This window comes from Tasmannia lanceolata, unplaced genomic scaffold (genome assembly GCF_043159265.1).
Source record: "Tasmannia lanceolata isolate RefF3 unplaced genomic scaffold, GAP_Taslan_0.1 ptg000044l, whole genome shotgun sequence".
Taxonomy (NCBI): domain Eukaryota; kingdom Viridiplantae; phylum Streptophyta; class Magnoliopsida; order Canellales; family Winteraceae; genus Tasmannia; species Tasmannia lanceolata.
Window position 1 is genome coordinate 8,907,097 of NW_027518721.1, and position 144,179 is coordinate 9,051,275.

Consider the following 144,179-nt stretch of genomic DNA (forward strand, 5'->3'; position numbering starts at 1 on the left):
TGATTGACCATAAATCACTCAATTTAACTCGTAATTCATTGAAATTAGTTTCATTTCGAAGGAATCGAAGTGTAGTTTAAAACGAAAGAAACGGAGATGAAAAACTCCAAGTATTTTGAGAGTTAATGGAAATAGTTAGACTCGCGCTTTGGTTTAGCAATTTACTGACCTACCTCCGATTGATTGACCATAACTCTCTCAATTTAACTCTTAAGTCATTTAAAAATTAGTTTCATTTCGAAGGAATCGAAGTGTAGTTTAAAACGAAAGAAACGGAGATGAAAAACTCCAAGTATTTTGAGAGTTATGATGGAAATAGTTAGACTCGCGCTTTGGTTTAGCAATTTACTTACCTACCTCCGATTGATTGACCATAACTCTCTCAATTTAACTCGTAATTCATTTAAATTAGTTTAATTTCGAAGGAATCAAAGTGTAGTTTAAAACGAAAGAAACGGAGATGAAAAACTCCAAGTATTTTGAGAGTTGTGATGGAAATAGTTAGACTCACGCTTTGGTTTAGCAATTTACTGACCTCCCTCCGATTGATTGACCATAACTCACTCAATTTAACTCGTAATTCATTGAAATTAGTTTCATTTCGAAGGAATCGAAGTGTGGTTTAAAACGAAAGAAACGGAGATGAAAAACTCCAAGTATTTTGAGAGTTATGATGGAAAATTTAGACTCGCGCTTTGGTTTAGCAATTTACTGACCTACCTCCGCTTGATTGACCATAACTCTCTCAATTTAACTCTTAACTCTTTGAAATTAGTTTCATTTCGAAGGAATCGAAGTGTAGTTTAAAACGAAAGAAACGGAGATGAAAAACTCCAAGTATTTTGAGAGTTATGATGGAAATAGTTAGACTCACGCTTTGGTTTAGCAATTTACTGACCTACCTCCTATTGATTGACCATAACTCTCTCAATTTAACTCGTAATTCATTTAAATTAGTTTCATTTCGAAGGAATCGAAGTCTGGTTTAAAACGAAAGAAACCGAGATGAAAAACTCTAAGTATTTTGAGAGTTATGATGAAAATAGTTAGACTCGCGCTTTGGTTTAGCAATTTACTGACCTACCTCCGATTGATTGACCATAACTCTCTCAATTTAACTCTTAATTCATTGAAATTAGTTTTATTTCGAAGGAATCGAAGTGTAGTTTAAAACGAAAGAAACGGAGATGAAAAACTCCAAGTATTTTGAGAGTTATTATGGAAATAGTTAGACTCGCGCTTTGGTTTAGGAATTTTCTGCCTTACCTCCGATTGATTGACCATAACTCTCTCAATTTAACTCTTAACTCATTGAAATTAGTTTCATTTCGAAGGAATCGAAGTGTAGTTTAAAACGAAAGAAACGGAGATGAAAAACTCCAAGTATTTTGAGAGTTATGATGGAAATAGTTAGACTCGCGCTTTGGTTTAGCAATTTACTGACCTCCCTCCGATTGATTGACCATAAATCACTCAATTTAACTCGTAATTCATTGAAATTAGTTTCATTTCGAAGGAATCGAAGTGTGGTTTAAAACGAAAGAAACCGAGATGAAAAACTCCAAGTATTTTGAGAGTTATGATGGAAATAGTTAGACTCGCGCTTTGGTTTAGCAATTTACTGACCTACCTCCGCTTGATTGACCATAACTCTCTCAATTTAACTCTTAACTCTTTGAAATTAGTTTCATTTCGAAGGAATCGAAGTGTAGTTTAAAACGAAAGAAACGGAGATGAAAAACTCCAAGTATTTTGAGAGTTATGATGGAAATAGTTAGACTCGCGCTTTGGTTTAGCAATTTACTGACCTACCTCCGATTGATTGACCATAACTCTCGCAATTTAACTCGTAATTCATTTAAATTAGTTTCATTTCGAAGGAATCGAAGTGTAGTTTAAAACGAAAGAAACGGAGATGAAAAACTCCAAGTATTTTGAGAGTTATGATGGAAAAGTTAGACACGCGCTTTAGTTTAGCAATTTACTGACCTCCCTCCGATTGATTGACCATAACTCACTCAATTTAACTCGTAATTCATTGAAATTAGTTTCATTTCGAAGGAATCGAAGTGTAGTTTAAAACGAAAGAAACGGAGATGAAAAACTCCAAGTATTTTGAGAGTTCTGATGGAAATAGTTAGACTCGCGCTTTGGTTTAGCAATTTACTGACCTACCTCCGATTGATTGACCATAACTCTCTCAATTTAACTCTTAATTCATTGAAATTAGTTTCATTTCGAAGGAATCGAAGTATAGTTTAAAACGAAAGAAACAGAGATGAAAAACTCCAAGTATTTTGAGAGTTATGATGGAAATAGTTAGACTCGCGCTTTGGTTTAGCAATTTACTGACCTACCTCCGATTGATTGACCATAACTCTGTCAATTTAACTCTTAACTCATTGAAATTAGTTTCATTTCGAAGGAATCGAAGTGTAGTTTAAAACGAAAGAAACGGAGATGAAAAACTCCAAGTATTTTGAGAGTTGTGATGGAAATAGTTAGACTCACGCTTTGGTTTAGCAATTTACTGACCTCTCTCCGATTGATTGACCATAACTCACTCAATTTAACTCGTAATTCATTGAAATTAGTTTCATTTCGAAGGAATCGAAGTGTGGTTTAAAACGAAAGAAACGGAGATGAAAAACTCCAAGTATTTTGAGAGTTATGATGGAAAAATTAGACTCGCGCTTTGGTTTAGCAATTTACTGACCTACCTCCGCTTCATTGACCATAACTCTCTCAATTTAACTCGTAATTCATTGAAATTAGTTTCATTTCGAAGGAATCGAAGTGTGGTTTAAAACGAAAGAAACGGAGATGAAAAACTCCAAGTATTTTGAGAGTTATGATGGAAAAATTAGACTCGCGCTTTGGTTTAGCAATTTACTGACCTACCTCCGCTTGATTGACCATAACTCTCTAAATTTAACTCTTAACTCTTTGAAATTAGTTTCATTTCGAAGGAATCGAAGTGTAATTTAAAACGAAAGAAACGGAGATGAAAAACTCAAAGTATTTTGAGAGTTATGATGGAAATAGTTAGACTCACGCTTTGGTTTAGCAATTTACTGACCTCTCTCCGATTGATTGACCATAACTCACTCAATTTAACTCGTAATTCATTGAAATTAGTTTCATTTCGAAGGAATCGAAGTGTGGTTTAAAACGAAAGAAACGGAGATGAAAAACTCCAAGTATTTTGAGAGTTATGATGGAAAAATTAGACTCGCGCTTTGGTTTAGCAATTTACTGACCTACCTCCGCTTGATTGACCATAACTCTCTAAATTTAACTCTTAACTCTTTGAAATTAGTTTCATTTCGAAGGAATCGAAGTGTAGTTTAAAACGAAAGAAACGGAGATGAAAAACTCAAAGTATTTTGAGAGTTATGATGGAAATAGTTAGACTCGCGCTTTGGTTTAGCAATTTACTGACCTACCTCCGATTGATTGACCATAACTCTCTCAATTTAACTCGTAATTCATTTAAATTAGTTTCATTTCGAAGGAATCGAAGTGTAGTTTAAAACGAAAGAAACGGAGATGAAAAACTCCAAGTATTTTGAGAGTTATGATGGAAATAGTTAGACTCGCGCTTTAGTTTAGCAATTTACTGACCTACCTCCGCTTGATTGACCATAACTCTCTCAATTTAACTCTTAACTCTTTGAAATTAGTTTCATTTCGAAGGAATCGAAGTGTAGTTTAAAACGAAAGAAACGGAGATGAAAAACTCAAAGTATTTTGAGAGTTATGATGGAAATAGTTAGACTCGCGCTTTGGTTTAGCAATTTACTGACCTACCTCCGATTGATTGACCATAACTCTCTCAATTTAACTCGTAATTCATTTAAATTAGTTTCATTTCGAAGGAATCAAAGTGTAGTTTAAAACGAAAGAAACGGAGATGAAAAACTCCAAGTATTTTGAGAGTTATGATGGAAATAGTTAGACTCGCGCTTTAGTTTAGCAATTTACTGACCTCCCTCCGATTGATTGACCATAACTCACTCAATTTAACTCGTAATTCATTGAAATTAGTTTCATTTCGAAGGAATCGAAGTGTAGTTTAAAACGAAAGAAACGGAGATGAAAAACTCCAAGTATTTTGAGAGTTAATGGAAATAGTTAGACTCGCGCTTTGGTTTAGCAATTTACTGACCTACCTCCGATTGATTGACCATAACTCTCTCAATTTAACTCTTAAGTCATTGAAATTAGTTTCATTTCGAAGGAATCGAAGTGTAGTTTAAAACGAAAGAAACGGAGATGAAAAACTCTAAGTATTTTGAGAGTTATGATGGAAATAGTTAGACTCGCGCTTTGGTTTAGCAATTTACTTACCTACCTCCGATTGATTGACCATAACTCTCTCAATTTAACTCGTAATTCATTTAAATTAGTTTCATTTCGAAGGAATCGAAGTGTAGTTTAAAACGAAAGAAACGGAGATGAAAAACTCCAAGTATTTTGAGAGTTATGATGGAAATAGTTAGACTCGCGCTTTGGTTTAGCAATTTACTGACCTCCCTCCGATTGATTGACCATAACTCACTTAATTTAACTCGTAATTCATTGAAATTAGTTTCATTTCGAAGGAATCGAAGTGTGGTTTTAAACGAAAGAAACGAAGATGAAAAACTCCAAGTATTTTGAGAGTTATGATGGAAAAATTAGACTCGCGCTTTGGTTTAGCAATTTACTGACCTACCTCCGCTTGATTGACCATAACTCTCTCAATTTAACTCTTAACTCTTTGAAATTAGTTTCATTTCGAAGGAATCGAAGTGTAGTTTAAAACGAAAGAAACGGAGATGAAAAACTCAAAGTATTTTGAGAGTTATGATGGAAATAGTTAGACTCGCGCTTTGGTTTAGCAATTTACTGACCTACCTCCGATTGATTGACCATAACTCTCTCAATTTAACTCGTAATTCATTTAAATTAGTTTCATTTCGAAGGAATCAAAGTGTAGTTTAAAACGAAAGAAACGGAGATGAAAAACTCCAAGTATTTTGAGAGTTATGATGGAAATAGTTAGACTCGCGCTTTACTTTAGCAATTTTCTGACCTCCCTCCGATTGATTGACCATAACTCACTCAATTTAACTCGTAATTCATTGAAATTAGTTTCATTTCGAAGGAATCGAAGTGTAGTTTAAAACGAAAGAAACGGAGATGAAAAACTCCAAGTATTTTGAGAGTTAATGGAAATAGTTAGACTCGCGCTTTGGTTTAGCAATTTACTGACCTACCTCCGATTGATTGACCATAACTCTCTCAATTTAACTCTTAAGTCATTGAAATTAGTTTCATTTCGAAGGAATCGAAGTGTAGTTTAAAACGAAAGAAACGGAGATGAAAAACTCCAAGTATTTTGAGAGTTATGATGGAAATAGTTAGACTCGCGCTTTGGTTTAGCAATTTACTTACCTACCTCCGATTGATTGACCATAACTCTCTCAATTTAACTCGTAATTCATTTAAATTAGTTTCATTTCGAAGGAATCGAAGTGTAGTTTAAAACTAAAGAAACGGAGATGAAAAACTCCAAGTATTTTGAGAGTTATGATGGAAATAGTTAGACTCGCGCTTTGGTTTAGCAATTTACTGACCTCCCTCCGATTGATTGACCATAACTCACTTAATTTAACTCGTAATTCATTGAAATTAGTTTCATTTCGAAGGAATCGAAGTGTGGTTTTAAACGAAAGAAACGGAGATGAAAAACTCCAAGTATTTTGAGAGTTATCATGTAAATAGTTAGACTCGCGCTTTGGTTTAGCAATTTACTGACCTACCTCCGATTGATTGACCATAACTCTCTCAATTTAAGTCGTAATTCATTTAAATTAGTTTCATTTCGAAGGAATCGAAGTGTAGTTTAAAACGAAAGAAACGGAGATGAAAAACTCCAAGTATTTTGAGAGTTATGATGGAAATAGTTAGACTCGCGCTTTGGTTTAGCAATTTACTGACCTCCCTCCGATTGATTGACCATAACTCAATAAATTTAACTCGTAATTCATTGAAATTAGTTTCATTTCGAAGGAATCGAAGTGTAGTTTAAAACGAAAGAAACGGAGATGAAAAACTCCAAGTATTTTGAGAGTTATGATGGAAATAGTTAGACTCGCGCTTTGGTTTAGTAATTTACTGACCTACATCCGATTAATTGACCATAACTCTCTCAATTTAACTCTTAAGTCATTGAAATTAGTTTCATTTCGAAGGAATCGAAGTGTAGTTTAAAACGAAAGAAACGGAGATGAAAAACTCCAAGTATTTTGAGAGTTATGATGGAAATAGTTAGACTCGCGCTTTGGTTTAGTAATTTACTGACCTACCTCCGATTGATTGACCATAACTCTCTCAATTTAACTCTTAATTCATTGAAATTAGTTTTATTTCGAAGGAATCGAAGTGTAGTTTAAAACGAAAGAAACGGAGATGAAAAACTCCAAGTATTTTGAGAGTTATGATGGAAATAGTTAGACTCGCGCTTTGGTTTAGGAATTTACTGACCTACCTCCGATTGATTGACCATAACTCTCTCAATTTAACTCTTAACTCATTGAAATTAGTTTCATTTCGAAGGAATCGAAGTGTAGTTTAAAACGAAAGAAACGGAGATGAAAAACTCCAAGTATTTTGAGAGTTATGATGGAAATAGTTAGACTCGCGCTTTGGTTTAGCAATTTACTGACCTCCCTCCGATTGATTGACCATAAATCACTCAATTTAACTCGTAATTCATTGAAATTAGTTTCATTTCGAAGGAATCGAAGTGTGGTTTAAAACGAAAGAAACGGAGATGAAAAACTCTAAGTATTTTGAGAGTTATGATGGAAATAGTTAGACTCGCGCTTTGGTTTAGCAATTTACTGACCTACCTCCGCTTGATTGACCATAACTCTCTCAATTTAACTCTTAACTCTTTGAAATTAGTTTCATTTCGAAGGAATCGAAGTGTAGTTTAAAACGAAAGAAACGGAGATGAAAAACTCCAAGTATTTTGAGAGTTATGATGAAAATAGTTAGACTCGCGCTTTGGTTTAGCAATTTACTGACCTACCTCCGATTGATTGACCATAACTCTCTCAATTTAACTCTTAACTCATTGAAATTAGTTTCATTTCGAAGGAATCGAAGTGTAGTTTAAAACGAAAGAAACGGAGATGAAAAACTCCAAGTATTTTGAGAGTTATGATGGAAATAGTTAGACTCGCGCTTTGGTTTAGCAATTTACTGACCTCCCTCCGATTGATTGACCATAAATCACTCAATTTAACTCGTAATTCATTGAAATTAGTTTCATTTCGAAGGAATCGAAGTGTAGTTTAAAACGAAAGAAACGGAGATGAAAAACTCCAAGTATTTTGAGAGTTAATGGAAATAGTTAGACTCGCGCTTTGGTTTAGCAATTTACTGACCTACCTCCGATTGATTGACCATAACTCTCTAAATTTAACTCTTAAGTCATTTAAAAAATAGTTTCATTTCGAAGGAATCGAAGTGTAGTTTAAAACGAAAGAAACGGAGATGAAAAACTCCAAGTATTTTGAGAGTTATGATGGAAATAGTTAGACTCGCGCTTTGGTTTAGCAATTTACTGACCTCCCTCCGATTGATTGACCATAACTCAATAAATTTAACTCGTAATTCATTGAAATTAGTTTCATTTCGAAGGAATCGAAGTGTAGTTTAAAACGAAAGAAACGGAGATGAAAAACTCCAAGTATTTTGAGAGTTATGATGGAAATAGTTAGACTCGCGCTTTGGTTTAGTAATTTACTGACATACATCCGATTAATTGACCATAACTCTCTCAATTTAACTCTTAAGTCATTGAAATTAGTTTCATTTCGAAGGAATCGAAGTGTAGTTTAAAACGAAAGAAACGGAGATGAAAAACTCCAAGTATTTTGAGAGTTATGATGGAAATAGTTAGACTCGCGCTTTGGTTTAGTAATTTACTGACCTACCTCCGATTGATTGACCATAACTCTCTCAATTTAACTCTTAATTCATTGAAATTAGTTTTATTTCGAAGGAATCGAAGTGTAGTTTAAAACGAAAGAAACGGAGATGAAAAACTCCAAGTATTTTGAGAGTTAGGATGGAAATTGTTAGACTCGCGCTTTGGTTTAGCAATTTACTGACCTACCTCCGATTGATTGATCATAACTCTCTCAATTTAACTCTTAATTCATTGAAATTAGTTTCATTTCGAAGGAATCGAAGTGTAGTTTAAAACGAAAGAAACGGAGATGAAAAACTACAAGTATTTTGAGAGTTATTATGGAAATAGTTAGACTCGCGCTTTGGTTTAGCAATTTACTGATCTACCTCCGATTGATTGACCATAAATCACTCAATTTAACTCGTAATTCATTGAAATTAGTTTCATTTCGAAGGAATCGAAGTGTAGTTTAAAACGAAAGAAACGGAGATGAAAAACTACAAGTATTTTGAGAGTTATGATGAAAATAGTTAGACTCGCGCTTTGGTTTAGCAATTTACTGACCTACCTCCGATTGATTGACCATAACTCTCTCAATTTAACTCTTAACTCATTGAAATTAGTTTCATTTCGAAGGAATCGAAGTGTAGTTTAAAACGAAAGAAACGGAGATGAAAAACTCCAAGTATTTTGAGAGTTATGATGGAAATAGTTAGACTCGCGCTTTGGTTTAGCAATTTACTGACCTCCCTCCGATTGATTGACCATAAATCACTCAATTTAACTCGTAATTCATTGAAATTAGTTTCATTTCGAAGGAATCGAAGTGTAGTTTAAAACGAAAGAAACGGAGATGAAAAACTACAAGTATTTTGAGAGTTATGATGAAAATAGTTAGACTCGCGCTTTGGTTTAGCAATTTACTGACCTACCTCCGATTGATTGACCATAACTCTCTCAATTTAACTCTTAACTCATTGAAATTAGTTTCATTTCGAAGGAATCGAAGTGTAGTTTAAAACGAAAGAAACGGAGATGAAAAACTCCAAGTATTTTGAGAGTTATGATGGAAATAGTTAGACTCGCGCTTTGGTTTAGCAATTTACTGACCTCCCTCCGATTGATTGACCATAAATCACTCAATTTAACTCGTAATTCATTGAAATTAGTTTCATTTCGAAGGAATCGAAGTGTAGTTTAAAACGAAAGAAACGGAGATAAAAAACTCCAAGTATTTTGAGAGTTAATGGAAATAGTTAGACTCGCGCTTTGGTTTAGCAATTTACTGACCTACCTCCGATTGATTGACCATAACTCTCTCAATTTAACTCTTAAGTCATTTAAAAATTAGTTTCATTTCGAAGGAATCGAAGTGTAGTTTAAAACGAAAGAAACGGAGATGAAAAACTCCAAGTATTTTGAGAGTTATGATGGAAATAGTTAGACTCGCGCTTTGGTTTAGCAATTTACTTACCTACCTCCGATTGATTGACCATAACTCTCTCAATTTAACTCGTAATTCATTTAAATTAGTTTAATTTCGAAGGAATCAAAGTGTAGTTTAAAACGAAAGAAACGGAGATGAAAAACTCCAAGTATTTTGAGAGTTGTGATGGAAATAGTTAGACTCACGCTTTGGTTTAGCAATTTACTGACCTCCCTCCGATTGATTGACCATAACTCACTCAATTTAACTCGTAATTCATTGAAATTAGTTTCATTTCGAAGGAATCGAAGTGTGGTTTAAAACGAAAGAAACGGAGATGAAAAACTCCAAGTATTTTGAGAGTTATGATGGAAAATTTAGACTCGCGCTTTGGTTTAGCAATTTACTGACCTACCTCCGCTTGATTGACCATAACTCTCTCAATTTAACTCTTAACTCTTTGAAATTAGTTTCATTTCGAAGGAATCGAAGTGTAGTTTAAAACGAAAGAAACGGAGATGAAAAACTCCAAGTATTTTGAGAGTTATGATGGAAATAGTTAGACTCACGCTTTGGTTTAGCAATTTACTGACCTACCTCCTATTGATTGACCATAACTCTCTCAATTTAACTCGTAATTCATTTAAATTAGTTTCATTTCGAAGGAATCGAAGTGTAGTTTAAAACGAAAGAAACGGAGATGAAAAACTCCAAGTATTTTGAGAGTTATGATGGAAATAGTTAGACTCGCGCTTTAGTTTAGCAATTTACTGACCTCCCTCCGATTGATTGACCATAACTCACTCAATTTAACTCGTAATTCATTGAAATTAGTTTCATTTCGAAGGAATCGAAGTGTAGTTTAAAACGAAAGAAACGGAGATGAAAAACTCCAAGTATTTTGAGAGTTATGATGGAAATAGTTAGACTCGCGCTTTGGTTTAGCATTTTACTGACCTACCTCCGATTGATTGACCATAACTCTGTCAATTTAACTCTTAACTCATTGAAATTAGTTTCATTTCGAAGGAATCGAAGTGTAGTTTAAAACGAAAGAAACGGAGATGAAAAACTCTAAGTATTTTGAGAGTTATGATGGAAATAGTTAGACTCGCGCTTTGGTTTAGCAATTTACTGACTTCCCTCCGATTAATTGACCATAAATCACTCAATTTAACTCGTAATTCATTGAAATTAGTTTCATTTCGAAGGAATCGAAGTGTAGTTTAAAACGAAAGAAACGGAGATGAAAAACTCCAAGTATTTTGAGAGTTAGGATGGAAATTGTTAGATTCGCGCTTTGGTTTAGCAATTTACTGACCTACCTCCGATTGATTGATCATAACTCTCTCAATTTAACTCTTAATTCATTGAAATTAATTTCATTTCGAAGGAATCGAAGTGTAGTTTAAAACGAAAGAAACGGAGATGAAAAACTACAAGTATTTTGAGAGTTATTATGGAAATAGTTAGACTCGCGCTTTGGTTTAGCAATTTACTGATCTACCTCCGATTGATTGACCATAAATCACTCAATTTAACTCGTAATTCATTGAAATTAGTTTCATTTCGAAGGAATCGAAGTGTAGTTTAAAACGAAAGAAACGGAGATGAAAAACTACAAGTATTTTGAGAGTTATGATGAAAATAGTTAGACTCGCGCTTTGGTTTAGCAATTTACTGACCTACCTCCGATTGATTGACCATAACTCTCTCAATTTAACTCTTAATTCATTGAAATTAGTTTTATTTCGAAGGAATCGAAGTGTAGTTTATAACGAAAGAAACGGAGATGAAAAACTCCAAGTATTTTGAGAGTTATGATGGAAATAGTTAGACTCGCGCTTTGGTTTAGCAATTTACTGACCTACCTCCGATTGATTGACCATAACTCTCTCAATTTAACTCTTAAGTCATTGAAATTAGTTTCATTTCGAAGGAATCGAAGTGTAGTTTAAAACGAAAGAAACGGAGATGAAAAACTCCAAGTATTTTGAGAGTTATGATGGAAATAGTTAGACTCGCGCTTTGGTTTAGCAATTTACTGACCTCCCTCCGATTGATTGACCATAAATCACTCAATTTAACTCGTAATTCATTAAAATTAGTTTCATTTCGAAGGAATCGAAGTGTGGTTTAAAACGAAAGAAACGGAGATGAAAAACTCCAAGTATTTTGAGAGTTATGATGGAAATAGTTAGACTCGCGCTTTGGTTTAGCAATTTACTGACCTACCTCCGCTTGATTGACCATAACTCTCTCAATTTAACTCTTAACTCTTTGAAATTAGTTTCATTTCGAAGGAATCGAAGTGTAGTTTAAAACGAAAGAAACGGAGATGAAAAACTCCAAGTATTTTGAGAGTTATGATGGAAATAGTTAGACTCGCGCTTTGGTTTAGCAATTTACTGACCTACCTCCGATTGATTGACCATAACTCTCGCAATTTAACTCGTAATTCATTTAAATTAGTTTCATTTCGAAGGAATCGAAGTGTAGTTTAAAACGAAAGAAACGGAGATGAAAAACTCCAAGTATTTTGAGAGTTATGATGGAAAAGTTAGACTCGCGCTTTAGTTTAGCAATTTACTGACCTCCCTCCGATTGATTGACCATAACTCACTCAATTTAACTCGTAATTCATTGAAATTAGTTTCATTTCGAAGGAATCGAAGTGTAGTTTAAAACGAAAGAAACGGAGATGAAAAACTCCAAGTATTTTGAGAGTTATGATGGAAATAGTTAGACTCGCGCTTTGGTTTAGCAATTTACTGACCAACCTCCGATTGATTGACCATAACTCTCGCAATTTAACTCGTAATTCATTTAAATTAGTTTCATTTCGAAGGAATCGAAGTGTAGTTTAAAACGAAAGAAACGGAGATGAAAAACTCCAAGTATTTTGAGAGTTATGATGGAAAAGTTAGACTCGCGCTTTAGTTTAGCAATTTACTGACCTCCCTCCGATTGATTGACCATAACTCACTCAATTTAACTCGTAATTCATTGAAATTAGTTTCATTTCGAAGGAATCGAAGTGTAGTTTAAAACGAAAGAAACGGAGATGAAAAACTCCAAGTATTTTGAGAGTTATGATGGAAATAGTTAGACTCGCGCTTTGGTTTAGCAATTTACTGACCTACCTCCGATTGATTGACCATAACTCTCTCAATTTAACTCTTAATTCATTGAAATTAGTTTCATTTCGAAGGAATCGAAGTGTAGTTTAAAACGAAAGAAACAGAGATGAAAAACTCCAAGTATTTTGAGAGTTATGATGGAAATAGTTAGACTCGCGCTTTGGTTTAGCAATTTACTGACCTACCTCCGATTGATTGACCATAACTCTGTCAATTTAACTCTTAACTCATTGAAATTAGTTTCATTTCGAAGGAATCGAAGTGTAGTTTAAAACGAAAGAAACGGAGATGAAAAACTCCAAGTATTTTGAGAGTTGTGATGGAAATAGTTAGACTCACGCTTTGGTTTAGCAATTTACTGACCTCCCTCCGATTGATTGACCATAACTCACTCAATTTAACTCGTAATTCATTGAAATTAGTTTCATTTCGAAGGAATCGAAGTGTGGTTTAAAACAAAAGAAACGGAGATGAAAAACTCCAAGTATTTTGAGAGTTATGATGGAAAAGTTAGACTCGCGCTTTGGTTTAGCAATTTACTGACCTACCTCCGCTTGATTGACCATAACTCTCTCAATTTAACTCTTAACTCTTTGAAATTAGTTTCATTTCGAAGGAATCGAAGTGTAGTTTAAAACGAAAGAAACGGAGATGAAAAACTCCAAGTATTTTGAGAGTTATGATGGAAATAGTTAGACTCGCGCTTTGGTTTAGCAATTTACTGACCTACCTCCGATTGATTGACCATAACTCTCTCAATTTAACTCGTAATTCATTTAAATTAGTTTCATTTCGAAGGAATCGAAGTGTAGTTTAAAACGAAAGAAACGGAGATGAAAAACTCCAAGTATTTTGAGAGTTATGATGGAAATAGTTAGACTCGCGCTTTGGTTTAGCAATTTACTGACCTCCCTCCGATTGATTGACCATAAATCACTCAATTTAACTCGTAATTCATTGAAATTAGTTTCATTTCGAAGGAATCGAAGTGTAGTTTAAAACGAAAGAAACGGAGATGAAAAACTCCAAGTATTTTGAGAGTTAATGGAAATAGTTAGACTCGCGCTTTGGTTTAGCAATTTACTGACCTACCTCCGATTGATTGACCATAACTCTCTCAATTTAACTCTTAAGTCATTGAAATTAGTTTCATTTCGAAGGAATCGAAGTGTAGTTTAAAACGAAAGAAACGGAGATGAAAAACTCCAAGTATTTTGAGAGTTATGATGGAAATAGTTAGACTCGCGCTTTGGTTTAGCAATTTACTTACCTACCTCCGATTGATTGACCATAACTCTCTCAATTTAATTCGTAATTCATTTAAATTAGTTTCATTTCGAAGGAATCGAAGTGTAGTTTAAAACGAAAGAAACGGACATGAAAAACTCCAAGTATTTTGAGAGTTATGATGGAAATAGTTAGACTCGCGCTTTGGTTTAGCAATTTACTGACCTCCCTCCAATTGATTGACCATAACTCACTCAATTTAACTCGTAATTCATTGAAATTAGTTTCATTTCGAAGGAATCGAAGTGTGGTTTTAAACGAAAGAAACGGAGATGAAAAACTCCAAGTATTTTGAGAGTTATGATGGAAATAGTTAGACTCGCGCTTTGGTTTAGCAATTTACTGACCTACCTCCGATTGATTGACCATAACTCTCTCAATTTAAGTCGTAATTCATTTAAATTAGTTTCATTTCGAAAGAATCGAAGTGTAGTTTAAAACGAAAGAAACGGAGATGAAAAACTCCAAGTATTTTGAGAGTTATGATGGAAATAGTTAGACTCGCGCTTTGGTTTAGCAATTTACTGACCTTCCTCCGATTGATTGACCATAACTCTCTCAATTTAACTCTTAATTCATTGAAATTAGTTTTATTTCGAAGGAATCGAAGTGTAGTTTATAACGAAAGAAACGGAGATGAAAAACTCCAAGTATTTTGAGAGTTATGATGGAAATAGTTAGACTCGGGCTTTGGTTTAGCAATTTACTGACCTACCTCCGATTGATTGACCATAACTCACTCAATTTAACTCTTAATTCATTGAAATTAGTTTCATTTCGAAGGAATCGAAGTGTAGTTTAAAACGAAAGAAACGGAGATGAAAAACTCCAAGTATTTTGAGAGTTATGATGGAAATAGTTAGACTCGCGCTTTGGTTTAGCAATTTACTGACCTACCTCCGATTGATTGACCATTACTCTCTCAATTTAACTCGTAATTCATTTAAATTAGTTTCATTTCGAAGGAATCGAAGTGTAGTTTAAAACGAAAGAAACGGAGATGAAAAACTCCAAGTATTTTGAGAGTTATGATGGAAATAGTTAGACTCGCGCTTCGGTTTAGCTATTTACTGACCTACCTTTGATTGATTGACCATAACTCTCTCAATTTAACTTTTAATTCATTTAAATTAGTTTCATTTCGAAGGAATCGAAGTGTAGTTTAAAACGAAAGAAACGGAGATGAAAAACTCCAAGTATTTTGAGAGTTATGATGGAAATAGTTAGACTCGCGCTTTAGTTTAGCAATTTACTGACCTCCCTCCGATTGATTGACCATAACTCACTCAATTTAACTCGTAATTCATTGAAATTAGTTTCATTTCGAAGGAATCGAAGTGTAGTTTAAAACGAAAGAAACGGAGATGAAAAACTACAAGTATTTTGAGAGTTATTATGGAAATAGTTAGACTCGCGCTTTGGTTTAGCAATTTACTGACCTACCTCCGATTGATTGACCATAACTCTCTCAATTTAACTCTTAATTCATTGAAATTAGTTTCATTTCGAAGGAATCGAAGTGTAGTTTAAAACGAAAGAAACGGAGATGAAAAATTCCAAGTATTTTGAGAGTTATGATAGAAATAGTTAGACTCGCGCTTTGGTTTAGCAATTTACTGACCTACCTCCGATTGATTGACCATAACTCTCTCAATTTAACTTTTAATTCATTGAAATTAGTTTCATTTCGAAGGAATCGAAGTGTAGTTTAAAACGAAAGAAACGGAGATGAAAAACTCCAAGTATTTTGAGAGTTATGATGGAAATAGTTAGACTCGCGCTTTGGTTTAGCAATTTACTGACCTACCTCCGATTGATTGACCATAACTCTCTCAATTTAACTCTTAATTCATTGAAATTAGTTTCATTTCGAAGGAATCGAAGTGTAGTTTAAAACGAAAGAAACGGAGATGAAAAATTCCAAGTATTTTGAGAGTTATGATAGAAATAGTTAGACTCGCGCTTTGGTTTAGCAATTTACTGACCTACCTCCGATTGATTGACCATAACTCTCTCAATTTAACTCGTAATTCATTGAAATTAGTTTCATTTCGAAGGAATCGAAGTGTAGTTTAAAACGAAAGAAACGGAGATGAAAAACTCCAAGTATTTTGAGAGTTATGATGGAAATAGTTAGACTCACGCTTTGGTTTAGCAATTTACTGACCTACCTCTGCTTGATTGACCATAACTCTCTCAATTTAACTCTTAACTCTTTGAAATTAGTTTCATTTCGAAGGAATCGAAGTGTAGTTTAAAACGAAAGAAACGGAGATGAAAAACTCCAAGTATTTTGAGAGTTATGATGGAAATAGTTAGACTCGCGCTTTGGTTTAGCAATTTACTGACCTACCTCCGATTGATTGACAATAACTCTCTCAATTTAACTCGTAATTCATTTAAATTAGTTTCATTTCGAAGGAATCGAAGTGTAATTTAAAACGAAAGAAACGGAGATGAAAAACTCCAAGTATTTTGAGAGTTATGATGGAAATAGTTAGTCTCACGCTTTAGTTTAGCAATTTACTGACCTACCTCCGATTGATTGAACATAACTCACTTAATTTAACTCGTAATTCATTGAAATTAGTTTCATTTCGAAGGAATCGAAGTGTAGTTTAAAACGAAAGAAACGGAGATGAAAAACTCCAAGTATTTTGAGAGTTATGATGGAAATAGTTAGACTCGCGCTTTGGTTTATCAATTTACTGACCTAGCTCCGATTGATTGACCATAACTCTCTCAATTTAACTCTTAAGTCATTGAAATTAGTTTCATTTCGAAGGAATCGAAGTGTAGTTTAAAACGAAAGAAACGGAGATGAAAAACTCCAAGTATTTTGATAGTTATGATGGAAATAGTTAGACTCGCGCTTTGGTTTAGCAATTTACTGACCTACCTCCGATTGATTGACCATAACTCTCTCAATTTAACTCGTAATTCATTTAAATTAGTTTCATTTCGAAGGAATCGAAGTGTAGTTTAAAACGAAAGAAACGGAGATGAAAAACTCCAAGTATTTTGAGAGTTATGATGGAAATAGTTAGACTCGCGCTTTGGTTTAGCAATTTACTGACCTACCTCCGATTGATTGACCATAACTCTCTCAATTTAACTCGTAATTCATTTAAATTAGTTTCATTTCGAAGGAATCGAAGTGTAGTTTAAAACGAAAGAAACGGAGATGAAAAACTCCAAGTATTTTGAGAGTTATGATGGAAATAGTTAGACTCGCGCTTCGGTTTAGCTATTTACTGACCTACCTTTGATTGATTGACCATAACTCTCTCAATTTAACTTGTAATTCATTTAAATTAGTTTCATTTCGAAGGAATCGAAGTGTAGTTTAAAACGAAAGAAACGGAGATGAAAAACTCCAAGTATTTTGAGATTTATGATGGAAATAATTAGACTCGCGCTTTAGTTTAGCAATTTACTGACCTCCCTCCGATTGATTGACCATAACTCACTCAATTTAACTCGTAATTCATTGAAATTAGTTTCATTTCGAAGGAATCGAAGTGTAGTTTAAAGCGAAAGAAACGGAGATGAAAAACTCCAAGTATTTTGAGAGTTATGATGGAAATAGTTAGACTCGCGCTTTGGTTTATCAATTTACTGACCTACCTCCGATTGATTGACCATAACTCTCTCAATTTAACTCTTAATTCATTGAAATTAGTTTCATTTCGAAGGAATCGAAGTGTAGTTTAAAACGAAAGAAACGGAGATGAAAAACTCCAAGTATTTTGAGAGTTATGATGGAAATAGTTAGACTCGCGCTTTGGTTTAGCAATTTACTGACCTACCTCCGATTGATTGACCATAACTCTCTCAATTTAACTCTTAATTCATTGAAATTAGTTTCATTTCGAAGGAATCGAAGTGTAGTTTAAAACGAAAGAAACGGAGATGAAAAATTCCAAGTATTTTGAGAGTTATGATAGAAATAGTTAGACTCGCGCTTTGGTTTAGCAATTTACTGACCTACCTCCGATTGATTGACCATAACTCTCTCAATTTAACTCGTAATTCATTGAAATTAGTTTCATTTCGAAGGAATCGAAGTGTGGTTTAAAACGAAAGAAACGGAGATGAAAAACTCCAAGTATTTTGAGAGTTATGATGGAAATAGTTAGACTCACGCTTTGGTTTAGCAATTTACTGACCTACCTCCGCTTGATTGACCATAACTCTCTCAATTTAACTCTTAACTCTTTGAAATTAGTTTCATTTCGAAGGAATCGAAGTGTAGTTTAAAACGAAAGAAACGGAGATGAAAAACTCCAAGTATTTTGAGAGTTATGATGGAAATAGTTAGACTCGCGCTTTGGTTTAGCAATTTACTGACCTACCTCCGATTGATTGACAATAACTCTCTCAATTTAACTCGTAATTCATTTAAATTAGTTTCATTTCGAAGGAATCGAAGTGTAATTTAAAACGAAAGAAACGGAGATGAAAAACTCCAAGTATTTTGAGAGTTATGATGGAAATAGTTAGTCTCGCGCTTTAGTTTAGCAATTTACTGACCTACCTCCGATTGATTGAACATAACTCACTCAATTTAACTCGTAATTCATTGAAATTAGTTTCATTTCGAAGGAATCGAAGTGTAGTTTAAAACGAAAGAAACGGAGATGAAAAACTCCAAGTATTTTGAGAGTTATGATGGAAATAGTTAGACTCGCGCTTTGGTTTATCAATTTACTGACCTAGCTCCGATTGATTGACCATAACTCTCTCAATTTAACTCTTAAGTCATTGAAATTAGTTTCATTTCGAAGGAATCGAAGTGTAGTTTAAAACGAAAGAAACGGAGATGAAAAACTCCAAGTATTTTGAGAGTTATGATGGAAATAGTTAGACTCGCGCTTTGGTTTAGCAATTTACTGACCTACCTCCGATTGATTGACCATAACTCTCTCAATTTAACTCGTAATTCATTTAAATTAGTTTCATTTCGAAGGAATCGAAGTGTAATTTAAAACGAAAGAAACGGATATGAAAAACTCCAAGTATTTTGAGAGTTATGATGGAAATAGTTAGACTCGCGCTTTGGTTTAGCAATTTACTGACCTACCTCCGATTGATTGACCATAACTCTCTCAATTTAACTCTTAATTCATTGAAATTAGTTTCATTTCGAAGGAATCGAAGTGTAGTTTAAAACGAAAGAAACGGAGATGAAAAATTCCAAGTATTTTGAGAGTTATGATAGAAATAGTTAGACTCGCGCTTTGGTTTAGCAATTTACTGACCTACCTCCGATTGATTGACCATAACTCTCTCAATTTAACTCGTAATTCATTGAAATTAGTTTCATTTCGAAGGAATCGAAGTGTAGTTTAAAACGAAAGAAATGGAGATGAAAAACTCCAAGTATTTTGAGAGTTATGATGGAAATAGTTAGACTCACGCTTTGGTTTAGCAATTTACTGACCTACCTCCGCTTGATTGACCATAACTCTCTCAATTTAACTCTTAACTCTTTGAAATTAGTTTCATTTCGAAGGAATCGAAGTGTAGTTTAAAACGAAAGAAACGGAGATGAAAAACTCCAAGTATTTTGAGAGTTATGATGGAAATAGTTAGACTCGCGCTTTGGTTTAGCAATTTACTGACCTACCTCCGATTGATTGACAATAACTCTCTCAATTTAACTCGTAATTCATTTAAATTAGTTTCATTTCGAAGGAATCGAAGTGTAATTTAAAACGAAAGAAACGGAGATGAAAAACTCCAAGTATTTTGAGAGTTATGATGGAAATAGTTAGACTCGCGCTTTAGTTTAGCAATTTACTGACCTACCTCCGATTGATTGAACATAACTCACTCAATTTAACTCGTAATTCATTGAAATTAGTTTCATTTCGAATGAATCGAAGTATAGTTTAAAACGAAAGAAACGGAGATGAAAAACTCCAAGTATTTTGAGAGTTATGATGGAAATAGTTAGACTCGCGCTTTGGTTTAGCAATTTACTGACCTAGCTCCGATTGATTGACCATAACTCTCTCAATTTAACTCTTAAGTCATTGAAATTAGTTTCATATCGAAGGAATCGAAGTGTAGTTTAAAACGAAAGAAACGGAGATGAAAAACTCCAAGTATTTTGAGAGTTATGATGGAAATAGTTAGACTCGCGCTTTGGTTTAGCAATTTACTGACCTACCTCCGATTGATTGACCATAACTCTCTCAATTTAACTCGTAATTCATTTAAATTAGTTTCATTTCGAAGGAATCGAAGTGTAATTTAAAACGAAAGAAACGGAGATGAAAAACTCCAAGTATTTTGAGAGTTATGATGGAAATAGTTAGACTCGCGCTTTGGTTTAGCAATTTACTGACCTACCTCCGATTGATTGACCATAACTCTCTCAATTTAACTCGTAATTCATTTAAATTAGTTTCATTTCGAAGGAATCGAAGTGTAATTTAAAACGAAAGAAACGGAGATGAAAAACTCCAAGTATTTTGAGAGTTATGATGGAAATAGTTAGACTCGCGCTTTGGTTTAGCAATTTACTGACCTACCTCCGATTGATTGACCATAACTCTCTCAATTTAACTCGAAATTCATTTAAATTAGTTTCATTTCGAAGGAATCGAAGTGTAGTTTAAAACGAAAGAAACGGAGATGAAAAACTCCAAGTATTTTGAGAGTTATGATGGAAATAGTTAGACTCGCGCTTTGGTTTAGCAATTTACTGACCTACCTCCGATTGATTGACCATAACTCTCTCAATTTAACTCTTAATTCATTGAAATTAGTTTCATTTCGAAGGAATCGAAGTGTAGTTTAAAACGAAAGAAACGGAGATGAAAAATTCCAAGTATTTTGAGAGTTATGATAGAAATAGTTAGACTCGCTCTTTGGTTTAGCAATTTACTGACCTACCTCCGATTGATTGACCATAACTCTCTCAATTTAACTCGTAATTCATTGAAATTAGTTTCATTTCGAAGGAATCGAAGTGTAGTTTAAAACGAAAGAAACGGAGATGAAAAACTCAAAGTATTTTGAGAGTTATGATGGAAATAGTTAGACTCACGCTTTGGTTTAGCAATTTACTGACCTACCTCCGCTTGATTGACCATAACTCTCTCAATTTAACTCTTAACTCTTTGAAATTAGTTTCATTTCGAAGGAATCGAAGTGTAGTTTAAAACGAAAGAAACGGAGATTAAAAACTCCAAGTATTTTGAGAGTTATGATGGAAATAGTTAGACTCGCGCTTTGGTTTAGAAATTTACTGACCTACCTCCGATTGATTGACAATAACTCTCTCAATTTAACTCGTAATTCATTTAAATTAGTTTCATTTCGAAGGAATCGAAGTGTACTTTAAAACGAAAGAAACGGAGATGAAAAACTCCAAGTATTTTGAGACTTATGATGGAAATAGTTAGACTCGCGCTTTAGTTTAGCAATTTACTGACCTACCTCCGATTGATTGAACATAACTCACTCAATTTAACTCGTAATTTATTGAAATTAGTTTCATTTCGAAGGAATCGAAGTATAGTTTAAAACGAAAGAAACGGAGATGAAAAACTCCAAGTATTTTGAGAGTTATGATGGAAATAGTTAGACTCGCGCTTTGGTTTAGCAATTTACTGACCTAGCTCCGATTGATTGACCATAACTCTCTCAATTTAACTCTTAAGTCATTGAAATTAGTTTCATTTCGAAGGAATCGAAGTGTAGTTTAAAACGAAAGAAACGGAGATGAAAAACTCCAAGTATTTTGAGAGTTATGATGGAAATAGTTAGACTCGCGCTTTGGTTTAGCAATTTACTGACCTACCTCCGATTGATTGACCATAACTCTCTCAATTTAACTCGTAATTCATTTAAATTAGTTTCATTTCGAAGGAATCGAAGTGTAATTTAAAACGAAAGAAACGGAGATGAAAAACTCCAAGTATTTTGAGAGTTATGATGGAAATATTAGACTCGCGCTTTGGTTTAGCAATTTACTGACCTACCTCCGATTGATTGACCATAACTCTCTCAATTTAACTCTTAATTCATTGAAATTAGTTTCATTTCGAAGGAATCGAAGTGTAGTTTAAAACGAAAGAAACGGAGATGAAAAATTCCAAGTATTTTGAGAGTTATGATAGAAATAGTTAGACTCGCGCTTTGGTTTAGCAATTTACTGACCTACCTCCGATTGATTGACCATAACTCTCTCAATTTAACTCGTAATTCATTGAAATTAGTTTCATTTCGAAGGAATCGAAGTGTAGTTTAAAACGAAAGAAACGGAGATGAAAAACTCCAAGTATTTTGAGAGTTATGATGGAAATAGTTAGACTCACGCTTTGGTTTAGCAATTTACTGACCTACCTCCGCTTGATTGACCATAACTCTCTCAATTTAACTCTTAACTCTTTGAAATTAGTTTCATTTCGAAGGAATCGAAGTGTAGTTTAAAACGAAAGAAACGGAGATGAAAAACTCCAAGTATTTTGAGAGTTATGATGGAAATAGTTAGACTCGCGCTTTGGTTTAGCAATTTACTGACCTACCTCCGATTGATTGACAATAACTCTCTCAATTTAACTCGTAATTCATTTAAATTAGTTTCATTTCGAAGGAATCGAAGTGTAATTTAAAACGAAAGAAACGGAGATGAAAAACTCCAAGTATTTTGAGAGTTATGATGGAAATAGTTAGACTCGCGCTTTAGTTTAGCAATTTACTGACCTACCTCCGATTGATTGAACATAACTCACTCAATTTAACTCGTAATTCATTGAAATTAGTTTCATTTCGAAGGAATCGAAGTCTAGTTTAAAACGAAAGAAACGGAGATGAAAAACTCCAAGTATTTTGATAGTTATGATGGAAATAGTTAGACTCGCGCTTTGGTTTAGCAATTTACTGACCTAGCTCCGATTGATTGACCATAACTCTCTCAATTTAACTCTTAAGTCATTGAAATTAGTTTCATTTCGAAGGAATCGAAGTGTAGTTTAAAACGAAAGAAACGGAGATGAAAAACTCCAAGTATTTTGAGAGTTATGATGAAAATAGTTAGACTCGCGCTTTGGTTTAGCAATTTACTGACCTACCTCCGATTGATTGACCATAACTCTCTCAATTTAACTCGTAATTCATTTAAATTAGTTTCATTTCGAAGGAATCGAAGTGTAATTTAAAACGAAAGAAACGGAGATGAAAAACTCCAAGTATTTTGAGAGTTATGATGGAAATAGTTAGACTCGCGCTTTGGTTTAGCAATTTACTGACCTACCTCCGATTGATTGACCATAACTCTCTCAATTTAACTCGTAATTCATTTAAATTAGTTTCATTTCGAAGGAATCGAAGTGTAATTTAAAACGAAAGAAACGGAGATGAAAAACTCCAAGTATTTTGAGAGTTATGATGGAAATAGTTAGACTCGCGCTTTGGTTTAGCAATTTACTGACCTACCTCCGATTGATTGACCATAACTCTCTCAATTTAACTCGTAATTCATTTAAATTAGTTTCATTTCGAAGGAATCGAAGTGTAATTTAAAATGAAAGAAACGGAGATGAAAAACTCCAAGTATTTTGAGAGTTATGATGGAAATAGTTAGACTCGCGCTTTGGTTTAGCAATTTACTGACCTACCTCCGATTGTTTGACCATAACTCTCTCAATTTAACTCTTAATTCATTGAAATTAGTTTCATTTCGAAGGAATCGAAGTGTAGTTTAAAACGAAAGAAACGGAGATGAAAAATTCCAAGTATTTTGAGAGTTATGATAGAAATAGTTATACTCGCGCTTTGGTTTAGCAATTTACTGACCTACCTCCGATTGATTGACCATAACTATCTCAATTTAACTCGTAATTCATTGAAATTAGTTTCATTTCGAAGGAATCGAAGTGTAGTTTAAAACGAAAGAAACAGAGATGAAAAACTCCAAGTATTTTGAGAGTTATGATGGAAATAGTTAGACTCACGCTTTGGTTTAGCAATTTACTGACCTACCTCCGCTTGATTGACCATAACTCTCTCAATTTAACTCTTAACTCTTTGAAATTAGTTTCATTTCGAAGGAATCGAAGTGTAGTTTAAAACGAAAGAAACGGAGATGAAAAACTCCAAGTATTTTGAGAGTTATGATGGAAATAGTTAGACTCGCGCTTTGGTTTAGCAATTTACTGACCTACCTCCGATTGATTGACAATAACTCTCTCAATTTAACTCGTAATTCATTTAAATTAGTTTCATTTCGAAGGAATCGAAGTGTACTTTAAAACGAAAGAAACGGAGATGAAAAACTCCAAGTATTTTGAGAGTTATGATGGAAATAGTTAGACTCGCGCTTTAGTTTAGCAATTTACTGACCTACCTCCGATTGATTGAACATAACTCACTCAATTTAACTCGTAATTCATTGAAATTAGTTTCATTTCGAAGGAATCAAAGTATAGTTTAAAACGAAAGAAACGGAGATGAAAAACTCCAAGTATTTTGAGAGTTATGATGGAAATAGTTAGACTCGCGCTTTGGTTTAGCAATTTACTGACCTAGCTCCGATTGATTGACCATAACTCTCTCAATTTAACTCTTAAGTCATTGAAATTAGTTTCATTTCGAAGGAATCGAAGTGTAGTTTAAAACAAAAGAAACGGAGATGAAAAACTCCAAGTATTTTGAGAGTTATGATGGAAATAGTTAGACTCGCGCTTTGGTTTAGCAATTTACTGACCTACCTCCGATTGATTGACCATAACTCTCTCAATTTAACTCGTAATTCATTTAAATTAGTTTCATTTCGAAGGAATCGAAGTGTAATTTAAAACGAAAGAAACGGAGATGAAAAACTCCAAGTATTTTGAGAGTTATGATGGAAATAGTTAGACTCGCGCTTTGGTTTAGCAATTTACTGACCTACCTCCGATTGATTGACCATAACTCTCTCAATTTAACTCGTAATTCATTTAAATTAGTTTCATTTCGAAGGAATCGAAGTGTAATTTAAAACGAAAGAAACGGAGATGAAAAACTCCAAGTATTTTAAGAGTTATGATGGAAATAGTTAGACTCGCGCTTTAGTTTAGCAATTTACTGACCTACCTCCGATTGATTGACCATAACTCTATCAATTTAACTCTTAAGTCATTGAAATTTGTTTCATTTCGAAGGAATCGAAGTGTAGTTTAAAACGAAAGAAACGGAGATGAAAAACTCCAAGTATTTTGAGAGTTATGATGGAAATAGTAGACTCGGGCTTTGGTTTAGCAATTTACTGACCTACCTCCGATTGATTGACCATAACTCACTCAATTTAACTCTTAATTCATTGAAATTAGTTTCATTTCGAAGGAATCGAAGTGTAGTTTAAAACGAATGAAACGGAGATGAAAAACTCCAAGTATTTTGAGAGTTATGATGGAAATAGTTAGACTCGCGCTTTGGTTTATCAATTTACTGACCTAGCTCCGATTGATTGACCATAACTCTCTCAATTTAACTCTTAAGTCATTGAAATTAGTTTCATTTCGAAGGAATCGAAGTGTAGTTTAAAACAAAAGAAACGGAGATGAAAAACTCCAAGTATTTTGAGAGTTATGATGGAAATAGTTAGACTCGCGCTTTGGTTTAGCAATTTACTGACCTACCTCCGATTGATTGACCATAACTCTCTCAATTTAACTCGTAATTCATTTAAATTAGTTTCATTTCGAAGGAATCGAAGTGTAGTTTAAAACGAAAGAAACGGAGATGAAAAACTCCAAGTATTTTGAGAGTTATGATGGAAATAGTTAGACTCGCGCTTCGGTTTAGCTATTTACTGACCTACCTTTGATTGATTGACCATAACTCTCTCAATTTAACTTGTAATTCATTTAAATTAGTTTCATTTCGAAGGAATCGAAGTGTAGTTTAAAACGAAAGAAACGGAGATGAAAAACTCCAAGTATTTTGAGATTTATGATGGAAATAGTTAGACTCGCGCTTTAGTTTAGCAATTTACTGACCTCCCTCCGATTGATTGATCATAACTCACTCAATTTAACTCGTAATTCATTGAAATTAGTTTCATTTCGAAGGAATCGAACTGTAGTTTAAAACGAAAGAAACGGAGATGAAAAACTCCAAGTATTTTGAGAGTTATGATGGAAATAGTTAGACTCGCGCTTTGGTTTATCAATTTACTGACCTACCTCCGATTGATTGACCATAACTCTCTCAATTTAACTCTTAATTCATTGAAATTAGTTTCATTTCGAAGGAATCGAAGTGTAGTTTAAAACGAAAGAAACGGAGATGAAAAACTCCAAGTATTTTGAGAGTTATGATGGAAATAGTTAGACTCGCGCTTTGGTTTAGCAATTTACTGACCTACCTCCGATTGATTGACCATAACTCTCTCAATTTAACTCTTAATTCATTGAAATTAGTTTCATTTCGAAGGAATCGAAGTGTAGTTTAAAACGAAAGAAACGGAGATGAAAAATTCCAAGTATTTTGAGAGTTATGATAGAAATAGTTAGACTCGCGCTTTGGTTTAGCAATTTACTGACCTACCTCCGATTGATTGACCATAACTCTCTCAATTTAACTCGTAATTCATTGAAATTAGTTTCATTTCGAAGGAATCGAAGTGTGGTTTAAAACGAAAGAAACGGAGATGAAAAACTCCAAGTATTTTGAGAGTTAGGATGGAAATAGTTAGACTCACGCTTTGGTTTAGCAATTTACTGACCTACCTCCGCTTGATTGACCATAACTCTCTCAATTTAACTCTTAACTCTTTGAAATTAGTTTCATTTCGAAGGAATCGAAGTGTAGTTTAAAACGAAAGAAACGGAGATGTAAAACTCCAAGTATTTTGAGAGTTATGATGGAAATAGTTAGACTCGCGCTTTGGTTTAGCAATTTACTGACCTACCTCCGATTGATTGACAATAACTCTCTCAATTTAACTCGTAATTCATTTAAATTAGTTTCATTTCGAAGGAATCGAAGTGTAATTTAAAACGAAAGAAACGGAGATGAAAAACTCCAAGTATTTTGAGAGTTATGATGGAAATAGTTAGACTCGCGCTTTGGTTTAGCAATTTACTGACCTACCTCCGATTGATTGACCATAACTCTCTCAATTTAACTCGTAATTCATTTAAATTAGTTTCATTTCGAAGGAATCGAAGTGTAATTTAAAACGAAAGAAACGGAGATGAAAAACTCCAAGTATTTTGAGAGTTATGATGGAAATAGTTAGACTCGCGCTTTAGTTTAGCAATTTACTGACCTACCTCCGATTGATTGACCATAACTCTATCAATTTAACTCTTAAGTCATTGAAATTTGTTTCATTTCGAAGGAATCGAAGTGTAGTTTAAAACGAAAGAAACGGAGATGAAAAACTCCAAGTATTTTGAGAGTTATGATGGAAATAGTTAGACTCGGGCTTTGGTTTAGCAATTTACTGACCTACCTCCGATTGATTGACCATAACTCACTCAATTTAACTCTTAATTCATTGAAATTAGTTTCATTTCGAAGGAATCGAAGTGTAGTTTAAAACGAAAGAAACGGAGATGAGAAACTCCAAGTATTTTGAGAGTTATGATGGAAATAGTTAGACTCGCGCTTTAGTTTAGCAATTTACTGACCTACCTCCGATTGATTGAACATAACTCACTCAATTTAACTCGTAATTCATTGAAATTAGTTTCATTTCGAAGGAATCAAAGTATAGTTTAAAACGAAAGAAACGGAGATGAAAAACTCCAAGTATTTTGAGAGTTATGATGGAAATAGTTAGACTCGCGCTTTGGTTTAGCAATTTACTGACCTACCTCCGATTGATTGACCATAACTCTCTCAATTTAACTCGTAATTCATTTAAATTAGTTTCATTTCGAAGGAATCGAAGTGTAGTTTAAAACGAAAGAAACGGAGATGAAAAACTCCAAGTATTTTGAGAGTTATGATGGAAATAGTTAGACTCGCGCTTTGGTTTAGCAATTTACTGACCTACCTCCGATTGATTGACCATAACTCTCTCAATTTAACTCGTAATTCATTTAAATTAGTTTCATTTCGAAGGAATCGAAGTGTAGTTTAAAACGAAAGAAACGGAGATGAAAAACTCCAAGTATTTTGAGAGTTATGATGGAAATAGTTAGACTCGCGCTTCGGTTTAGCTATTTACTGACCTACCTTTGATTGATTGACCATAACTCTCTCAATTTAACTTGTAATTCATTTAAATTAGTTTCATTTCGAAGGAATCGAAGTGTAGTTTAAAACGAAAGAAACGGAGATGAAAAACTCCAAGTATTTTGAGATTTATGATGGAAATAGTTAGACTCGCGCTTTAGTTTAGCAATTTACTGACCTCCCTCCGATTGATTGATCATAACTCACTCAATTTAACTCGTAATTCATTGAAATTAGTTTCATTTCGAAGGAATCGAAGTGTAGTTTAAAACGAAAGAAACGGAGATGAAAAACTCCAAGTATTTTGAGAGTTATGATGGAAATAGTTAGACTCGCGCTTTGGTTTATCAATTTACTGACCTACATCCGATTGATTGACCATAACTCTCTCAATTTAACTCTTAATTCATTGAAATTAGTTTCATTTCGAAGGAATCGAAGTGTAGTTTAAAACGAAAGAAACGGAGATGAAAAACTCCAAGTATTTTGAGAGTTATGATGGAAATAGTTAGACTCGCGCTTTGGTTTAGCAATTTACTGACCTACCTCCGATTGATTGACCATAACTCTCTCAATTTAACTCTTAATTCATTGAAATTAGTTTCATTTCGAAGGAATCGAAGTGTAGTTTAAAACGAAAGAAACGGAGATGAAAAATTCTAAGTATTTTGAGAGTTATGATAGAAATAGTTAGACTCGCGCTTTGGTTTAGCAATTTACTGACCTACCTCCGATTGATTGACCATAACTCTCTCAATTTAACTCGTAATTCATTGAAATTAGTTTCATTTCGAAGGAATCGAAGTGTGGTTTAAAACGAAAGAAACGGAGATGAAAAACTCCAAGTATTTTGAGAGTTATGATGGAAATAGTTAGACTCACGCTTTGGTTTAGCAATTTACTGACCTACCTCCGCTTGATTGACCATAACTCTCTCAATTTAACTCTTAACTCTTTGAAATTAGTTTCATTTCGAAGGAATCGAAGTGTAGTTTAAAACGAAAGAAACGGAGATGTAAAACTCCAAGTATTTTGAGAGTTATGATGGAAATAGTTAGACTCGCGCTTTGGTTTAGCAATTTACTGACCTACCTCCGATTGATTGACAATAACTCTCTCAATTTAACTCGTAATTCATTTAAATTAGTTTCATTTCGAAGGAATCGAAGTGTAATTTAAAACGAAAGAAACGGAGATGAAAAACTCCAAGTATTTTGAGAGTTATGATGGAAATAGTTAGTCTCGCGCTTTAGTTTAGCAATTTACTGACCTCCCTCCGATTGATTGAACATAACTCACTCAATTTAACTCGTAATTCATTGAAATTAGTTTCATTTCGAAGGAATCGAAGTGTAGTTTAAAACGAAAGAAACGGAGATGAAAAACTCCAAGTATTTTGAGAGTTATGATGGAAATAGTTAGACTCGCGCTTTGGTTTATCAATTTACTGACCTAGCTCCGATTGATTGACCATAACTCTCTCAATTTAACTCTTAAGTCATTGAAATTAGTTTCATTTCGAAGGAATCGAAGTGTAGTTTAAAACGAAAGAAACGGAGATGAAAAACTCCAAGTATTTTGAGAGTTATGATGGAAATAGTTAGACTCGCGCTTTGGTTTAGCAATTTACTGACCTACCTCCGATTGATTGACCATAACTCTCTCAATTTAACTCTTAATTCATTGAAATTAGTTTCATTTCGAAGGAATCGAAGTGTAGTTTAAAACGAAAGAAACGGAGATGAAAAATTCTAAGTATTTTGAGAGTTATGATAGAAATAGTTAGACTCGCGCTTTGGTTTAGCAATTTACTGACCTACCTCCGATTGATTGACCATAACTCTCTCAATTTAACTCGTAATTCATTGAAATTAGTTTCATTTCGAAGGAATCGAAGTGTGGTTTAAAACGAAAGAAACGGAGATGAAAAACTCCAAGTATTTTGAGAGTTATGATGGAAATAGTTAGACTCACGCTTTGGTTTAGCAATTTACTGACCTACCTCCGCTTGATTGACCATAACTCTCTCAATTTAACTCTTAACTCTTTGAAATTAGTTTCATTTCGAAGGAATCGAAGTGTAGTTTAAAACGAAAGAAACGGAGATGTAAAACTCCAAGTATTTTGAGAGTTATGATGGAAATAGTTAGACTCGCGCTTTGGTTTAGCAATTTACTGACCTACCTCCGATTGATTGACAATAACTCTCTCAATTTAACTCGTAATTCATTTAAATTAGTTTCATTTCGAAGGAATCGAAGTGTAATTTAAAACGAAAGAAACGGAGATGAAAAACTCCAAGTATTTTGAGAGTTATGATGGAAATAGTTAGTCTCGCGCTTTAGTTTAGCAATTTACTGACCTACCTACGATTGATTGAACATAACTCACTCAATTTAACTCGTAATTCATTGAAATTAGTTTCATTTCGAAGGAATCGAAGTGTAGTTTAAAACGAAAGAAACGGAGATGAAAAACTCCAAGTATTTTGAGAGTTATGATGGAAATAGTTAGACTCGCGCTTTGGTTTATCAATTTACTGACCTAGCTCCGATTGATTGACCATAACTCTCTCAATTTAACTCTTAAGTCATTGAAATTAGTTTCATTTCGAAGGAATCGAAGTGTAGTTTAAAACGAAAGAAACGGAGATGAAAAACTCCAAGTATTTTGAGAGTTATGATGGAAATAGTTAGACTCGCGCTTTGGTTTAGCAATTTACTGACCTACCTCCGATTGATTGACCATAACTCTCTCAATTTAACTCGTAATTCATTTAAATTAGTTTCATTTCGAAGGAATCGAAGTGTAGTTTAAAACGAAAGAAACGGAGATGAAAAACTCCAAGTATTTTGAGAGTTATGATGGAAATAGTTAGACTCGCGCTTTAGTTTAGCAATTTACTGACCTACCTCCGATTGATTGAACATAACTCACTCAATTTAACTTGTAATTCATTGAAATTAGTTTCATTTCGAATGAATCGAAGTATAGTTTAAAACGAAAGAAACGGAGATGAAAAACTCCAAGTATTTTGAGAGTTATGATGGAAATAGTTAGACTCGCGCTTTGGTTTAGCAATTTACTGACCTAGCTCCGATTGATTGACCATAACTCTCTCAATTTAACTCTTAAGTCATTGAAATTAGTTTCATATCGAAGGAATCGAAGTGTAGTTTAAAACGAAAGAAACGGAGATGAAAAACTCCAAGTATTTTGAGAGTTATGATGGAAATAGTTAGACTCGCGCTTTGGTTAAGCAATTTACTGACCTACCTCCGATTGATTGACCATAACTCTCTCAATTTAACTCGTAATTCATTTAAATTAGTTTCATTTCGAAGGAATCGAAGTGTAATTTAAAACGAAAGAAACGGAGATGAAAAACTCCAAGTATTTTGAGAGTTATGATGGAAATAGTTAGACTCGCGCTTTGGTTTAGCAATTTACTGACCTACCTCCGATTGATTGACCATAACTCTCTCAATTTAACTCGTAATTCATTTAAATTAGTTTCATTTCGAAGGAATCGAAGTGTAATTTAAAACGAAAGAAACGGAGATGAAAAACTCCAAGTATTTTGAGAGTTATGATGGAAATAGTTAGACTCGCGCTTTGGTTTATCAATTTACTGACCTACATCCGATTGATTGACCATAACTCTCTCAATTTAACTCTTAATTCATTGAAATTAGTTTCATTTCGAAGGAATCGAAGTGTAGTTTAAAACGAAAGAAACGGAGATGAAAAACTCCAAGTATTTTGAGAGTTATGATGGAAATAGTTAGACTCGCGCTTTGGTTTAGCAATTTACTGACCTACCTTCGATTGATTGACCATAACTCTCTCAATTTAACTCTTAATTCATTGAAATTAGTTTCATTTCGAAGGAATCGAAGTGTAGTTTAAAACGAAAGAAACGGAGATGAAAAATTCTAAGTATTTTGAGAGTTATGATAGAAATAGTTAGACTCGCGCTTTGGTTTAGCAATTTACTGACCTACCTCCGATTGATTGACCATAACTCTCTCAATTTAACTCGTAATTCATTGAAATTAGTTTCATTTCGAAGGAATCGAAGTGTGGTTTAAAACGAAAGAAACGGAGATGAAAAACTCCAAGTATTTTGAGAGTTATGATGGAAATAGTTAGACTCACGCTTTGGTTTAGCAATTTACTGACCTACCTCCGCTTGATTGACCATAACTCTCTCAATTTAACTCTTAACTCTTTGAAATTAGTTTCATTTCGAAGGAATCGAAGTGTAGTTTAAAACGAAAGAAACGGAGATGTAAAACTCCAAGTATTTTGAGAGTTATGATGGAAATAGTTAGACTCGCGCATTGGTTTAGCAATTTACTGACCTACCTCCGATTGATTGACAATAACTCTCTCAATTTAACTCGTAATTCATTTAAATTAGTTTCATTTCGAAGGAATCGAAGTGTACTTTAAAACGAAAGAAACGGAGATGAAAAACTCCAAGTATTTTGAGAGTTATGATGGAAATAGTTAGTCTCGCGCTTTAGTTTAGCAATTTACTGACCTACCTCCGATTGATTGAACATAACTCACTCAATTTAACTCGTAATTCATTGAAATTAGTTTCATTTCGAAGGAATCGAAGTGTAGTTTAAAACGAAAGAAACGGAGATGAAAAACTCCAAGTATTTTGAGAGTTATGATGGAAATAGTTAGACTCGCGCTTTGGTTTATCAATTTACTGACCTAGCTCCGATTGATTGACCATAACTCTCTCAATTTAACTCTTAAGTCATTGAAATTAGTTTCATTTCGAAGGAATCGAAGTGTAGTTTAAAACGAAAGAAACGGAGATGAAAAACTCCAAGTATTTTGAGAGTTATGATGGAAATAGTTAGACTCGCGCTTTGGTTTAGCAATTTACTGACCTACCTCCGATTGATTGACCATAACTCTCTCAATTTAACTCGTAATTCATTTAAATTAGTTTCATTTCGAAGGAATCGAAGTGTAATTTAAAACGAAAGAAACGGAGATGAAAAACTCCAAGTATTTTGAGAGTTATGATGGAAATAGTTAGACTCGCGCTTTGGTTTAGCAATTTACTGACCTACCTCCGATTGATTGACCATAACTCTCTCAATTTAACTCTTAATTCATTGAAATTAGTTTCATTTCGAAGGAATCGAAGTGTAGTTTAAAACGAAAGAAACGGAGATGAAAAATTCCAAGTATTTTGAGAGTTATGATAGAAATAGTTAGACTCGCGCTTTGGTTTAGCAATTTACTGACCTACCTCCGATTGATTGACCATAACTCTCTCAATTTAACTCGTAATTCATTGAAATTAGTTTCATTTCGAAGGAATCGAAGTGTAGTTTAAAACGAAAGAAACGGAGATGAAAAACTCCAAGTATTTTGAGAGTTATGATGGAAATAGTTAGACTCACGCTTTGGTTTAGCAATTTACTGACCTACCTCCGCTTGATTGACCATAACTCTCTCAATTTAACTCTTAACTCTTTGAAATTAGTTTCATTTCGAAGGAATCGAAGTGTAGTTTAAAACGAAAGAAACGGAGATGAAAAACTCCAAGTATTTTGAGAGTTATGATGGAAATAGTTAGACTCGCGCTTTGGTTTAGCAATTTACTGACCTACCTCCGATTGATTGACAATAACTCTCTCAATTTAACTCGTAATTCATTTAAATTAGTTTCATTTCGAAGGAATCGAAGTGTAATTTAAAACGAAAGAAACGGAGATGAAAAACTCCAAGTATTTTGAGAGTTATGATGGAAATAGTTAGACTCGCGCTTTAGTTTAGCAATTTACTGACCTACCTCCGATTGATTGAACATAACTCACTCAATTTAACTCGTAATTCATTGAAATTAGTTTCATTTCGAATGAATCGAAGTATAGTTTAAAACGAAAGAAACGGAGATGTAAAACTCCAAGTATTTTGAGAGTTATGATGGAAATAGTTAGACTCGCGCTTTGGTTTAGCAATTTACTGACCTAGCTCCGATTGATTGACCATAACTCTCTCAATTTAACTCTTAAGTCATTGAAATTAGTTTCATATCGAAGGAATCGAAGTGTAGTTTAAAACGAAAGAAACGGAGATGAAAAACTCCAAGTATTTTGAGAGTTATGATGGAAATAGTTAGACTCGCGCTTTGGTTTAGCAATTTACTGACCTACCTCCGATTGATTGAACATAACTCACTCAATTTAACTCGTAATTCATTTAAATTAGTTTCATTTCGAAGGAATCGAAGTGTAATTTAAAACGAAAGAAACGGAGATGAAAAACTCCAAGTATTTTGAGAGTTATGATGGAAATAGTTAGACTCGCGCTTTGGTTTATCAATTTACTGACCTAGCTCCGATTGATTGACCATAACTCTCTCAATTTAACTCTTAAGTCATTGAAATTAGTTTCATTTCGAAGGAATCGAAGTGTAGTTTAAAACGAAAGAAACGGAGATGAAAAACTCCAAGTATTTTGAGAGTTATGATGGAAATAGTTAGACTCGCGCTTTGGTTTAGCAATTTACTGACCTACCTCCGATTGATTGACCATAACTCTCTCAATTTAACTCGTAATTCATTTAAATTAGTTTCATTTCGAAGGAATCGAAGTGTAATTTAAAACGAAAGAAACGGAGATGAAAAACTCCAAGTATTTTGAGAGTTATGATGGAAATAGTTAGACTCGCGCTTTGGTTTAGCAATTTACTGACCTACCTCCGATTGATTGACCATAACTCTCTCAATTTAACTCTTAATTCATTGAAATTAGTTTCATTTCGAAGGAATCGAAGTGTAGTTTAAAACGAAAGAAACGGAGATGAAAAATTCCAAGTATTTTGAGAGTTATGATAGAAATAGTTAGACTCGCGCTTTGGTTTAGCAATTTACTGACCTACCTCCGATTGATTGACCATAACTCTCTCAATTTAACTCGTAATTCATTGAAATTAGTTTCATTTCGAAGGAATCGAAGTGTAGTTTAAAACGAAAGAAACGGAGATGAAAAACTCCAAGTATTTTGAGAGTTATGATGGAAATAGTTAGACTCACGCTTTGGTTTAGCAATTTACTGACCTACCTCCGCTTGATTGACCATAACTCTCTCAATTTAACTCTTAACTCTTTGAAATTAGTTTCATTTCGAAGGAATCGAAGTGTAGTTTAAAACGAAAGAAACGGAGATGAAAAACTCCAAGTATTTTGAGAGTTATGATGGAAATAGTTAGACTCGCGCTTTGGTTTAGCAATTTACTGACCTACCTCCGATTGATTGACAATAACTCTCTCAATTTAACTCGTAATTCATTTAAATTAGTTTCATTTCGAAGGAATCGAAGTGTAATTTAAAACGAAAGAAACGGAGATGAAAAACTCCAAGTATTTTGAGAGTTATGATGGAAATAGTTAGACTCGCGCTTTAGTTTAGCAATTTACTGACCTACCTCCGATTGATTGAACATAACTCACTCAATTTAACTCGTAATTCATTGAAATTAGTTTCATTTCGAAGGAATCGAAGTATAGTTTAAAACGAAAGAAACGGAGATGAAAAACTCCAAGTATTTTGAGAGTTATGATGGAAATAGTTAGACTCGCGCTTTGGTTTAGCAATTTACTGACCTAGCTCCGATTGATTGACCATAACTCTCTCAATTTAACTCTTAAGTCATTGAAATTAGTTTCATATCGAAGGAATCGAAGTGTAGTTTAAAACGAAAGAAACGGAGATGAAAAACTCCAAGTATTTTGAGAGTTATGATGGAAATAGTTAGACTCGCGCTTTGGTTTAGCAATTTACTGACCTACCTCCGATTGATTGACCATAACTCTCTCAATTTAACTCGTAATTCATTTAAATTAGTTTCATTTCGAAGGAATCGAAGTGTAATTTAAAACGAAAGAAACGGAGATGAAAAACTCCAAGTATTTTGAGAGTTATGATGGAAATAGTTAGACTCGCGCTTTGGTTTAGCAATTTACTGACCTACCTCCGATTGATTGACCATAACTCTCTCAATTTAACTCGTAATTCATTTAAATTAGTTTCATTTCGAAGGAATCGAAGTGTAATTTAAAACGAAAGAAACGGAGATGAAAAACTCCAAGTATTTTGAGAGTTATGATGGAAATAGTTAGACTCGCGCTTTGGTTTAGCAATTTACTGACCTACCTCCGATTGATTGACCATAACTCTCTCAATTTAACTCGTAATTCATTGAAATTAGTTTCATTTCGAAGGAATCGAAGTGTAGTTTAAAACGAAAGAAACGGAGATGAAAAACTCCAAGTATTTTGAGAGTTATGATGGAAATAGTTAGACTCGCGCTTTGGTTTAGCAATTTACTGACTTACCTCCGATTGATTGACCATAACTCTCTCAATTTAACTCTTAATTCATTGAAATTAGTTTCATTTCGAAGGAATCGAAGTGTAGTTTAAAACGAAAGAAACGGAGATGAAAAATTCCAAGTATTTTGAGAGTTATGATAGAAATAGTTAGACTCGCGCTTTGGTTTAGCAATTTACTGACCTACCTCCGATTGATTGACCATAACTCTCTCAATTTAACTCGTAATTCATTGAAATTAGTTTCATTTCGAAGGAATCGAAGTGTAGTTTAAAACGAAAGAAACGGAGATGAAAAACTCCAAGTATTTTGAGAGTTATGATGGAAATAGTTAGACTCACGCTTTGGTTTAGCAATTTACTGACCTACCTCCGCTTGATTGACCATAACTCTCTCAATTTAACTCTTAACTCTTTGAAATTAGTTTCATTTCGAAGGAATCGAAGTGTAGTTTAAAACGAAAGAAACGGAGATGAAAAACTCCAAGTATTTTGAGAGTTATGATGGAAATAGTTAGACTCGCGCTTTGGTTTAGCAATTTACTGACCTACCTCCGATTGATTGACAATAACTCTCTCAATTTAACTCGTAATTCATTTAAATTAGTTTCATTTCGAAGGAATCGAAGTGTACTTTAAAACGAAAGAAACGGAGATGAAAAACTCCAAGTATTTTGAGAGTTATGATGGAAATAGTTAGACTCGCGCTTTAGTTTAGCAATTTACTGACCTACCTCTGATTTTTTGAACATAACTCACTCAATTTAACTCGTAATTCATTGAAATTAGTTTCATTTCGAAGGAATCGAAGTGTAGTTTAAAACGAAAGAAACGGAGATGAAAAACTCCAAGTATTTTGAGAGTTATGATGGAAATAGTTAGACTCGCGCTTTGGTTTAGCAATTTACTGACCTAGCTCCGATTGATTGACCATAACTCTCTCAATTTAACTCTTAAGTCATTGAAATTAGTTTCATTTCGAAGGAATCGAAGTGTAGTTTAAAACGAAAGAAACGGAGATGAAAAACTCCAAGTATTTTGAGAGTTATGATGGAAATAGTTAGACTCGCGCTTTGGTTTAGCAATTTACTGACCTACCTCCGATTGATTGACCATAACTCTCTCAATTTAACTTGTAATTCATTTAAATTAGTTTCATTTCGAAGGAATCGAAGTGTAATTTAAAACGAAAGAAACGGAGATGAAAAACTCCAAGTATTTTGAGAGTTATGATGGAAATAGTTAGACTCGCGCTTTGGTTTAGCAATTTACTGACCTACCTCCGATTGATTAACCATAACTCTCTCAATTTAACTCTTAATTCATTGAAATTAGTTTCATTTCGAAGGAATCGAAGTGTAATTTAAAACGAAAGAAACGGAGATGAAAAATTCCAAGTATTTTGAGAGTTATGATAGAAATAGTTAGACTCGCGCTTTGGTTTAGCAATTTACTGACCTACCTCCGATTGATTGACCATAACTCTCTCAATTTAACTCGTAATTCATTGAAATTAGTTTCATTTCGAAGGAATCGAAGTGTAGTTTAAAACGAAAGAAACGGAGATGAAAAACTCCAAGTATTTTGAGAGTTATGATGGAAATAGTTAGACTCACGCTTTGGTTTAGCAATTTACTGACCTACCTCCGCTTGATTGACCATAACTCTCTCAATTTAACTCTTAACTCTTTGAAATTAGTTTCATTTCGAAGGAATCGAAGTGTAGTTTAAAACGAAAGAAACGGAGATGAAAAACTCCAAGTATTTTGAGAGTTATGATGGAAATAGTTAGACTCGCGCTTTGGTTTAGCAATTTACTGACCTACCTCCGATTGATTAACAATAACTCTCTCAATTTAACTCGTAATTCATTTAAATTAGTTTCATTTCGAAGGAATCGAAGTGTAATTTAAAACGAAAGAAACGGAGATGAAAAACTCCAAGTATTTTGAGAGTTATGATGGAAATAGTTAGACTCACGCTTTGGTTTAGCAATTTACTGACCTACCTCCGCTTGATTGACCATAACTCTCTCAATTTAACTCTTAACTCTTTGAAATTAGTTTCATTTCGAAGGAATCGAAGTGTAGTTTAAAACGAAAGAAACGGAGATGTAAAACTTCAAGTATTTTGAGAGTTATGATGGAAATAGTTAGACTCGCGCTTTGGTTTAGCAATTTACTGACCTACCTCCGATTGATTGACAATAACTCTCTCAATTTAACTCGTAATTCATTTAAATTAGTTTCATTTCGAAGGAATCGAAGTGTACTTTAAAACGAAAGAAACGGAGATGAAAAACTCCAAGTATTTTGAGAGTTATGATGGAAATAGTTAGTCTCGCGCTTTAGTTTAGCAATTTACTGACCTACCTCCGATTGATTGAACATAACTCACTCAATTTAACTCGTAATTCATTGAAATTAGTTTCATTTCGAAGGAATCGAAGTGTAGTTTAAAACGAAAGAAACGGAGATGAAAAACTCCAAGTATTTTGAGAGTTATGATGGAAATAGTTAGACTCGCGCTTTGGTTTATCAATTTACTGACCTAGCTCCGATTGATTGACCATAACTCTCTCAATTTAACTCTTAAGTCATTGAAATTAGTTTCATTTCGAAGGAATCGAAGTGTAGTTTAAAACGAAAGAAACGGAGATGAAAAACTCCAAGTATTTTGAGAGTTATGATGGAAATAGTTAGACTCGCGCTTTGGTTTAGCAATTTACTGACCTACCTCCGATTGATTGACCATAACTCTCTCAATTTAACTCGTAATTCATTTAAATTAGTTTCATTTCGAAGGAATCGAAGTGTAATTTAAAACGAAAGAAACGGAGATGAAAAACTCCAAGTATTTTGAGAGTTATGAAGGAAATAGTTAGACTCGCGCTTTGGTTTAGCAATTTACTGACCTACCTCCGATTGATTGACCATAACTCTCTCAATTTAACTCTTAATTCATTGAAATTAGTTTCATTTCGAAGGAATCGAAGTGTAGTTTAAAACGAAAGAAACGGAGATGAAAAATTCCAAGTATTTTGAGAGTTATGATAGAAATAGTTAGACTCGCGCTTTGGTTTAGCAATTTACTGACCTACCTCCGATTGATTGACCATAACTCTCTCAATTTAACTCGTAATTCATTGAAATTAGTTTCATTTCGAAGGAATCGAAGTGTAGTTTAAAACGAAAGAAACGGAGATGAAAAACTCCAAGTATTTTGAGAGTTATGATGGAAATAGTTAGACTCACGCTTTGGTTTAGCAATTTACTGACCTACCTCCGCTTGATTGACCATAACTCTCTCAATTTAACTCTTAACTCTTTGAAATTAGTTTCATTTCGAAGGAATCGAAGTGTAGTTTAAAACGAAAGAAACGGAGATGAAAAACTCCAAGTATTTTGAGAGTTATGATGGAAATAGTTAGACTCGCGCTTTGGTTTAGCAATTTACTGACCTACCTCCGATTGATTGACAATAACTCTCTCAATTTAACTCGTAATTCATTTAAATTAGTTTCATTTCGAAGGAATCGAAGTGTAATTTAAAACGAAAGAAACGGAGATGAAAAACTCCAAGTATTTTGAGAGTTATGATGGAAATAGTTAGACTCGCGCTTTAGTTTAGCAATTTACTGACCTACCTCCGATTGATTGAACATAACTCACTCAATTTAACTCGTAATTCATTGAAATTAGTTTCATTTCGAATGAATCGAAGTATAGTTTAAAACGAAAGAAACGGAGATGAAAAACTCCAAGTATTTTGAGAGTTATGATGGAAATAGTTAGACTCGCGCTTTGGTTTAGCAATTTACTGACCTAGCTCCGATTGATTGACCATAACTCTCTCAATTTAACTCTTAAGTCATTGAAATTAGTTTCATATCGAAGGAATCGAAGTGTAGTTTAAAACGAAAGAAACGGAGATGAAAAACTCCAAGTATTTTGAGAGTTATGATGGAAATAGTTAGACTCGCGCTTTGGTTTAGCAATTTACTGACCTACCTCCGATTGATTGACCATAACTCTCTCAATTTAACTCGTAATTCATTTAAATTAGTTTCATTTCGAAGGAATCGAAGTGTAATTTAAAACGAAAGAAACGGAGATGAAAAACTCCAAGTATTTTGAGAGTTATGATGGAAATAGTTAGACTCGCGCTTTGGTTTAGCAATTTACTGACCTACCTCCGATTGATTGACCATAACTCTCTCAATTTAACTCGTAATTCATTTAAATTAGTTTCATTTCGAAGGAATCGAAGTGTAATTTAAAACGAAAGAAACGGAGATGAAAAACTCCAAGTATTTTGAGAGTTATGATGGAAATAGTTAGACTCGCGCTTTGGTTTAGCAATTTACTGACCTACCTCCGATTGATTGACCATAACTCTCTCAATTTAACTCGTAATTCATTTAAATTAGTTTCATTTCGAAGGAATCGAAGTGTAGTTTAAAACGAAAGAAACGGAGATGAAAAACTCCAAGTATTTTGAGAGTTATGATGGAAATAGTTAGACTCGCGCTTTGGTTTAGCAATTTACTGACCTACCTCCGATTGTTTGACCATAACTCTCTCAATTTAACTCTTAATTCATTGAAATTAGTTTCATTTCGAAGGAATCGAAGTGTAGTTTAAAACGAAAGAAACGGAGATGAAAAATCCCAAGTATTTTGAGAGTTATGATAGAAATAGTTAGACTCGCGCTTTGGTTTAGCAATTTACTGACCTACCTCCGATTGATTGACCATAACTCTCTCAATTTAACTCGTAATTCATTGAAATTAGTTTCATTTCGAAGGAATCGAAGTGTAGTTTAAAACGAAAGAAACGGAGATGAAAAACTCCAAGTATTTTGAGAGTTATGATGGAAATAGTTAGACTCACGCTTTGGTTTAGCAATTTACTGACCTACCTCCGCTTGATTGACCATAACTCTCTCAATTTAACTCTTAACTCTTTGAAATTAGTTTCATTTCGAAGGAATCGAAGTGTAGTTTAAAACGAAAGAAACGGAGATGAAAAACTCCAAGTATTTTGAGAGTTATGATGGAAATAGTTAGACTCGCGCTTTGGTTTAGCAATTTACTGACCTACCTCCGATTGATTGACAATAACTCTCTCAATTTAACTCGTAATTCATTTAAATTAGTTTCATTTCGAAGGAATCGAAGTGTACTTTAAAACGAAAGAAACGGAGATGAAAAACTCCAAGTATTTTGAGAGTTATGATGGAAATAGTTAGACTCGCGCTTTAGTTTAGCAATTTACTGACCTACCTCCGATTGATTGAACATAACTCACTCAATTTAACTCGTAATTCATTGAAATTAGTTTCATTTCGAAGGAATCGAAGTATAGTTTAAAACGAAAGAAACGGAGATGAAAAACTCCAAGTATTTTGAGAGTTATGATGGAAATAGTTAGACTCGCGCTTTGGTTTAGCAATTTACTGACCTAGCTCCGATTGATTGACCATAACTCTCTCAATTTAACTCTTAAGTCATTGAAATTAGTTTCATTTCGAAGGAATCGAAGTGTAGTTTAAAACGAAAGAAACGGAGATGAAAAACTCCAAGTATTTTGAGAGTTATGATGGAAATAGTTAGACTCGCGCTTTGGTTTAGCAATTTACTGACCTACCTCCGATTGATTGACCATAACTCTCTCAATTTAACTCGTAATTCATTTAAATTAGTTTCATTTCGAAGGAATCGAAGTGTAATTTAAAACGAAAGAAACGGAGATGAAAAACTCCAAGTATTTTGAGAGTTATGATGGAAATAGTTAGACTCGCGCTTTGGTTTAGCAATTTACTGACCTACCTCCGATTGATTGACCATAACTCTCTCAATTTAACTCGTAATTCATTTAAATTAGTTTCATTTCGAAGGAATCGAAGTGTAATTTAAAACGAAAGAAACGGAGATGAAAAACTCCAAGTATTTTGAGAGTTATGATGGAAATAGTTAGACTCGCGCTTTGGTTTAGCAATTTACTGACCTACCTCCGATTGATTGACCATAACTCTCTCAATTTAACTCGTAATTCATTGAAATTAGTTTCATTTCGAAGGAATCGAAGTGTAGTTTAAAACGAAAGAAACGGAGATGAAAAACTCCAAGTATTTTGAGAGTTATGATGGAAATAGTTAGACTCGCGCTTTGGTTTAGCAATTTACTGACCTACCTCCGATTGTTTGACCATAACTCTCTCAATTTAACTCTTAATTCATTGAAATTAGTTTCATTTCGAAGGAATCGAAGTGTAGTTTAAAACGAAAGAAACGGAGATGAAAAATCCCAAGTATTTTGAGAGTTATGATAGAAATAGTTAGACTCGCGCTTTGGTTTAGCAATTTACTGACCTACCTCCGATTGATTGACCATAACTCTCTCAATTTAACTCGTAATTCATTGAAATTAGTTTCATTTCGAAGGAATCGAAGTGTAGTTTAAAACGAAAGAAACGGAGATGAAAAACTCCAAGTATTTTGAGAGTTATGATGGAAATAGTTAGACTCGCGCTTTGGTTTAGCAATTTACTGACCTACCTCCGCTTGATTGACCATAACTCTCTCAATTTAACTTGTAATTCATTTAAATTAGTTTCATTTCGAAGGAATCGAAGTGTAGTTTAAAACGAAAGAAACGGAGATGAAAAACTCCAAGTATTTTGAGAGTTATGATGGAAATAGTTAGACTCGCGCTTTAGTTTAGCAATTTACTGACCTCCCTCCGATTGATTGACCATAACTCACTCAATTTAACTCGTAATTCATTGAAATTAGTTTCATTTCGAAGGAATCGAAGTGTAGTTTAAAACGAAAGAAACGGAGATGAAAAATTCCAAGTATTTTGAGAGTTATGATGGAAATAGTTAGACTCGCGCTTTCGTTTATCAATTTACTGACCTACCTCCGATTGATTGACCATAACTCTCTCAATTTAACTCTTAATTCATTGAAATTAGTTTCATTTCGAAGGAATCGAAGTGTAGTTTAAAACGAAAGAAACGGAGATGAAAAACTCCAAGTATTTTGAGAGTTATGATGGAAATAGTTAGACTCGCGCTTTGGTTTAGCAATTTACTGACCTACCTCCGATTGATTGACCATAACTCTCTCAATTTAACTCTTAATTCATTTAAATTAGTTTCATTTCGAAGGAATCGAAGTGTAGTTTAAAACGAAAGAAACGGAGATGAAAAATTCCAAGTATTTTGAGAGTTATGATAGAAATAGTTAGACTCGCGCTTTGGTTTAGCAATTTACTGACCTACCTCCGATTGATTGACCATAACTCTCTCAATTTAACTCGTAATTCATTGAAATTAGTTTCATTTCGAAGGAATCGAAGTGTAGTTTAAAACGAAAGAAACGGAGATGAAAAACTCCAAGTATTTTGAGAGTTATTATGGAAATAGTTAGACTCGCGCTTTGGTTTAGCAATTTACTGACCTACCTCCGCTTGATTGACCATAACTCTCTCAATTTAACTCTTAACTCTTTGAAATTAGTTTCATTTCGAAGGAATCGAAGTGTAGTTTAAAACGAAAGAAAAACGGAGATGAAAAACTCCAAGTATTTTGAGAGTTATGATGGAAATAGTTAGACTCGTGCTTCGGTTTAGCAATTTACTGACCTACCTTTGATTGATTGACTATAACTCTCTCAATTTAACTTGTAATTCATTTAAAGTAGTTTCATTTCGAAAGAATCGAAGTGTAGTTTAAAACGAAAGAAACGGAGATGAAAAACTCCAAGTATTTTGAGAGTTATGATGGAAATAGTTAGACTCGCGCTTTAGTTTAGCAATTTACTGACCTCCCTCCGATTGATTGACCATAACTCACTCAATTTAACTCGTAATTCATTGAAATTAGTTTCATTTCGAAGGAATCGAAGTATAGTTTAAAACGAAAGAAACGGAGATGAAAAACTCCAAGTATTTTGAGAGTTATGATGGAAATAGTTAGACTCGGGCTTTGGTTTAGCAATTTACTGACCTACCTCCGATTGATTGACCATAACTCACTCAATTTAACTCTTAATTCATTGAAATTAGTTTCATTTCGAAGGAATCGAAGTGTAGTTTAAAACGAAAGAAACGGAGATGAAAAACTCCAAGTATTTTGAGAGTTATGATGGAAATAGTTAGACTCGCGCTTCGGTTTAGCAATTTACTGACCTACCTCCGATTGATTGACCATAACTCTCTCAATTTAACTTGTAATTCATTTAAATTAGTTTCATTTCGAAGGAATCGAAGTGTAGTTTAAAACGAAAGAAACGGAGATGAAAAACTCCAAGTATTTTGAGAGTTATGATGGAAATAGTTAGACTCGCGCTTTAGTTTAGCAATTTACTGACCTCCCTCCGATTGATTGACCATAACTCACTCAATTTAACTCGTAATTCATTGAAATTAGTTTCATTTCGAAGGAATCGAAGTGTAGTTTAAAACGAAAGAAACGGAGATGAAAAATTCCAAGTATTTTGAGAGTTATGATGGAAATAGTTAGACTCGCGCTTTCGTTTATCAATTTACTGACCTACCTCCGATTGATTGACCATAACTCTCTCAATTTAACTCTTAATTCATTGAAATTAGTTTCATTTCGAAGGAATCGAAGTGTAGTTTAAAACGAAAGAAACGGAGATGAAAAACTCCAAGTATTTTGAGAGTTATGATGGAAATAGTTAGACTCGCGCTTTGGTTTAGCAATTTACTGACCTACCTCCGATTGATTGACCATAACTCTCTCAATTTAACTCTTAATTCATTGAAATTAGTTTCATTTCGAAGGAATCGAAGTGTAGTTTAAAACGAAAGAAACGGAGATGAAAAATTCCAAGTATTTTGAGAGTTATGATAGAAATAGTTAGACTCGCGCTTTGGTTTAGCAATTTACTGACCTACCTCCGATTGATTGACCATAACTCTCTCAATTTAACTCGTAATTCATTGAAATTAGTTTCATTTCGAAGGAATCGAAGTGTAGTTTAAAACGAAAGAAACGGAGATGAAAAACTCCAAGTATTTTGAGAGTTATTATGGAAATAGTTAGACTCGCGCTTTGGTTTAGCAATTTACTGACCTACCTCCGCTTGATTGACCATAACTCTCTCAATTTAACTCTTAACTCTTTGAAATTAGTTTCATTTCGAAGGAATCGAAGTGTAGTTTAAAACGAAAGAAAAACGGAGATGAAAAACTCCAAGTATTTTGAGAGTTATGATGGAAATAGTTAGACTCGTGCTTCGGTTTAGCAATTTACTGACCTACCTTTGATTGATTGACTATAACTCTCTCAATTTAACTTGTAATTCATTTAAAGTAGTTTCATTTCGAAAGAATCGAAGTGTAGTTTAAAACGAAAGAAACGGAGATGAAAAACTCCAAGTATTTTGAGAGTTATGATGGAAATAGTTAGACTCGCGCTTTAGTTTAGCAATTTACTGACCTCCCTCCGATTGATTGACCATAACTCACTCAATTTAACTCGTAATTCATTGAAATTAGTTTCATTTCGAAGGAATCGAAGTATAGTTTAAAACGAAAGAAACGGAGATGAAAAACTCCAAGTATTTTGAGAGTTATGATGGAAATAGTTAGACTCGGGCTTTGGTTTAGCAATTTACTGACCTACCTCCGATTGATTGACCATAACTCACTCAATTTAACTCTTAATTCATTGAAATTAGTTTCATTTCGAAGGAATCGAAGTGTAGTTTAAAACGAAAGAAACGGAGATGAAAAACTCCAAGTATTTTGAGAGTTATGATGGAAATAGTTAGACTCGCGCTTCGGTTTAGCAATTTACTGACCTACCTTTGATTGATTGACCATAACTCTCTCAATTTAACTTGTAATTCATTTAAATTAGTTTCATTTCGAAGGAATCGAAGTGTAGTTTAAAACGAAAGAAACGGAGATGAAAAACTCCAAGTATTTTGAGAGTTATGATGGAAATAGTTAGACTCGCGCTTTAGTTTAGCAATTTACTGACCTCCCTCCGATTGATTGACCATAACTCACTCAATTTAACTCGTAATTCATTGAAATTAGTTTCATTTCGAAGGAATCGAAGTGTAGTTTAAAACGAAAGAAACGGAGATGAAAAATTCCAAGTATTTTGAGAGTTATGATGGAAATAGTTAGACTCGCGCTTTCGTTTATCAATTTACTGACCTACCTCCGATTGATTGACCATAACTCTCTCAATTTAACTCTTAATTCATTGAAATTAGTTTCATTTCGAAGGAATCGAAGTGTAGTTTAAAACGAAAGAAACGGAGATGAAAAACTCCAAGTATTTTGAGAGTTATGATGGAAATAGTTAGACTCGCGCTTTGGTTTAGCAATTTACTGACCTACCTCCGATTGATTGACCATAACTCTCTCAATTTAACTCTTAATTCATTTAAATTAGTTTCATTTCGAAGGAATCGAAGTGTAGTTTAAAACGAAAGAAACGGAGATGAAAAATTCCAAGTATTTTGAGAGTTATGATAGAAATAGTTAGACTCGCGCTTTGGTTTAGCAATTTACTGACCTACCTCCGATTGATTGACCATAACTCTCTCAATTTAACTCGTAATTCATTGAAATTAGTTTCATTTCGAAGGAATCGAAGTGTAGTTTAAAACGAAAGAAACGGAGATGAAAAACTCCAAGTATTTTGAGAGTTATTATGGAAATAGTTAGACTCGCGCTTTGGTTTAGCAATTTACTGACCTACCTCCGCTTGATTGACCATAACTCTCTCAATTTAACTCTTAACTCTTTGAAATTAGTTTCATTTCGAAGGAATCGAAGTGTAGTTTAAAACGAAAGAAAAACGGAGATGAAAAACTCCAAGTATTTTGAGAGTTATGATGGAAATAGTTAGACTCGTGCTTCGGTTTAGCAATTTACTGACCTACCTTTGATTGATTGACTATAACTCTCTCAATTTAACTTGTAATTCATTTAAAGTAGTTTCATTTCGAAAGAATCGAAGTGTAGTTTAAAACGAAAGAAACGGAGATGAAAAACTCCAAGTATTTTGAGAGTTATGATGGAAATAGTTAGACTCGCGCTTTAGTTTAGCAATTTACTGACCTCCCTCCGATTGATTGACCATAACTCACTCAATTTAACTCGTAATTCATTGAAATTAGTTTCATTTCGAAGGAATCGAAGTATAGTTTAAAACGAAAGAAACGGAGATGAAAAACTCCAAGTATTTTGAGAGTTATGATGGAAATAGTTAGACTCGGGCTTTGGTTTAGCAATTTACTGACCTACCTCCGATTGATTGACCATAACTCACTCAATTTAACTCTTAATTCATTGAAATTAGTTTCATTTCGAAGGAATCGAAGTGTAGTTTAAAACGAAAGAAACGGAGATGAAAAACTCCAAGTATTTTGAGAGTTATGATGGAAATAGTTAGACTCGCGCTTTGGTTTAGCAATTTACTGACCTACCTCCGATTGATTGACCATAACTCTCTCAATTTAACTCGTAATTCATTTAAATTAGTTTCATTTCGAAGGAATCGAAGTGTAATTTAAAACGAAAGAAACGGAGATGAAAAACTCCAAGTATTTTGAGAGTTATGATGGAAATAGTTAGACTCGCGCTTTGGTTTAGCAATTTACTGACCTACCTCCGATTGATTGACCATAACTCTCTCAATTTAACTCGTAATTCATTTAAATTAGTTTCATTTCGAAGGAATCGAAGTGTAGTTTAAAACGAAAGAAACGGAGATGAAAAACTCCAAGTATTTTGAGAGTTATGATGGAAATAGTTAGACTCGCGCTTTGGTTTAGCAATTTACTGACCTACCTCCGCTTGATTGACCATAACTCTCTCAATTTAACTCTTAACTCTTTGAAATTAGTTTCATTTCGAAGGAATCGAAGTGTAGTTTAAAACGAAAGAAACGGAGATGAAAAACTCCAAGTATTTTGAGAGTTATGATGGAAATAGTTAGACTCGCGCTTTGGTTTAGCAATTTACTGACCTACCTCCGATTGATTGACAATAACTCTCTCAATTTAACTCGTAATTCATTTAAATTAGTTTCATTTCGAAGGAATCGAAGTGTACTTTAAAACGAAAGAAACGGAGATGAAAAACTCCAAGTATTTTGAGAGTTATGATGGAAATAGTTAGACTCGCGCTTTAGTTTAGCAATTTACTGACCTACCTCCGATTGATTGAACATAACTCACTCAATTTAACTCGTAATTCATTGAAATTAGTTTCATTTCGAAGGAATCGAAGTATAGTTTAAAACGAAAGAAACGGAGATGAAAAACTCCAAGTATTTTGAGAGTTATGATGGAAATAGTTAGACTCGCGCTTTGGTTTAGCAATTTACTGACCTAGCTCCGATTGATTGACCATAACTCTCTCAATTTAACTCTTAAGTCATTGAAATTAGTTTCATTTCGAAGGAATCGAAGTGTAGTTTAAAACGAAAGAAACGGAGATGAAAAACTCCAAGTATTTTGAGAGTTATGATGGAAATAGTTAGACTCGCGCTTTGGTTTAGCAATTTACTGACCTACCTCCGATTGATTGACCATAACTCTCTCAATTTAACTCGTAATTCATTTAAATTAGTTTCATTTCGAAGGAATCGAAGTGTAATTTAAAACGAAAGAAACGGAGATGAAAAACTCCAAGTATTTTGAGAGTTATGATGGAAATAGTTAGACTCGCGCTTTGGTTTAGCAATTTACTGACCTACCTCCGATTGATTGACCATAACTCTCTCAATTTAACTCGTAATTCATTGAAAGTAGTTTCATTTCGAAAGAATCGAAGTGTAGTTTAAAACGAAAGAAACGGAGATGAAAAACTCCAAGTATTTTGAGAGTTATGATGGAAATAGTTAGACTCGCGCTTTAGTTTAGCAATTTACTGACCTCCCTCCGATTGATTGACCATAACTCACTCAATTTAACTCGTAATTCATTGAAATTAGTTTCATTTCGAAGGAATCGAAGTATAGTTTAAAACGAAAGAAACGGAGATGAAAAACTCCAAGTATTTTGAGAGTTATGATGGAAATAGTTAGACTCGGGCTTTGGTTTAGCAATTTACTGACCTACCTCCGATTGATTGACCATAACTCACTCAATTTAACTCTTAATTCATTGAAATTAGTTTCATTTCGAAGGAATCGAAGTGTAGTTTAAAACGAAAGAAACGGAGATGAAAAACTCCAAGTATTTTGAGAGTTATGATGGAAATAGTTAGACTCGCGCTTTGGTTTAGCAATTTACTGACCTACCTCCGATTGATTAACCATAACTCTCTCAATTTAACTCGTAATTCATTTAAATTAGTTTCATTTCGAAGGAATCGAAGTGTAGTTTAAAACGAAAGAAACGGAGATGAAAAACTCCAAGTATTTTGAGAGTTATGATGGAAATAGTTAGACTCGCGCTTCGGTTTAGCAATTTTCTGACCTACCTTTGATTGATTGACCATAACTCTCTCAATTTAACTTGTAATTCATTTAAATTAGTTTCATTTCGAAGGAATCGAAGTGTAGTTTAAAACGAAAGAAACGGAGATGAAAAACTCCAAGTATTTTGAGAGTTATGATGGAAATAGTTAGACTCGCGCTTTAGTTTAGCAATTTACTGACCTCCCTCCGATTGATTGACCATAACTCACTCAATTTAACTCGTAATTCATTGAAATTAGTTTCATTTCGAAGGAATCGAAGTGTAGTTTAAAACGAAAGAAACGGAGATGAAAAATTCCAAGTATTTTGAGAGTTATGATGGAAATAGTTAGACTCGCGCTTTCGTTTATCAATTTACTGACCTACCTCCGATTGATTGACCATAACTCTCTCAATTTAACTCTTAATTCATTGAAATTAGTTTCATTTCGAAGGAATCGAAGTGTAGTTTAAAACGAAAGAAACGGAGATGAAAAACTCCAAGTATTTTGAGAGTTATGATGGAAATAGTTAGACTCGCGCTTTGGTTTAGCAATTTACTGACCTACCTCCGATTGATTGACCATAACTCTCTCAATTTAACTCTTAATTCATTTAAATTAGTTTCATTTCGAAGGAATCGAAGTGTAGTTTAAAACGAAAGAAACGGAGATGAAAAATTCCAAGTATTTTGAGAGTTATGATAGAAATAGTTAGACTCGCGCTTTGGTTTAGCAATTTACTGACCTACCTCCGATTGATTGACCATAACTCTCTCAATTTAACTCGTAATTCATTGAAATTAGTTTCATTTCGAAGGAATCGAAGTGTAGTTTAAAACGAAAGAAACGGAGATGAAAAACTCCAAGTATTTTGAGAGTTATTATGGAAATAGTTAGACTCGCGCTTTGGTTTAGCAATTTACTGACCTACCTCCGCTTGATTGACCATAACTCTCTCAATTTAACTCTTAACTCTTTGAAATTAGTTTCATTTCGAAGGAATCGAAGTGTAGTTTAAAACGAAAGAAAAACGGAGATGAAAAACTCCAAGTATTTTGAGAGTTATGATGGAAATAGTTAGACTCGTGCTTCGGTTTAGCAATTTACTGACCTACCTTTGATTGATTGACTATAACTCTCTCAATTTAACTTGTAATTCATTTAAAGTAGTTTCATTTCGAAAGAATCGAAGTGTAGTTTAAAACGAAAGAAACGGAGATGAAAAACTCCAAGTATTTTGAGAGTTATGATGGAAATAGTTAGACTCGCGCTTTAGTTTAGCAATTTACTGACCTCCCTCCGATTGATTGACCATAACTCACTCAATTTAACTCGTAATTCATTGAAATTAGTTTCATTTCGAAGGAATCGAAGTATAGTTTAAAACGAAAGAAACGGAGATGAAAAACTCCAAGTATTTTGAGAGTTATGATGGAAATAGTTAGACTCGGGCTTTGGTTTAGCAATTTACTGACCTACCTCCGATTGATTGACCATAACTCACTCAATTTAACTCTTAATTCATTGAAATTAGTTTCATTTCGAAGGAATCGAAGTGTAGTTTAAAACGAAAGAAACGGAGATGAAAAACTCCAAGTATTTTGAGAGTTATGATGGAAATAGTTAGACTCGCGCTTTGGTTTAGCAATTTACTGACCTACCTCCGATTGATTAACCATAACTCTCTCAATTTAACTCGTAATTCATTTAAATTAGTTTCATTTCGAAGGAATCGAAGTGTAGTTTAAAACGAAAGAAACGGAGATGAAAAACTCCAAGTATTTTGAGAGTTATGATGGAAATAGTTAGACTCGCGCTTCGGTTTAGCAATTTACTGACCTACCTTTGATTGATTGACCATAACTCTCTCAATTTAACTTGTAATTCATTTAAATTAGTTTCATTTCGAAGGAATCGAAGTGTAGTTTAAAACGAAAGAAACGGAGATGAAAAACTCCAAGTATTTTGAGAGTTATGATGGAAATAGTTAGACTCGCGCTTTAGTTTAGCAATTTACTGACCTCCCTCCGATTGATTGACCATAACTCACTCAATTTAACTCGTAATTCATTGAAATTAGTTTCATTTCGAAGGAATCGAAGTGTAGTTTAAAACGAAAGAAACGGAGATGAAAAACTCCAAGTATTTTGAGAGTTATGATGGAAATAGTTAGACTCGCGCTTTCGTTTATCAATTTACTGACCTACCTCCGATTGATTGACCATAACTCTCTCAATTTAACTCTTAATTCATTGAAATTAGTTTCATTTCGAAGGAATCGAAGTGTAGTTTAAAACGAAAGAAACGGAGATGAAAAACTCCAAGTATTTTGAGAGTTATGATGGAAATAGTTAGACTCGCGCTTTGGTTTAGCAATTTACTGACCTACCTCCGATTGATTGACCATAACTCTCTCAATTTAACTCTTAATTCATTTAAATTAGTTTCATTTCGAAGGAATCGAAGTGTAGTTTAAAACGAAAGAAACGGAGATGAAAAATTCCAAGTATTTTGAGAGTTATGATAGAAATAGTTAGACTCGCGCTTTGGTTTAGCAATTTACTGACCTACCTCCGATTGATTGACCATAACTCTCTCAATTTAACTCGTAATTCATTGAAATTAGTTTCATTTCGAAGGAATCGAAGTGTAGTTTAAAACAAAAGAAACGGAGATGAAAAACTCCAAGTATTTTGAGAGTTATGATGGAAATAGTTAGACTCGCGCTTTGGTTTAGCAATTTACTGACCTACCTCCGCTTGATTGACCATAACTCTCTCAATTTAACTCTTAACTCTTTGAAATTAGTTTCATTTCGAAGGAATCGAAGTGTAGTTTAAAACGAAAGAAAAACGGAGATGAAAAACTCCAAGTATTTTGAGAGTTATGATGGAAATAGTTAGACTCGCGCTTTGGTTTAGCAATTTACTGACCTACCTCCGATTGATTGACAATAACTCTCTCAATTTAACTCGTAATTCATTTAAATTAGTTTCATTTCGAAGGAATCGAAGTGTAATTTAAAACGAAAGAAACGGAGATGAAAAACTCCAAGTATTTTGAGAGTTATGATGGAAATAGTTAGACTCGCGCTTTAGTTTAGCAATTTACTGACCTACCTCCGATTGATTGAACATAACTCACTCAATTTAACTCGTAATTCATTGAAATTAGTTTCATTTCGAAGGAATCGAAGTGTAGTTTAAAACGAAAGAAACGGAGATGAAAAACTCCAAGTATTTTGAGAGTTATGATGGAAATAGTTAGACTCGCGCTTTGGTTTAGCAATTTACTGACCTACCTCCGATTGATTGACCATAACTCTCTCAATTTAACTCTTAAGTCATTGAAATTAGTTTCATTTCGAAGGAATCGAAGTGTAGTTTAAAACGAAAGAAACGGAGATGAAAAACTCCAAGTATTTTGAGAGTTATGATGGAAATAGTTAGACTCGCGCTTTGGTTTAGCAATTTACTGACCTACCTCCGATTGATTGACCATAACTCTCTCAATTTAACTCGTAATTCATTTAAATTAGTTTCATTTCGAAGGAATCGAAGTGTAATTTAAAACGAAAGAAACGGAGATGAAAAACTCCAAGTATTTTGAGAGTTATGATGGAAATAGTTAGACTCGCGCTTTGGTTTAGCAATTTACTGACCTACCTCCGATTGATTGACCATAACTCTCTCAATTTAACTCGTAATTCATTTAAATTAGTTTCATTTCGAAGGAATCGAAGTGTAATTTAAAACGAAAGAAACGGAGATGAAAAACTCCAAGTATTTTGAGAGTTATGATGGAAATAGTTAGACTCGCGCTTTGGTTTAGCAATTTACTGACCTACCTCCGATTGATTGACCATAACTCTCTCAATTTAACTCGTAATTCATTTAAATTAGTTTCATTTCGAAGGAATCGAAGTGTAATTTAAAACGAAAGAAACGGAGATGAAAAACTCCAAGTATTTTGAGAGTTATGATGGAAATAGTTAGACTCGCGCTTTGGTTTAGCAATTTACTGACCTAGCTCCGATTGATTGACCATAACTCTCTCAATTTAACTCTTAAGTCATTGAAATTAGTTTCATTTCGAAGGAATCGAAGTGTAGTTTAAAACGAAAGAAACGGAGATGAAAAACTCCAAGTATTTTGAGAGTTATGATGGAAATAGTTAGACTCGCGCTTTGGTTTAGCAATTTACTGACCTACCTCCGATTGATTGACCATAACTCTCTCAATTTAACTCGTAATTCATTGAAATTAGTTTCATTTCGAAGGAATCGAAGTGTAGTTTAAAACGAAAGAAACGGAGATGAAAAACTCCAAGTATTTTGAGAGTTATGATGGAAATAGTTAGACTCGTGCTTCGGTTTAGCAATTTACTGACCTACCTTTGATTGATTGACTATAACTCTCTCAATTTAACTTGTAATTCATTTAAAGTAGTTTCATTTCGAAAGAATCGAAGTGTAGTTTAAAACGAAAGAAACGGAGATGAAAAACTCCAAGTATTTTGAGAGTTATGATGGAAATAGTTAGACTCGCGCTTTAGTTTAGCAATTTACTGACCTCCCTCCGATTGATTAACCATAACTCACTCAATTTAACTCGTAATTCATTGAAATTAGTTTCATTTCGAAGGAATCGAAGTATAGTTTAAAACGAAAGAAACGGAGATGAAAAACTCCAAGTATTTTGAGAGTTATGATGGAAATAGTTAGACTCAGGCTTTGGTTTAGCAATTTACTGACCTACCTCCGATTGATTGACCATATCTCTCTCAATTTAACTCTTAATTCATTGAAATTAGTTTCATTTCGAAGGAATCGAAGTGTAGTTTAAAACGAAAGAAACGGAGATGAAAAACTCCAAGTATTTTGAGAGTTATGATGGAAATAGTTAGACTCGCGCTTTGGTTTAGCAATTTACTGACCTACCTCCGATTGATTAACCATAACTCTCTCAATTTAACTCGTAATTCATTTAAATTAGTTTCATTTCGAAGGAATCGAAGTGTAGTTTAAAACGAAAGAAACGGAGATGAAAAACTCCAAGTATTTTGAGAGCTATGATGGAAATAGTTAGACTCGCGCTTCGGTTTAGCAATTTACTGACCTACCTTTGATTGATTGACCATAACTCTCTCAATTTAACTTGTAATTCATTTAAATTAGTTTCATTTCGAAGGAATCGAAGTGTAGTTTAAAACGAAAGAAACGGAGATGAAAAACTCCAAGTATTTTGAGAGTTATGATGGAAATAGTTAGACTCGCGCTTTAGTTTAGCAATTTACTGACCTCCCTCCGATTGATTGACCATAACTCACTCAATTTAACTCGTAATTCATTGAAATTAGTTTCATTTCGAAGGAATCGAAGTGTAGTTTAAAACGAAAGAAACGGAGATGAAAAACTCCAAGTATTTTGAGAGTTATGATGGAAATAGTTAGACTCGCGCTTTCGTTTATCAATTTACTGACCTACCTCCGATTGATTGACCATAACTCTCTCACTTTAACTCTTAATTCATTGAAATTAGTTTCATTTCGAAGGAATCGAAGTGTAGTTTAAAACGAAAGAAACGGAGATGAAAAACTCTAAGTATTTTGAGAGTTATGATGGAAATAGTTAGACTCGCGCTTTGGTTTAGCAATTTACTGACCTACCTCCGATTGATTGACCATAACTCTCTCAATTTAACTCTTAATTCATTGAAATTAGTTTCATTTCGAAGGAATCGAAGTGTAGTTTAAAACGAAAGAAACGGAGATGAAAAATTCCAAGTATTTTGAGAGTTATGATTGAAATAGTTAGACTCGCGCTTTGGTTTAGCAATTTACTGACCTACCTCCGATTGATTGACCATAACTCTCTCAATTTAACTCGTAATTCATTGAAATTAGTTTCATTTCGAAGGAATCGAAGTGTAGTTTAAAACGAAAGAAACGGAGATGAAAAACTCCAAGTATTTTGAGATTTATGATGGAAATAGTTAGACTCGCGCTTTGGTTTAGCAATTTACTGACCTACCTCCGCTTGATTGACCATAACTCTCTCAATTTAACTCTTAACTCTTTGAAATTAGTTTCATTTCGAAGGAATCGAAGTGTAGTTTAAAACGAAAGAAACGGAGATGAAAAACTCCAAGTATTTTGAGAGTTATGATGGAAATAGTTAGACTCGCGCTTTGGTTTAGCAATTTACTGACCTACCTCCGATTGATTGACAATAACTCTCTCAATTTAACTCGTAATTCATTTAAATTAGTTTCATTTCGAAGGAATCGAAGTGTAATTTAAAACGAAAGAAACGGAGATGAAAAACTCCAAGTATTTTGAGAGTTATGATGGAAATAGTTAGACTCGCGCTTTAGTTTAGCAATTTACTGACCTACCTCCGATTGATTGAACATAACTCACTCAATTTAACTCGTAATTCATTGAAATTAGTTTCATTTCGAAGGAATCGAAGTGTAGTTTAAAACGAAAGAAACGGAGATGAAAAACTCCAAGTATTTTGAGAGTTATGATGGAAATAGTTAGACTCGCGCTTTCGTTTAGCAATTTACTGACCTACCTCCGATTGATTGACCATAACTCTCTCAATTTAACTCTTAAGTCATTGAAATTAGTTTCATTTCGAAGGAATCGAAGTGTAGTTTAAAACGAAAGAAACGGAGATGAAAAACTCCAAGTATTTTGAGAGTTATGATGGAAATAGTTAGACTCGCGCTTTGGTTTAGCAATTTACTAACCTACCTCCGATTGATTGACCATAACTCTCTCAATTTAACTCGTAATTCATTTAAATTAGTTTCATTTCGAAGGAATCGAAGTGTAATTTAAAACGAAAGAAACGGAGATGAAAAACTCCAAGTATTTTGAGAGTTATGATGGAAATAGTTAGACTCGCGCTTTGGTTTAGCAATTTACTGACCTACCTCCGATTGATTGACCATAACTCTCTCAATTTAACTCGTAATTCATTTAAATTAGTTTCATTTCGAAGGAATCGAAGTGTAATTTAAAACGAAAGAAACGGAGATGAAAAACTCCAAGTATTTTGAGAGTTATGATGGAAATAGTTAGACTCGCGCTTTGGTTTAGCAATTTACTGACCTACCTCCGATTGATTGACCATAACTCTCTCAATTTAACTCGTAATTCATTTAAATTAGTTTCATTTCGAAGGAATCGAAGTGTAATTTAAAACGAAAGAAACGGAGATGAAAAACTCCAAGTATTTTGAGAGTTATGATGGAAATAGTTAGACTCGCGCTTTGGTTTAGCAATTTACTGACCTACCTCCGATTGATTGACCATAACTCTCTCAATTTAACTCTTAAGTCATTGAAATTAGTTTCATTTCGAAGGAATCGAAGTGTAGTTTAAAACGAAAGAAACGGAGATGAAAAACTCCAAGTATTTTGAGAGTTATGATGGAAATAGTTAGACTCGCGCTTTGGTTTAGCAATTTACTGACCTACCTCCGATTGATTGACCATAACTCTCTCAATTTAACTCGTAATTCATTTAAATTAGTTTCATTTCGAAGGAATCGAAGTGTAGTTTAAAACGAAAGAAACGGAGATGAAAAACTTCAAGTATTTTGAGAGTTATGATGGAAATAGTTAGACTCGCGCTTTGGTTTAGCAATTTACTGACCTCCCTCCGATTGATTGACCATAACTCACTCAATTTAACTCGTAATTCATTGAAATTAGTTTCATTTCGAAGGAATCGAAGTGTGGTTTAAAACGAAAGAAATGGAGATGAAAAACTCCAAGTATTTTGAGAGTTATGATGGAAATAGTTAGACTCGCGCTTTGGTTTAGCAATTTACTGACCTACCTCCGATTGATTGAACATAACTCACTCAATTTAACTCGTAATTCATTGAAATTAGTTTCATTTCGAAGGAATCGAAGTGTAGTTTAAAACGAATTAAACGGAGATGAAAAACTCCAAGTATTTTGAGAGTTATGATGGAAATAGTTAGACTCGCGCTTTGGTTTAGCAATTTACTGACCTCCCTCCGATTGATTGACCATAACTCACTCAATTTAACTCGTAATTCATTGAAATTAGTTTCATTTCGAAGGAATCGAAGTGTGGTTTAAAACGAAAGAAATGGAGATGAAAAACTCCAAGTATTTTGAGAGTTATGATGGAAATAGTTAGACTCGCGCTTTGGTTTAGCAATTTACTGACCTACCTCCGATTGATTGAACATAACTCACTCAATTTAACTCGTAATTCATTGAAATTAGTTTCATTTCGAAGGAATCGAAGTGTAGTTTAAAACGAATTAAACGGAGATGAAAAACTCCAAGTATTTTGAGAGTTATGATGGAAATAGTTAGACTCGCGCTTTGGTTTAGCAATTTACTGACCTACCTCCGATTGATTGACCATAACTCTCTCAATTTAACTCGTAATTCATTGAAATTAGTTTCATTTCGAAGGAATCGAAGTGTAGTTTAAAACGAAAGTAACGGAGGTGAAAAACTCCAAGTATTTTGAGAGTTATGATGGAAATAGTTAGACTCGCGCTTCGGTTTAGCAATTTACTGACCTACCTTTGATTGATTGACCATAACTCTCTCAATTTAACTTGTAATTCATTTAAATTAGTTTCATTTCGAAAGAATCGAAGTGTAGTTTAAAACGAAAGAAACGGAGATGAAAAACTCCAAGTATTTTGAGAGTTATGATGGAAATAGTTAGACTCGCGCTTTAATTTAGCAATTTACTGACCTACCTCCGATTGATTGACCATAACTCACTCAATTTAACTCGTAATTCATTGAAATTAGTTTCATTTCGAAGGAATCGAAGTGTAGTTTAAAACGAAAGAAACGGAGATGAAAAACTCCAAGTATTTTGAGAGTTATGATGGAAATAGTTAGACTCGGGCTTTGGTTTAGCAATTTACTGACCTACCTCCGATTGATTGACCATAACTCACTCAATTTAACTCTTAATTCATTGAAATTAGTTTCATTTCGAAGGAATCGAAGTGTAGTTTAAAACGAAAGAAACGGAGATGAAAAACTCCAAGTATTTTGAGAGTTATGATGGAAATAGTTAGACTCGCGCTTTGGTTTAGCAATTTACTGACCTACCTCCGATTGATTGACCATAACTCTCTCAATTTAACTCGTAATTCATTTAAATTAGTTTCATTTCGAAGGAATCGAAGTGTAGTTTAAAACGAAAGAAACGGAGATGAAAAACTCCAAGTATTTTGAGAGTTATGATGGAAATATTTAGACTCGCGCTTCGGTTTAGCTATTTACTGACCTACCTTTGATTGATTGACCATAACTCTCTCAATTTAACTTGTAATTCATTTAAATTAGTTTTATTTCGAAGGAATCGAAGTGTAGTTTAAAACGAAAGAAACGGAGATGAAAAACTCCAAGTATTTTGAGAGTTATGATGGAAATAGTTAGACTCGCGCTTTAGTTTAGCAATTTACTGACCTCCCTTCGATTGATTGACCATAACTCACTCAATTTAACTCGTAATTCATTGAAATTAGTTTCATTTCGAAGGAATCGAAGTGTAGTTTAAAACGAAAGAAACGGAGATGAAAAACTCCAAGTATTTTGAGAGTTATGATGGAAATAGTTAGACTCGCGCTTTGGTTTATCAATTTATTGACTTACCTCCGATTGATTGACCATAACTCTCTCAATTTAACTCTTAATTCATTGAAATTAGTTTCATTTCGAAGGAATCGAAGTGTAGTTTAAAACGAAAGAAACGGAGATGAAAAACTCCAAGTATTTTGAGAGTTATGATGGAAATAGTTAGACTCGCGCTTTGGTTTAGCAATTTACTGACCTACCTCCGATTGATTGACCATAACTCTCTCAATTTAACTCTTAATTCATTGAAATTAGTTTCATTTCGAAGGAATCGAAGTGTAGTTTAAAACGAAAGAAACGGAGATGAAAAATTCCAAGTATTTTGAGAGTTATGATAGAAATAGTTAGACTCGCGCTTTGGTTTAGCAATTTACTGACCTACCTCCGATTGATTGACCATAACTCTCTCAATTTAACTCGTAATTCATTGAAATTAGTTTCATTTCGAAGGAATCGAAGTGTAGTTTAAAACGAAAGAAACGGAGATGAATAACTCCAAGTATTTTGAGAGTTATGATGGAAATAGTTAGACTCGCGCTTTAGGTTAGCAATTTACTGACCTCCCTCCGATTGATTGACCATAACTCACTCAATTTAACTCGTAATTCATTGAAATTAGTTTCATTTCGAAGGAATCGAAGTGTAGTTTAAAACGAAAGAAACGGAGATGAAAAACTCCAAGTATTTTGAGAGTTATGATGCAAATAGTTAGACTCGCGCTTTGGTTTAGCAATTTACTGACCTACCTCCGATTGATTGACCATAACTCTCTCAATTTAACTCGTAATTCATTTAAATTAGTTTCATTTCGAAGGAATCGAAGTGTAATTTAAAACAAAAGAAACGGAGATGAAAAACTCCAAGTATTTTGAGAGTTATGATGGAAATAGTTAGACTCGCGCTTTGGTTTAGCAATTTACTGACCTACCTCCGATTGATTGACCATAACTCTCTCAATTTAACTCGTAATTCATTTAAATTAGTTTCATTTCGAAGGAATCGAAGTGTAATTTAAAACGAAAGAAACGGAGATGAAAAACTCCAAGTATTTTGAGAGTTATGATGGAAATAGTTAGACTCGCGCTTTGGTTTAGCAATTTACTGACCTACCTCCGATTGATTGACCATAACTCTCTCAATTTAACTCGTAATTCATTTAAATTAGTTTCATTTCGAAGGAATCGAAGTGTAATTTAAAACGAAAGAAACGGAGATGAAAAACTCCAAGTATTTTGAGAGTTATGATGGAAATAGTTAGACTCGCGCTTTGGTTTAGCAATTTACTGACCTACCTCCGATTGATTGACCATAACTCTCTCAATTTAACTCTTAAGTCATTGAAATTAGTTTCATTTCGAAGGAATCGAAGTGTAGTTTAAAACGAAAGAAACGGAGATGAAAAACTCCAAGTATTTTGAGAGTTATGATGGAAATAGTTAGACTCGCGCTTTGGTTTAGCAATTTACTGACCTACCTCCGATTGATTGACCATAACTCTCTCAATTTAACTCGTAATTCATTTAAATTAGTTTCATTTCGAAGGAATCGAAGTGTAGTTTAAAACGAAAGAAACGGAGATGAAAAACTTCAAGTATTTTGAGAGTTATGATGGAAATAGTTAGACTCGCGCTTTGGTTTAGCAATTTACTGACCTCCCTCCGATTGATTGACCATAACTCACTCAATTTAACTCGTAATTCATTGAAATTAGTTTCATTTCGAAGGAATCGAAGTGTGGTTTAAAACGAAAGAAATGGAGATGAAAAACTCCAAGTATTTTGAGAGTTATGATGGAAATAGTTAGACTCGCGCTTTGGTTTAGCAATTTACTGACCTACCTCCGATTGATTGAACATAACTCACTCAATTTAACTCGTAATTCATTGAAATTAGTTTCATTTCGAAGGAATCGAAGTGTAGTTTAAAACGAAAGAAACGGAGATGAAAAACTCCAAGTATTTTGAGAGTTATGATGGAAATAGTTAGACTCGCGCTTTGGTTTAGCAATTTACTGACCTACCTCCGATTGATTGACCATAACTCTCTCAATTTAACTCGTAATTCATTGAAATTAGTTTCATTTCGAAGGAATCGAAGTGTAGTTTAAAACGAAAGTAACGGAGGTGAAAAACTCCAAGTATTTTGAGAGTTATGATGGAAATAGTTAGACTCGCGCTTCGGTTTAGCAATTTACTGACCTACCTTTGATTGATTGACCATAACTCTCTCAATTTAACTTGTAATTCATTTAAATTAGTTTCATTTCGAAGGAATCGAAGTGTAGTTTAAAACGAAAGAAACGGAGATGAAAAACTCCAAGTATTTTGAGAGTTATGATGGAAATAGTTAGACTCGCGCTTTAATTTAGCAATTTACTGACCTACCTCCGATTGATTGACCATAACTCACTCAATTTAACTCGTAATTCATTGAAATTAGTTTCATTTCGAAGGAATCGAAGTGTAGTTTAAAACGAAAGAAACGGAGATGAAAAACTCCAAGTATTTTGAGAGTTATGATGGAAATAGTTAGACTCGGGCTTTGGTTTAGCAATTTACTGACCTACCTCCGATTGATTGACCATAACTCACTCAATTTAACTCTTAATTCATTGAAATTAGTTTCATTTCGAAGGAATCGAAGTGTAGTTTAAAACGAAAGAAACGGAGATGAAAAACTCCAAGTATTTTGAGAGTTATGATGGAAATAGTTAGACTCGCGCTTTGGTTTAGCAATTTACTGACCTACCTCCGATTGATTGACCATAACTCTCTCAATTTAACTCGTAATTCATTTAAATTAGTTTCATTTCGAAGGAATCGAAGTGTAGTTTAAAACGAAAGAAACGGAGATGAAAAACTCCAAGTATTTTGAGAGTTATGATGGAAATAGTTAGACTCGCGCTTCGGTTTAGCTATTTACTGACCTACCTTTGATTGATTGACCATAACTCTCTCGATTTAACTTGTAATTCATTTAAATTAGTTTTATTTCGAAGGAATCGAAGTGTAGTTTAAAACGAAAGAAACGGAGATGAAAAACTCCAAGTATTTTGAGAGTTATGATGGAAATAGTTAGACTCGCGCTTTAGTTTAGCAATTTACTGACCTCCCTTCGATTGATTGACCATAACTCACTCAATTTAACTCGTAATTCATTGAAATTAGTTTCATTTCGAAGGAATCGAAGTGTAGTTTAAAACGAAAGAAACGGAGATGAAAAACTCCAAGTATTTTGAGAGTTATGATGGAAATAGTTAGACTCGCGCTTTGGTTTATCAATTTATTGACTTACCTCCGATTGATTGACCATAACTCTCTCAATTTAACTCTTAATTCATTGAAATTAGTTTCATTTCGAAGGAATCGAAGTGTAGTTTAAAACGAAAGAAACGGAGATGAAAAACTCCAAGTATTTTGAGAGTTATGATGGAAATAGTTAGACTCGCGCTTTGGTTTAGCAATTTACTGACCTACCTCCGATTGATTGACCATAACTCTCTCAATTTAACTCTTAATTCATTGAAATTAGTTTCATTTCGAAGGAATCGAAGTGTAGTTTAAAACGAAAGAAACGGAGATGAAAAACTCCAAGTATTTTGAGAGTTATGATGGAAATAGTTAGACTCGCGCTTTAGGTTAGCAATTTACTGACCTCCCTCCGATTGATTGACCATAACTCACTCAATTTAACTCGTAATTCATTGAAATTAGTTTCATTTCGAAGGAATCGAAGTGTAGTTTAAAACGAAAGAAACGGAGATGAAAAACTCCAAGTATTTTGAGAGTTATGATGCAAATAGTTAGACTCGCGCTTTGGTTTAGCAATTTACTGACCTACCTCCGATTGATTGACCATAACTCTCTCAATTTAACTCGTAATTCATTTAAATTAGTTTCATTTCGAAGGAATCGAAGTGTAGTTTAAAACGAAAGAAACGGAGATGAAAAACTCCAAGTATTTTGAGAGTTATGATGGAAATAGTTAGACTCGCGCTTTAATTTAGCAATTTACTGACCTACCTCCGATTGATTGACCATAACTCACTCAATTTAACTCGTAATTCATTGAAATTAGTTTCATTTCGAAGGAATCGAAGTGTAGTTTAAAACGAAAGAAACGGAGATGAAAAACTCCAAGTATTTTGAGAGTTATGATGGAAATCGTTAGACTCGGGCTTTGGTTTAGCAATTTACTGACCTACCTCCGATTGATTGACCATAACTCACTCAATTTAACTCTTAATTCATTGAAATTAGTTTCATTTCGAAGGAATCGAAGTGTAGTTTAAAACGAAAGAAACGGAGATGAAAAACTCCAAGTATTTTGAGAGTTATGATGGAAATAGTTAGACTCGCGCTTTGGTTTAGCAATTTACTGACCTACCTCCGATTGATTGACCATAACTCTCTCAATTTAACTCGTAATTCATTTAAATTAGTTTCATTTCGAAGGAATCGAAGTGTAGTTTAAAACGAAAGAAACGGAGATGAAAAACTCCAAGTATTTTGAGAGTTATGATGGAAATAGTTAGACTCGCGCTTCGGTTTAGCTATTTACTGACCTACCTTTGATTGATTGACCATAACTCTCTCGATTTAACTTGTAATTCATTTAAATTAGTTTTATTTCGAAGGAATCGAAGTGTAGTTTAAAACGAAAGAAACGGAGATGAAAAACTCCAAGTATTTTGAGAGTTATGATGGAAATAGTTAGACTCGCGCTTTAGTTTAGCAATTTACTGACCTCCCTTCGATTGATTGACCATAACTCACTCAATTTAACTCGTAATTCATTGAAATTAGTTTCATTTCGAAGGAATCGAAGTGTAGTTTAAAACGAAAGAAACGGAGATGAAAAACTCCAAGTATTTTGAGAGTTATGATGGAAATAGTTAGACTCGCGCTTTGGTTTATCAATTTATTGACTTACCTCCGATTGATTGACCATAACTCTCTCAATTTAACTCTTAATTCATTGAAATTAGTTTCATTTCGAAGGAATCGAAGTGTAGTTTAAAACGAAAGAAACGGAGATGAAAAACTCCAAGTATTTTGAGAGTTATGATGGAAATAGTTAGACTCGCGCTTTGGTTTAGCAATTTACTGACCTACCTCCGATTGATTGACCATAACTCTCTCAATTTAACTCTTAATTCATTGAAATTAGTTTCATTTCGAAGGAATCGAAGTGTAGTTTAAAACGAAAGAAACGGAGATGAAAAACTCCAAGTATTTTGAGAGTTATGATGGAAATAGTTAGACTCGCGCTTTAGGTTAGCAATTTACTGACCTCCCTCCGATTGATTGACCATAACTCACTCAATTTAACTCGTAATTCATTGAAATTAGTTTCATTTCGAAGGAATCGAAGTGTAGTTTAAAACGAAAGAAACGGAGATGAAAAACTCCAAGTATTTTGAGAGTTATGATGCAAATAGTTAGACTCGCGCTTTGGTTTAGCAATTTACTGACCTACCTCCGATTGATTGACCATAACTCTCTCAATTTAACTCGTAATTCATTTAAATTAGTTTCATTTCGAAGGAATCGAAGTGTAGTTTAAAACGAAAGAAACGGAGATGAAAAACTCCAAGTATTTTGAGAGTTATGATGGAAATAGTTAGACTCGCGCTTTAATTTAGCAATTTACTGACCTACCTCCGATTGATTGACCATAACTCACTCAATTTAACTCGTAATTCATTGAAATTAGTTTCATTTCGAAGGAATCGAAGTGTAGTTTAAAACGAAAGAAACGGAGATGAAAAACTCCAAGTATTTTGAGAGTTATGATGGAAATAGTTAGACTCGGGCTTTGGTTTAGCAATTTACTGACCTACCTCCGATTGATTGACCATAACTCACTCAATTTAACTCTTAATTCATTGAAATTAGTTTCATTTCGAAGGAATCGAAGTGTAGTTTAAAACGAAAGAAACGGAGATGAAAAACTCCAAGTATTTTGAGAGTTATGATGGAAATAGTTAGACTCGCGCTTTGGTTTAGCAATTTACTGACCTACCTCCGATTGATTGACCATAACTCTCTCAATTTAACTCGTAATTCATTTAAATTAGTTTCATTTCGAAGGAATCGAAGTGTAGTTTAAAACGAAAGAAACGGAGATGAAAAACTCCAAGTATTTTGAGAGTTATGATGGAAATAGTTAGACTCGCGCTTCGGTTTAGCTATTTACTGACCTACCTTTGATTGATTGACCATAACTCTCTCGATTTAACTTGTAATTCATTTAAATTAGTTTTATTTCGAAGGAATCGAAGTGTAGTTTAAAACGAAAGAAACGGAGATGAAAAACTCCAAGTATTTTGAGAGTTATGATGGAAATAGTTAGACTCGCGCTTTAGTTTAGCAATTTACTGACCTCCCTTCGATTGATTGACCATAACTCACTCAATTTAACTCGTAATTCATTGAAATTAGTTTCATTTCGAAGGAATCGAAGTGTAGTTTAAAACGAAAGAAACGGAGATGAAAAACTCCAAGTATTTTGAGAGTTATGATGGAAATAGTTAGACTCGCGCTTTGGTTTATCAATTTATTGACTTACCTCCGATTGATTGACCATAACTCTCTCAATTTAACTCTTAATTCATTGAAATTAGTTTCATTTCGAAGGAATCGAAGTGTAGTTTAAAACGAAAGAAACGGAGATGAAAAACTCCAAGTATTTTGAGAGTTATGATGGAAATAGTTAGACTCGCGCTTTGGTTTAGCAATTTACTGACCTACCTCCGATTGATTGACCATAACTCTCTCAATTTAACTCTTAATTCATTGAAATTAGTTTCATTTCGAAGGAATCGAAGTGTAGTTTAAAACGAAAGAAACGGAGATGAAAAACTCCAAGTATTTTGAGAGTTATGATGGAAATAGTTAGACTCGCGCTTTAGGTTAGCAATTTACTGACCTCCCTCCGATTGATTGACCATAACTCACTCAATTTAACTCGTAATTCATTGAAATTAGTTTCATTTCGAAGGAATCGAAGTGTAGTTTAAAACGAAAGAAACGGAGATGAAAAACTCCAAGTATTTTGAGAGTTATGATGCAAATAGTTAGACTCGCGCTTTGGTTTAGCAATTTACTGACCTACCTCCGATTGATTGACCATAACTCTCTCAATTTAACTCGTAATTCATTTAAATTAGTTTCATTTCGAAGGAATCGAAGTGTAATTTAAAACGAAAGAAACGGAGATGAAAAACTCCAAGTATTTTGAGAGTTATGATGGAAATAGTTAGACTCGCGCTTTGGTTTAGCAATTTACTGACCTACCTCCGATTGATTGACCATAACTCTCTCAATTTAACTCGTAATTCATTTAAATTAGTTTCATTTCGAAGGAATCGAAGTGTAATTTAAAACGAAAGAAACGGAGATGAAAAACTCCAAGTATTTTGAGAGTTATGATGGAAATAGTTAGACTCGCGCTTTGGTTTAGCAATTTACTGACCTACCTCCGATTGATTGACCATAACTCTCTCAATTTAACTCGTAATTCATTTAAATTAGTTTCATTTCGAAGGAATCGAAGTGTAATTTAAAACGAAAGAAACGGAGATGAAAAACTCCAAGTATTTTGAGAGTTATGATGGAAATAGTTAGACTCGCGCTTTGGTTTAGCAATTTACTGACCTACCTCCGATTGATTGACCATAACTCTCTCAATTTAACTCTTAAGTCATTGAAATTAGTTTCATTTCGAAGGAATCGAAGTGTAGTTTAAAACGAAAGAAACGGAGATGAAAAACTCCAAGTATTTTGAGAGTTATGATGGAAATAGTTAGACTCGCGCTTTGGTTTAGCAATTTACTGACCTACCTCCGATTGATTGACCATAACTCTCTCAATTTAACTCGTAATTCATTTAAATTAGTTTCATTTCGAAGGAATCGAAGTGTAGTTTAAAACGAAAGAAACGGAGATGAAAAACTTCAAGTATTTTGAGAGTTATGATGGAAATAGTTAGACTCGCGCTTTGGTTTAGCAATTTACTGACCTCCCTCCGATTGATTGACCATAACTCACTCAATTTAACTCGTAATTCATTGAAATTAGTTTCATTTCGAAGGAATCGAAGTGTGGTTTAAAACGAAAGAAATGGAGATGAAAAACTCCAAGTATTTTGAGAGTTATGATGGAAATAGTTAGACTCGCGCTTTGGTTTAGCAATTTACTGACCTACCTCCGATTGATTGAACATAACTCACTCAATTTAACTCGTAATTCATTGAAATTAGTTTCATTTCGAAGGAATCGAAGTGTAGTTTAAAACGAAAGAAACGGAGATGAAAAACTCTAAGTATTTTGAGAGTTATGATGGAAATAGTTAGACTCGCGCTTTGGTTTAGCAATTTACTGACCTACCTCCGATTGATTGACCATAACTCTCTCAATTTAACTCGTAATTCATTGAAATTAGTTTCATTTCGAAGGAATCGAAGTGTAGTTTAAAACGAAAGTAACGGAGGTGAAAAACTCCAAGTATTTTGAGAGTTATGATGGAAATAGTTAGACTCGCGCTTCGGTTTAGCAATTTACTGACCTACCTTTGATTGATTGACCATAACTCTCTCAATTTAACTTGTAATTCATTTAAATTAGTTTCATTTCGAAGGAATCGAAGTGTAGTTTAAAACGAAAGAAACGGAGATGAAAAACTCCAAGTATTTTGAGAGTTATGATGGAAATAGTTAGACTCGCGCTTTAATTTAGCAATTTACTGACCTACCTCCGATTGATTGACCATAAATCACTCAATTTAACTCGTAATTCATTGAAATTAGTTTCATTTCGAAGCAATCGAAGTGTAGTTTAAAACGAAAGAAAAGGAGATGAAAAACTCCAAGTATTTTGAGAGTTATGATGGAAATAGTTAGACTCGGGCTTTGGTTTAGCAATTTACTGACCTACCTCCGATTGATTGACCATAACTCACTCAATTTAACTCTTAATTCATTGAAATTAGTTTCATTTCGAAGGAATCGAAGTGTAGTTTAAAACGAAAGAAACGGAGATGAAAAACTCCAAGTATTTTGAGAGTTATGATGGAAATAGTTAGACTCGCGCTTTGGTTTAGCAATTTACTGACCTACCTCCGATTGATTGACCATAACTCTCTCAATTTAACTCGTAATTCATTTAAATTAGTTTCATTTCGAAGGAATCGAAGTGTAGTTTAAAACGAAAGAAACGGAGATGAAAAACTCCAAGTATTTTGAGAGTTATGATGGAAATAGTTAGACTCGCGCTTCGGTTTAGCTATTTACTGACCTACCTTTGATTGATTGACCATAACTCTCTCAATTTAACTTGTAATTCATTTAAATTAGTTTTATTTCGAAGGAATCGAAGTGTAGTTTAAAACGAAAGAAACGGAGATGAAAAACTCCAAGTATTTTGAGAGTTATGATGGAAATAGTTAGACTCGCGCTTTAGTTTAGCAATTTACTGACCTCCCTTCGATTGATTGACCATAACTCACTCAATTTAACTCGTAATTCATTGAAATTAGTTTCATTTCGAAGGAATCGAAGTGTAGTTTAAAACGAAAGAAACGGAGATGAAAAACTCCAAGTATTTTGAGAGTTATGATGGAAATAGTTAGACTCGCGCTTTGGTTTATCAATTTATTGACTTACCTCCGATTGATTGACCATAACTCTCTCAATTTAACTCTTAATTCATTGAAATTAGTTTCATTTCGAAGGAATCGAAGTGTAGTTTAAAACGAAAGAAACGGAGATGAAAAACTCCAAGTATTTTGAGAGTTATGATGGAAATAGTTAGACTCGCGCTTTGGTTTAGCAATTTACTGACCTACCTCCGATTGATTGACCATAACTCTCTCAATTTAACTCTTAATTCATTGAAATTAGTTTCATTTCGAAGGAATCGAAGTGTAGTTTAAAACGAAAGAAACGGAGATGAAAAACTCCAAGTATTTTGAGAGTTATGATGGAAATAGTTAGACTCGCGCTTTAGGTTAGCAATTTACAGACCTCCCTCCGATTGATTGACCATAACTCACTCAATTTAACTCGTAATTCATTGAAATTAGTTTCATTTCGAAGGAATCGAAGTGTAGTTTAAAACGAAAGAAACGGAGATGAAAAACTCCAAGTATTTTGAGAGTTATGATGCAAATAGTTAGACTCGCGCTTTGGTTTAGCAATTTACTGACCTACCTCCGATTGATTGACCATAACTCTCTCAATTTAACTCGTAATTCATTTAAATTAGTTTCATTTCGAAGGAATCGAAGTGTAATTTAAAACGAAAGAAACGGAGATGAAAAACTCCAAGTATTTTGAGAGTTATGATGGAAATAGTTAGACTCGCGCTTTGGTTTAGCAATTTACTGACCTACCTCCGATTGATTGACCATAACTCTCTCAATTTAACTCTTAAGTCATTGAAATTAGTTTCATTTCGAAGGAATCGAAGTGTAGTTTAAAACGAAAGAAACGGAGATGAAAAACTCCAAGTATTTTGAGAGTTATGATGGAAATAGTTAGACTCGCGCTTTGGTTTAGCAATTTACTGACCTACCTCCGATTGATTGACCATAACTCTCTCAATTTAACTCGTAATTCATTTAAATTAGTTTCATTTCGAAGGAATCGAAGTGTAGTTTAAAACGAAAGAAACGGAGATGAAAAACTTCAAGTATTTTGAGAGTTATGATGGAAATAGTTAGACTCGCGCTTTGGTTTAGCAATTTACTGACCTCCCTCCGATTGATTGACCATAACTCACTCAATTTAACTCGTAATTCATTGAAATTAGTTTCATTTCGAAGGAATCGAAGTGTGGTTTAAAACGAAAGAAATGGAGATGAAAAACTCCAAGTATTTTGAGAGTTATGATGGAAATAGTTAGACTCGCGCTTTGGTTTAGCAATTTACTGACCTACCTCCGATTGATTGAACATAACTCACTCAATTTAACTCGTAATTCATTGAAATTAGTTTCATTTCGAAGGAATCGAAGTGTAGTTTAAAACGAAAGAAACGGAGATGAAAAACTCTAAGTATTTTGAGAGTTATGATGGAAATAGTTAGACTCGCGCTTTGGTTTAGCAATTTACTGACCTACCTCCGATTGATTGACCATAACTCTCTCAATTTAACTCGTAATTCATTGAAATTAGTTTCATTTCGAAGGAATCGAAGTGTAGTTTAAAACGAAAGTAACGGAGGTGAAAAACTCCAAGTATTTTGAGAGTTATGATGGAAATAGTTAGACTCGCGCTTCGGTTTAGCAATTTACTGACCTACCTTTGATTGATTGACCATAACTCTCTCAATTTAACTTGTAATTCATTTAAATTAGTTTCATTTCGAAGGAATCGAAGTGTAGTTTAAAACGAAAGAAACGGAGATGAAAAACTCCAAGTATTTTGAGAGTTATGATGGAAATAGTTAGACTCGCGCTTTAATTTAGCAATTTACTGACCTACCTCCGATTGATTGACCATAAATCACTCAATTTAACTCGTAATTCATTGAAATTAGTTTCATTTCGAAGGAATCGAAGTGTAGTTTAAAACGAAAGAAACGGAGATGAAAAACTCCAAGTATTTTGAGAGTTATGATGGAAATAGTTAGACTCGGGCTTTGGTTTAGCAATTTACTGACCTACCTCCGATTGATTGACCATAACTCACTCAATTTAACTCTTAATTCATTGAAATTAGTTTCATTTCGAAGGAATCGAAGTGTAGTTTAAAACGAAAGAAACGGAGATGAAAAACTCCAAGTATTTTGAGAGTTATGATGGAAATAGTTAGACTCGCGCTTTGGTTTAGCAATTTACTGACCTACCTCCGATTGATTGACCATAACTCTCTCAATTTAACTCGTAATTCATTTAAATTAGTTTCATTTCGAAGGAATCGAAGTGTAGTTTAAAACGAAAGAAACGGAGATGAAAAACTCCAAGTATTTTGAGAGTTATGATGGAAATAGTTAGACTCGCGCTTCGGTTTAGCTATTTACTGACCTACCTTTGATTGATTGACCATAACTCTCTCAATTTAACTTGTAATTCATTTAAATTAGTTTTATTTCGAAGGAATCGAAGTGTAGTTTAAAACGAAAGAAACGGAGATGAAAAACTCCAAGTATTTTGAGAGTTATGATGGAAATAGTTAGACTCGCGCTTTAGTTTAGCAATTTACTGACCTCCCTTCGATTGATTGACCATAACTCACTCAATTTAACTCGTAATTCATTGAAATTAGTTTCATTTCGAAGGAATCGAAGTGTAGTTTAAAACGAAAGAAACGGAGATGAAAAACTCCAAGTATTTTGAGAGTTATGATGGAAATAGTTAGACTCGCGCTTTGGTTTATCAATTTATTGACTTACCTCCGATTGATTGACCATAACTCTCTCAATTTAACTCTTAATTCATTGAAATTAGTTTCATTTCGAAGGAATCGAAGTGTAGTTTAAAACGAAAGAAACGGAGATGAAAAACTCCAAGTATTTTGAGAGTTATGATGGAAATAGTTAGACTCGCGCTTTGGTTTAGCAATTTACTGACCTACCTCCGATTGATTGACCATAACTCTCTCAATTTAACTCTTAATTCATTGAAATTAGTTTCATTTCGAAGGAATCGAAGTGTAGTTTAAAACGAAAGAAACGGAGATGAAAAACTCCAAGTATTTTGAGAGTTATGATGGAAATAGTTAGACTCGCGCTTTAGGTTAGCAATTTACAGACCTCCCTCCGATTGATTGACCATAACTCACTCAATTTAACTCGTAATTCATTGAAATTAGTTTCATTTCGAAGGAATCGAAGTGTAGTTTAAAACGAAAGAAACGGAGATGAAAAACTCCAAGTATTTTGAGAGTTATGATGCAAATAGTTAGACTCGCGCTTTGGTTTAGCAATTTACTGACCTACCTCCGATTGATTGACCATAACTCTCTCAATTTAACTCGTAATTCATTTAAATTAGTTTCATTTCGAAGGAATCGAAGTGTAATTTAAAACGAAAGAAACGGAGATGAAAAACTCCAAGTATTTTGAGAGTTATGATGGAAATAGTTAGACTCGCGCTTTGGTTTAGCAATTTACTGACCTACCTCCGATTGATTGACCATAACTCTCTCAATTTAACTCGTAATTCATTTAAATTAGTTTCATTTCGAAGGAATCGAAGTGTAATTTAAAACGAAAGAAACGGAGATGAAAAACTCCAAGTATTTTGAGAGTTATGATGGAAATAGTTAGACTCGCGCTTTGGTTTAGCAATTTACTGACCTACCTCCGATTGATTGAACATAACTCACTCAATTTAACTCGTAATTCATTGAAATTAGTTTCATTTCGAAGGAATCGAAGTGTAGTTTAAAACGAAAGAAACGGAGATGAAAAACTCCAAGTATTTTGAGAGTTATGATGGAAATAGTTAGACTCGCGCTTTGGTTTAGCAATTTACTGACCTACCTCCGATTGATTGACCATAACTCTCTCAATTTAACTCGTAATTCATTGAAATTAGTTTCATTTCGAAGGAATCGAAGTGTAGTTTAAAACGAAAGTAACGGAGGTGAAAAACTCCAAGTATTTTGAGAGTTATGATGGAAATAGTTAGACTCGCGCTTCGGTTTAGCAATTTACTGACCTACCTTTGATTGATTGACCATAACTCTCTCAATTTAACTTGTAATTCATTTAAATTAGTTTCATTTCGAAAGAATCGAAGTGTAGTTTAAAACGAAAGAAACGGAGATGAAAAACTCCAAGTATTTTGAGAGTTATGATTGAAATAGTTAGACTCGCGCTTTAATTTAGCAATTTACTGACCTACCTCCGATTGATTGACCATAACTCACTCAATTTAACTCGTAATTCATTGAAATTAGTTTCATTTCGAAGGAATCGAAGTGTAGTTTAAAACGAAAGAAACGGAGATGAAAAACTCCAAGTATTTTGAGAGTTATGATGGAAATAGTTAGACTCGGGCTTTGGTTTAGCAATTTACTGACCTACCTCCGATTGATTGACCATAACTCACTCAATTTAACTCTTAATTCATTGAAATTAGTTTCATTTCGAAGGAATCGAAGTGTAGTTTAAAATGAAAGAAACGGAGATGAAAAACTCCAAGTATTTTGAGAGTTATGATGCAAATAGTTAGACTCGCGCTTTGGTTTAGCAATTTACTGACCTACCTCCGATTGATTGACCATAACTCTCTCAATTTAACTCGTAATTCATTTAAATTAGTTTCATTTCGAAGGAATCGAAGTGTAATTTAAAACGAAAGAAACGGAGATGAAAAACTCCAAGTATTTTGAGAGTTATGATGCAAATAGTTAGACTCGCGCTTTGGTTTAGCAATTTACTGACCTACCTCCGATTGATTGACCATAACTCTCTCAATTTAACTCGTAATTCATTTAAATTAGTTTCATTTCGAAGGAATCGAAGTGTAATTTAAAACGAAAGAAACGGAGATGAAAAACTCCAAGTATTTTGAGAGTTATGATGGAAATAGTTAGACTCGCGCTTTGGTTTAGCAATTTACTGACCTACCTCCGATTGATTGACCATAACTCTCTCAATTTAACTCGTAATTCATTTAAATTAGTTTCATTTCGAAGGAATCGAAGTGTAATTTAAAACGAAAGAAACGGAGATGAAAAACTCCAAGTATTTTGAGAGTTATGATGGAAATAGTTAGACTCGCGCTTTGGTTTAGCAATTTACTGACCTACCTCCGATTGATTGACCATAACTCTCTCAATTTAACTCTTAAGTCATTGAAATTAGTTTCATTTCGAAGGAATCGAAGTGTAGTTTAAAACGAAAGAAACGGAGATGAAAAACTCCAAGTATTTTGAGAGTTATGATGGAAATAGTTAGACTCGCGCTTTGGTTTAGCAATTTACTGACCTACCTCCGATTGATTGACCATAACTCTCTCAATTTAACTCGTAATTCATTTAAATTAGTTTCATTTCGAAGGAATCGAAGTGTAGTTTAAAACGAAAGAAACGGAGATGAAAAACTTCAAGTATTTTGAGAGTTATGATGGAAATAGTTAGACTCGCGCTTTGGTTTAGCAATTTACTGACCTCCCTCCGATTGATTGACCATAACTCACTCAATTTAACTCGTAATTCATTGAAATTAGTTTCATTTCGAAGGAATCGAAGTGTGGTTTAAAACGAAAGAAATGGAGATGAAAAACTCCAAGTATTTTGAGAGTTATGATGGAAATAGTTAGACTCGCGCTTTGGTTTAGCAATTTACTGACCTACCTCCGATTGATTGAACATAACTCACTCAATTTAACTCGTAATTCATTGAAATTAGTTTCATTTCGAAGGAATCGAAGTGTAGTTTAAAACGAAAGAAACGGAGATGAAAAACTCTAAGTATTTTGAGAGTTATGATGGAAATAGTTAGACTCGCGCTTTGGTTTAGCAATTTACTGACCTACCTCCGATTGATTGACCATAACTCTCTCAATTTAACTCGTAATTCATTGAAATTAGTTTCATTTCGAAGGAATCGAAGTGTAGTTTAAAACGAAAGTAACGGAGGTGAAAAACTCCAAGTATTTTGAGAGTTATGATGGAAATAGTTAGACTCGCGCTTCGGTTTAGCAATTTACTGACCTACCTTTGATTGATTGACCATAACTCTCTCAATTTAACTTGTAATTCATTTAAATTAGTTTCATTTCGAAGGAATCGAAGTGTAGTTTAAAACGAAAGAAACGGAGATGAAAAACTCCAAGTATTTTGAGAGTTATGATGGAAATAGTTAGACTCGCGCTTTAATTTAGCAATTTACTGACCTACCTCCGATTGATTGACCATAAATCACTCAATTTAACTCGTAATTCATTGAAATTAGTTTCATTTCGAAGGAATCGAAGTGTAGTTTAAAACGAAAGAAACGGAGATGAAAAACTCCAAGTATTTTGAGAGTTATGATGGAAATAGTTAGACTCGGGCTTTGGTTTAGCAATTTACTGACCTACCTCCGATTGATTGACCATAACTCACTCAATTTAACTCTTAATTCATTGAAATTAGTTTCATTTCGAAGGAATCGAAGTGTAGTTTAAAACGAAAGAAACGGAGATGAAAAACTCCAAGTATTTTGAGAGTTATGATGGAAATAGTTAGACTCGCGCTTTGGTTTAGCAATTTACTGACCTACCTCCGATTGATTGACCATAACTCTCTCAATTTAACTCGTAATTCATTTAAATTAGTTTCATTTCGAAGGAATCGAAGTGTAGTTTAAAACGAAAGAAACGGAGATGAAAAACTCCAAGTATTTTGAGAGTTATGATGGAAATAGTTAGACTCGCGCTTCGGTTTAGCTATTTACTGACCTACCTTTGATTGATTGACCATAACTCTCTCAATTTAACTTGTAATTCATTTAAATTAGTTTTATTTCGAAGGAATCGAAGTGTAGTTTAAAACGAAAGAAACGGAGATGAAAAACTCCAAGTATTTTGAGAGTTATGATGGAAATAGTTAGACTCGCGCTTTAGTTTAGCAATTTACTGACCTCCCTTCGATTGATTGACCATAACTCACTCAATTTAACTCGTAATTCATTGAAATTAGTTTCATTTCGAAGGAATCGAAGTGTAGTTTAAAACGAAAGAAACGGAGATGAAAAACTCCAAGTATTTTGAGAGTTATGATGGAAATAGTTAGACTCGCGCTTTGGTTTATCAATTTATTGACTTACCTCCGATTGATTGACCATAACTCTCTCAATTTAACTCTTAATTCATTGAAATTATTTTCATTTCGAAGGAATCGAAGTGTAGTTTAAAACGAAAGAAACGGAGATGAAAAACTCCAAGTATTTTGAGAGTTATGATGGAAATAGTTAGACTCGCGCTTTGGTTTAGCAATTTACTGACCTACCTCCGATTGATTGACCATAACTCTCTCAATTTAACTCTTAATTCATTGAAATTAGTTTCATTTCGAAGGAATCGAAGTGTAGTTTAAAACGAAAGAAACGGAGATGAAAAACTCCAAGTATTTTGAGAGTTATGATGGAAATAGTTAGACTCGCGCTTTAGGTTAGCAATTTACAGACCTCCCTCCGATTGATTGACCATAACTCACTCAATTTAACTCGTAATTCATTGAAATTAGTTTCATTTCGAAGGAATCGAAGTGTAGTTTAAAACGAAAGAAACGGAGATGAAAAACTCCAAGTATTTTGAGAGTTATGATGCAAATAGTTAGACTCGCGCTTTGGTTTAGCAATTTACTGACCTACCTCCGATTGATTGACCATAACTCTCTCAATTTAACTCGTAATTCATTTAAATTAGTTTCATTTCGAAGGAATCGAAGTGTAATTTAAAACGAAAGAAACGGAGATGAAAAACTCCAAGTATTTTGAGAGTTATGATGGAAATAGTTAGACTCGCGCTTTGGTTTAGCAATTTACTGACCTACCTCCGATTGATTGACCATAACTCTCTCAATTTAACTCGTAATTCATTTAAATTAGTTTCATTTCGAAGGAATCGAAGTGTAATTTAAAACGAAAGAAACGGAGATGAAAAACTCCAAGTATTTTGAGAGTTATGATGGAAATAGTTAGACTCGCGCTTTGGTTTAGCAATTTACTGACCTACCTCCGATTGATTGAACATAACTCACTCAATTTAACTCGTAATTCATTGAAATTAGTTTCATTTCGAAGGAATCGAAGTGTAGTTTAAAACGAAAGAAACGGAGATGAAAAACTCCAAGTATTTTGAGAGTTATGATGGAAATAGTTAGACTCGCGCTTTGGTTTAGCAATTTACTGACCTACCTCCGATTGATTGACCATAACTCTCTCAATTTAACTCGTAATTCATTGAAATTAGTTTCATTTCGAAGGAATCGAAGTGTAGTTTAAAACGAAAGTAACGGAGGTGAAAAACTCCAAGTATTTTGAGAGTTATGATGGAAATAGTTAGACTCGCGCTTCGGTTTAGCAATTTACTGACCTACCTTTGATTGATTGACCATAACTCTCTCAATTTAACTTGTAATTCATTTAAATTAGTTTCATTTCGAAAGAATCGAAGTGTAGTTTAAAACGAAAGAAACGGAGATGAAAAACTCCAAGTATTTTGAGAGTTATGATGGAAATAGTTAGACTCGCGCTTTAATTTAGCAATTTACTGACCTACCTCCGATTGATTGACCATAACTCACTCAATTTAACTCGTAATTCATTGAAATTAGTTTCATTTCGAAGGAATCGAAGTGTAGTTTAAAACGAAAGAAACGGAGATGAAAAACTCCAAGTATTTTGAGAGTTATGATGGAAATAGTTAGACTCGGGCTTTGGTTTAGCAATTTACTGACCTACCTCCGATTGATTGACCATAACTCACTCAATTTAACTCTTAATTCATTGAAATTAGTTTCATTTCGAAGGAATCGAAGTGTAGTTTAAAACGAAAGAAACGGAGATGAAAAACTCCAAGTATTTTGAGAGTTATGATGGAAATAGTTAGACTCGCGCTTTGGTTTAGCAATTTACTGACCTACCTCCGATTGATTGACCATAACTCTCTCAATTTAACTCGTAATTCATTTAAATTAGTTTCATTTCGAAGGAATCGAAGTGTAGTTTAAAACGAAAGAAACGGAGATGAAAAACTCCAAGTATTTTGAGAGTTATGATGGAAATATTTAGACTCGCGCTTCGGTTTAGCTATTTACTGACCTACCTTTGATTGATTGACCATAACTCTCTCAATTTAACTTGTAATTCATTTAAATTAGTTTTATTTCGAAGGAATCGAAGTGTAGTTTAAAACGAAAGAAACGGAGATGAAAAACTCCAATTATTTTGAGAGTTATGATGGAAATAGTTAGACTCGCGCTTTAGTTTAGCAATTTACTGACCTCCCTTCGATTGATTGACCATAACTCACTCAATTTAACTCGTAATTCATTGAAATTAGTTTCATTTCGAAGGAATCGAAGTGTAGTTTAAAACGAAAGAAACGGAGATGAAAAACTCCAAGTATTTTGAGAGTTATGATGGAAATAGTTAGACTCGCGCTTTGGTTTATCAATTTATTGACTTACCTCCGATTGATTGACCATAACTCTCTCAATTTAACTCTTAATTCATTGAAATTAGTTTCATTTCGAAGGAATCGAAGTGTAGTTTAAAACGAAAGAAACGGAGATGAAAAACTCTAAGTATTTTGAGAGTTATGATGGAAATAGTTAGACTCGCGCTTTGGTTTAGCAATTTACTGACCTACCTCCGATTGATTGACCATAACTCTCTCAATTTAACTCTTAATTCATTGAAATTAGTTTCATTTCGAAGGAATCGAAGTGTAGTTTAAAACGAAAGAAACGGAGATGAAAAATTCCAAGTATTTTGAGAGTTATGATAGAAATAGTTAGACTCGCGCTTTGGTTTAGCAATTTACTGACCTACCTCCGATTGATTGACCATAACTCTCTCAATTTAACTCGTAATTCATTGAAATTAGTTTCATTTCGAAGGAATCGAAGTGTAGTTTAAAACGAAAGAAACGGAGATGAAAAACTCCAAGTATTTTGAGAGTTATGATGGAAATAGTTAGACTCGCGCTTTAGGTTAGCAATTTACTGCCCTCCCTCCGATTGATTGACCATAACTCACTCAATTTAACTCGTAATTCATTGAAATTAGTTTCATTTCGAAGGAATCGAAGTGTAGTTTAAAACGAAAGAAACGGAGATGAAAAACTCCAAGTATTTTGAGAGTTATGATGCAAATAGTTAGACTCGCGCTTTGGTTTAGCAATTTACTGACCTACCTCCGATTGATTGACCATAACTCTCTCAATTTAACTCGTAATTCATTTAAATTAGTTTCATTTCGAAGGAATCGAAGTGTAATTTAAAACGAAAGAAACGGAGATGAAAAACTCCAAGTATTTTGAGAGTTATGATGGAAATAGTTAGACTCGCGCTTTGGTTTAGCAATTTACTGACCTACCTCCGATTGATTGACCATAACTCTCTCAATTTAACTCGTAATTCATTTAAATTAGTTTCATTTCGAAGGAATCGAAGTGTAATTTAAAACGAAAGAAACGGAGATGAAAAACTCCAAGTATTTTGAGAGTTATGATGGAAATAGTTAGACTCGCGCTTTGGTTTAGCAATTTACTGACCTACCTCCGATTGATTGACCATAACTCTCTCAATTTAACTCGTAATTCATTTAAATTAGTTTCATTTCGAAGGAATCGAAGTGTAATTTAAAACGAAAGAAACGGAGATGAAAAACTCCAAGTATTTTGAGAGTTATGATGGAAATAGTTAGACTCGCGCTTTGGTTTAGCAATTTACTGACCTACCTCCGATTGATTGACCATAACTCTCTCAATTTAACTCTTAAGTCATTGAAATTAGTTTCATTTCGAAGGAATCGAAGTGTAGTTTAAAACGAAAGAAACGGAGATGAAAAACTCCAAGTATTTTGAGAGTTATGATGGAAATAGTTAGACTCGCGCTTTGGTTTAGCAATTTACTGACCTACCTCCGATTGATTGACCATAACTCTCTCAATTTAACTCGTAACTCATTTAAATTAGTTTCATTTCGAAGGAATCGAAGTGTAGTTTAAAACGAAAGAAACGGAGATGAAAAACTTCAAGTATTTTGAGAGTTATGATGGAAATAGTTAGACTCGCGCTTTGGTTTAGCAATTTACTGACCTCCCTCCGATTGATTGACCATAACTCACTCAATTTAACTCGTAATTCATTGAAATTAGTTTCATTTCGAAGGAATCAAAGTGTGGTTTAAAACGAAAGAAATGGAGATGAAAAACTCCAAGTATTTTGAGAGTTATGATGGAAATAGTTAGACTCGCGCTTTGGTTTAGCAATTTACTGACCTACCTCCGATTGATTGAACATAACTCACTCAATTTAACTCGTAATTCATTGAAATTAGTTTCATTTCGAAGGAATCGAAGTGTAGTTTAAAACGAAAGAAACGGAGATGAAAAACTCTAAGTATTTTGAGAGTTATGATGGAAATAGTTAGACTCGCGCTTCGGTTTAGCAATTTACTGACCTACCTCCGATTGATTGACCATAACTCACTCAATTTAACTCGTAATTCATTGAAATTAGTTTCATTTCGAAGGAATCGAAGTGTAGTTTAAAACGAAAGTAACGGAGGTGAAAAACTCCAAGTATTTTGAGAGTTATGATGGAAATAGTTAGACTCGCGCTTCGGTTTAGCAATTTACTGACCTACCTTTGATTGATTGACCATAACTCTCTCAATTTAACTTGTAATTAATTTAAATTAGTTTCATTTCGAAGGAATCGAAGTGTAGTTTAAAACGAAAGAAACGGAGATGAAAAACTCCAAGTATTTTGAGAGTTATGATGGAAATAGTTAGACTCGCGCTTTAATTTAGCAATTTACTGACCTACCTCCGATTGATTGACCATAACTCACTCAATTTAACTCGTAATTCATTGAAATTAGTTTCATTTCGAAGGAATCGAAGTGTAGTTTAAAACGAAAGAAACGGAGATGAAAAACTCCAAGTATTTTGAGAGTTATGATGGAAATAGTTAGACTCGGGCTTTGGTTTAGCAATTTACTGACCTACCTCCGATTGATTGACCATAACTCACTCAATTTAACTCTTAATTCATTGAAATTAGTTTCATTTCGAAGGAATCGAAGTGTAGTTTAAAACGAAAGAAACGGAGATGAAAAACTCCAAGTATTTTGAGAGTTATGATGGAAATAGTTAGACTCGCGCTTTGGTTTAGCAATTTACTGACCTACCTCCGATTGATTGACCATAACTCTCTCAATTTAACTCGTAATTCATTTAAATTAGTTTCATTTCGAAGGAATCGAAGTGTAGTTTAAAACGAAAGAAACGGAGATGAAAAACTCCAAGTATTTTGAGAGTTATGATGGAAATAGTTAGACTCGCGCTTCGGTTTAGCTATTTACTGACCTACCTTTGATTGATTGACCATAACTCTCTCAATTTAACTTGTAATTCATTTAAATTAGTTTTATTTCGAAGGAATCGAAGTGTAGTTTAAAACGAAAGAAACGGAGATGAAAAACTCCAAGTATTTTGAGAGTTATGATGGAAATAGTTAGACTCGCGCTTTAGTTTAGCAATTTACTGACCTCCCTTCGATTGATTGACCATAACTCACTCAATTTAACTCGTAATTCATTGAAATTAGTTTCATTTCGAAGGAATCGAAGTGTAGTTTAAAACGAAAGAAACGGAGATGAAAAACTCCAAGTATTTTGAGAGTTATGATGGAAATAGTTAGACTCGCGCTTTGGTTTATCAATTTATTGACTTACCTCCGATTGATTGACCATAACTCTCTCAATTTAACTCTTAATTCATTGAAATTAGTTTCATTTCGAAGGAATCGAAGTGTAGTTTAAAACGAAAGAAACGGAGATGAAAAACTCCAAGTATTTTGAGAGTTATGATGGAAATAGTTAGACTCGCGCTTTGGTTTAGCAATTTACTGACCTACCTCCGATTGATTGACCATAACTCTCTCAATTTAACTCTTAATTCATTGAAATTAGTTTCATTTCGAAGGAATCGAAGTGTAGTTTAAAACGAAAGAAACGGAGATGAAAAACTCCAAGTATTTTGAGAGTTATGATGGAAATAGTTAGACTCGCGCTTTAGGTTAGCAATTTACTGACCTCCCTCCGATTGATTGACCATAACTCACTCAATTTAACTCGTAATTCATTGAAATTAGTTTCATTTCGAAGGAATCGAAGTGTAGTTTAAAACGAAAGAAACGGAGATGAAAAACTCCAAGTATTTTGAGAGTTATGATGCAAATAGTTAGACTCGCGCTTTGGTTTAGCAATTTACTGACCTACCTCCGATTGATTGACCATAACTCTCTCAATTTAACTCGTAATTCATTTAAATTAGTTTCATTTCGAAGGAATCGAAGTGTAATTTAAAACGAAAGAAACGGAGATGAAAAACTCCAAGTATTTTGAGAGTTATGATGGAAATAGTTAGACTCGCGCTTTGGTTTAGCAATTTACTGACCTACCTCCGATTGATTGACCATAACTCTCTCAATTTAACTCGTAATTCATTTAAATTAGTTTCATTTCGAAGGAATCGAAGTGTAATTTAAAACGAAAGAAACGGAGATGAAAAACTCCAAGTATTTTGAGAGTTATGATGGAAATAGTTAGACTCGCGCTTTGGTTTAGCAATTTACTGACCTACCTCCGATTGATTGAACATAACTCACTCAATTTAACTCGTAATTCATTGAAATTAGTTTCATTTCGAAGGAATCGAAGTGTAGTTTAAAACGAAAGAAACGGAGATGAAAAACTCCAAGTATTTTGAGAGTTATGATGGAAATAGTTAGACTCGCGCTTTGGTTTAGCAATTTACTGACCTACCTCCGATTGATTGACCATAACTCTCTCAATTTAACTCGTAATTCATTGAAATTAGTTTCATTTCGAAGGAATCGAAGTGTAGTTTAAAACGAAAGTAACGGAGGTGAAAAACTCCAAGTATTTTGAGAGTTATGATGGAAATAGTTAGACTCGCGCTTCGGTTTAGCAATTTACTGACCTACCTTTGATTGATTGACCATAACTCTCTCAATTTAACTTGTAATTCATTTAAATTAGTTTCATTTCGAAAGAATCGAAGTGTAGTTTAAAACGAAAGAAACGGAGATGAAAAACTCCAAGTATTTTGAGAGTTATGATGGAAATAGTTAGACTCGCGCTTTAATTTAGCAATTTACTGACCTACCTCCGATTGATTGACCATAACTCACTCAATTTAACTCGTAATTCATTGAAATTAGTTTCATTTCGAAGGAATCGAAGTGTAGTTTAAAACGAAAGAAACGGAGATGAAAAACTCCAAGTATTTTGAGAGTTATGATGCAAATAGTTAGACTCGCGCTTTGGTTTAGCAATTTACTGACCTACCTCCGATTGATTGACCATAACTCTCTCAATTTAACTCGTAATTCATTTAAATTAGTTTCATTTCGAAGGAATCGAAGTGTAATTTAAAACGAAAGAAACGGAGATGAAAAACTCCAAGTATTTTGAGAGTTATGATGGAAATAGTTAGACTCGCGCTTTGGTTTAGCAATTTACTGACCTACCTCCGATTGATTGACCATAACTCTCTCAATTTAACTCGTAATTCATTTAAATTAGTTTCATTTCGAAGGAATCGAAGTGTAATTTAAAACGAAAGAAACGGAGATGAAAAACTCCAAGTATTTTGAGAGTTATGATGGAAATAGTTAGACTCGCGCTTTGGTTTAGCAATTTACTGACCTACCTCCGATTGATTGAACATAACTCACTCAATTTAACTCGTAATTCATTGAAATTAGTTTCATTTCGAAGGAATCGAAGTGTAGTTTAAAACGAAAGAAACGGAGATGAAAAACTCCAAGTATTTTGAGAGTTATGATGGAAATAGTTAGACTCGCGCTTTGGTTTAGCAATTTACTGACCTACCTCCGATTGATTGACCATAACTCTCTCAATTTAACTCGTAATTCATTGAAATTAGTTTCATTTCGAAGGAATCGAAGTGTAGTTTAAAACGAAAGTAACGGAGGTGAAAAACTCCAAGTATTTTGAGAGTTATGATGGAAATAGTTAGACTCGCGCTTCGGTTTAGCAATTTACTGACCTACCTTTGATTGATTGACCATAACTCTCTCAATTTAACTTGTAATTCATTTAAATTAGTTTCATTTCGAAAGAATCGAAGTGTAGTTTAAAACGAAAGAAACGGAGATGAAAAACTCCAAGTATTTTGAGAGTTATGATGGAAATAGTTAGACTCGCGCTTTAATTTAGCAATTTACTGACCTACCTCCGATTGATTGACCATAACTCACTCAATTTAACTCGTAATTCATTGAAATTAGTTTCATTTCGAAGGAATCGAAGTGTAGTTTAAAACGAAAGAAACGGAGATGAAAAACTCCAAGTATTTTGAGAGTTATGATGGAAATAGTTAGACTCGGGCTTTGGTTTAGCAATTTACTGACCTACCTCCGATTGATTGACCATAACTCACTCAATTTAACTCTTAATTCATTGAAATTAGTTTCATTTCGAAGGAATCGAAGTGTAGTTTAAAACGAAAGAAACGGAGATGAAAAACTCCAAGTATTTTGAGAGTTATGATGGAAATAGTTAGACTCGCGCTTTGGTTTAGCAATTTACTGACCTACCTCCGATTGATTGACCATAACTCTCTCAATTTAACTCGTAATTCATTTAAATTAGTTTCATTTCGAAGGAATCGAAGTGTAGTTTAAAACGAAAGAAACGGAGATGAAAAACTCCAAGTATTTTGAGAGTTATGATGGAAATATTTAGACTCGCGCTTCGGTTTAGCTATTTACTGACCTACCTTTGATTGATTGACCATAACTCTCTCAATTTAACTTGTAATTCATTTAAATTAGTTTTATTTCGAAGGAATCGAAGTGTAGTTTAAAACGAAAGAAACGGAGATGAAAAACTCCAAGTATTTTGAGAGTTATGATGGAAATAGTTAGACTCGGGCTTTGGTTTAGCAATTTACTGACCTACCTCCGATTGATTGACCATAACTCACTCAATTTAACTCTTAATTCATTGAAATTAGTTTCATTTCGAAGGAATCGAAGTGTAGTTTAAAACGAAAGAAACGGAGATGAAAAACTCCAAGTATTTTGAGAGTTATGATAGAAATAGTTAGACTCGCGCTTTGGTTTAGCAATTTACTGACCTACCTCCGATTGATTGACCATAACTCTCTCAATTTAACTCGTAATTCATTGAAATTAGTTTCATTTCGAAGGAATCGAAGTGTAGTTTAAAACGAAAGAAACGGAGATGAAAAACTCCAAGTATTTTGAGAGTTATGATGGAAATAGTTAGACTCGCGCTTTAGGTTAGCAATTTACTGACCTCCCTCCGATTGATTGACCATAACTCACTCAATTTAACTCGTAATTCATTGAAATTAGTTTCATTTCGAAGGAATCGAAGTGTAGTTTAAAACGAAAGAAACGGAGATGAAAAACTCCAAGTATTTTGAGAGTTATGATGCAAATAGTTAGACTCGCGCTTTGGTTTAGCAATTTACTGACCTACCTCCGATTGATTGACCATAACTCTCTCAATTTAACTCGTAATTCATTTAAATTAGTTTCATTTCGAAGGAATCGAAGTGTAATTTAAAACGAAAGAAACGGAGATGAAAAACTCCAAGTATTTTGAGAGTTATGATGGAAATAGTTAGACTCGCGCTTTGGTTTAGCAATTTACTGACCTACCTCCGATTGATTGACCATAACTCTCTCAATTTAACTCGTAATTCATTTAAATTAGTTTCATTTCGAAGGAATCGAAGTGTAATTTAAAACGAAAGAAACGGAGATGAAAAACTCCAAGTATTTTGAGAGTTATGATGGAAATAGTTAGACTCGCGCTTTGGTTTAGCAATTTACTGACCTACCTCCGATTGATTGACCATAACTCTCTCAATTTAACTCGTAATTCATTTAAATTAGTTTCATTTCGAAGGAATCGAAGTGTAATTTAAAACGAAAGAAACGGAGATGAAAAACTCCAAGTATTTTGAGAGTTATGATGGAAATAGTTAGACTCGCGCTTTGGTTTAGCAATTTACTGACCTACCTCCGATTGATTGACCATAACTCTCTCAATTTAACTCTTAAGTCATTGAAATTAGTTTCATTTCGAAGGAATCGAAGTGTAGTTTAAAACGAAAGAAACGGAGATGAAAAACTCCAAGTATTTTGAGAGTTATGATGGAAATAGTTAGACTCGCGCTTTGGTTTAGCAATTTACTGACCTACCTCCGATTGATTGACCATAACTCTCTCAATTTAACTCGTAATTCATTTAAATTAGTTTCATTTCGAAGGAATCGAAGTGTAGTTTAAAACGAAAGAAACGGAGATGAAAAACTTCAAGTATTTTGAGAGTTATGATGGAAATAGTTAGACTCGCGCTTTGGTTTAGCAATTTACTGACCTCCCTCCGATTGATTGACCATAACTCACTCAATTTAACTCGTAATTCATTGAAATTAGTTTCATTTCGAAGGAATCGAAGTGTGGTTTAAAACGAAAGAAATGGAGATGAAAAACTCCAAGTATTTTGAGAGTTATGATGGAAATAGTTAGACTCGCGCTTTGGTTTAGCAATTTACTGACCTACCTCCGATTGATTGAACATAACTCACTCAATTTAACTCGTAATTCATTGAAATTAGTTTCATTTCGAAGGAATCGAAGTGTAGTTTAAAACGAAAGAAACGGAGATGAAAAACTCCAAGTATTTTGAGAGTTATGATGGAAATAGTTAGACTCGCGCTTTGGTTTAGCAATTTACTGACCTACCTCCGATTGATTGACCATAACTCTCTCAATTTAACTCGTAATTCATTGAAATTAGTTTCATTTCGAAGGAATCGAAGTGTAGTTTAAAACGAAAGTAACGGAGGTGAAAAACTCCAAGTATTTTGAGAGTTATGATGGAAATAGTTAGACTCGCGCTTCGGTTTAGCAATTTACTGACCTACCTTTGATTGATTGACCATAACTCTCTCAATTTAACTTGTAATTCATTTAAATTAGTTTCATTTCGAAGGAATCGAAGTGTAGTTTAAAACGAAAGAAACGGAGATGAAAAACTCCAAGTATTTTGAGAGTTATGATGGAAATAGTTAGACTCGCGCTTTAATTTAGCAATTTACTGACCTACCTCCGATTGATTGACCATAACTCACTCAATTTAACTCGTAATTCATTGAAATTAGTTTCATTTCGAAGGAATCGAAGTGTAGTTTAAAACGAAAGAAACGGAGATGAAAAACTCCAAGTATTTTGAGAGTTATGATGGAAATAGTTAGACTCGGGCTTTGGTTTAGCAATTTACTGACCTACCTCCGATTGATTGACCATAACTCACTCAATTTAACTCTTAATTCATTGAAATTAGTTTCATTTCGAAGGAATCGAAGTGTAGTTTAAAACGAAAGAAACGGAGATGAAAAACTCCAAGTATTTTGAGAGTTATGATGGAAATAGTTAGACTCGCGCTTTGGTTTAGCAATTTACTGACCTACCTCCGATTGATTGACCATAACTCTCTCAATTTAACTCGTAATTCATTTAAATTAGTTTCATTTCGAAGGAATCGAAGTGTAGTTTAAAACGAAAGAAACGGAGATGAAAAACTCCAAGTATTTTGAGAGTTATGATGGAAATAGTTAGACTCGCGCTTCGGTTTAGCTATTTACTGACCTACCTTTGATTGATTGACCATAACTCTCTCAATTTAACTTGTAATTCATTTAAATTAGTTTTATTTCGAAGGAATCGAAGTGTAGTTTAAAACGAAAGAAACGGAGATGAAAAACTCCAAGTATTTTGAGAGTTATGATGGAAATAGTTAGACTCGCGCTTTAGTTTAGCAATTTACTGACCTCCCTTCGATTGATTGACCATAACTCACTCAATTTAACTCGTAATTCATTGAAATTAGTTTCATTTCGAAGGAATCGAAGTGTAGTTTAAAACGAAAGAAACGGAGATGAAAAACTCCAAGTATTTTGAGAGTTATGATGGAAATAGTTAGACTCGCGCTTTGGTTTATCAATTTATTGACTTACCTCCGATTGATTGACCATAACTCTCTCAATTTAACTCTTAATTCATTGAAATTAGTTTCATTTCGAAGGAATCGAAGTGTAGTTTAAAACGAAAGAAACGGAGATGAAAAACTCCAAGTATTTTGAGAGTTATGATGGAAATAGTTAGACTCGCGCTTTGGTTTAGCAATTTACTGACCTACCTCCGATTGATTGACCATAACTCTCTCAATTTAACTCTTAATTCATTGAAATTAGTTTCATTTCGAAGGAATCGAAGTGTAGTTTAAAACGAAAGAAACGGAGATGAAAAACTCCAAGTATTTTGAGAGTTATGATGGAAATAGTTAGACTCGCGCTTTAGGTTAGCAATTTACTGACCTCCCTCCGATTGATTGACCATAACTCACTCAATTTAACTCGTAATTCATTGAAATTAGTTTCATTTCGAAGGAATCGAAGTGTAGTTTAAAACGAAAGAAACGGAGATGAAAAACTCCAAGTATTTTGAGAGTTATGATGCAAATAGTTAGACTCGCGCTTTGGTTTAGCAATTTACTGACCTACCTCCGATTGATTGACCATAACTCTCTCAATTTAACTCGTAATTCATTTAAATTAGTTTCATTTCGAAGGAATCGAAGTGTAATTTAAAACGAAAGAAACGGAGATGAAAAACTCCAAGTATTTTGAGAGTTATGATGGAAATAGTTAGACTCGCGCTTTGGTTTAGCAATTTACTGACCTACCTCCGATTGATTGACCATAACTCTCTCAATTTAACTCGTAATTCATTTAAATTAGTTTCATTTCGAAGGAATCGAAGTGTAATTTAAAACGAAAGAAACGGAGATGAAAAACTCCAAGTATTTTGAGAGTTATGATGGAAATAGTTAGACTCGCGCTTTGGTTTAGCAATTTACTGACCTACCTCCGATTGATTGACCATAACTCTCTCAATTTAACTCGTAATTCATTTAAATTAGTTTCATTTCGAAGGAATCGAAGTGTAATTTAAAACGAAAGAAACGGAGATGAAAAACTCCAAGTATTTTGAGAGTTATGATGGAAATAGTTAGACTCGCGCTTTGGTTTAGCAATTTACTGACCTACCTCCGATTGATTGACCATAACTCTCTCAATTTAACTCTTAAGTCATTGAAATTAGTTTCATTTCGAAGGAATCGAAGTGTAGTTTAAAACGAAAGAAACGGAGATGAAAAACTCCAAGTATTTTGAGAGTTATGATGGAAATAGTTAGACTCGCGCTTTGGTTTAGCAATTTACTGACCTACCTCCGATTGATTGACCATAACTCTCTCAATTTAACTCGTAACTCATTTAAATTAGTTTCATTTCGAAGGAATCGAAGTGTAGTTTAAAACGAAAGAAACGGAGATGAAAAACTTCAAGTATTTTGAGAGTTATGATGGAAATAGTTAGACTCGCGCTTTGGTTTAGCAATTTACTGACCTCCCTCCGATTGATTGACCATAACTCACTCAATTTAACTCGTAATTCATTGAAATTAGTTTCATTTCGAAGGAATCGAAGTGTGGTTTAAAACGAAAGAAATGGAGATGAAAAACTCCAAGTATTTTGAGAGTTATGATGGAAATAGTTAGACTCGCGCTTTGGTTTAGCAATTTACTGACCTACCTCCGATTGATTGAACATAACTCACTCAATTTAACTCGTAATTCATTGAAATTAGTTTCATTTCGAAGGAATCGAAGTGTAGTTTAAAACGAAAGAAACGGAGATGAAAAACTCTAAGTATTTTGAGAGTTATGATGGAAATAGTTAGACTCGCGCTTCGGTTTAGCAATTTACTGACCTACCTCCGATTGATTGACCATAACTCACTCAATTTAACTCGTAATTCATTGAAATTAGTTTCATTTCGAAGGAATCGAAGTGTAGTTTAAAACGAAAGTAACGGAGGTGAAAAACTCCAAGTATTTTGAGAGTTATGATGGAAATAGTTAGACTCGCGCTTCGGTTTAGCAATTTACTGACCTACCTTTGATTGATTGACCATAACTCTCTCAATTTAACTTGTAATTCATTTAAATTAGTTTCATTTCGAAGGAATCGAAGTGTAGTTTAAAACGAAAGAAACGGAGATGAAAAACTCCAAGTATTTTGAGAGTTATGATGGAAATAGTTAGACTCGCGCTTTAATTTAGCAATTTACTGACCTACCTCCGATTGATTGACCATAACTCACTCAATTTAACTCGTAATTCATTAAAATTAGTTTCATTTCGAAGGAATCGAAGTGTAGTTTAAAACGAAAGAAACGGAGATGAAAAACTCCAAGTATTTTGAGAGTTATGATGGAAATAGTTAGACTCGGGCTTTGGTTTAGCAATTTACTGACCTACCTCCGATTGATTGACCATAACTCACTCAATTTAACTCTTAATTCATTGAAATTAGTTTCATTTCGAAGGAATCGAAGTGTAGTTTAAAACGAAAGAAACGGAGATGAAAAACTCCAAGTATTTTGAGAGTTATGATGGAAATAGTTAGACTCGCGTTTTGGTTTAGCAATTTACTGACCTACCTCCGATTGATTGACCATAACTCTCTCAATTTAACTCGTAATTCATTTAAATTAGTTTCATTTCGAAGGAATCGAAGTGTAGTTTAAAACGAAAGAAACGGAGATGAAAAACTCCAAGTATTTTGAGAGTTATGATGGAAATAGTTAGACTCGCGCTTCGGTTTAGCTATTTACTGACCTACCTTTGATTGATTGACCATAACTCTCTCAATTTAACTTGTAATTCATTTAAATTAGTTTTATTTCGAAGGAATCGAAGTGTAGTTTAAAACGAAAGAAACGGAGATGAAAAACTCCAAGTATTTTGAGAGTTATGATGGAAATAGTTAGACTCGCGCTTTAGTTTAGCAATTTACTGACCTCCCTTCGATTGATTGACCATAACTCACTCAATTTAACTCGTAATTCATTGAAATTAGTTTCATTTCGAAGGAATCGAAGTGTAGTTTAAAACGAAAGAAACGGAGATGAAAAACTCCAAGTATTTTGAGAGTTATGATGGAAATAGTTAGACTCGCGCTTTGGTTTATCAATTTATTGACTTACCTCCGATTGATTGACCATAACTCTCTCAATTTAACTCTTAATTCATTGAAATTAGTTTCATTTCGAAGGAATCGAAGTGTAGTTTAAAACGAAAGAAACGGAGATGAAAAACTCCAAGTATTTTGAGAGTTATGATGGAAATAGTTAGACTCGCGCTTTGGTTTAGCAATTTACTGACCTACCTCCGATTGATTGACCATAACTCTCTCAATTTAACTCTTAATTCATTGAAATTAGTTTCATTTCGAAGGAATCGAAGTGTAGTTTAAAACGAAAGAAACGGAGATGAAAAATTCCAAGTATTTTGAGAGTTATGATAGAAATAGTTAGACTCGCGCTTTGGTTTAGCAATTTACTGACCTACCTCCGATTGATTGACCATAACTCTCTCAATTTAACTCGTAATTCATTGAAATTAGTTTTATTTCGAAGGAATCGAAGTGTAGTTTAAAACGAAAGAAAAGGAGATGAAAAACTCCAAGTATTTTGAGAGTTATGATGGAAATAGTTAGAATCGCGCTTTAGGTTAGCAATTTACTGACCTCCCTCCGATTGATTGACCATAACTCACTCAATTTAACTCGTAATTCATTGAAATTAGTTTCATTTCGAAGGAATCGAAGTGTAGTTTAAAACGAAAGAAACGGAGATGAAAAACTCCAAGTATTTTGAGAGTTATGATGGAAATAGTTAGACTCGCGCTTTCGTTTATCAATTTACTGACCTACCTCCGATTGATTGACCATAACTCTCTCAATTTAACTCTTAATTCATTGAAATTAGTTTCATTTCGAAGGAATCGAAGTGTAGTTTAAAACGAAAGAAACGGAGATGAAAAACTCCAAGTATTTTGAGAGTTATGATGGAAATAGTTAGACTCGCGCTTTGGTTTAGCAATTTACTGACCTACCTCCGATTGATTGACCATAACTCTCTCAATTTAACTCTTAATTCATTGAAATTAGTTTCATTTCGAAGGAATCGAAGTGTAGTTTAAAACGAAAGAAACGGAGATGAAAAATTCCAAGTATTTTGAGAGTTATGATTGAAATAGTTAGACTCGCGCTTTGGTTTAGCAATTTACTGACCTACCTCCGATTGATTGACCATAACTCTCTCAATTTAACTCGTAATTCATTGAAATTAGTTTCATTTCGAAGGAATCGAAGTGTAGTTTAAAACGAAAGAAACGGAGATGAAAAACTCCAAGTATTTTGAGAGTTATGATGGAAATAGTTAGACTCGCGCTTTGGTTTAGCAATTTACTGACCTACCTCCGCTTGATTGACCATAACTCTCTCAATTTAACTCTTAACTCTTTGAAATTAGTTTCATTTCGAAGGAATCGAAGTGTAGTTTAAAACGAAAGAAACGGAGATGAAAAACTCCAAGTATTTTGAGAGTTATGATGGAAATAGTTAGACTCGCGCTTTGGTTTAGCAATTTACTGACCTACCTCCGATTGATTGACAATAACTCTCTCAATTTAACTCGTAATTCATTTAAATTAGTTTCATTTCGAAGGAATCGAAGTGTAATTTAAAACGAAAGAAACGGAGATGAAAAACTCCAAGTATTTTGAGAGTTATGATGGAAATAGTTAGACTCGCGCTTTAGTTTAGCAATTTACTGACCTACCTCCGATTGATTGAACATAACTCACTCAATTTAACTCGTAATTCATTGAAATTAGTTTCATTTCGAAGGAATCGAAGTGTAGTTTAAAACGAAAGAAACGGAGATGAAAAACTCCAAGTATTTTGAGAGTTATGATGGAAATAGTTAGACTCGCGCTTTGGTTTAGCAATTTACTGACCTACCTCCGATTGATTGACCATAACTCCCTCAATTTAACTCTTAAGTCATTGAAATTAGTTTCATTTCGAAGGAATCGAAGTGTAGTTTAAAACGAAAGAAACGGAGATGAAAAACTCCAAGTATTTTGAGAGTTATGATGGAAATAGTTAGACTCGCGCTTTGGTTTAGCAATTTACTGACCTACCTCCGATTGATTGACCATAACTCTCTCAATTTAACTCGTAATTCATTTAAATTAGTTTCATTTCGAAGGAATCGAAGTGTAATTTAAAACGATAGAAACGGAGATGAAAAACTCCAAGTATTTTGAGAGTTATGATGGAAATAGTTAGACTCGCGCTTTGGTTTAGCAATTTACTGACCTACCTCCGATTGATTGACCATAACTCTCTCAATTTAACTCGTAATTCATTTAAATTAGTTTCATTTCGAAGGAATCGAAGTGTAATTTAAAACGAAAGAAACGGAGATGAAAAACTCCAAGTATTTTGAGAGTTATGATGGAAATAGTTAGACTCGCGCTTTGGTTTAGCAATTTACTGACCTACCTCCGATTGATTGACCATAACTCTCTAAATTTAACTCGTAATTCATTTAAATTAGTTTTATTTCGAAGGAATCGAAGTGTAATTTAAAACGAAAGAAACGGAGATGAAAAACTCCAAGTATTTTGAGAGTTATGATGGAAATAGTTAGACTCGCGCTTTGGTTTAGCAATTTACTGACCTACCTCCGATTGATTGACCATAACTCTCTCAATTTAACTCTTAAGTCATTGAAATTAGTTTCATTTCGAAGGAATCGAAGTGTAGTTTAAAACGAAAGAAACGGAGATGAAAAACTCCAAGTATTTTGAGAGTTATGATGGAAATAGTTAGACTCGCGCTTTGGTTTAGCAATTTACTGACCTACCTCCGATTGATTGACCATAACTCTCTCAATTTAACTCTTAATTCATTGAAATTAGTTTCATTTCGAAGGAATCGAAGTGTAGTTTAAAACGAAAGAAACGGAGATGAAAAATTCCAAGTATTTTGAGAGTTATGATAGAAATAGTTAGACTCGCGCTTTGGTTTAGCAATTTACTGACTTACCTCCGATTGATTGACCATAACTCTCTAAATTTAACTCGTAATTCATTGAAATTAGTTTCATTTCGAAGGAATCGAAGTGTAATTTAAAACGAAAGAAACGGAGATGAAAAACTCCAAGTATTTTGAGAGTTATGATGGAAATAGTTAGACTCGCGCTTTAGTTTAACAATTTACTGACCTCCCTCCGATTGATTGACCATAACTCACTCAATTTAACTCGTAATTCATTGAAATTAGTTTCATTTCGAAGGAATCGAAGTGTAGTTTAAAACGAAAGAAACGGAGATGAAAAACTCCAAGTATTTTGAGAGTTATGATGGAAATAGTTAGACTCGCGCTTTCGTTTATCAATTTACTGACCTACCTCCGATTGATTGACCATAACTCTCTCAATTTAACTCTTAATTCATTGAAATTAGTTTCATTTCGAAGGAATCGAAGTGTAGTTTAAAACGAAAGAAACGGAGATGAAAAACTCCAAGTATTTTGAGAGTTATGATGGAAATAGTTAGACTCGCGCTTTGGTTTAGCAATTTACTGACCTACCTCCGATTGATTGACCATAACTCTCTCAATTTAACTCTTAATTCATTGAAATTAGTTTCATTTCGAAGGAATCGAAGTGTAGTTTAAAACGAAAGAAACGGAGATGAAAAATTCCAAGTATTTTGAGAGTTATGATTGAAATAGTTAGACTCGCGCTTTGGTTTAGCAATTTACTGACCTACCTCCGATTGATTGACCATAACTCTCTAAATTTAACTCGTAATTCATTGAAATTAGTTTCATTTCGAAGGAATCGAAGTGTAGTTTAAAACGAAAGAAACGGAGATGAAAAACTCCAAGTATTTTGAGAGTTATGATGGAAATAGTTAGACTCGCGCTTTGGTTTAGCAATTTACTGACCTACCTACGCTTGATTGACCATAACTCTCTCAATTTAACTCTTAACTCTTTGAAATTAGTTTCATTTCGAAGGAATCGAAGTGTAGTTTTAAACGAAAGAAACGGAGATGAAAAACTCCAAGTATTTTGAGAGTTATGATGGAAATAGTTAGACTCGCGCTTTGGTTTAGCAATTTACTGACCTACCTCCGATTGATTGACCATAACTCTCTCAATTTAACTCGTAATTCATTTAAATTAGTTTCATTTCGAAGGAATCGAAGTGTAGTTTAAAACGAAAGAAACGGAGATGAAAAACTCCAAGTATTTTGAGAGTTATGATGGAAATAGTTAGACTCGCGCTTCGGTTTAGCTATTTACTGACCTACCTTTGATTGATTGACCATAACTCTCTCAATTTAACTTGTAATTCATTTAAATTAGTTTCATTTCGAAGGAATCGAAGTGTAGTTTAAAACGAAAGAAACGGAGATGAAAAACTCCAAGTATTTTGAGAGTTATGATGGAAATAGTTAGACTCGCGCTTTAGTTTAGCAATTTACTGACCTCCCTTCGATTGATTGACCATAACTCACTCAATTTAACTCGTAATTCATTGAAATTAGTTTCATTTCGAAGGAATCGAAGTGTAGTTTAAAACGAAAGAAACGGAGATGAAAAACTCCAAGTATTTTGAGAGTTATGATGGAAATAGTTAGACTCGCGCTTTGGTTTATCAATTTATGGACCTACCTCCGATTGATTGACAATAACTCTCTCAATTTAACTCTTAATTCATTGAAATTAGTTTCATTTCGAAGGAATCGAAGTGTAGTTTAAAACGAAAGAAACAGAGATGAAAAACTCCAAGTATTTTGAGAGTTATGATGGAAATAGTTAGACTCGCGCTTTGGTTTAGCAATTTACTGACCTACCTCCGATTGATTGACCATAACTCTCTCAATTTAACTCTTAATTCATTGAAATTAGTTTCATTTCGAAGGAATCGAAGTGTAGTTTAAAACGAAAGAAACGGAGATGAAAAATTCCAAGTATTTTGAGAGTTATGATAGAAATAGTTAGACTCGCGCTTTGGTTTAGCAATTTACTGACCTACCTCCGATTGATTGACCATAACTCTCTCAATTTAACTCGTAATTCATTGAAATTAGTTTCATTTCGAAGGAATCGAAGTGTAGTTTAAAACAAAAAAAACGGAGATGAAAAACTCCAAGTATTTTGAGAGTTATGATGGAAATAGTTAGACTCACGCTTTGGTTTAGCAATTTACTGACCTACCTCCGCTTGATTGACCATAACTCTCTCAATTTAACTCTTAACTCTTTGAAATTAGTTTCATTTCGAAGGAATCGAAGTGTAGTTTAAAACGAAAGAAACGGAGATGAAAAACTCCAAGTATTTTGAGAGTTATGATGCAAATAGTTAGACTCGCGCTTTGGTTTAGCAATTTACTGACCTACTTCCAATTGATTGACAATAACTCTCTCAATTTAACTCGTAATTCATTTAAATTAGTTTCATTTCGAAGGAATCGAAGTGTAATTTAAAACGAAAGAAACGGAGATGAAAAACTCCAAGTATTTTGAGAGTTATGATGGAAATAGTTAGTCTCGCGCTTTAGTTTAGCAATTTACTGACCTACCTCCGATTGATTGAACATAACTCACTCAATTTAACTCGTAATTCATTGAAATTAGTTTCATTTCGAAGGAATCGAAGTGTAGTTTAAAACGAAAGAAACGGAGATGAAAAACTCCAAGTATTTTGAGAGTTATGATGGAAATAGTTAGACTCGCGCTTTGGTTTAGCAATTTACTGACCTAGCTCCGATTGATTGACCATAACTCTCTCAATTTAACTCTTAAGTCATTGAAATTAGTTTCATTTCGAAGGAATCGAAGTGTAGTTTAAAACGAAAGAAACGGAGATGAAAAACTCCAAGTATTTTGAGAGTTATGATGGAAATAGTTAGACTCGCGCTTTGGTTTAGCAATTTACTGACCTACCTCCGATTGATTGACCATAACTCTCTCAATTTAACTCGTAATTCATTTAAATTAGTTTCATTTCGAAGGAATCGAAGTGTAATTTAAAACGAAAGAAACGGAGATGAAAAACTCCAAGTATTTTGAGAGTTATGATGGAAATAGTTAGACTCGCGCTTTGGTTTAGCAATTTACTGACCTACCTCCGATTGATTGACCATAACTCTCTCAATTTAACTCTTAATTCATTGAAATTAGTTTCATTTCGAAGGAATCGAAGTGTAGTTTAAAACGAAAGAAACGGAGATGAAAAATTCCAAGTATTTTGAGAGTTATGATAGAAATAGTTAGACTCGCGCTTTGGTTTAGCAATTTACTGACCTACCTCCGATTGATTGACCATAACTCTCTCAATTTAACTCGTAATTCATTTAAATTAGTTTCATTTCGAAGGAATCGAAGTGTAATTTAAAACGATAGAAACGGAGATGAAAAACTCCAAGTATTTTGAGAGTTATGATGGAAATAGTTAGACTCGCGCTTTGGTTTAGCAATTTACTGACCTACCTCCGATTGATTGACCATAACTCTCTCAATTTAACTCGTAATTCATTTAAATTAGTTTCATTTCGAAGGAATCGAAGTGTAATTTAAAACGAAAGAAACGGAGATGAAAAACTCCAAGTATTTTGAGAGTTATGATGGAAATAGTTAGACTCGCGCTTTGGTTTAGCAATTTACTGACCTACCTCCGATTGATTGACCATAACTCTCTAAATTTAACTCGTAATTCATTTAAATTAGTTTTATTTCGAAGGAATCGAAGTGTAATTTAAAACGAAAGAAACGGAGATGAAAAACTCCAAGTATTTTGAGAGTTATGATGGAAATAGTTAGACTCGCGCTTTGGTTTAGCAATTTACTGACCTACCTCCGATTGATTGACCATAACTCTCTCAATTTAACTCTTAAGTCATTGAAATTAGTTTCATTTTGAAGGAATCGAAGTGTAGTTTAAAACGAAAGAAACGGAGATGAAAAACTCCAAGTATTTTGAGAGTTATGATGGAAATAGTTAGACTCGCGCTTTGGTTTAGCAATTTACTGACCTACCTCCGATTGATTGACCATAACTCTCTCAATTTAACTCTTAATTCATTGAAATTAGTTTCATTTCGAAGGAATCGAAGTGTAGTTTAAAACGAAAGAAACGGAGATGAAAAATTCCAAGTATTTTGAGAGTTATGATAGAAATAGTTAGACTCGCGCTTTGGTTTAGCAATTTACTGACTTACCTCCGATTGATTGACCATAACTCTCTAAATTTAACTCGTAATTCATTGAAATTAGTTTCATTTCGAAGGAATCGAAGTGTAATTTAAAACGAAAGAAACGGAGATGAAAAACTCCAAGTATTTTGAGAGTTATGATGGAAATAGTTAGACTCGCGCTTTAGTTTAACAATTTACTGACCTCCCTCCGATTGATTGACCATAACTCACTCAATTTAACTCGTAATTCATTGAAATTAGTTTCATTTCGAAGGAATCGAAGTGTAGTTTAAAACGAAAGAAACGGAGATGAAAAACTCCAAGTATTTTGAGAGTTATGATGGAAATAGTTAGACTCGCGCTTTCGTTTATCAATTTACTGACCTACCTCCGATTGATTGACCATAACTCTCTCAATTTAACTCTTAATTCATTGAAATTAGTTTCATTTCGAAGGAATCGAAGTGTAGTTTAAAACGAAAGAAACGGAGATGAAAAACTCCAAGTATTTTGAGAGTTATGATGGAAATAGTTAGACTCGCGCTTTGGTTTAGCAATTTACTGACCTACCTCCGATTGATTGACCATAACTCTCTCAATTTAACTCTTAATTCATTGAAATTAGTTTCATTTCGAAGGAATCGAAGTGTAGTTTAAAACGAAAGAAACGGAGATGAAAAATTCCAAGTATTTTGAGAGTTATGATTGAAATAGTTAGACTCGCGCTTTGGTTTAGCAATTTACTGACCTACCTCCGATTGATTGACCATAACTCTCTAAATTTAACTCGTAATTCATTGAAATTAGTTTCATTTCGAAGGAATCGAAGTGTAGTTTAAAACGAAAGAAACGGAGATGAAAAACTCCAAGTATTTTGAGAGTTATGATGGAAATAGTTAGACTCGCGCTTTGGTTTAGCAATTTACTGACCTACCTACGCTTGATTGACCATAACTCTCTCAATTTAACTCTTAACTCTTTGAAATTAGTTTCATTTCGAAGGAATCGAAGTGTAGTTTTAAACGAAAGAAACGGAGATGAAAAACTCCAAGTATTTTGAGAGTTATGATGGAAATAGTTAGACTCGCGCTTTGGTTTAGCAATTTACTGACCTACCTCCGATTGATTGACCATAACTCTCTCAATTTAACTCGTAATTCATTTAAATTAGTTTCATTTCGAAGGAATCGAAGTGTAGTTTAAAACGAAAGAAACGGAGATGAAAAACTCCAAGTATTTTGAGAGTTATGATGGAAATAGTTAGACTCGCGCTTCGGTTTAGCTATTTACTGACCTACCTTTGATTGATTGACCATAACTCTCTCAATTTAACTTGTAATTCATTTAAATTAGTTTCATTTCGAAGGAATCGAAGTGTAGTTTAAAACGAAAGAAACGGAGATGAAAAACTCCAAGTATTTTGAGAGTTATGATGGAAATAGTTAGACTCGCGCTTTAGTTTAGCAATTTACTGACCTCCCTTCGATTGATTGACCATAACTCACTCAATTTAACTCGTAATTCATTGAAATTAGTTTCATTTCGAAGGAATCGAAGTGTAGTTTAAAACGAAAGAAACGGAGATGAAAAACTCCAAGTATTTTGAGAGTTATGATGGAAATAGTTAGACTCGCGCTTTGGTTTATCAATTTATGGACCTACCTCCGATTGATTGACAATAACTCTCTCAATTTAACTCTTAATTCATTGAAATTAGTTTCATTTCGAAGGAATCGAAGTGTAGTTTAAAACGAAAGAAACAGAGATGAAAAACTCCAAGTATTTTGAGAGTTATGATGGAAATAGTTAGACTCGCGCTTTGGTTTAGCAATTTACTGACCTACCTCCGATTGATTGACCATAACTCTCTCAATTTAACTCTTAATTCATTGAAATTAGTTTCATTTCGAAGGAATCGAAGTGTAGTTTAAAACGAAAGAAACGGAGATGAAAAATTCCAAGTATTTTGAGAGTTATGATAGAAATAGTTAGACTCGCGCTTTGGTTTAGCAATTTACTGACCTACCTCCGATTGATTGACCATAACTCTCTCAATTTAACTCGTAATTCATTGAAATTAGTTTCATTTCGAAGGAATCGAAGTGTAGTTTAAAACGAAAAAAACGGAGATGAAAAACTCCAAGTATTTTGAGAGTTATGATGGAAATAGTTAGACTCACGCTTTGGTTTAGCAATTTACTGACCTACCTCCGCTTGATTGACCATAACTCTCTCAATTTAACTCTTAACTCTTTGAAATTAGTTTCATTTCGAAGGAATCGAAGTGTAGTTTAAAACGAAAGAAACGGAGATGAAAAACTCCAAGTATTTTGAGAGTTATGATGCAAATAGTTAGACTCGCGCTTTGGTTTAGCAATTTACTGACCTACTTCCAATTGATTGACAATAACTCTCTCAATTTAACTCGTAATTCATTTAAATTAGTTTCATTTCGAAGGAATCGAAGTGTAATTTAAAACGAAAGAAACGGAGATGAAAAACTCCAAGTATTTTGAGAGTTATGATGGAAATAGTTAGTCTCGCGCTTTAGTTTAGCAATTTACTGACCTACCTCCGATTGATTGAACATAACTCACTCAATTTAACTCGTAATTCATTGAAATTAGTTTCATTTCGAAGGAATCGAAGTGTAGTTTAAAACGAAAGAAACGGAGATGAAAAACTCCAAGTATTTTGAGAGTTATGATGGAAATAGTTAGACTCGCGCTTTGGTTTAGCAATTTACTGACCTACCTCCGATTGATTGACCATAACTCTCTCAATTTAACTCTTAATTCATTTAAATTAGTTTCATTTCGAAGGAATCGAAGTGTAGTTTAAAACGAAAGAAACGGAGATGAAAAATTCCAAGTATTTTGAGAGTTATGATAGAAATAGTTAGACTCGCGCTTTGGTTTAGCAATTTACTGACTTACCTCCGATTGATTGACCATAACTCTCTAAATTTAACTCGTAATTCATTGAAATTAGTTTCATTTCGAAGGAATCGAAGTGTAATTTAAAACGAAAGAAACGGAGATGAAAAACTCCAAGTATTTTGAGAGTTATGATGGAAATAGTTAGACTCGCGCTTTAGTTTAACAATTTACTGACCTCCCTCCGATTGATTGACCATAACTCACTCAATTTAACTCGTAATTCATTGAAATTAGTTTCATTTCGAAGGAATCGAAGTGTAGTTTAAAACGAAAGAAACGGAGATGAAAAACTCCAAGTATTTTGAGAGTTATGATGGAAATAGTTAGACTCGCGCTTTCGTTTATCAATTTACTGACCTACCTCCGATTGATTGACCATAACTCTCTCAATTTAACTCTTAATTCATTGAAATTAGTTTCATTTCGAAGGAATCGAAGTGTAGTTTAAAACGAAAGAAACGGAGATGAAAAACTCCAAGTATTTTGAGAGTTATGATGGAAATAGTTAGACTCGCGCTTTGGTTTAGCAATTTACTGACCTACCTCCGATTGATTGACCATAACTCTCTCAATTTAACTCTTAATTCATTGAAATTAGTTTCATTTCGAAGGAATCGAAGTGTAGTTTAAAACGAAAGAAACGGAGATGAAAAATTCCAAGTATTTTGAGAGTTATGATTGAAATAGTTAGACTCGCGCTTTGGTTTAGCAATTTACTGACCTACCTCCGATTGATTGACCATAACTCTCTAAATTTAACTCGTAATTCATTGAAATTAGTTTCATTTCGAAGGAATCGAAGTGTAGTTTAAAACGAAAGAAACGGAGATGAAAAACTCCAAGTATTTTGAGAGTTATGATGGAAATAGTTAGACTCGCGCTTTGGTTTAGCAATTTACTGACCTACCTACGCTTGATTGACCATAACTCTCTCAATTTAACTCTTAACTCTTTGAAATTAGTTTCATTTCGAAGGAATCGAAGTGTAGTTTTAAACGAAAGAAACGGAGATGAAAAACTCCAAGTATTTTGAGAGTTATGATGGAAATAGTTAGACTCGCGCTTTGGTTTAGCAATTTACTGACCTACCTCCGATTGATTGACCATAACTCTCTCAATTTAACTCGTAATTCATTTAAATTAGTTTCATTTCGAAGGAATCGAAGTGTAGTTTAAAACGAAAGAAACGGAGATGAAAAACTCCAAGTATTTTGAGAGTTATGATGGAAATAGTTAGACTCGCGCTTCGGTTTAGCTATTTACTGACCTACCTTTGATTGATTGACCATAACTCTCTCAATTTAACTTGTAATTCATTTAAATTAGTTTCATTTCGAAGGAATCGAAGTGTAGTTTAAAACGAAAGAAACGGAGATGAAAAACTCCAAGTATTTTGAGAGTTATGATGGAAATAGTTAGACTCGCGCTTTAGTTTAGCAATTTACTGACCTCCCTTCGATTGATTGACCATAACTCACTCAATTTAACTCGTAATTCATTGAAATTAGTTTCATTTCGAAGGAATCGAAGTGTAGTTTAAAACGAAAGAAACGGAGATGAAAAACTCCAAGTATTTTGAGAGTTATGATGGAAATAGTTAGACTCGCGCTTTGGTTTATCAATTTATGGACCTACCTCCGATTGATTGACAATAACTCTCTCAATTTAACTCTTAATTCATTGAAATTAGTTTCATTTCGAAGGAATCGAAGTGTAGTTTAAAACGAAAGAAACAGAGATGAAAAACTCCAAGTATTTTGAGAGTTATGATGGAAATAGTTAGACTCGCGCTTTGGTTTAGCAATTTACTGACCTACCTCCGATTGATTGACCATAACTCTCTCAATTTAACTCTTAATTCATTGAAATTAGTTTCATTTCGAAGGAATCGAAGTGTAGTTTAAAACGAAAGAAACGGAGATGAAAAATTCCAAGTATTTTGAGAGTTATGATAGAAATAGTTAGACTCGCGCTTTGGTTTAGCAATTTACTGACCTACCTCCGATTGATTGACCATAACTCTCTCAATTTAACTCGTAATTCATTGAAATTAGTTTCATTTCGAAGGAATCGAAGTGTAGTTTAAAACGAAAAAAACGGAGATGAAAAACTCCAAGTATTTTGAGAGTTATGATGGAAATAGTTAGACTCACGCTTTGGTTTAGCAATTTACTGACCTACCTCCGCTTGATTGACCATAACTCTCTCAATTTAACTCTTAACTCTTTGAAATTAGTTTCATTTCGAAGGAATCGAAGTGTAGTTTAAAACGAAAGAAACGGAGATGAAAAACTCCAAGTATTTTGAGAGTTATGATGCAAATAGTTAGACTCGCGCTTTGGTTTAGCAATTTACTGACCTACTTCCAATTGATTGACAATAACTCTCTCAATTTAACTCGTAATTCATTTAAATTAGTTTCATTTCGAAGGAATCGAAGTGTAATTTAAAACGAAAGAAACGGAGATGAAAAACTCCAAGTATTTTGAGAGTTATGATGGAAATAGTTAGTCTCGCGCTTTAGTTTAGCAATTTACTGACCTACCTCCGATTGATTGAACATAACTCACTCAATTTAACTCGTAATTCATTGAAATTAGTTTCATTTCGAAGGAATCGAAGTGTAGTTTAAAACGAAAGAAACGGAGATGAAAAACTCCAAGTATTTTGAGAGTTATGATGGAAATAGTTAGACTCGCGCTTTGGTTTAGCAATTTACTGACCTAGCTCCGATTGATTGACCATAACTCTCTCAATTTAACTCTTAAGTCATTGAAATTAGTTTCATTTCGAAGGAATCGAAGTGTAGTTTAAAACGAAAGAAACGGAGATGAAAAACTCCAAGTATTTTGAGAGTTATGATGGAAATAGTTAGACTCGCGCTTTGGTTTAGCAATTTACTGACCTACCTCCGATTGATTGACCATAACTCTCTCAATTTAACTCGTAATTCATTTAAATTAGTTTCATTTCGAAGGAATCGAAGTGTAATTTAAAACGAAAGAAACGGAGATGAAAAACTCCAAGTATTTTGAGAGTTATGATGGAAATAGTTAGACTCGCGCTTTGGTTTAGCAATTTACTGACCTACCTCCGATTGATTGACCATAACTCTCTCAATTTAACTCTTAATTCATTGAAATTAGTTTCATTTCGAAGGAATCGAAGTGTAGTTTAAAACGAAAGAAACGGAGATGAAAAATTCCAAGTATTTTGAGAGTTATGATAGAAATAGTTAGACTCGCGCTTTGGTTTAGCAATTTACTGACCTACCTCCGATTGATTGACCATAACTCTCTCAATTTAACTCGTAATTCATTTAAATTAGTTTCATTTCGAAGGAATCGAAGTGTAATTTAAAACGAAAGTGACGGAGATGAAAAACTCCAAGTATTTTGAGAGTTATGATGGAAATAGTTAGACTCGCGCTTTGGTTTAGCAATTTACTGACCTACCTCCGATTGATTGACCATAACTCTCTCAATTTAACTCGTAATTCATTTAAATTAGTTTCATTTCTAAGGAATCGAAGTGTAGTTTAAGACGAAAGAAACGGAGATGAAAAACTCCAAGTATTTTGAGAGTTATGATGGAAATAGTTAGACTCGCGCTTTAGTTTAGCAATTTACTGACCTACCTCCGATTGATTGACAATAACTCTCTCAATTTAACTCGTAATTCATTTAAATTAGTTTCATTTCGAAGGAATCGAAGTGTAATTTAAAACGAAAGAAACGGAGATGAAAAACTCCAAGTATTTTGAGAGTTATGATGGAAATAGTTAGTCTCGCGCTTTAGTTTAGCAATTTACTGACCTACCTCCGATTGATTGAACATAACTCACTCAATTTAACTCGTAATTCATTGAAATTAGTTTCATTTCGAAGGAATCGAAGTGTAGTTTAAAACGAAAGAAACGGAGATGAAAAACTCCAAGTATTTTGAGAGTTATGATGGAAATAGTTAGACTCGCGCTTTGGTTTAGCAATTTACTGACCTAGCTCCGATTGATTGACCATAACTCTCTCAATTTAACTCTTAAGTCATTGAAATTAGTTTCATTTCGAAGGAATCGAAGTGTAGTTTAAAACGAAAGAAACGGAGATGAAAAACTCCAAGTATTTTGAGAGTTATGATGGAAATAGTTAGACTCGCGCTTTGGTTTAGCAATTTACTGACCTACCTCCGATTGATTGACCATAACTCTCTCAATTTAACTCGTAATTCATTTAAATTAGTTTCATTTCGAAGGAATCGAAGTGTAATTTAAAACGAAAGAAACGGAGATGAAAAACTCCAAGTATTTTGAGAGTTATGATGGAAATAGTTAGACTCGCGCTTTGGTTTAGCAATTTACTGACCTACCTCCGATTGATTGACCATAACTCTCTCAATTTAACTCTTAATTCATTGAAATTAGTTTCATTTCGAAGGAATCGAAGTGTAGTTTAAAACGAAAGAAACGGAGATGAAAAATTCCAAGTATTTTGAGAGTTATGATAGAAATAGTTAGACTCGCGCTTTGGTTTAGCAATTTACTGACCTACCTCCGATTGATTGACCATAACTCTCTCAATTTAACTCGTAATTCATTTAAATTAGTTTCATTTCGAAGGAATCGAAGTGTAATTTAAAACGAAAGTGACGGAGATGAAAAACTCCAAGTATTTTGAGAGTTATGATGGAAATAGTTAGACTCGCGCTTTGGTTTAGCAATTTACTGACCTACCTCCGATTGATTGACCATAACTCTCTCAATTTAACTCGTAATTCATTTAAATTAGTTTCATTTCTAAGGAATCGAAGTGTAGTTTAAGACGAAAGAAACGGAGATGAAAAACTCCAAGTATTTTGAGAGTTATGATGGAAATAGTTAGACTCGCGCTTTAGTTTAGCAATTTACTGACCTACCTCCGATTGATTGACAATAACTCTCTCAATTTAACTCGTAATTCATTTAAATTAGTTTCATTTCGAAGGAATCGAAGTGTAATTTAAAACGAAAGAAACGGAGATGAAAAACTCCAAGTATTTTGAGAGTTATGATGGAAATAGTTAGTCTCGCGCTTTAGTTTAGCAATTTACTGACCTACCTCCGATTGATTGAACATAACTCACTCAATTTAACTCGTAATTCATTGAAATTAGTTTCATTTCGAAGGAATCGAAGTGTAGTTTAAAACGAAAGAAACGGAGATGAAAAACTCCAAGTATTTTGAGAGTTATGATGGAAATAGTTAGACTCGCGCTTTGGTTTAGCAATTTACTGACCTAGCTCCGATTGATTGACCATAACTCTCTCAATTTAACTCTTAAGTCATTGAAATTAGTTTCATTTCGAAGGAATCGAAGTGTAGTTTAAAACGAAAGAAACGGAGATGAAAAACTCCAAGTATTTTGAGAGTTATGATGGAAATAGTTAGACTCGCGCTTTGGTTTAGCAATTTACTGACCTACCTCCGATTGATTGACCATAACTCTCTCAATTTAACTCGTAATTCATTTAAATTAGTTTCATTTCGAAGGAATCGAAGTGTAATTTAAAACGAAAGAAACGGAGATGAAAAACTCCAAGTATTTTGAGAGTTATGATGGAAATAGTTAGACTCGCGCTTTGGTTTAGCAATTTACTGACCTACCTCCGATTGATTGACCATAACTCTCTCAATTTAACTCTTAATTCATTGAAATTAGTTTCATTTCGAAGGAATCGAAGTGTAGTTTAAAACGAAAGAAACGGAGATGAAAAATTCCAAGTATTTTGAGAGTTATGATAGAAATAGTTAGACTCGCGCTTTGGTTTAGCAATTTACTGACCTACCTCCGATTGATTGACCATAACTCTCTCAATTTAACTCGTAATTCATTTAAATTAGTTTCATTTCGAAGGAATCGAAGTGTAATTTAAAACGAAAGTGACGGAGATGAAAAACTCCAAGTATTTTGAGAGTTATGATGGAAATAGTTAGACTCGCGCTTTGGTTTAGCAATTTACTGACCTACCTCCGATTGATTGACCATAACTCTCTCAATTTAACTCGTAATTCATTTAAATTAGTTTCATTTCTAAGGAATCGAAGTGTAGTTTAAGACGAAAGAAACGGAGATGAAAAACTCCAAGTATTTTGAGAGTTATGATGGAAATAGTTAGACTCGCGCTTTAGTTTAGCAATTTACTGACCTACCTCCGATTGATTGACAATAACTCTCTCAATTTAACTCGTAATTCATTTAAATTAGTTTCATTTCGAAGGAATCGAAGTGTAATTTAAAACGAAAGAAACGGAGATGAAAAACTCCAAGTATTTTGAGAGTTATGATGGAAATAGTTAGTCTCGCGCTTTAGTTTAGCAATTTACTGACCTACCTCCGATTGATTGAACATAACTCACTCAATTTAACTCGTAATTCATTGAAATTAGTTTCATTTCGAAGGAATCGAAGTGTAGTTTAAAACGAAAGAAACGGAGATGAAAAACTCCAAGTATTTTGAGAGTTATGATGGAAATAGTTAGACTCGCGCTTTGGTTTAGCAATTTACTGACCTAGCTCCGATTGATTGACCATAACTCTCTCAATTTAACTCTTAAGTCATTGAAATTAGTTTCATTTCGAAGGAATCGAAGTGTAGTTTAAAACGAAAGAAACGGAGATGAAAAACTCCAAGTATTTTGAGAGTTATGATGGAAATAGTTAGACTCGCGCTTTGGTTTAGCAATTTACTGACCTACCTCCGATTGATTGACCATAACTCTCTCAATTTAACTCGTAATTCATTTAAATTAGTTTCATTTCGAAGGAATCGAAGTGTAATTTAAAACGAAAGAAACGGAGATGAAAAACTCCAAGTATTTTGAGAGTTATGATGGAAATAGTTAGACTCGCGCTTTGGTTTAGCAATTTACTGACCTACCTCCGATTGATTGACCATAACTCTCTCAATTTAACTCTTAATTCATTGAAATTAGTTTCATTTCGAAGGAATCGAAGTGTAGTTTAAAACGAAAGAAACGGAGATGAAAAATTCCAAGTATTTTGAGAGTTATGATAGAAATAGTTAGACTCGCGCTTTGGTTTAGCAATTTACTGACCTACCTCCGATTGATTGACCATAACTCTCTCAATTTAACTCGTAATTCATTTAAATTAGTTTCATTTCGAAGGAATCGAAGTGTAATTTAAAACGAAAGAAACGGAGATGAAAAACTCCAAGTATTTTGAGAGTTATGATGGAAATAGTTAGACTCGCGCTTTGGTTTAGCAATTTACTGACCTACCTCCGATTGATTGACCATAACTCTCTCAATTTAACTCGTAATTCATTTAAATTAGTTTCATTTCGAAGGAATCGAAGTGTAGTTTAAGACGAAAGAAACGGAGATGAAAAACTCCAAGTATTTTGAGAGTTATTATGGAAATAGTTAGACTCGCGCTTTAGTTTAGCAATTTACTGACCTCCCTCCGATTGATTGACCATAACTCACTCAATTTAACTCGTAATTCATTGAAATTAGTTTCATTTCGAAGGAATCGAAGTGTAGTTTAAAACGAAAGAAACGGAGATGAAAAACTCCAAGTATTTTGAGAGTTATGATGGAAATAGTTAGACTCGCGCTTTCGTTTATCAATTTACTGACCTACCTCCGATTGATTGACCATAACTCTCTCAATTTAACTCGTAATTCATTGAAATTAGTTTCATTTCGAAGGAATCGAAGTGTAATTTAAAACGAAAGAAACGGAGATGAAAAACTCCAAGTATTTTGAGAGTTATGATGGAAATAGTTAGACTCGCGCTTTAGTTTAGCAATTTACTGACCTCCCTCCGATTGATTGACCATAACTCACTCAATTTAACTCGTAATTCATTGAAATTAGTTTCATTTCGAAGGAATCGAAGTGTAGTTTAAAACGAAAGAAACGGAGATGAAAAACTCCAAGTATTTTGAGAGTTATGATGGAAATAGTTAGACTCGCGCTTTCGTTTATCAATTTACTGACCTACCTCCGATTGATTGACCATAACTCTCTCAATTTAACTCTTAATTCATTGAAATTAGTTTCATTTCGAAGGAATCGAAGTGTAGTTTAAAACGAAAGAAACGGAGATGAAAAACTCCAAGTATTTTGAGAGTTATGATGGAAATAGTTAGACTCGCGCTTTGGTTTAGCAATTTACTGACCTACCTCCGATTGATTGACCATAACTCTCTCAATTTAACTCTTAATTCATTGAAATTAGTTTCATTTCGAAGGAATCGAAGTGTAGTTTAAAACGAAAGAAACGGAGATGAAAAATTCCAAGTATTTTGAGAGTTATGATTGAAATAGTTAGACTCGCGCTTTGGTTTAGCAATTTACTGACCTACCTCCGATTGATTGACCATAACTCTCTAAATTTAACTCGTAATTCATTGAAATTAGTTTCATTTCGAAGGAATCGAAGTGTAGTTTAAAACGAAAGAAACGGAGATGAAAAACTCCAAGTATTTTGAGAGTTATGATGGAAATAGTTAGACTCGCGCTTTGGTTTAGCAATTTACTGACCTACCTCCGCTTGATTGACCATAACTCTCTCAATTTAACTCTTAACTCTTTGAAATTAGTTTCATTTCGAAGGAATCGAAGTGTAGTTTTAAACGAAAGAAACGGAGATGAAAAACTCCAAGTATTTTGAGAGTTATGATGGAAATAGTTAGACTCGCGCTTTGGTTTAGCAATTTACTGACCTACCTCCGATTGATTGACCATAACTCTCTCAATTTAACTCGTAATTCATTTAAATTAGTTTCATTTCGAAGGAATCGAAGTGTAGTTTAAAACGAAAGAAACGGAGATGAAAAACTCCAAGTATTTTGAGAGTTATGATGGAAATAGTTAGACTCGCGCTTCGGTTTAGCTATTTACTGACCTACCTTTGATTGATTGACCATAACTCTCTCAATTTAACTTGTAATTCATTTAAATTAGTTTCATTTCGAAGGAATCGAAGTGTAGTTTAAAACGAAAGAAACGGAGATGAAAAACTCCAAGTATTTTGAGAGTTATGATGGAAATAGTTAGACTCGCGCTTTAGTTTAGCAATTTACTGACCTCCCTTCGATTGATTGACCATAACTCACTCAATTTAACTCGTAATTCATTGAAATTAGTTTCATTTCGAAGGAATCGAAGTGTAGTTTAAAACGAAAGAAACGGAGATGAAAAACTCCAAGTATTTTGAGAGTTATGATGGAAATAGTTAGACTCGCGCTTTGGTTTATCAATTTATGGACCTACCTCCGATTGATTGACAGTAACTCTCTCAATTTAACTCTTAATTCATTGAAATTAGTTTCATTTAGAAGGAATCGAAGTGTAGTTTAAAACGAAAGAAACAGAGATGAAAAACTCCAAGTATTTTGAGAGTTATGATGGAAATAGTTAGACTCGCGCTTTGGTTTAGCAATTTACTGACCTACCTCCGATTGATTGACCATAACTCTCTCAATTTAACTCGTAATTCATTTAAATTAGTTTCATTTCGAAGGAATCGAAGTGTAGTTTAAGACGAAAGAAACGGAGATGAAAAACTCCAAGTATTTTGAGAGTTATGATGGAAATAGTTAGACTCGCGCTTTAGTTTAGCAATTTACTGACCTACCTCCGATTGATTGACAATAACTCTCTCAATTTAACTCGTAATTCATTTAAATTAGTTTCATTTCGAAGGAATCGAAGTGTAATTTAAAACGAAAGAAACGGAGATTAAAAAAACCAAGTATTTTGAGAGTTATGATGGAAATAGTTAGTCTCGCGCTTTAGTTTAGCAATTTACTGACCTACCTCCGATTGATTGAACATAACTCACTCAATTTAACTCGTAATTCATTGAAATTAGTTTCATTTCGAAGGAATCGAAGTGTAGTTTAAAACGAAAGAAACGGAGATGAAAAACTCCAAGTATTTTGAGAGTTATGATGGAAATAGTTAGACTCGCGCTTTGGTTTAGCAATTTACTGACCTAGCTCCGATTGATTGACCATAACTCTCTCAATTTAACTCTTAAGTCATTGAAATTAGTTTCATTTCGAAGGAATCGAAGTGTAGTTTAAAACGAAAGAAACGGAGATGAAAAACTCCAAGTATTTTGAGAGTTATGATGGAAATAGTTAGACTCGCGCTTTGGTTTAGCAATTTACTGACCTACCTCCGATTGATTGACCATAACTCTCTCAATTTAACTCGTAATTCATTTAAATTAGTTTCATTTCGAAGGAATCGAAGTGTAATTTAAAACGAAAGAAACGGAGATGAAAAACTCCAAGTATTTTGAGAGTTATGATGGAAATAGTTAGACTCGCGCTTTGGTTTAGCAATTTACTGACCTACCTCCGATTGATTGACCATAACTCTCTCAATTTAACTCTTAATTCATTGAAATTAGTTTCATTTCGAAGGAATCGAAGTGTAGTTTAAAACGAAAGAAACGGAGATGAAAAATTCCAAGTATTTTGAGAGTTATGATAGAAATAGTTAGACTCGCGCTTTGGTTTAGCAATTTACTGACCTACCTCCGATTGATTGACCATAACTCTCTCAATTTAACTCGTAATTCATTTAAATTAGTTTCATTTCGAAGGAATCGAAGTGTAATTTAAAACGAAAGAAACGGAGATGAAAAACTCCAAGTATTTTGAGAGTTATGATGGAAATAGTTAGACTCGCGCTTTGGTTTAGCAATTTACTGACCTACCTCCGATTGATTGACCATAACTCTCTCAATTTAACTCGTAATTCATTTAAATTAGTTTCATTTCGAAGGAATCGAAGTGTAGTTTAAGACGAAAGAAACGGAGATGAAAAACTCCAAGTATTTTGAGAGTTATTATGGAAATAGTTAGACTCGCGCTTTAGTTTAGCAATTTACTGACCTCCCTCCGATTGATTGACCATAACTCACTCAATTTAACTCGTAATTCATTGAAATTAGTTTCATTTCGAAGGAATCGAAGTGTAGTTTAAAACGAAAGAAACGGAGATGAAAAACTCCAAGTATTTTGAGAGTTATGATGGAAATAGTTAGACTCGCGCTTTCGTTTATCAATTTACTGACCTACCTCCGATTGATTGACCATAACTCTCTCAATTTAACTCGTAATTCATTGAAATTAGTTTCATTTCGAAGGAATCGAAGTGTAATTTAAAACGAAAGAAACGGAGATGAAAAACTCCAAGTATTTTGAGAGTTATGATGGAAATAGTTAGACTCGCGCTTTAGTTTAGCAATTTACTGACCTCCCTCCGATTGATTGACCATAACTCACTCAATTTAACTCGTAATTCATTGAAATTAGTTTCATTTCGAAGGAATCGAAGTGTAGTTTAAAACAAAAGAAACGGAGATGAAAAACTCCAAGTATTTTGAGAGTTATGATGGAAATAGTTAGACTCGCGCTTTCGTTTATCAATTTACTGACCTACCTCCGATTGATTGACCATAACTCTCTCAATTTAACTCTTAATTCATTGAAATTAGTTTCATTTCGAAGGAATCGAAGTGTAGTTTAAAACGAAAGAAACGGAGATGAAAAACTCCAAGTATTTTGAGAGTTATGATGGAAATAGTTAGACTCGCGCTTTGGTTTAGCAATTTACTGACCTACCTCCGATTGATTGACCATAACTCACTCAATTTAACTCGTAATTCATTGAAATTAGTTTCATTTCGAAGGAATCGAAGTGTAGTTTAAAACGAAAGAAACGGAGATGAAAAACTCCAAGTATTTTGAGAGTTATGATGGAAATAGTTAGACTCGCGCTTTCGTTTATCAATTTACTGACCTACCTCCGATTGATTGACCATAACTCTCTCAATTTAACTCTTAATTCATTGAAATTAGTTTCATTTCGAAGGAATCGAAGTGTAGTTTAAAACGAAAGAAACGGAGATGAAAAACTCCAAGTATTTTGAGAGTTATGATGGAAATAGTTAGACTCGCGCTTTGGTTTAGCAATTTACTGACCTACCTCCGATTGATTGACCATAACTCTCTCAATTTAACTCTTAATTCATTGAAATTAGTTTCATTTCGAAGGAATCGAAGTGTAGTTTAAAACGAAAGAAACGGAGATGAAAAATTCCAAGTATTTTGAGAGTTATGATTGAAATAGTTAGACTCGCGCTTTGGTTTAGCAATTTACTGACCTACCTCCGATTGATTGACCATAACTCTCTAAATTTAACTCGTAATTCATTGAAATTAGTTTCATTTCGAAGGAATCGAAGTGTAGTTTAAAACGAAAGAAACGGAGATGAAAAACTCCAAGTATTTTGAGAGTTATGATGGAAATAGTTAGACTCGCGCTTTGGTTTAGCAATTTACTGACCTACCTCCGCTTGATTGACCATAACTCTCTCAATTTAACTCTTAACTCTTTGAAATTAGTTTCATTTCGAAGGAATCGAAGTGTAGTTTTAAACGAAAGAAACGGAGATGAAAAACTCCAAGTATTTTGAGAGTTATGATGGAAATAGTTAGACTCGCGCTTTGGTTTAGCAATTTACTGACCTACCTCCGATTGATTGACCATAACTCTCTCAATTTAACTCGTAATTCATTTAAATTAGTTTCATTTCGAAGGAATCGAAGTGTAGTTTAAAACGAAAGAAACGGAGATGAAAAACTCCAAGTATTTTGAGAGTTATGATGGAAATAGTTAGACTCGCGCTTCGGTTTAGCTATTTACTGACCTACCTTTGATTGATTGACCATAACTCTCTCAATTTAACTTGTAATTCATTTAAATTAGTTTCATTTCGAAGGAATCGAAGTGTAGTTTAAAACGAAAGAAACGGAGATGAAAAACTCCAAGTATTTTGAGAGTTATGATGGAAATAGTTAGACTCGCGCTTTAGTTTAGCAATTTACTGACCTCCCTTCGATTGATTGACCATAACTCACTCAATTTAACTCGTAATTCATTGAAATTAGTTTCATTTCGAAGGAATCGAAGTGTAGTTTAAAACGAAAGAAACGGAGATGAAAAACTCCAAGTATTTTGAGAGTTATGATGGAAATAGTTAGACTCGCGCTTTGGTTTATCAATTTATGGACCTACCTCCGATTGATTGACAATAACTCTCTCAATTTAACTCTTAATTCATTGAAATTAGTTTCATTTAGAAGGAATCGAAGTGTAGTTTAAAACGAAAGAAACAGAGATGAAAAACTCCAAGTATTTTGAGAGTTATGATGGAAATAGTTAGACTCGCGCTTTGGTTTAGCAATTTACTGACCTACCTCCGATTGATTGACCATAACTCTCTCAATTTAACTCGTAATTCATTTAAATTAGTTTCATTTCGAAGGAATCGAAGTGTAGTTTAAGACGAAAGAAACGGAGATGAAAAACTCCAAGTATTTTGAGAGTTATGATGGAAATAGTTAGACTCGCGCTTTAGTTTAGCAATTTACTGACCTACCTCCGATTGATTGACAATAACTCTCTCAATTTAACTCGTAATTCATTTAAATTAGTTTCATTTCGAAGGAATCGAAGTGTAATTTAAAACGAAAGAAACGGAGATGAAAAACTCCAAGTATTTTGAGAGTTATGATGGAAATAGTTAGTCTCGCGCTTTAGTTTAGCAATTTACTGACCTACCTCCGATTGATTGAACATAACTCACTCAATTTAACTCGTAATTCATTGAAATTAGTTTCATTTCGAAGGAATCGAAGTGTAGTTTAAAACGAAAGAAACGGAGATGAAAAATTCCAAGTATTTTGAGAGTTATGATGGAAATAGTTAGACTCGCGCTTTGGTTTAGCAATTTACTGACCTAGCTCCGATTGATTGACCATAACTCTCTCAATTTAACTCTTAAGTTATTGAAATTAGTTTCATTTCGAAGGAATCGAAGTGTAGTTTAAAACGAAAGAAACGGAGATGAAAAACTCCAAGTATTTTGAGAGTTATGATGGAAATAGTTAGACTCGCGCTTTGGTTTAGCAATTTACTGACCTACCTCCGATTGATTGACCATAACTCTCTCAATTTAACTCGTAATTCATTTAAATTAGTTTCATTTCGAAGGAATCGAAGTGTAATTTAAAACGAAAGAAACGGAGATGAAAAACTCCAAGTATTTTGAGAGTTATGATGGAAATAGTTAGACTCGCGCTTTGGTTTAGCAATTTACTGACCTACCTCCGATTGATTGACCATAACTCTCTCAATTTAACTCTTAATTCATTGAAATTAGTTTCATTTCGAAGGAATCGAAGTGTAGTTTAAAACGAAAGAAACGGAGATGAAAAATTCCAAGTATTTTGAGAGTTATGATAGAAATAGTTAGACTCGCGCTTTGGTTTAGCAATTTACTGACCTACCTCCGATTGATTGACCATAACTCTCTCAATTTAACTCGTAATTCATTTAAATTAGTTTCATTTCGAAGGAATCGAAGTGTAATTTAAAACGAAAGAAACGGAGATGAAAAACTCCAAGTATTTTGAGAGTTATGATGGAAATAGTTAGACTCGCGCTTTGGTTTAGCAATTTACTGACCTACCTCCGATTGATTGACCATAACTCTCTCAATTTAACTCGTAATTCATTTAAATTAGTTTCATTTCGAAGGAATCGAAGTGTAGTTTAAGACGAAAGAAACGGAGATGAAAAACTCCAAGTATTTTGAGAGTTATTATGGAAATAGTTAGACTCGCGCTTTAGTTTAGCAATTTACTGACCTCCCTCCGATTGATTGACCATAACTCACTCAATTTAACTCGTAATTCATTGAAATTAGTTTCATTTCGAAGGAATCGAAGTGTAGTTTAAAACGAAAGAAACGGAGATGAAAAACTCCAAGTATTTTGAGAGTTATGATGGAAATAGTTAGACTCGCGCTTTCGTTTATCAATTTACTGACCTACCTCCGATTGATTGACCATAACTCTCTCAATTTAACTCGTAATTCATTGAAATTAGTTTCATTTCGAAGGAATCGAAGTGTAATTTAAAACGAAAGAAACGGAGATGAAAAACTCCAAGTATTTTGAGAGTTATGATGGAAATAGTTAGACTCGCGCTTTAGTTTAGCAATTTACTGACCTCCCTCCGATTGATTGACCATAACTCACTCAATTTAACTCGTAATTCATTGAAATTAGTTTCATTTCGAAGGAATCGAAGTGTAGTTTAAAACGAAAGAAACGGAGATGAAAAACTCCAAGTATTTTGAGAGTTATGATGGAAATAGTTAGACTCGCGCTTTCGTTTATCAATTTACTGACCTACCTCCGATTGATTGACCATAACTCTCTCAATTTAACTCTTAATTCATTGAAATTAGTTTCATTTCGAAGGAATCGAAGTGTAGTTTAAAACGAAAGAAACGGAGATGAAAAACTCCAAGTATTTTGAGAGTTATGATGGAAATAGTTAGACTCGCGCTTTGGTTTAGCAATTTACTGACCTACCTCCGATTGATTGACCATAACTCTCTCAATTTAACTCTTAATTCATTGAAATTAGTTTCATTTCGAAGGAATCGAAGTGTAGTTTAAAACGAAAGAAACGGAGATGAAAAATTCCAAGTATTTTGAGAGTTATGATTGAAATAGTTAGACTCGCGCTTTGGTTTAGCAATTTACTGACCTACCTCCGATTGATTGACCATAACTCTCTAAATTTAACTCGTAATTCATTGAAATTAGTTTCATTTCGAAGGAATCGAAGTGTAGTTTAAAACGAAAGAAACGGAGATGAAAAACTCCAAGTATTTTGAGAGTTATGATGGAAATAGTTAGACTCGCGCTTTGGTTTAGCAATTTACTGACCTACCTCCGCTTGATTGACCATAACTCTCTCAATTTAACTCTTAACTCTTTGAAATTAGTTTCATTTCGAAGGAATCGAAGTGTAGTTTTAAACGAAAGAAACGGAGATGAAAAACTCCAAGTATTTTGAGAGTTATGATGGAAATAGTTAGACTCGCGCTTTGGTTTAGCAATTTACTGACCTACCTCCGATTGATTGACCATAACTCTCTCAATTTAACTCGTAATTCATTTAAATTAGTTTCATTTCGAAGGAATCGAAGTGTAATTTAAAACGAAAGAAACGGAGATGAAAAACTCCAAGTATTTTGAGAGTTATGATGGAAATAGTTAGACTCGCGCTTTGGTTTAGCAATTTACTGACCTACCTCCGATTGATTGACCATAACTCTCTCAATTTAACTCTTAATTCATTGAAATTAGTTTCATTTCGAAGGAATCGAAGTGTAGTTTAAAACGAAAGAAACGGAGATGAAAAATTCCAAGTATTTTGAGAGTTATGATAGAAATAGTTAGACTCGCGCTTTGGTTTAGCAATTTACTGACCTACCTCCGATTGATTGACCATAACTCTCTCAATTTAACTCGTAATTCATTTAAATTAGTTTCATTTCGAAGGAATCGAAGTGTAATTTAAAACGAAAGAAACGGAGATGAAAAACTCCAAGTATTTTGAGAGTTATGATGGAAATAGTTAGACTCGCGCTTTGGTTTAGCAATTTACTGACCTACCTCCGATTGATTGACCATAACTCTCTCAATTTAACTCGTAATTCATTTAAATTAGTTTCATTTCGAAGGAATCGAAGTGTAGTTTAAGACGAAAGAAACGGAGATGAAAAACTCCAAGTATTTTGAGAGTTATTATGGAAATAGTTAGACTCGCGCTTTAGTTTAGCAATTTACTGACCTCCCTCCGATTGATTGACCATAACTCACTCAATTTAACTCGTAATTCATTGAAATTAGTTTCATTTCGAAGGAATCGAAGTGTAGTTTAAAACGAAAGAAACGGAGATGAAAAACTCCAAGTATTTTGAGAGTTATGATGGAAATAGTTAGACTCGCGCTTTCGTTTATCAATTTACTGACCTACCTCCGATTGATTGACCATAACTCTCTCAATTTAACTCGTAATTCATTGAAATTAGTTTCATTTCGAAGGAATCGAAGTGTAATTTAAAACGAAAGAAACGGAGATGAAAAACTCCAAGTATTTTGAGAGTTATGATGGAAATAGTTAGACTCGCGCTTTAGTTTAGCAATTTACTGACCTCCCTCCGATTGATTGACCATAACTCACTCAATTTAACTCGTAATTCATTGAAATTAGTTTCATTTCGAAGGAATCGAAGTGTAGTTTAAAACGAAAGAAACGGAGATGAAAAACTCCAAGTATTTTGAGAGTTATGATGGAAATAGTTAGACTCGCGCTTTCGTTTATCAATTTACTGACCTACCTCCGATTGATTGACCATAACTCTCTCAATTTAACTCTTAATTCATTGAAATTAGTTTCATTTCGAAGGAATCGAAGTGTAGTTTAAAACGAAAGAAACGGAGATGAAAAACTCCAAGTATTTTGAGAGTTATGATGGAAATAGTTAGACTCGCGCTTTGGTTTAGCAATTTACTGACCTACCTCCGATTGATTGACCATAACTCTCTCAATTTAACTCTTAATTCATTGAAATTAGTTTCATTTCGAAGGAATCGAAGTGTAGTTTAAAACGAAAGAAACGGAGATGAAAAATTCCAAGTATTTTGAGAGTTATGATTGAAATAGTTAGACTCGCGCTTTGGTTTAGCAATTTACTGACCTACCTCCGATTGATTGACCATAACTCTCTAAATTTAACTCGTAATTCATTGAAATTAGTTTCATTTCGAAGGAATCGAAGTGTAGTTTAAAACGAAAGAAACGGAGATGAAAAACTCCAAGTATTTTGAGAGTTATGATGGAAATAGTTAGACTCGCGCTTTGGTTTAGCAATTTACTGACCTACCTCCGCTTGATTGACCATAACTCTCTCAATTTAACTCTTAACTCTTTGAAATTAGTTTCATTTCGAAGGAATCGAAGTGTAGTTTTAAACGAAAGAAACGGAGATGAAAAACTCCAAGTATTTTGAGAGTTATGATGGAAATAGTTAGACTCGCGCTTTGGTTTAGCAATTTACTGACCTACCTCCGATTGATTGACCATAACTCTCTCAATTTAACTCGTAATTCATTTAAATTAGTTTCATTTCGAAGGAATCGAAGTGTAGTTTAAAACGAAAGAAACGGAGATGAAAAACTCCAAGTATTTTGAGAGTTATGATGGAAATAGTTAGACTCGCGCTTCGGTTTAGCTATTTACTGACCTACCTTTGATTGATTGACCATAACTCTCTCAATTTAACTTGTAATTCATTTAAATTAGTTTCATTTCGAAGGAATCGAAGTGTAGTTTAAAACGAAAGAAACGGAGATGAAAAACTCCAAGTATTTTGAGAGTTATGATGGAAATAGTTAGACTCGCGCTTTAGTTTAGCAATTTACTGACCTCCCTTCGATTGATTGACCATAACTCACTCAATTTAACTCGTAATTCATTGAAATTAGTTTCATTTCGAAGGAATCGAAGTGTAGTTTAAAACGAAAGAAACGGAGATGAAAAACTCCAAGTATTTTGAGAGTTATGATGGAAATAGTTAGACTCGCGCTTTGGTTTATCAATTTATGGACCTACCTCCGATTGATTGACAATAACTCTCTCAATTTAACTCTTAATTCATTGAAATTAGTTTCATTTAGAAGGAATCGAAGTGTAGTTTAAAACGAAAGAAACAGAGATGAAAAACTCCAAGTATTTTGAGAGTTATGATGGAAATAGTTAGACTCGCGCTTTGGTTTAGCAATTTACTGACCTACCTCCGATTGATTGACCATAACTCTCTCAATTTAACTCTTAATTCATTGAAATTAGTTTCATTTCGAAGGAATCGAAGTGTAGTTTAAAACGAAAGAAACGGAGATGAAAAATTCCAAGTATTTTGAGAGTTATGATAGAAATAGTTAGACTCGCGCTTTGGTTTAGCAATTTACTGACCTACCTCCGATTGATTGACCATAACTCTCTCAATTTAACTCGTAATTCATTGAAATTAGTTTCATTTCGAAGGAATCGAAGTGTAGTTTAAAACGAAAAAAACGGAGATGAAAAACTCCAAGTATTTTGAGAGTTATGATGGAAATAGTTAGACTCACGCTTTGGTTTAGCAATTTACTGACCTACCTCCGCTTGATTGACCATAACTCTCTCAATTTAACTCTTAACTCTTTGAAATTAGTTTCATTTCGAAGGAATCGAAGTGTAGTTTAAAACGAAAGAAACGGAGATGAAAAACTCCAAGTATTTTGAGAGTTATGATGCAAATACTTAGACTCGCGCTTTGGTTTAGCAATTTACTGACCTACTTCCGATTGATTGACAATAACTCTCTCAATTTAACTCGTAATTCATTTAAATTAGTTTCATTTCGAAGGAATCGAAGTGTAATTTAAAACGAAAGAAACGGAGATGAAAAACTCCAAGTATTTTGAGAGTTATGATGGAAATAGTTAGTCTCGCGCTTTAGTTTAGCAATTTACTGACCTACCTCCGATTGATTGAACATAACTCACTCAATTTAACTCGTAATTCATTGAAATTAGTTTCATTTCGAAGGAATCGAAGTGTAGTTTAAAACGAAAGAAACGGAGATGAAAAACTCCAAGTATTTTGAGAGTTATGATGGAAATAGTTAGACTCGCGCTTTGGTTTAGCAATTTACTGACCTAGCTCCGATTGATTGACCATAACTCTCTCAATTTAACTCTTAAGTCATTGAAATTAGTTTCATTTCGAAGGAATCGAAGTGTAGTTTAAAACGAAAGAAACGGAGATGAAAAACTCCAAGTATTTTGAGAGTTATGATGGAAATAGTTAGACTCGCGCTTTGGTTTAGCAATTTACTGACCTACCTCCGATTGATTGACCATAACTCTCTCAATTTAACTCGTAATTCATTTAAATTAGTTTCATTTCGAAGGAATCGAAGTGTAATTTAAAACGAAAGAAACGGAGATGAAAAACTCCAAGTATTTTGAGAGTTATGATGGAAATAGTTAGACTCGCGCTTTGGTTTAGCAATTTACTGACCTACCTCCGATTGATTGACCATAACTCTCTCAATTTAACTCTTAATTCATTGAAATTAGTTTCATTTCGAAGGAATCGAAGTGTAGTTTAAAACGAAAGAAACGGAGATGAAAAATTCCAAGTATTTTGAGAGTTATGATAGAAATAGTTAGACTCGCGCTTTGGTTTAGCAATTTACTGACCTACCTCCGATTGATTGACCATAACTCTCTCAATTTAACTCGTAATTCATTTAAATTAGTTTCATTTCGAAGGAATCGAAGTGTAATTTAAAACGAAAGAGACGGAGATGAAAAACTCCAAGTATTTTGAGAGTTATGATGGAAATAGTTAGACTCGCGCTTTGGTTTAGCAATTTACTGACCTACCTCCGATTGATTGACCATAACTCTCTCAATTTAACTCGTAATTCATTTAAATTAGTTTCATTTCGAAGGAATCGAAGTGTAGTTTCAGACGAAAGAAACGGAGATGAAAAACTCCAAGTATTTTGAGAGTTATGATGGAAATAGTTAGACTCGCGCTTTGGTTTAGCAATTTACTGACCTACCTCCGATTGATTGACAATAACTCTCTCAATTTAACTCGTAATTCATTTAAATTAGTTTCATTTCGAAGGAATCGAAGTGTAATTTAAAACGAAAGAAACGGAGATGAAAAACTCCAAGTATTTTGAGAGTTATGATGGAAATAGTTAGTCTCGCGCTTTAGTTTAGCAATTTACTGACCTACCTCCGATTGATTGAACATAACTCACTCAATTTAACTCGTAATTCATTGAAATTAGTTTCATTTCGAAGGAATCGAAGTGTAGTTTAAAACGAAAGAAACGGAGATGAAAAACTCCAAGTAATTTGAGAGTTATGATGGAAATAGTTAGACTCGCGCTTTGGTTTAGCAATTTACTGACCTAGCTCCGATTGATTGACCATAACTCTCTCAATTTAACTCTTAAGTCATTGAAATTAGTTTCATTTCGAAGGAATCGAAGTGTAGTTTAAAACGAAAGAAACGGAGATGAAAAACTCCAAGTATTTTGAGAGTTATGATGGAAATAGTTAGACTCGCGCTTTGGTTTAGCAATTTACTGACCTACCTCCGATTGATTGACCATAACTCTCTCAATTTAACTCGTAATTCATTTAAATTAGTTTCATTTCGAAGGAATCGAAGTGTAATTTAAAACGAAAGAAACGGAGATGAAAAACTCCAAGTATTTTGAGAGTTATGATGGAAATAGTTAGACTCGCGCTTTGGTTTAGCAATTTACTGACTTACCTCCGATTGATTGACCATAACTCTCTCAATTTAACTCGTAATTCATTTAAATTAGTTTCATTTCGAAGGAATCGAAGTGTAGTTTAAAACGAAAGAAACGGAGATGAAAAATTCCAAGTATTTTGAGAGTTATGATGGAAATAGTTAGACTCGCGCTTTCGTTTATCAATTTACTGACCTACCTCCGATTGATTGACCATAACTCTCTCAATTTAACTCTTGATTCATTGAAATTAGTTTCATTTCGAAGGAATCGAAGTGTAGTTTAAAACGAAAGAAACGGAGATGAAAAACTCCAAGTATTTTGAGAGTTATGATGGAAATAGTTAGACTCGCGCTTTGGTTTAGCAATTTACTGACCTACCTCCGATTGATTGACCATAACTCTCTCAATTTAACTCGTAATTCATTTAAATTAGTTTCATTTCGAAGGAATCGAAGTGTAGTTTAAGACGAAAGAAACGGAGATGAAAAACTCCAAGTATTTTGAGAGTTATGATGGAAATAGTTAGACTCGCGCTTTGGTTTAGCAATTTACTGACCTACCTCCGATTGATTGACAATAACTCTCTCAATTTAACTCGTAATTCATTTAAATTAGTTTCATTTCGAAGGAATCGAAGTGTAATTTAAAACGAAAGAAACGGAGATGAAAAACTCCAAGTATTTTGAGAGTTATGATGGAAATAGTTAGTCTCGCGCTTTAGTTTAGCAATTTACTGACCTACCTCCGATTGATTGAACATAACTCACTCAATTTAACTCGTAATTCATTGAAATTAGTTTCATTTCGAAGGAATCGAAGTGTAGTTTAAAACGAAAGAAACGGAGATGAAAAACTCCAAGTATTTTGAGAGTTATGATGGAAATAGTTAGACTCGCGCTTTGGTTTAGCAATTTACTGACCTAGCTCCGATTGATTGACCATAACTCTCTCAATTTAACTCTTAAGTCATTGAAATTAGTTTAATTTCGAAGGAATCGAAGTGTAGTTTAAAACGAAAGAAACGGAGATGAAAAACTCCAAGTATTTTGAGAGTTATGATGGAAATAGTTAGACTCGCGCTTTGGTTTAGCAATTTACTGACCTACCTCCGATTGATTGACCATAACTCTCTCAATTTAACTCGTAATTCATTTAAATTAGTTTCATTTCGAAGGAATCGAAGTGTAATTTAAAACGAAAGAAACGGAGATGAAAAACTCCAAGTATTTTGAGAGTTATGATGGAAATAGTTAGACTCGCGCTTTCGTTTATCAATTTACTGACCTACCTCCGATTGATTGACCATAACTCTCTCAATTTAACTCTTAATTCATTGAAATTAGTTTCATTTCGAAGGAATCGAAGTGTAGTTTAAAACGAAAGAAACGGAGATGAAAAACTCCAAGTATTTTGAGAGTTATGATGGAAATAGTTAGACTCGCGCTTTGGTTTAGCAATTTACTGACCTAGCTCCGATTGATTGACCATAACTCTCTCAATTTAACTCTTAAGTCATTGAAATTAGTTTCATTTCGAAGGAATCGAAGTGTAGTTTAAAACGAAAGAAACGGAGATGAAAAACTCCAAGTATTTTGAGAGTTATGATGGAAATAGTTAGACTCGCGCTTTGGTTTAGCAATTTACTGACCTACCTCCGATTGATTGACCATAACTCTCTCAATTTAACTCGTAATTCATTTAAATTAGTTTCATTTCGAAGGAATCGAAGTGTAATTTAAAACGAAAGAAACGGAGATGAAAAACTCCAAGTATTTTGAGAGTTATGATGGAAATAGTTAGACTCGCGCTTTGGTTTAGCAATTTACTGACCTACCTCCGATTGATTGACCATAACTCTCTCAATTTAACTCTTAATTCATTGAAATTAGTTTCATTTCGAAGGAATCGAAGTGTAGTTTAAAACGAAAGAAACGGAGATGAAAAATTCCAAGTATTTTGAGAGTTATGATAGAAATAGTTAGACTCGCGCTTTGGTTTAGCAATTTACTGACCTACCTCCGATTGATTGACCATAACTCTCTCAATTTAACTCGTAATTCATTTAAATTAGTTTCATTTCGAAGGAATCGAAGTGTAATTTAAAACGAAAGAAACGGAGATGAAAAACTCCAAGTATTTTGAGAGTTATGATGGAAATAGTTAGACTCGCGCTTTGGTTTAGCAATTTACTGACCTACCTCCGATTGATTGACCATAACTCTCTCAATTTAACTCGTAATTCATTTAAATTAGTTTCATTTCGAAGGAATCGAAGTGTAGTTTAAGACGAAAGAAACGGAGATGAAAAACTCCAAGTATTTTGAGAGTTATTATGGAAATAGTTAGACTCGCGCTTTAGTTTAGCAATTTACTGACCTCCCTCCGATTGATTGACCATAACTCACTCAATTTAACTCGTAATTCATTGAAATTAGTTTCATTTCGAAGGAATCGAAGTGTAGTTTAAAACGAAAGAAACGGAGATGAAAAACTCCAAGTATTTTGAGAGTTATGATGGAAATAGTTAGACTCGCGCTTTCGTTTATCAATTTACTGACCTACCTCCGATTGATTGACCATAACTCTCTCAATTTAACTCTTAATTCATTGAAATTAGTTTCATTTCGAAGGAATCGAAGTGTAGTTTAAAACGAAAGAAACGGAGATGAAAAATTCCAAGTATTTTGAGAGTTATGATTGAAATAGTTAGACTCGCGCTTTGGTTTAGCAATTTACTGACCTACCTCCGATTGATTGACCATAACTCTCTAAATTTAACTCGTAATTCATTGAAATTAGTTTCATTTCGAAGGAATCGAAGTGTAGTTTAAAACGAAAGAAACGGAGATGAAAAACTCCAAGTATTTTGAGAGTTATGATGGAAATAGTTAGACTCGCGCTTTGGTTTAGCAATTTACTGACCTACCTCCGCTTGATTGACCATAACTCTCTCAATTTAACTCTTAACTCTTTGAAATTAGTTTCATTTCGAAGGAATCGAAGTGTAGTTTTAAACGAAAGAAACGGAGATGAAAAACTCCAAGTATTTTGAGAGTTATGATGGAAATAGTTAGACTCGCGCTTTGGTTTAGCAATTTACTGACCTACCTCCGATTGATTGACCATAACTCTCTCAATTTAACTCGTAATTCATTTAAATTAGTTTCATTTCGAAGGAATCGAAGTGTAGTTTAAAACGAAAGAAACGGAGATGAAAAACTCCAAGTATTTTGAGAGTTATGATGGAAATAGTTAGACTCGCGCTTCGGTTTAGCTATTTACTGACCTACCTTTGATTGATTGACCATAACTCTCTCAATTTAACTTGTAATTCATTTAAATTAGTTTCATTTCGAAGGAATCGAAGTGTAGTTTAAAACGAAAGAAACGGAGATGAAAAACTCCAAGTATTTTGAGAGTTATGATGGAAATAGTTAGACTCGCGCTTTAGTTTAGCAATTTACTGACCTCCCTTCGATTGATTGACCATAACTCACTCAATTTAACTCGTAATTCATTGAAATTAGTTTCATTTCGAAGGAATCGAAGTGTAGTTTAAAACGAAAGAAACGGAGATGAAAAACTCCAAGTATTTTGAGAGTTATGATGGAAATAGTTAGACTCGCGCTTTGGTTTATCAATTTATGGACCTACCTCCGATTGATTGACAATAACTCTCTCAATTTAACTCTTAATTCATTGAAATTAGTTTCATTTAGAAGGAATCGAAGTGTAGTTTAAAACGAAAGAAACAGAGATGAAAAACTCCAAGTATTTTGAGAGTTATGATGGAAATAGTTAGACTCGCGCTTTGGTTTAGTAATTTACTGACCTACCTCCGATTGATTGACCATAACTCTCTCAATTTAACTCTTAATTCATTGAAATTAGTTTCATTTCGAAGGAATCGAAGTGTAGTTTAAAACGAAAGAAACGGAGATGAAAAATTCCAAGTATTTTGAGAGTTATGATAGAAATAGTTAGACTCGCGCTTTGGTTTAGCAATTTACTGACCTACCTCCGATTGATTGACCATAACTCTCTCAATTTAACTCGTAATTCATTGAAATTAGTTTCATTTCGAAGGAATCGAAGTGTAGTTTAAAACGAAAAAAACGGAGATGAAAAACTCCAAGTATTTTGAGAGTTATGATGGAAATAGTTAGACTCACGCTTTGGTTTAGCAATTTACTGACCTACCTCCGCTTGATTGACCATAACTCTCTCAATTTAACTCTTAACTCTTTGAAATTAGTTTCATTTCGAAGGAATCGAAGTGTAGTTTAAAACGAAAGAAACGGAGATGAAAAACTCCAAGTATTTTGAGAGTTATGATGCAAATACTTAGACTCGCGCTTTGGTTTAGCAATTTACTGACCTACTTCCGATTGATTGACAATAACTCTCTCAATTTAACTCGTAATTCATTTAAATTAGTTTAATTTCGAAGGAATCGAAGTGTAATTTAAAACGAAAGAAACGGAGATGAAAAACTCCAAGTATTTTGAGAGTTATGATGGAAATAGTTAGTCTCGCGCTTTAGTTTAGCAATTTACTGACCTACCTCCGATTGATTGAACATAACTCACTCAATTTAACTCGTAATTCATTGAAATTAGTTTCATTTCGAAGGAATCGAAGTGTAGTTTAAAACGAAAGAAACGGAGATGAAAAACTCCAAGTATTTTGAGAGTTATGATGGAAATAGTTAGACTCGCGCTTTGGTTTAGCAATTTACTGACCTAGCTCCGATTGATTGACCATAACTCTCTCAATTTAACTCTTAAGTCATTGAAATTAGTTTCATTTCGAAGGAATCGAAGTGTAGTTTAAAACGAAAGAAACGGAGATGAAAAACTCCAAGTATTTTGAGAGTTATGATGGAAATAGTTAGACTCGCGCTTTGGTTTAGCAATTTACTGACCTACCTCCGATTGATTGACCATAACTCTCTCAATTTAACTCGTAATTCATTTAAATTAGTTTCATTTCGAAGGAATCGAAGTGTAATTTAAAACGAAAGAAACGGAGATGAAAAACTCCAAGTATTTTGAGAGTTATGATGGAAATAGTTAGACTCGCGCTTTGGTTTAGCAATTTACTGACCTACCTCCGATTGATTGACCATAACTCTCTCAATTTAACTCTTAATTCATTGAAATTAGTTTCATTTCGAAGGAATCGAAGTGTAGTTTAAAACGAAAGAAACGGAGATGAAAAATTCCAAGTATTTTGAGAGTTATGATAGAAATAGTTAGACTCGCGCTTTGGTTTAGCAATTTACTGACCTACCTCCGATTGATTGACCATAACTCTCTCAATTTAACTCGTAATTCATTTAAATTAGTTTCATTTCGAAGGAATCGAAGTGTAATTTAAAACGAAAGAGACGGAGATGAAAAACTCCAAGTATTTTGAGAGTTATGATGGAAATAGTTAGACTCGCGCTTTGGTTTAGCAATTTACTGACCTACCTCCGATTGATTGACCATAACTCTCTCAATTTAACTCGTAATTCATTTAAATTAGTTTCATTTCGAAGGAATCGAAGTGTAGTTTAAGACGAAAGAAACGGAGATGAAAAACTCCAAGTATTTTGAGAGTTATGATGGAAATAGTTAGACTCGCGCTTTGGTTTAGCAATTTACTGACCTACCTCCGATTGATTGACAATAACTCTCTCAATTTAACTCGTAATTCATTTAAATTAGTTTCATTTCGAAGGAATCGAAGTGTAATTTAAAACGAAAGAAACGGAGATGAAAAACTCCAAGTATTTTGAGAGTTATGATGGAAATAGTTAGTCTCGCGCTTTAGTTTAGCAATTTACTGACCTACCTCCGATTGATTGAACATAACTCACTCAATTTAACTCGTAATTCATTGAAATTAGTTTCATTTCGAAGGAATCGAAGTGTAGTTTAAAACGAAAGAAACGGAGATGAAAAACTCCAAGTAATTTGAGAGTTATGATGGAAATAGTTAGACTCGCGCTTTGGTTTAGCAATTTACTGACCTAGCTCCGATTGATTGACCATAACTCTCTCAATTTAACTCTTAAGTCATTGAAATTAGTTTCATTTCGAAGGAATCGAAGTGTAGTTTAAAACGAAAGAAACGAAGATGAAAAACTCCAAGTATTTTGAGAGTTATGATGGAAATAGTTAGACTCGCGCTTTGGTTTAGCAATTTACTGACCTACCTCCGATTGATTGACCATAACTCTCTCAATTTAACTCGTAATTCATTTAAATTAGTTTCATTTCGAAGGAATCGAAGTGTAATTTAAAACGAAAGAAACGGAGATGAAAAACTCCAAGTATTTTGAGAGTTATGATGGAAATAGTTAGACTCGCGCTTTGGTTTAGCAATTTACTGACTTACCTCCGATTGATTGACCATAACTCTCTCAATTTAACTCGTAATTCATTTAAATTAGTTTCATTTCGAAGGAATCGAAGTGTAGTTTAAAACGAAAGAAACGGAGATGAAAAATTCCAAGTATTTTGAGAGTTATGATGGAAATAGTTAGACTCGCGCTTTCGTTTATCAATTTACTGACCTACCTCCGATTGATTGACCATAACTCTCTCAATTTAACTCTTGATTCATTGAAATTAGTTTCATTTCGAAGGAATCGAAGTGTAGTTTAAAACGAAAGAAACGGAGATGAAAAACTCCAAGTATTTTGAGAGTTATGATGGAAATAGTTAGACTCGCGCTTTGGTTTAGCAATTTACTGACCTACCTCCGATTGATTGACCATAACTCTCTCAATTTAACTCGTAATTCATTTAAATTAGTTTCATTTCGAAGGAATCGAAGTGTAGTTTAAGACAAAAGAAACGGAGATGAAAAACTCCAAGTATTTTGAGAGTTATGATGGAAATAGTTAGACTCGCGCTTTGGTTTAGCAATTTACTGACCTACCTCCGATTGATTGACAATAACTCTCTCAATTTAACTCGTAATTCATTTAAATTAGTTTCATTTCGAAGGAATCGAAGTGTAATTTAAAACGAAAGAAACGGAGATGAAAAACTCCAAGTATTTTGAGAGTTATGATGGAAATAGTTAGTCTCGCGCTTTAGTTTAGCAATTTACTGACCTACCTCCGATTGATTGAACATAACTCACTCAATTTAACTCGTAATTCATTGAAATTAGTTTCATTTCGAAGGAATCGAAGTGTAGTTTAAAACGAAAGAAACGGAGATGAAAAACTCCAAGTATTTTGAGAGTTATGATGGAAATAGTTAGACTCGCGCTTTGGTTTAGCAATTTACTGACCTAGCTCCGATTGATTGACCATAACTCTCTCAATTTAACTCTTAAGTCATTGAAATTAGTTTAATTTCGAAGGAATCGAAGTGTAGTTTAAAACGAAAGAAATGGAGATGAAAAACTCCAAGTATTTTGAGAGTTATGATGGAAATAGTTAGACTCGCGCTTTGGTTTAGCAATTTACTGACCTACCTCCGATTGATTGACCATAACTCTCTCAATTTAACTCGTAATTCATTTAAATTAGTTTCATTTCGAAGGAATCGAAGTGTAATTTAAAACGAAAGAAACGGAGATGAAAAACTCCAAGTATTTTGAGAGTTATGATGGAAATAGTTAGACTCGCGCTTTGGTTTAGCAATTTACTGACCTACCTCCGATTGATTGACCATAACTCTCTCAATTTAACTCTTAATTCATTGAAATAGGTTTATTTCGAAGGAATCGAAGTGTAGTTTAAAACGAAAGAAACGGAGATGAAAAATTCCAAGTATTTTGAGAGTTATGATAGAAATAGTTAGACTCGCGCTTTGGTTTAGCAATTTACTGACCTAGCTCCGATTGATTGACCATAACTCTCTCAATTTAACTCTTAAGTCATTGAAATTAGTTTCATTTCGAAGGAATCGAAGTGTAGTTTAAAACGAAAGAAACGGAGATGAAAAACTCCAAGTATTTTGAGAGTTATGATGGAAATAGTTAGACTCGCGCTTTGGTTTAGCAATTTACTGACCTACCTCCGAGTGATTGACCATAACTCTCTAAATTTAACTCGTAATTCATTGAAATTAGTTTCATTTCGAAGGAATCGAAGTGTAGTTTAAAACGAAAGTAACGGAGGTGAAAAACTCCAAGTATTTTGAGAGTTATGATGGAAATAGTTAGACTCGCGCTTCGGTTTAGCAATTTACTGACCTACCTTTGATTGATTGACCATAACTCTCTCAATTTAACTTGTAATTCATTTAAATTAGTTTCATTTCGAAGGAATCGAAGTGTAGTTTAAAACGAAAGAAACGGAGATGAAAAACTCCAAGTATTTTGAGAGTTATGATGGAAATAGTTAGACTCGCGCTTTAATTTAGCAATTTACTGACCTACCTCCGATTGATTGACCATAACTCACTCAATTTAACTCGTAATTCATTGAAATTAATTTCATTTCGAAGGAATCGAAGTGTAGTTTAAAACGAAAGAAACGGAGATGAAAAACTCCAAGTATTTTGAGAGTTATGATGGAAATAGTTAGACTCGGGCTTTGGTTTAGCAATTTACTGACCTACCTCCGATTGATTGACCATAACTCACTCAATTTAACTCTTAATTCATTGAAATTAGTTTCATTTCGAAGGAATCGAAGTGTAGTTTAAAACGAAAGAAACGGAGATGAAAAACTCCAAGTATTTTGAGAGTTATGATGGAAATAGTTAGACTCGCGCTTTGGTTTAGCAATTTACTGACCTAGCTCCGATTGATTGACCATAACTCTCTCAATTTAACTCTTAAGTCATTGAAATTAGTTTAATTTCGAAGGAATCGAAGTGGAGTTTAAAACGAAAGAAACGGAGATGAAAAACTCCAAGTATTTTGAGAGTTATGATGGAAATAGTTAGACTCGCGCTTTGGTTTAGCAATTTACTGACCTACCTCCGATTGATTGACCATAACTCTCTCAATTTAACTCGTAATTCATTTAAATTAGTTTCATTTCGAAGGAATCGAAGTGTAATTTAAAACGAAAGAAACGGACATGAAAAACTCCAAGTATTTTGAGAGTTATGATGGAAATAGTTAGACTCGCGCTTTGGTTTAGCAATTTACTGACCTACCTCCGATTGATTGACCATAACTCTCTCAATTTAACTCTTAATTCATTGAAATAGGTTTATTTCGAAGGAATCGAAGTGTAGTTTAAAACGAAAGAAACGGAGATGAAAAATTCCAAGTATTTTGAGAGTTATGATAGAAATAGTTAGACTCGCGCTTTGGTTTAGCAATTTACTGACCTAGCTCCGATTGATTGACCATAACTCTCTCAATTTTACTCTTAAGTCATTGAAATTAGTTTCATTTCGAAGGAATCGAAGTGTAGTTTAAAACGAAAGAAACGGAGATGAAAAACTCCAAGTATTTTGAGAGTTATGATGGAAATAGTTAGACTCGCGCTTTGGTTTAGCAATTTACTGACCTACCTCCGATTGATTGACCATAACTCTCTCAATTTAACTCGTAATTCATTGAAATTAGTTTCATTTCGAAGGAATCGAAGTGTAGTTTAAAACGAAAGTAACGGAGGTGAAAAACTCCAAGTATTTTGAGAGTTATGATGGAAATAGTTAGACTCGCGCTTCGGTTTAGCAATTTACTGACCTACCTTTGATTGATTGACCATAACTCTCTCAATTTAACTTGTAATTCATTTAAATTAGTTTCATTTCGAAGGAATCGAAGTGTAGTTTAAAACGAAAGAAACGGAGATGAAAAACTCCAAGTATTTTGAGAGTTATGATGGAAATAGTTAGACTCGCGCTTTCATTTAGTAATTTACTGACCTACCTCCGATTGATTGACCATAACTCACTCAATTTAACTCGTAATTCATTGAAATTAGTTTCATTTCGAAGGAATCGAAGTGTAGTTTAAAACGAAAGAAACGGAGATGAAAAACTCCAAGTATTTTGAGAGTTATGATGGAAATAGTTAGACTCGGGCTTTGGTTTAGCAATTTACTGACCTACCTCCGATTGATTGACCATAATTCACTCAATTTAACTCTTAATTCATTGAAATTAGTTTCATTTCGAAGGAATCGAAGTGTAGTTTAAAACGAAAGAAACGGAGATGAAAAACTCCAAGTATTTTGAGAGTTATGATGGAAATAGTTAGACTCGCGCTTTGGTTTAGCAATTTACTGACCTGCCTCCGATTGATTGACCATAACTCTCTCAATTTAACTCGTAATTCATATAAATTAGTTTCATTTCGAAGGAATCGAAGTGTAGTTTAAAACGAAAGAAACGGAGATGAAAAAGTCCAAGTATTTTGAGAGTTATGATGGAAATAGTTAGACTCGCGCTTCGGTTTAGCTATTTACTGACCTACCTTTGATTGATTGACCATAACTCTCTCAATTTAACTTGTAATTCATTTAAATTAGTTTCATTTCGAAGGAATCGAAGTGTAGTTTAAAACGAAAGAAACGGAGATGAAAAACTCCAAGTATTTTGAGAGTTATGATGGAAATAGTTAGACTCGCGCTTTAGTTTAGCAATTTACTGACCTCCCTTCGATTGATTGACCATAACTCACTCAATTTAACTCGTAATTCATTGAAATTAGTTTCATTTCGAAGGAATCGAAGTGTAGTTTAAAACGAAAGAAACGGAGATGAAAAACTCCAAGTATTTTGAGAGTTATGATGGAAATAGTTAGACTCGCGCTTTGGTTTATCAATTTATTGACCTACCTCCGATTGATTGACCATAACTCTCTCAATTTAACTCTTAATTCATTGAAATTAGTTTCATTTCGAAGGAATCGAAGTGTAGTTTAAAACGAAAGAAACGGAGATGAAAAACTCCAAGTATTTCGAGAGTTATGATGGAAATAGTTAGACTCGCGCTTTGGTTTAGCAATTTACTGACCTACCTCCGATTGATTGACCATAACTCTCTCAATTTAACTCACTGACCTACCTTTGATTGATTGACCATAACTCTCTCAATTTAACTTGTAATTCATTTAAATTAGTTTCATTTCGAAGGAATCGAAGTGTAGTTTAAAACGAAAGAAACGGAGATGAAAAACTCCAAGTATTTTGAGAGTTATGATGGAAATAGTTAGACTCGCGCTTTGGTTTAGCAATTTACTGACCTACCTCCGATTGATTGACCATAACTCTCTCAATTTAACTCGTAATTCATTTAAATTAGTTTCATTTCGAAGGAATCGAAGTGTAATTTAAAACGAAAGAAACGGAGATGAAAAACTCCAAGTATTTTGAGAGTTATGATGGAAATAGTTAGACTCGCGCTTTAGTTTAGCAATTTACTGACCTACCTCCGATTGATTGACCATAACTCTCTCAATTTAACTCTTAAGTCATTGAAATTAGTTTCATTTCGAAGGAATCGAAGTGTAGTTTAAAACGAAAGAAACGGAGATGAAAAACTCCAAGTATTTTGAGAGTTATGATGGAAATAGTTAGACTCGCGCTTTGGTTTATCAATTTACTGACCTACCTCCGATTGATTGACCATAACTCTCTCAATTTAACTCTTAATTCATTGAAATTAGTTTCATTTCGAAGGAATCGAAGTGTAGTTTAAAACGAAAGAAACGGAGATGAAAAACTCCAAGTATTTTGAGAGTTATGATGGAAATAGTTAGACTCGCGCTTTGGTTTAGCAATTTACTGACCTACCTCCGATTGATTGACCATAACTCTCTCAATTTAACTCGTAATTCATTTAAATTAGTTTCATTTCGAAGGAATCGAAGTGTAATTTAAAACGAAAGAAACGGACATGAAAAACTCCAAGTATTTTGAGAGTTATGATGGAAATAGTTAGACTCGCGCTTTGGTTTAGCAATTTACTGACCTACCTCCGATTGATTGACCATAACTCTCTCAATTTAACTCTTAATTCATTGAAATAGGTTTATTTCGAAGGAATCGAAGTGTAGTTTAAAACGAAAGAAACGGAGATGAAAAATTCCAAGTATTTTGAGAGTTATGATAGAAATAGTTAGACTCGCGCTTTGGTTTAGCAATTTACTGACCTAGCTCCGATTGATTGACCATAACTCTCTCAATTTTACTCTTAAGTCATTGAAATTAGTTTCATTTCGAAGGAATCGAAGTGTAGTTTAAAACGAAAGAAACGGAGATGAAAAACTCCAAGTATTTTGAGAGTTATGATGGAAATAGTTAGACTCGCGCTTTGGTTTAGCAATTTACTGACCTACCTCCGATTGATTGACCATAACTCTCTCAATTTAACTCGTAATTCATTGAAATTAGTTTCATTTCGAAGGAATCGAAGTGTAGTTTAAAACGAAAGTAACGGAGGTGAAAAACTCCAAGTATTTTGAGAGTTATGATGGAAATAGTTAGACTCGCGCTTCGGTTTAGCAATTTACTGACCTACCTTTGATTGATTGACCATAACTCTCTCAATTTAACTTGTAATTCATTTAAATTAGTTTCATTTCGAAGGAATCGAAGTGTAGTTTAAAACGAAAGAAACGGAGATGAAAAACTCCAAGTATTTTGAGAGTTATGATGGAAATAGTTAGACTCGCGCTTTCATTTAGTAATTTACTGACCTACCTCCGATTGATTGACCATAACTCACTCAATTTAACTCGTAATTCATTGAAATTAGTTTCATTTCGAAGGAATCGAAGTGTAGTTTAAAACGAAAGAAACGGAGATGAAAAACTCCAAGTATTTTGAGAGTTATGATGGAAATAGTTAGACTCGGGCTTTGGTTTAGCAATTTACTGACCTACCTCCGATTGATTGACCATAATTCACTCAATTTAACTCTTAATTCATTGAAATTAGTTTCATTTCGAAGGAATCGAAGTGTAGTTTAAAACGAAAGAAACGGAGATGAAAAACTCCAAGTATTTTGAGAGTTATGATGGAAATAGTTAGACTCGCGCTTTGGTTTAGCAATTTACTGACCTGCCTCCGATTGATTGACCATAACTCTCTCAATTTAACTCGTAATTCATATAAATTAGTTTCATTTCGAAGGAATCGAAGTGTAGTTTAAAACGAAAGAAACGGAGATGAAAAAGTCCAAGTATTTTGAGAGTTATGATGGAAATAGTTAGACTCGCGCTTCGGTTTAGCTATTTACTGACCTACCTTTGATTGATTGACCATAACTCTCTCAATTTAACTTGTAATTCATTTAAATTAGTTTCATTTCGAAGGAATCGAAGTGTAGTTTAAAACGAAAGAAACGGAGATGAAAAACTCCAAGTATTTTGAGAGTTATGATGGAAATAGTTAGACTCGCGCTTTAGTTTAGCAATTTACTGACCTCCCTTCGATTGATTGACCATAACTCACTCAATTTAACTCGTAATTCATTGAAATTAGTTTCATTTCGAAGGAATCGAAGTGTAGTTTAAAACGAAAGAAACGGAGATGAAAAACTCCAAGTATTTTGAGAGTTATGATGGAAATAGTTAGACTCGCGCTTTGGTTTATCAATTTATTGACCTACCTCCGATTGATTGACCATAACTCTCTCAATTTAACTCTTAATTCATTGAAATTAGTTTCATTTCGAAGGAATCGAAGTGTAGTTTAAAACGAAAGAAACGGAGATGAAAAACTCCAAGTATTTCGAGAGTTATGATGGAAATAGTTAGACTCGCGCTTTGGTTTAGCAATTTACTGACCTACCTCCGATTGATTGACCATAACTCTCTCAATTTAACTCACTGACCTACCTTTGATTGATTGACCATAACTCTCTCAATTTAACTTGTAATTCATTTAAATTAGTTTCATTTCGAAGGAATCGAAGTGTAGTTTAAAACGAAAGAAACGGAGATGAAAAACTCCAAGTATTTTGAGAGTTATGATGGAAATAGTTAAACTCGCGCTTTGGTTTAGCAATTTACTGACCTAGCTCCGATTGATTGACCATAACTCTCTCAATTTAACTCTTAAGTCATTGAAATTAGTTTCATTTCGAAGGAATCGAAGTGTAGTTTAAAACGAAAGAAACGGAGATGAAAAACTCCAAGTATTTTGAGAGTTATGATGGAAATAGTTAGACTCGCGCTTTCATTTAGTAATTTACTGACCTACCTCCGATTGATTGACCATAACTCACTCAATTTAACTCGTAATTCATTGAAATTAGTTTCATTTCGAAGGAATCGAAGTGTAGTTTAAAACGAAAGAAACGGAGATGAAAAACTCCAAGTATTTTGAGAGTTATGATGGAAATAGTTAGACTCGGGCTTTGGTTTAGCAATTTACTGACCTACCTCCGATTGATTGACCATAATTCACTCAATTTAACTCTTAATTCATTGAAATTAGTTTCATTTCGAAGGAATCGAAGTGTAGTTTAAAACGAAAGAAACGGAGATGAAAAACTCCAAGTATTTTGAGAGTTATGATGGAAATAGTTAGACTCGCGCTTTGGTTTAGCAATTTACTGACCTGCCTCCGATTGATTGACCATAACTCTCTCAATTTAACTCGTAATTCATATAAATTAGTTTCATTTCGAAGGAATCGAAGTGTAGTTTAAAACGAAAGAAACGGAGATGAAAAAGTCCAAGTATTTTGAGAGTTATGATGGAAATAGTTAGACTCGCGCTTCGGTTTAGCTATTTACTGACCTACCTTTGATTGATTGACCATAACTCTCTCAATTTAACTTGTAATTCATTTAAATTAGTTTCATTTCGAAGGAATCGAAGTGTAGTTTAAAACGAAAGAAACGGAGATGAAAAACTCCAAGTATTTTGAGAGTTATGATGGAAATAGTTAGACTCGCGCTTTAGTTTAGCAATTTACTGACCTCCCTTCGATTGATTGACCATAACTCACTCAATTTAACTCGTAATTCATTGAAATTAGTTTCATTTCGAAGGAATCGAAGTGTAGTTTAAAACGAAAGAAACGGAGATGAAAAACTCCAAGTATTTTGAGAGTTATGATGGAAATAGTTAGACTCGCGCTTTGGTTTATCAATTTATTGACCTACCTCCGATTGATTGACCATAACTCTCTCAATTTAACTCTTAATTCATTGAAATTAGTTTCATTTCGAAGGAATCGAAGTGTAGTTTAAAACGAAAGAAACGGAGATGAAAAACTCCAAGTATTTCGAGAGTTATGATGGAAATAGTTAGACTCGCGCTTTGGTTTAGCAATTTACTGACCTACCTCCGATTGATTGACCATAACTCTCTCAATTTAACTCACTGACCTACCTTTGATTGATTGACCATAACTCTCTCAATTTAACTTGTAATTCATTTAAATTAGTTTCATTTCGAAGGAATCGAAGTGTAGTTTAAAACGAAAGAAACGGAGATGAAAAACTCCAAGTATTTTGAGAGTTATGATGGAAATAGTTAAACTCGCGCTTTGGTTTAGCAATTTACTGACCTAGCTCCGATTGATTGACCATAACTCTCTCAATTTAACTCTTAAGTCATTGAAATTAGTTTCATTTCGAAGGAATCGAAGTGTAGTTTAAAACGAAAGAAAAGGAAATGAAAAACTCCAAGTATTTTGAGAGTTATGATGGAAATAGTTAGACTCGCGCTTTAGTTTAGCAATTTACTGACCTACCTCCGATTGATTGACCATAACTCTCTCAATTTAACTCTTAAGTCATTGAAATTAGTTTCATTTCGAAGGAATCGAAGTGTAGTTTAAAACGAAAGAAACGGAGATGAAAAACTCCAAGTATTTTGAGAGTTATGATGAAAATAGTTAGACTCGCGCTTTAGTTTAGCAATTTACTGACCTCCCTCCGATTGATTGACCATAACTCACTCAATTTAACTCGTAATTCATTGAAATTAGTTTCATTTCGAAGGAATCGAAGTGTAGTTTAAAACGAAAGAAACGGAGATGAAAAACTCCAAGTATTTTGAGAGTTATGATGGAAATAGTTAGACTCGCGCTTTGGTTTATCAATTTACTGACCTACCTCCGATTGATTGACCATAACTCTCTCAATTTAACTCTTAATTCATTGAAATTAGTTTCATTTCGAAGGAATCGAAGTGTAGTTTAAAACGAAAGAAACGGAGATGAAAAACTCCAAGTATTTTGAGAGTTATGATGGAAATAGTTAGACTCGCGCTTTGGTTTAGCAATTTACTGACCTACCTCCGATTGATTGACCATAACTCTCTCAATTTAACTCGTAATTCATTTAAATTAGTTTCATTTCGAAGGAATCGAAGTGTAATTTAAAACGAAAGAAACGGAGATGAAAAACTCCAAGTATTTTGAGAGTTATGATGGAAATAGTTAGACTCGCGCTTTAGTTTAGCAATTTACTGACCTACCTCCGATTGATTGACCATAACTCTCTCAATTTAACTCTTAAGTCATTGAAATTAGTTTCATTTCGAAGGAATCGAAGTGTAGTTTAAAACGAAAGAAACGGAGATGAAAAACTCCAAGTATTTTGAGAGTTATGATGGAAATAGTTAGACTCGCGCTTTGGTTTAGCAATTTACTGACCTACCTCCGATTGATTGACAATAACTCTCTCAATTTCACTCGTAATTCATTTAAATTAGTTTCATTTCGAAGGAATCGAAGTGTAGTTTAAAACGAAAGAAACGGAGATGAAAAACTTCAAGTATTTTGAGAGTTATGATGGAAATAGTTAGACTCGCGCTTTGGTTTAGCAATTTACTGACCTCCCTCCGATTGATTGACCATAACTCACTCAATTTAACTCGTAATTCATTGAAATTAGTTTCATTTCGAAGGAATCGAAGTGTAGTTTAAAACGAAAGAAACGGAGATGAAAAACTCCAAGTATTTTGAGAGTTATGATGGAAATAGTTAGACTCGCGCTTTCGTTTATCAATTTACTGACCTACCTCCGATTGATTGACCATAACTCTCTCAATTTAACTCTTGATTCATTGAAATTAGTTTCATTTCGAAGGAATCGAAGTGTAGTTTAAAACGAAAGAAACGGAGATGAAAAACTCCAAGTATTTTGAGAGTTATGATGGAAATAGTTAGACTCGCGATTTGGTTTAGCAATTTACTGACCTACCTCCGATTGATTGACCATAACTCTCTCAATTTAACTCTTAATTCATTGAAATTAGTTTCATTTCGAAGGAATCGAAGTGTAGTTTAAAACGAAAGAAACGGAGATGAAAAATTCCAAGTATTTTGAGAGTTATGATAGAAATAGTTAGACTCGCGCTTTGGTTTAGCAATTTACTGACCTACCTCCGATTGATTGACCATAACTCTCTCAATTTAACTCGTAATTCATTGAAATTAGTTTCATTTCGAAGGAATCGAAGTGTAGTTTAAAACGAAAGAAACGGAGATGAAAAACTCCAAGTATTTTGAGAGTTATGATGGAAATAGTTAGACTCACGCTTTGGTTTAGCAATTTACTGACCTACCTCCGCTTGATTGACCATAACTCTCTCAATTTAACTCTTAACTCTTTGAAATTAGTTTCATTTCGAAGGAATCGAAGTGTAGTTTAAAACGAAAGAAACGGAGATGAAAAACTCCAAGTATTTTGAGAGTTATGATGGAAATAGTTAGACTCGCGCTTTGGTTTAGTAATTTACTGACTTACCTCCGATTGATTGACAATAACTCTCTCAATTTAACTCGTAATTCATTTAAATTAGTTTCATTTCGAAGGAATCGAAGTGTAATTTAAAACGAAAGAAACGGAGATGAAAAACTCCAAGTATTTTGAGAGTTATGATGGAAATAGTTAGACTCGCGCTTTAGTTTAGCAATTTACTGACCTACCTCCGATTGATTGAACATAACTCACTCAATTTAACTCGTAATTAATTGAAATTAGTTTCATTTCGAAGGAATCGAAGTGTAGTTTAAAACGAAAGAAACGGAGATGAAAAACTCCAAGTATTTTGAGAGTTATGATGGAAATAGTTAGACTCGCGCTTTGGTTTAGCAATTTACTGACCTAGCTCCGATTGATTGACCATAACTCTCTCAATTTAACTCTTAAGTCATTGAAATTAGTTTCATTTCGAAGGAATCGAAGTGTAGTTTAAAACGAAAGAAACGGAGATGAAAAACTCCAAGTATTTTGAGAGTTATGATGGAAATAGTTAGACTCGCGCTTTGGTTTAGCAATTTACTGACCTACCTCCGATTGATTGACCATAACTCTCTCAATTTAACTCGTAATTCATTTAAATTAGTTTCATTTCGAAGGAATCGAAGTGTAATTTAAAACGAAAGAAACGGAGATGAAAAACTCCAAGTATTTTGAGAGTTATGATGGAAATAGTTAGACTCGCGCTTTGGTTTAGCAATTTACTGACCTACCTCCGATTGATTGACCATAACTCTCTCAATTTAACTCTTAATTCATTGAAATTAGTTTCATTTCGAAGGAATCGAAGTGTAGTTTAAAACGAAAGAAACGGAGATGAAAAATTCTAAGTATTTTGACAGTTATGATAGAAATAGTTAGACTCGCGCTTTGGTTTAGCAATTTACTGACCTACCTCCGATTGATTGACCATAACTCTCTCAATTTAACTCGTAATTCATTGAAATTAGTTTCATTTCGAAGGAATCGAAGTGTAGTTTAAAACGAAAGAAACGGAGATGAAAAACTCTAAGTATTTTGAGAGTTATGATGGAAATAGTTAGACTCACGCTTTGGTTTAGCAATTTACTGACCTACCTCCGCTTGATTGACCATAACTCTCTCAATTTAACTCTTAACTCTTTGAAATTAGTTTCATTTCGAAGGAATCGAAGTGTAGTTTAAAACGAAAGAAACGGAGATGAAAAACTCCAAGTATTTTGAGAGTTATGATGGAAATAGTTAGACTCGCGCTTTGGTTTAGCAATTTACTGACCTACCTCCGATTGATTGACAATAACTCTCTCAATTTAACTCGTAATTCATTTAAATTAGTTTCATTTCGAAGGAATCGAAGTGTAATTTAAAACGAAAGAAACGGAGATGAAAAACTCCAAGTATTTTGAGAGTTATGATGGAAATAGTTAGACTCGCGCTTTAGTTTAGCAATTTACTGACCTACCTCCGATTGATTGAACATAACTCACTCAATTTAACTCGTAATTCATTGAAATTAGTTTCATTTCGAAGGAATCGAAGTGTAGTTTAAAACGAAAGAAACGGAGATGAAAAACTCCAAGTATTTTGAGAGTTATGATGGAAATAGTTAGACTCGCGCTTTGGTTTAGCAATTTACTGACCTAGCTCCGATTGATTGACCATAACTCTCTCAATTTAACTCTTAAGTCATTGAAATTAGTTTCATTTCGAAGGAATCGAAGTGTAGTTTAAAACGAAAGAAACGGAGATGAAAAACTCCAAGTATTTTGAGAGTTATGATGGAAATAGTTAGACTCGCGCTTTGGTTTAGCAATTTACTGACCTACCTCCGATTGATTGACCATAACTCTCTCAATTTAACTCGTAATTCATTTAAATTAGTTTCATTTCGAAGGAATCGAAGTGTAATTTAAAACGAAAGAAACGGAGATGAAAAACTCCAAGTATTTTGAGAGTTATGATGGAAATAGTTAGACTCGCGCTTTAGTTTAGCAATTTACTGACCTCCCTCCGATTGATTGACCATAACTCACTCAATTTAACTCGTAATTCATTGAAATTAGTTTCATTTCGAAGGAATCGAAGTGTAATTTAAAACGAAAGAAACGGAGATGAAAAACTCCAAGTATTTTGAGAGTTATGATGGAAATAGTTAGACTCGCGCTTTGGTTTAGCAATTTACTGACCTAGCTCCGATTGATTGACCATAACTCTCTCAATTTAACTCTTAAGTCATTGAAATTAGTTTCATTTCGAAGGAATCGAAGTGTAGTTTAAAACGAAAGAAACGGAGATGAAAAACTCCAAGTATTTTGAGAGTTATGATGGAAATAGTTAGACTCGCGCTTTGGTTTAGCAATTTACTGACCTACCTCCGATTGATTGACCATAACTCTCTCAATTTAACTCGTAATTCATTTAAATTAGTTTCATTTCGAAGGAATCGAAGTGTAATTTAAAACGAAAGAAACGGAGATGAAAAACTCCAAGTATTTTGAGAGTTATGATGGAAATAGTTAGACTCGCGCTTTAGTTTAGCAATTTACTGACCTCCCTCCGATTGATTGACCATAACTCACTCAATTTAACTCGTAATTCATTGAAATTAGTTTCATTTTGAAGGAATCGAAGTGTAGTTTAAAACGAAAGAAACGGAGATGAAAAACTCCAAGTATTTTGAGAGTTATGATGGAAATAGTTAGACTCGCGCTTTGGTTTAGCAATTTACTGACCTACCTCCGATTGATTGACCATAACTCTCTCAATTTAACTCTTAACTCTTTGAAATTAGTTTCATTTCGAAGGAATCGAAGTGTAGTTTAAAACGAAAGAAACGGAGATGAAAAACTCCAAGTATTTTGAGAGTTATGATGGAAATAGTTAGACTCGCGCTTTGGTTTAGCAATTTACTGACTTACCTCCGATTGATTGACAATAACTCTCTCAATTTAACTCGTAATTCATTGAAATTAGTTTCATTTCGAAGGAATCGAAGTGTAATTTAAAACGAAAGAAACGGAGATGAAAAACTCCAAGTATTTTGAGAGTTATGATGGAAATAGTTAGACTCGCGCTTTGGTTTAGCAATTTACTGACCTAGCTCCGATTGATTGACCATAACTCTCTCAATTTAACTCTTAAGTCATTGAAATTAGTTTCATTTCGAAGGAATCGAAGTGTAGTTTAAAACGAAAGAAACGGAGATGAAAAACTCCAAGTATTTTGAGAGTTATGATGGAAATAGTTAGACTCGCGCTTTGGTTTAGCAATTTACTGACCTACCTCCGATTGATTGACCATAACTCTCTCAATTTAACTCGTAATTCATTTAAATTAGTTTCATTTCGAAGGAATCGAAGTGTAATTTAAAACGAAAGAAACGGAGATGAAAAACTCCAAGTATTTTGAGAGTTATGATGGAAATAGTTAGACTCGCGCTTTAGTTTAGCAATTTACTGACCTCCCTCCGATTGATTGACCATAACTCACTCAATTTAACTCGTAATTCATTGAAATTAGTTTCATTTTGAAGGAATCGAAGTGTAGTTTAAAACGAAAGAAACGGAGATGAAAAACTCCAAGTATTTTGAGAGTTATGATGGAAATAGTTAGACTCGCGCTTTGGTTTAGCAATTTACTGACCTACCTCCGATTGATTGACAATAACTCTCTCAATTTCACTCGTAATTCATTTAAATTAGTTTCATTTCGAAGGAATCGAAGTGTAGTTTAAAACGAAAGAAACGGAGATGAAAAACTTCAAGTATTTTGAGAGTTATGATGGAAATAGTTAGACTCGCGCTTTGGTTTAGCAATTTACTGACCTCCCTCCGATTGATTGACCATAACTCACTCAATTTAACTCGTAATTCATTGAAATTAGTTTCATTTCGAAGGAATCGAAGTGTAGTTTAAAACGAAA